Source organism: Nansenia antarctica (genome assembly GCF_963989245.1).
Source record: "Nansenia antarctica genome assembly, chromosome: 1".
In the NCBI taxonomy this organism is placed as follows: Eukaryota; Metazoa; Chordata; class Actinopteri; order Argentiniformes; family Microstomatidae; genus Nansenia; species Nansenia antarctica.
In genome coordinates, this window is record NC_137674.1 from 19,558,446 (window position 1) to 19,702,624 (window position 144,179).

A 144,179-nucleotide genomic window follows, 5' to 3' on the forward strand; every position below is an offset into this window, starting at 1 on the left:
TGAAGGTTAGGCTTCATACGACTCCTAATTCAGTGTTGTGTAGTTTAGTAAGCAGTCCCACATAAAACTGTGGAGAGTAGGTATGTGCTATTTACATGTGTTACTTTGTCAGACCTTGGGTTTTAAGGTGGACTAGTGTATGCTACAAGTTCTCAGATGTCCAGGCTGAGACGAATGTCACCACCTTACATGTACCACACATCGCTATCAATAAGACTATTTCAACTACATAACTCAAAATACAGTCCCGCTATATTTTCATATAGGGAGAATGACCTAGGTCAGACAAGCGTTTTCAGAGATGGTCGTCAAATTCCACTAAGAAATGCTAATCATCAAAGAGTATCTGATCTCCATCTCTCAAATGTCGATATATATATATTTTCTTTCTGCCGATATATTTTTCTGCCGGCGCATTGAGTGATTGCAAAATGACCATCCGCAGTTTCCTACATTGGAGTCAGGGCTCAATGTTGGGTCCCCATTTACAGTAACTAACTATGATTAGATAGTATAATATACAAACATTTTAAATTTGTATGAAGACAGACAATGTCTACGTATCACACATGTAGCCTATATTTCAGTGTTTTCGGGTTCAATTAGAATATCGTAGGTGATTAGAATACTCCTGGACGTCATTAATATGTGTTGGCATGGCCTGCAATCGATCGTTGCGGTCCCAGACTATCATTGACGTTCATTTGGGGTGGCAAGCCAAAATATTTTCTCAGTGAATGATGTTCATTTTTCAATATTCAACGGCTGAGATCTTTTGCTAACCAAAGATCAGATAGAATCAAACAATTCTTTAAGTAAGCAACAGAGAATCATTTAGCATGTTAGCTCCAGACACTCCCAGTCATTTTGCACTCACTTGACGCCAACCGAAAGCGGCAGAGAGGTATGTTGCAAGTTCTACAGTGTACAATGGGATTAATAGAGTGCTGACGGCTAGCAATATGATGTTAGCATCTTGGCTGACTCCTTGTCTTCCAGATGGTGGCGTCGGTAGTCTGGGGATGCTAGCCCCTCTAACTCTACCTCTATCTGACACCAGACAAGGTGGTCCATTTCTGTAGGGGTTCTATAGGCCGAGAGGCTGAATATGTCTGATCCCTTGGTAAGAGACTGTTGTGTTCCACAGAGATCAATGAGGGAAACCGTTCATTTACACCATGGTTGGCATTCCCCCTTTACTTAAATACTCTTTAAAAATCTAAAACCGTAGGCAAATCCTTTTGGCGGAGCAGAATCAAAGAGAATAAATAAAGGAAAATCAAACCAGGATGTCAGTGCGTAACGTGGCGATAATTACCATGTGATTAATGACTATTGATAAGCAATAAACACAGCTGACAGAGGTTTTACAGTATCGGATGCAACATAGTGATTTATTTGACTTACAAAGCCTCTTAATGAATGGATGGCCCATAAATATATGGATGAAAGGCTCCCTATTTGGAACTAGAAAAAATGCATTTTACTCTCCTCTAATTCTCTATCCACTGCACTACACTGTATTGGCATACTGGAAATACTTGTGATACTTGAAAGATAATATCGTAAATTGAAATGTAAGTTATTCGGAGATAACTCGACAACAGTCATATCGTCGTGCGGAATAAAGAGCGCACCACAGAACGTCGAGAGGGCTACAAAGGCAGAAAGAAAGCTAAGAGTGCCTAACTCTATTGAATAATTCAGCGTGTCCCCCTCGTCTGAGTTGGCAAAAAAAAAAGGAGCTACATCTATACAAGGCTGAGAGAGGGGAGGCCTTTCCTGGAAGAAAAAAATCACCACTCTTAAATCCTCGGTTCCCTATTGCTCTGTGTGGCGTCATGCTCCTAGGACTGTGGCTGTCGGCTCTCAAAACGGTATCTTACTATCATGCTATACTGTGTTTGCATAGAAGTCGGAGCTTAACTCTAGGGGCGCTGAGGGGGGGACCGTTCTGGAGGGGGTTCATTCATGCCTTACCAGTGGATGCTATAGAAGAAGAAATAGGGGAGCCATGTCGTGTGTCCTGCTGTGCGTGTCGTCCCCTGCGGTGTGTTCCTCCGTTCCTGGCTACATAGGAGTAGTTAAGAGTATCTCTAGGCAATGGTACTGTACACACACACACACACACACACACACACACACACGCACACCCGCATACACACAGCAGCCTGAGAGACCACCAGGGGGCACTGTGGTGCTAGCAGCTACCGGGAGAGGAGCAGACCGAGCCACACATGCCGAGTTTGGAGGAGGTCTCGGGTTCGGGCTCATCGTCCTCTTCTGTGCCCCCCTCGGCCTCTCCGTCGCCGTTGACGTCGGTGTCATCACCATCACCAACACCATCGCCATCTCCTTCTCCATCTCCGTCGTCACCCCCCGCCTCGGCAACGCCTTCGCACTCACCGCCCTCCGAGGTGCCTTCCTCCTGACTTTTTTTCAACCTGCCACACAGACAAACAATGCAGTCACACACACACACACACACACACAGACACAGACACAGACACAGACACAGACACAGACACAGACACAGACGACAGAGACGCAGACACACACACACACACACACACACAGAAAATCACATTTGTGGTGAGAATACATTGAGGGGGTCTAAGGCTATGATATATAGTGGGGTGCACAAATTTGGGCACCCCTGGTTTAAATGTCTGTTACAATTAATCTCCAAGTGATTGAAAGCAAACCTGAACACTAAATGCTACAAAGTTAAACATGACACCTTTCTGCACATTTTAAAGCAAGGTTTCGTTTTATTTTCATTTTTCAGTGTTTTTAAATGATAAAAAAGTAAAAGGGCCCTGTGCAAAGGTTTGGGAACCTTTTTGGATTATTCTTTGTTACCTTTTGAGAAGATGATTACTAAAGGCCAATGCACACAGCGTGCGATTTCTGTTGCGCGACAACATTCCATTTTGAAGTTTGAATGGAAGTCTATGAGAACATCGCATCCCAACACACACGGCCCCGATTTTAATCGCACCGATTCGCACCCGATTTTAAAAGCACACGGCGTGTGAGTTTTGACAGTGCAACAAAACTCGCACGCCGTGTGCTTTGTCCCATTCAAAATGAATGGAATCGAATTTTCGCCGTGCGATTAAAATCGGGGCCGTGTGTGTTGGGATGCGATGTTCTCATAGACTTCCATTCAAACTTCAAAATGGAATGTTGTCGCGCAACAGAAATCGCACGCTGTGTGCATTGGCCTTAAGGCCCAGACCAAGTAAATGAAACAATTGAAGTCAAGGCAAGATCTGGAAGACCAAGAAACATTTCTGATAGAATGGCCCGAGATCTGGTAAGAAATGCTCAGAAGAACCCACACATCACTGCTAAAGATCTGCAAAAAAGAGTAGCAGACACCGGTCTAGTTGTTCACAGGACAATACAGCGTACCGTAAACAACAAAGACCTACATGGCAGAGTTGCCAGAAAGAAGCCTTTCCTACGACCTCAACACAAAATTAAGCGTCTAAAGTATGCAAAAGAAAACCTTGAGAAACCTGAAGCCTATTGGAACAATGTGCTTTGGACTGATGAAACCAAAATTGAACTTTTATGGCAACAACCAAAGAAGGTATGTTTGGAGAAAAAAAGGGTGAAGCATTTGTAGAGAAGAACACCTTGCCAACTGTTAAGCATGGAAGTGGATCCATTATGCTTTGGGGTTGTGTAGCAGCTGGGGGCACAGGCAATATTGTGCGGGTGGAAGGAAGAATGGATTCCACCAAATATCAAGACATTCTAGAGGCTATTGTTCGAAGGTCAGTACAAAAATTGAAGTTGAAGAGTGGTTGGGTATGCCAGGAAGAATTCCAAAAACAAGAATTGATAGACTCTTAGCTGGCTATAGGAAGCGTTATAGTTGCCCGAGGAGGAGTTACAAAATACTAGCTGACAGGGTTCCCAAACTTTTGCACAAGGCCTTTTTCCTTGTTTTATTATTTTGAAACTGTAAAAAGTTACAAAATAAAAATGAATCTTGCTTTAAAATGTGATGAAATGTGTCATGTTTAACTTTGTACCATTTAGAGGTTAGGTTTGCTTCTTTTTCACTTAGATATTAATTGTAAAGGGCATTTTGACTAGGGGTGCCCACATTGTTGCACCCCACTGTATGACTAGAAATTATGCCGGAGTAGTAAAAATAGAACTAGAACCCCATTAATTACAGCAATAAGGAAACTCCATTTGCCATTCAGGAAGGTTTCCAAATCATGCTGCAATCGCAGTCACTGGTAAATAATGAATGAGGTAATAATTTAGAGCAGTGCTGAACCAATATTCTCTCCCTCTGGATAGCAGAGCAGTCCCATATTCCATGAAATATGAGCTTAAGCTGCTTTACCAACGATGAGTGTACATTCTAGATAATCATTCTGCATAATCACAACAAAATGTCCACATTATAGGGTAATAAAACTGCTAGAGTACTATAAAAGCCTTCATTTAATCCAGCATTTACATACTCAAGTGAAGAGGATAGTATAGTGTCTCTCTGCTGGCGGTTAAATTGGACGAGGATGCAGCAGTCAATAACAGCAAGGATATATAATATTACTACTATTCACCATGATCTGCAAACACACCCGAAACCCCTATCATTACGATCAGGAAATACTAAACAGCAGTTCTGAAATGGACAGATTGAATTCTGAAATGACTGTGTAAAAGGCTAATTATTTTCACGGTGAATGTCATATCATTTTTGGGACAGTGAAAATATGTTTCTTCTTTTGGCTCTACAAGGGGCAGTGGAGAGAATAGCCATCATCATCATCACATCAGGTCACACCCACAAGGGAGAACATCTCACCTCATTAAATCAACACTGAGACCTGAAAGACTAAACATACCCCTCCGCCCCCCCACCCCCCCAATTTGTTTGTGTTCTTTCCTCAAATTGGATGTTTTGCGCGGGACGAAAATAGAACCTCATATTTCCGAATGCACTTGGGGGCATGACAACAGTACTGAGGGCTTCATAATTGAATCATCTAAGTAATAATCCAGCCCCCCTCTCACTGCAGAAGACCGCCCAGGCCTGGAGGAGGATACAGTACATGGTATTGTTAGAGATGCAGCAGCTTTACGGCTTATAGCACAGAGATCAGTCTTGATGACACTGAAGGTCAACGTTCATAACTTGGAGATCATAACGAGAGGGTTCACTGATGAACACCTGGCCTAGCTCATAAATATGGAGTGGCGTTCTACAATCCACTGTCAATCATGTCGGAATCACACACAATAGGGTGGATTTGACAAGGGACTTGTACGAGCCAAATAACCTTAAAGAAAGATATGATAGAGAGAGAGAGGGAGGTGGAAATGTCAACTGAAGAAAAGTGTAACCTTCCTTCTGTATGCAATACACTAGACAAACCAATACACAGAGCACCACAGCTGGGGTCAACTCCATATCAGAAAGTAGGAATCATGAAGCGCCGTTTGTTTTCAAAGATGTTTTCATCCTTTAATGGGTATTTCAGATGAATTTCATCCAGTAATCTCTTATCTTTCCCATTCATTGCTTTTTGGACATGGGGAGCGAGCATGGTGCAGACTACTAAGAGTATAGTATAGATTATCTCAGGTTACAACACGTTTTATACATATTCACCCTATTTCAGGGCACCAAAACTATGTATTGGGGCAGATTAATATAATGTCCAAATTAAGCACTCATTTTTAGTATTTGGTCACCAATCCTTTGGATGGGATAACTGCCTGAAGTCCGCAACCAATTGACCTCACCTTTACCTGTGAGGCAGCTTTACCGTTGCAGAAATCTTCAGTTCTTGTTTGTTTTTAGGTACTGTATGTTTACCATAGGCCTATTCAGCAAATGAAATGCATGTACAATTGGATTTCAATAATGGAGATTGACTTGGCCAGTCAAGAACTTGTCCACTTTTAATCCCTGAAAAACTCTCTAGTTGCTATGACAGTCTAGGGCGAGATGGCGATATGCAACACATGGGAATTCACAACACCACGACCGTCACTTTGGGGAGAGCTGCATGATTGTGCCATTGGCCCCCAGCAAATATACCCCAAACTTCGTACCATTCTCTTAAACCTGACACTATTCGTGACGTTAGAATTATAAGGTTCTATCTCAATTGTTGTCAAAATTTAGTTTTTTACATAATCTGATCCATTAGGTGTTTATTAATGCCTGTGTGGTGTTATTTTTAAAATGTTGACATTTTTGAGTTATTAATTCATAAAAATACAAAGGTTCCATCTCACAAAACATAATGGAATGTAAAAACATTGACGCTCAATATCTCTGAACTACCCTAAACGGAGATAGAACCTTATCATTCTAAGCTCACGTAATGTTGATCCATCATTAGCGCGCTGTGTTATTTTGGTTGTAGCTAAGAACATATTTGAACAAACAGCGTCTGAAAACTGACACCACGGATAGAGAAAATAGACTTACATGCTAACAGCTGTTACAACAGATTGGTAGTAGTATTACTAACTAGCTAGCAGCCCCTGGTCGATGTTGAAGTCAGTTGTAAGTGTGATGCAGTCAATTGGCGAAGATCGCATGTAAAAATATCAAGCACCAAATTCATAAAATTTTCTGAGATATTGAATTTGGGGTTTTCATAAGCTGTAAGCCATAATCATCAAATTTATAACAAATAAAGGCTTTAAATATCTCGCGTTGCATGTAATGAGTCTATATAATATCTAAGTTTAACCCTTTAAGTTGAATTACTGAAATAAATGAACTTTTGCACGATATTCTAATTTTTTGAGTTGCACCTGTATATGGAATATGTATAAAATAAAAGTGTTGTCATTTCTAAATGCTGAAACCATGTACACAAATACCCACAAACAAAAGCTGAGAATCTATACTTTAATCTAATTGTAATAATAATAATAATAATAATAATAATAATAAAATGGGTAATTATTACTCTCATTTATTATTATTATTATTATTTTTATAATTATTATTATTGTTGTTATTGCAATGCTATTATTATTATTATTATTATTATTATTATTATTATTATTATTATTATATCATAGAGCTTACTATGGGTAACATCATCATGCTTTTATTAGTCTCTCAGTGTAACAGTGTTAGGTCAGGGCGCTTACTTCTCACGGTTGAAGATCATGAACTCTTGCTGCACAACGTCAAGGCAGTCCTGTAGGTGGTCGTTCTCCTGAGGGGCAGTGGAGAGAATAGCCATCATCACATCAGGTCACACCCACAAGGGAGAACATCTCACCTCATTAAATCAACACTGAGACCTGAAAGACTAAACATACCCCCCCCCACCCCCCGTTTTTAAAATCACAGCAATGATTTGTTTGTGTTCTTTCCTCAAATTGGATGTTTTTTTCATGACAACAGTACTGAGGGCTTCATAATTGAATCATCTAGGTAATAATCCAGCCCCCCTCTCACTGCAGAAGACTGCCCAGGCCTGGAGGAGGATTCTTCTTTTCGTGTCCACAAGAGAGTCAGTTACAAGGCTTGGCTAGATGTGGTTCAACCACAGCTGAACACATTGCTGTCCCTTCTCATTGAACTCTGCCAAGTCCGTTGATGTGCAGGGCTGTTCCAGCAGGGGGCATATCAGGAGGTGCTGCATGGTCTGTGGTTCAGTGCCACAGTCACACACAATGTCCCCGTCATTTAGGTATCCCCATTTGGCGAGAGTGGCTTTTGTAAGTCCAACACCAGATCTTATCCTGTTTAGGCATTTCCACACTGCGTAGTTGGTGTCTGCTCCAGGGGGCAGTGCCTCGCTCGCCTTTAGCTCCATTGTTGTTGCTGGTGGGAGTTTGTCCAGCCTTTCTTCCCACCGAGTGACTCTTTCACTGCTTGTGCTCGGTGTTCCGAGGGGCGGGACGCTCTTCAGGAAACTTTTCCTTGATTTAAGGCGGCTTTTGGCTGGCACATGGCCAAAGAGAGGATGTCTTTGGTCAGTAGACTGTTGTTGGCGCTCTTTTTTGCTTGCTGCATTTCGTCGTATCTCTGGTGGGGCTATGCCTGCCAGGATGTACAGACGGTCTGTTGGTGTTGGTTTCAGACAGCCTGTGATAAGGCGGCAGCTAGCATTGAGGGCGGGATCCAGCTTCTTGGCATGGGCAGCTCGCTCCCATACTGGGCAGGCATACTCGGCAACTGAGTAGCAGAGAGCTAGTGCGGTTGACTTCAGGGTCTGTGGGTTAGCACCCCAGGTTGTGCCAGTGAGCTTGCGGATGATGTTGTTCCTCGCACTCACTTTACACTTGGTCTTCTCAGTGTGGGTCTTAAAAGAGAGGCATCTGTCCAGGGTTACCCCTAGGTAGACTGGGTGCTCACAGTGTTCAAGGGAGGTTCCTGACCAGCTGACCTTCAGTTGGCGCTTGGCTTCACGGTTTCTCAGGTGGAAGGCACACACCTGTGTCTTAGATGGGTTTGCATCTGGATACAGTTTGGAGGAGGATACAGTACTAGGTGTTGTTAGAGATGCAGCAGCTTAACGGCTTATAGCACAGAGTCTTGATGACACTGAAGGTCAACTTTCATAACTTGGAGATCATAACGAGAGGGTTCACTGATGAACACCTGGCCTAGCTCATAAATATGGAGTGGCATTCTACAATCCACTGTCAATCATGTCAGAATCACACACAATAGGGTGGATTTGACAAGGGACTCGTACGACCCAAATAACCTTAAAGAAAGAGATATTTACAGAGCGGGGGGTGGAAATAATAATAATAACTTTCATTTGTATAGTGCCTTTCCTGCAAACGTTTCAGCTCAACGTGCTCCAACCGAATGACCCCCGCAGAACGGTGTAGAGCCCAGTTCACATCTAGGAGTCACGGCGCAACGGAACGCGACACAACTGGAGTCGCAGCGGTCTTGCAAGGAACTGCCAACGATTTGACTTGTCAAGTCTCAGTTCTCATTTTATGGAACGTCTGCTATTTCTCTTCAGCCAATCAGAAAATAGCACAGACCAGCATCATCTGTTGCCAAGAAGCGGAGTGGATCTTATTAATACCACCCGTTTCCGAGCCCAACAGGAATTAGCATTTTGTGGTAACGATGAGAGTGCAAACTCTTCTAATCGTGGCAACTATGTTGAGCTATTACATGCTTTTGCTGAGAAAAATGAAAAGTTAGCTAGACATTTGGAGACAGGTAGGCAAGACTCTTGAAACTCTCACCTAGAAAGGGGTACATCTTTGTGAGTGACATGAAACTGACCACTCCATAGCCAATAGATAATCCCTTGTTGTTGTTATATATGGAACTGGCTTTATTCAACGTTTAGGTCTGTCATGACAATGGAGTCTGAATATGAGTGCAGCGGTGTGTTTTTATGTTTTCGTCTAGTGTGTGTGCGCGCGTTTGCCTTGACAGCTAATGCATTTGCGTTGCAAATGGGAGGCACGTTAGCTAGCTAGATAGCCTACATAGTCAAGTAAAAAAACGGCTCCATATCCTCTGTTTCCTAGCTCGGCGTCTTCGCCGTTTATTGATCAGTGCTACTGCCAGCATGTCACTGTCGCTGTCAGCCATCTTGCAGGGTAAAACACAACTTGCGTCGTTGTTATGGAAACGGTCGTCTGTGTCTCGTCTGTGTCTCATCACAGATCTTTGGTTTGAACTACCCATCGGTCGCGAGTAGTTGCCGAGTTCTTTTCTATGCGCCGTTCTAAACGTTCTAAAACTGACCCTAGATTTGAACTGGGCTTAAGCTGTACGGGGGGCAAACTCTAGGACGACAGATGGACATTTGCTTCTCGCTAATACAGCCATCTTCTTGTTTCCTAGTGTAGACAATGAATGCATGTGGACACTGTCCTCCTCTAAATCAAATGAACTAAACTAAACTAAACTGTGTGCAAAAACAATCCACTAGACAGGCCAATACACAGAGCACCACAGCTCGGGTCAACTCCATATCAGAAAGTTGGAATCATGAAGCGCCGTTTGATTTTGTTCATCCTTTAATGGGAATTTCAGATAAATGTAATTCAATAGTCTCTTATCTTTCCCATTCATTGCTTTTGTAACACGGGGAGTGAGCATGTCGCCAACTGAGTAAGACCTCAGCCGATTGGATCGATGCTGGTAGCTTTCTTCAAAAGGTTCATCTATAGAGAGTAGTAAATTAATTTCAGGTGCATGTCGTGACGCACGTAAAATGACTGAAATGAGACACTGGAGCTACGTTGATACGACGTGAGCAAACTCTCAAGTACAGAAGGCGGCAGTGAATCACCGACTTTGGAATTGTGCCAGCTCAAAACACAGAAGATGAAAGAGAAACATTTTAAAATGACAGTTAATTTAGGGAAGTACTCCCTCTAGTGTTTAATTGACTCTATGGTATTGACATGGTAATAGACATGGTAATAGTGAGTGATGGGACAGTATTGGGGTGCAGGACCTACAGACTGGGAGTCCTTGCTGTTGTCCCGGGACCTGTTCTTAGCCAGTCTCTTCTTCTTCTTGTGCAGAGGGCGGGACTCCAGGATCATCTCCTCCAGTTCAAAGGTCGGGTCGCAATGCAGACGGCCCTTCTGTGGAACCAACAGATACACACACACACACACACACAAACATATGCACGCACATCACACACAAACATATGCACGCACACACACATGCACGCACACACACACACACAAACATATGCATGCACATCACACAAACACACACGCACATCACTCACACACACACACACACACACACACACACACACACACACCAACTCTTACTATGATGGCCACACTGCATGGTGGTGTGAAGAAATCAATATGCCCATGCATTATTTATTATTGACTACAATATATGCATCAAGCAGAGCAGAAATGAGCAGAATGGAAAAGCTGTGTTTGAGGTGTGGGAGGGTTAACTGTAAGTGACTAGACATTCATTGGTCATGGCTGTGCAGGATGTGCAAATAGGTAAGTGTTGGTGATTGTCTGTTGGTAACACTAGAACAGCCATAAGGGGTCATTTGACTGTGAGTAAAGAAAAATGTTCTATCTTTGCACTCGATCAAATTTCAGGACCCTCCTTTCATGACTTTTCCTAGATATGCGTTCTATATGCGTTCTACCACCCAGTATCCAGACATTTTTTAAATCATCATCAGGATAAGCTAATATGAAGCTATTTTGCAGTTTTTCTGTGTAGGAAGCAGGCTAATTTACAAGTGGCCAACTAGTGGTCGTTGTGTGTAAGTAGCAGCTTGAGCATTGTAAAGAGGCGAGGCGGCTCTTCCAGTTGTAAAAGGGCACGGCTGTTCCAGGGTTCAGACCCGTCCTCACGTTAGGAACGAAGCCTGCGTCCATCTTCTTCTCGTACACGGCGTCCCAGTTGACGTCAGACAGGTACGGCGCCATCTGCATGTGAGACAGGCTGGAGAAGCGGTGCTCTGGGTTCACCGTCAGCAGCTGACACACACACACACACACACACACACACACAAAACCAACCCCATTTAACATGTATCAATAGTGCCGTGTCTGCAATAGACAGCTTTTTTGGTTACCCTCCCCCCTAGGACAGCTTAACGTGCACCTATTAAAAAAATGATGGGGGGGGATGGAGTTCTGTTGTCATGGAAACCATCTTTCTTTCACCATTTATGATGCCAAATCATTCCCCCCCCCGAGGGCTGGTAAGGTCTGTCCCTCTGTGGAGTTCTGTTTTGGTAATCGATCAGCAGCAGAGCGGAAGAGACTGATGCCAGAGCTCCTACCAGACCCCCCCCCCCCCCACACACACACACACACACACACACACACACCGAGTAGTCCCTTAGGCTCCATCGGTCTCTCCTCTGCTCCTCTCTTTCTCTCTCTCTCTCTCTCTCCCACTCTCTTCTCCTCTCGCCTTAGTCCAATTGCCCTCGACCAACCTCGGATCCCCTCTACCCCCCTCTGAGCCAAGCCCACCCTCTCCTTCCTCCCAGTAGCCCCCTCATCCTCCCATCTGTGCTCTGCCTGGCCACTCACCTTCCTCATGAGGGAGACCAGGTCTTTGGGCCAGGCTGGGCTGTACTGCACACTGACCGTGCTGAAGAGCTGCATCAGAGACTCCACCGAGTTACTGGCGTGGATGTCATAGGGCCTCTGGACAGGAGAGCGGGAGGGAGAGGCAGAGGGAGGGAGGGAAAGACAGACAGGGAGAGAGATGGAGAGAGTCAGAGAGACAGACAGGGAGAGAGATGGAGAGAGTCAGAGAGACAGACAGGGAGAGAGATGGAGAGAGTCAGAGAGACAGACAGGGAGAGAGATGGAGAGAGTCAGAGAGAGGGAGGGAAAGACAGACAGGGAGAGAGATGGACAGAGTCAGAGAGAGGGAGTGAAAGACAGACAGGGATAGAGATGGAGAGAGTCAGAGAGAGAGACAGGGAGAGAGATGGAGAGAGTCAGAGAGACAGACAGGGAGAGAGATGGAGAGTCAGGGAAAGACAGACAGGGAGAGCGATGGAGAGAGTCATAGAGACAGACAGGGAGAGAGATGGAGAGTCAGAGAGACAGACAGGGAGAGAGATGGAGAGAGTCAGAGAGAGGGAGGGAAAGACAGACAGGGAGAGAGATGGAGAGAGTCAGAGAGACAGACAGGGAGAGAGATGGAGAGTCAGAGAGACAGACAGGGAGAGAGATGGAGAGTCAGAGAGACAGATAAGTGATATACAGACGGACAGAGACGAACGTCCCAACACAGATACAGAAAAAAAATATATATATACGTGTATATATAAATATATATACCAACTCCACTTCCCATAATTCATGCCTCACCCAGCCACGCAGCACTTCAAACACCGTCACACCTAGTGACCACCAGTCCACCTCGAACGCATACCCGGTACCTCCACTCACGAACGACTGGAAGATCTCTGGAGCTGCAAGGAAACAAGCAACGCAGCATAATACATGTTTATTATTATTAATAATAATAATAATAATGTTTAGTTTAGTTTATTTATTTAGCACATGATTTTAAATAAAAACACAGTACAAGGAGGGAAGGAAGCCCAGAAGGCTTGTACATAGTTCCACTCCCGAGCCAGGGTTCAATATACCACACAGAACACTTAATACATGTAAATAAGACAAGAGAAACACTTAATACATGTAAATAAGACCAGAGAAACACTTAATACATGTAAATAAGACCAGAGAAACCACAAACAAAATCATATCCATCGGGGCAAAACGGTAGGATAGCACCGAAAAACTGAAAAAAGACACAAGGATACATAGCTCGCTCAGAACACCTCAAGAAAAGGAAAAAGGAAAAAAAGAAAAGAAAACCAATCTATTATAAGAATATTAGAATATGACGCAGGACCAACATGAAATGAACGGCTCACGACGAAATTAAATCATCTTTCAGTTGCTTACATGTACTGTACACAGTTCTGTGAGCAGCTCCGTAAGGATCCCATAGAATTAGAAGGAGAATACTGACTGCACGTCTTACCCATATAGATGAGAATACTGACTGCATGTCTTACCCATATAGATGAGAATACTGACTGCATGTCTTACCCATATAGATGAGAATACTGACTGCATGTCTTACCCATATAGGGCTTGGTCCCTGCTAACGCCGTGGCCCTCTCTCCGTTCTTGATTATCGTAGCGATGTTGAAGTCCGTCAAGTGGCAATGACCTGCACGGAAGGTACGACACAACTCTTCAAGAAAGGCTTTATTCATAATAATAATAATAATAACTTTTTATTTTACACTTTTCCTGCAGACTTTGCAGCTCAAAGTGCTCCAATCATTATAGAATCCTAATTTACTTATTTAGTCATTTAAAGGCAATATTAAAAAGATGGGTTTTTAGTCTTGACTTGTACACATTTGCTGAGGTTGCATCCCTAATGTAAGCTGGCAGTGCATTCCACAATCTGGGTGCATAAAATGAGAATTCAGCCTAATTTAAACTATGCTTTTTTCTTTTCTTCATTTTTGTTTGTTTGTAGTTTCAGTAGTTTAGGCTACTGTACATCTACTGCATGTATCGCACAGACAATATTGGTGCCTCCCTGACAAAATAGAATTAGAGAAATTAAATAGAAAAAAAATAGAAAAGAAAAAAGCATAGTTATTATAAACATTATTCCGTTTCTCAAGAAATAAAACCATTGGTTTTCTTCTACAGTACGTCCTCCGTTTGTGTTTGTGTTTCTGTGTGTGTCAGTGTTGCATGATGGGATGTCAGATACACGTTGTGGCTCTTCCAGATGAATGCCGACGGTTACCGTGGTGATAGGTAGAAGCCTGCAGGATCATAGCTGTGAGTCCAATTCCAGTCTGACATGCTCTCCCTCATGCATGCACACACGCACACACAGCCAGGAACACTAATGGTGAAACCTATCACACATATTTAAATCTGCATGGGATAAAGACATTCCACAGATGAGGCTTCACCTTGCTCATCCAGCAGGATATTGTCTGGCTTGACATCCCTGTGAGAGAGAGAGAGAGAGAGAGAGCGAGAGAGAGAGAGAGAGAGAGAGAGAGAGAGAGAGAGAGAGAGAGAGAGAGAGAGAGAGAAATTGAAAGATATTACCATAAGAATACAGACATCAAGAATACAAATACAATTTTGTACATATTCTAATATAACACTGCCACAGAGCGTTTGCGTGTGTGTGTGTGTGTGTTTGTGTGTTTGTGTGTGTGTGTGTGTGTGTGTGTGTGTGTGTGTGTACGTGCATGCTCCCAGCTCACACGTATGCATGTCTGTGAAAAAGTGGAACAGACTGATTATGTGATTATGTGTGTGTGTGTGTGTGTGTGTGTGTGTGTGTGTGTGTGTGTGCCAGCACTGTGCTTCCTACATCTCAGCCCTGGCCAGGCGTATCAGGGAACATGGCAAGTCCATCCACATCCCCAGGAGGGTCTCACAGGTTTCTCCACACATGCTTATTGCCGTGGAGAGCACCCATGCAGTGGGGACAGACACTAACAACAACACTCTGATGTTTACAGTTAGCACAGCCACCTCCAAGCCCTCCACAGCCAATTAACAGAGCCCACACAGTTAGCAATTATGCCAGACACCAAGTGTGAGTAACACATTTAATCCCTCGGCTCATACAGCAGCACTACACTAACATAAGAAGCCTGCGCTCTCTGAGGCTATGCTATGCTAACATAAGAAGCCTGTGCTCTCTGAGGCTATGCTATGCTAACATAAGACATCTAGGGCCCTATTATGCACTTCTTAACTTGCCGTCTTAAGTCTTAATTAAGACGCACCGCCAGGTTAAGACCTACCGCCACCCTTATTATGCGGTTCATACGCGCTACTGCTATTATGCAGGTGTCGCTAGGCGCCCACACATAAGACGTAAGACTCCCGTGCATATATTACTCATTGTGGGAGTGTTCATATGTTAATGAAGTGCTGGGGGTAGTGGTGGTCTAGTGGATAGTGAGTTGGACTTGTGATCGGAAGGTTGTGAGTTCAAATCCCGCCTGAAGCCACACCACTACTAGTGTGCCCTTGGGTAAGGCACTTAGCCCTCAGTTACTCCAGGGGGAATGTCCCTGTAATTTGTAATTGTAAGTCGCTTTGGATAAAAGCGTCTGCTAAATGGCAAAATTAAAATTAAAATTAAAGTGCGCTAGGCGCCCCTGCTATTATGCGATCTGACTTTGCGCCTAGCGCTAAGAAGTGGTTTGAAAAGTTCTTAGGCGCTAGTCGGTCGGCGCGCATGGAGGCGCGCTCGTGTTTCAAAACGTGCATGAAGTCTAGCGCCTATGAACTGCATAATAGCATAGCGCTTATGACTTAACGCAGCCGGTTCTTAAAGGGAATGGCACCTGGCACGCTGATTGGGTTGATTGAGAAGACGCCCAAAACACACCCATGACTAATTTCTGGGCTTAGCGCCGGGTCTTAGGCGCCCACTACCGCACGCATAATAGCAAAGTGGCCTTGACCACGCCTCCACGTCTTAAGTTTAGATCTACCGCCTCGTCTTATTGCTTAAGACTTATGAAGTGCATAATAGGGCCCCTATGCTCTCTGAGGCTATGCTATGCTAACATAAGACATCTATGCTCTCTGAGGCTATGCTATGCTAACATAAGAAGCCTGTGATCTCCAAGGCTATGCTATGCTAACATAAGAAGGCTATGCTCTCTGAGGCTACACTAACATAAGAAGGCTGTGCTCTCTTAGGCTAGGCTATGCTAACATAAGAAGGCTGTGCTCTCTGAGGCTATGCTACCCTAATAAGAAGGCTGTGCTCTCTGAGGCTATGCTATGCTAACATAAGAAGCCTGTGCTCTCTGAGGCTATGCTATGCTAACATAAGACGCCTATGCTCTCTGAGGCTATGCTATGCTAACATAAGAAGGCTGTGCTCTCTGATGCTATGCTACACTAACATATGATGCCAAGCATTTGTATGTCTATACTACACCGAGAAACCCCGGTTAATATAACTGGCGTATTTCTCTAGAGATTTCAGAGAAAATGCATTCCTCGCCGCTAGCAGGTGGTCCGATATGAAAGCTCCTACACCCCAACTGTCCATCGCCTCAATGGTCATACAACTGCAGTCTGAGTATTTCACTTTGAACACTAGTTTTTTTGATAGGCGTAGGAAGCGTAGATCCCAGAGGGATAAGACATGTCAAATGGATTTCCAACGCTGCAGACTCCAGCAGGCCGAGACAGACAAGAGCGAGGTAACACATAAAGGTGTTCATTGTGTAGTGAAAGTGAAATCCATTTCCTGCACTGAAATGGACGTTTGTCTCTCCAGCGCAGATGGAGTAGAGAGGGGAGGACCACATTCTTCTTCTTCTTCTTCTTCTTCTCTCCGACTAATTTTACCTCCTAGGGCATTGCTGCAGCAGACTGTTGCTAGGAGACACTTCTTCCCCCAGTTGGTGCAACAATATAATTGTATAGTATTCTCCTGTCAAAAAACCACCGTGTGGAACCAAATTGTCGAGCCGGAGACGGCCACAGATACCCAGGGATGGGATTACGGCTCTGTGAGCAGACACAATGGTGTCAGAGGGAAAGCAGCCGATGACTGCTGGCTCTCCCACACCAAGCAACGGGCTGAGGGCTAAAACTCACTGAATCTTTCCAATTGACCTCATTGGCCTATTTAGATCATGGTGGGTGCACATTAGTCAGGCTGCCAGGGAGAGACAAACGAATGAATTACTGAATTAAGAAAGGATGAGAGTGTGATAACCTTGTTGTGTTGGAGTGATTGTGGTGGGTTTGTGGTGGGCACGCACGCACGGGCACACACGCACGCACGCACGCACGCACGCAGACACACACACACACACACACACACACGCACACACACACACACACACACACACACACACACACACACACACACACACACACACAGAGCAAGCAGAAAAAAGGCCAAAAGAGGCCATCTGTCAGTGTTCTACAGGGACATGTAGCACTTCAATACCCAGCAACGGCGCTTAGTTACTGTGCTGAGCAGTCAGCATATTACAACTAAAGCTCTGGATCACAAGTAATTTCCTGCTGAGGAAGATTGATGCTTACAATTACAATAACAGACACGAGGGCTATCTTTAGCTAGGCCAAACAAGCATATGAAAGGGGAATGCCCAGGTGCTCAATACACTTTCAGCAAACCAAAAGGAACAGACGCAGCCCTGTTTGTTCTTTTGAGAGATAATAAAACGAATAAAAAAAGCAATTTGATAGCAAGCCCACAAACCACTGGGGCTACATTTACAGGTCTGATGGACAGGAACTGGGGTGGTCTGACAGAAGTGCTCTGTGGGCTTGGGACATAGGGGCTGACACCCTGGACAGGGAGAGGTCAGGGGAGGTTAACAGCCAACAGCCGCAGGTCAAATGTTAGCTGACCAGTAGACTTAGTAAAAATGTTGCAATATTACATTTTTCAAGAGAGATTTGGTTATATTTGTATAATATAAACAAATATAAATATTGTATTTTAAAACAATACTGTTTAATACAGTACTGTACTTTTTACTGTATTTTAATAACATCACAACTCGCTGATAGAACATCAACATGCTAAAAACACACAACTACACATAATTAGATGATCACACAGTCCTAGCTTTTGAACACATCCTAAAATTAAAGTATGTTTACACGCCATGTAAACCGATAGCCGATTACCGATAGCCTCCGGACAACAATAACAATGAATCCATTCCACAAAGTATACATATTAAGAGAGCTATTTATAGCGGTTTGATGTATGCGAGAGTGGTTTACGGTTTCACCAACTGCAGTCACAAATGTGCCTCTTAGGCTTGACGACTGGTATAGGAAAGATAGAAATGAAAGTAAAAGCTATGAGAGCTGTACCAGCTGTAGCCCATATATGCATTGTGCACATATTATGTGCTTATACGACATGCGTGAAGCATTTCTGCGACACGCGTTTCTGTTCACTGTTTTCATTGCCTCATTGATGTATGCCAAAACCAGATTTAATGACCCCACAACACAGATTTGTAGCAATCCGGGGCTTCCTCAAACTGTTGCCATGTTCTCAACTCTGCTCGCCATGAACAAACATTTGAGCAAGAAGCAACTGTGTTCCAGACCAACTCCACCTCCGACTTTCAATGAAACACAGGATAAACCGAAAAACTCACTAGTGAACCGTGGAAGGCGAACCGTACCGTCCGTTATAAAACCGAGAACCGTTGCACCCCTACATGTCACCCATCTCATCTTCATCTTTCAAGATTTCGCTCTGGATTTGAGCTTGCTCTTTCTGTGAATGGGTGTCCAACTGTGCCAACTGTGTAGCAAGATGAGCCTTCTGAATTGGCACCTAAAACGCTGTCAAAACGTTCATTTATCATTTCGACCGCAGCAGAAAAACCACGGCACATAAAAAAGGTGGAGAAAACCAAAAACACTGCACACAACTCCAAATCACAGTAATGCCTATTCGCACAGGACCTCTGTGTTTGGCGAAATATGGTAGGTAATCACTTGGAGGCACTCGAAAGTCAATTTAAAAAGTACTTTTCTGAGACAGTCCTGGAGACAGGACAAGACATGGATACATTTTCCATTCAAAGACAATACACCCGACGGCTCAAACCTGACAGCCGCTGAGGAAGAGCAGCTGATCGACCTATCCACACCACAGACAGTACAAGAATGTGTATACGTCAAAGCCTCTCACCCAGTTCTGGATCCATTCCCAGAAATATTTCCCCCAACTGACAGCAAAGGCCATGGTGAGCCTCTTGCCTTTTGCAACAACTTATCTTTGTGAAAGTGGATTCTCCTCCCCCACCTATACTACCTGAAGAGCAAATACCGTTCCAGACTGCAGCTTGAGGATGACATGATGCTCTGCCTGACAACCTCCATCCGAATAGACAAGCTGTGTACCACCCACCAGGGCCAGTCATCTCACTGAGGGAGGCATACCTGGCTTCCTGAAGCTAAATGTTTAATTATTTAAAAATAATAATAATAGAATATAAGCCTCATCAACAACAACAACAACAACAACAACAACAACAATAATAATAATAACAACAACCAATAATAATTAAGCATGAACTTTTATCAATCATAAACACATATAGGCTAATAACCCAGTATATAAATAGGTTAATAAGGTGAAATAAAAGGTGAATAAAGTAAATTATAGGCCTTAAAATGTGACACATTTCAAAAAAAAAAAAAAAAAAAAATTACAGGTGGTGGGGTCCCTGTTCTATTTGTCTCGTCCAAAGGGTCTTTGGCTGACAGGTTGAAGATGTTTTTCACACCTAACAACCTAACAGGTGCCGTGGAAGGCGGCTGTGTTTGGGTTCGCTGGGCAGAAAGTAATTATTTTATTTTGTTGTTTTTAATTGTGTTTGTAGCTTGGAATATAGCTAGCTACATAAGACATTACTCTATTGTATATACAGCTATTGTTGATTGTTGTCTATATCCTGCTTATTCTATTATTGATTTTGTATTTCTACTGCAATGCCAATGTCTAATTGAACCTGTACCCAAGAATTTTACTCCTTGTATCTGTACATTTTGCACGACCTTCTGAAAAGTATGTTAATTTATGCACTCAACACTTGGTCAGGGCTCTTTTTGCACAAATGACTGCTTCAATGCGGCGTGGCAAAACTCAGTCTGTCAGCCGCAATTGCAAAACTCTGTCTATTCACTTCCATTGAAATTGATAGGTGATGGCTATTCCAACACCTCACTAGTACATCATTTGCATATAGAACGCCGAGCTCTGAAGACTACAGGGTGTGTGGAGTGGGGTGGCTGTAGCGTATTCTGCCCACTAAAGTCCAGCTCAAGATGTACAGATTCATTTCAGTTCAGCACACGAGCACAGGATATAACATAGAACTAGCAGTAGATAGAATAAACGGGCAGGAACGTGAACTGCACTACCCAAACGGAAACTGTTTAATCTACCGCCGTCGGGGAAACGGTACCTCAGTCCTTTGCCTTATGCCAGTTCCCCAAGATTGTTTGGGGAAATAGTTTGGACATCCGCTGGGTTTGAGCCCTGAATAGAATGCAGAGGTGTGAACACGGCAGGGTGTGGGGAGTGGGGGAGGAGTGGGACCTGTGTCCCACTGGTGAAGTGTGTAAATTTGTATCAGCTCTGTATCTACTCCAAGCTGCATATTCACACATATGATATAAAAAACATGACATGAAGAACATGATATGAAGAACATGATATAAAAAACGTGATATAAGAACGTGACAATGATAGTGAATATGATGCCGGTAATGATAGCCTAAATAAAAAATATGAATTTATATTTTAAAGTCTGGCCCCCACAGTGCATGCTTAGAAAAATTCGGGCCCTTGGACAAATGTAATTGGTGACCCCTGGCCTACAGCCATAGTGTCATGGTGAGGTTATTCAAAGGCAGTAATATTGCGGGAGGATATCACTGAAGGCCTAGGTGTAAAATACACAGCCCACCAGTCCAATAATCAATGATATGGTTACACATCGCCTTGCCATACATCACAATGGAGAAATGATCTAACAAAGAAATGGTTACATATAGCTACAATAGCTTGCACTATGTTGTATTAACGTTGAAATAAAGCATCTTCACATGAAACCATACTAACATTATATAATAATACAATGAGCATTCTTGGTTTTGTTAGCTAAGAGGGGATGCTTTATTTCAACGTTAATACGTCATAGCGCAAGCAGGTGATGTGGAGATGATTGCTGTCCTCTCCACGAGCCCTCACCACTGGGGTCCTACAGGGCTCCGTCCTAGGCTAGGGCCCTTATGCCGCTTTGACCATTGACCAGACTGGGACGGCACGGTACAGCGCACATTTGTATCCTACCCTTACCGTACTTTCAGAAACGCTTCTCCATTATACACAACAGACCTGGAGCAAGCCGTGACAGTAGGAGGAGTTAAGTGTAATAAGAGCACTTCACTTTAATAAGTGCCACCATACAGCTCAACGGGGGGAAATGCGTCATGTCAAAATGCAGCACTATCATGCACAGATCAGCCTTAAAACATGTAACGTTAGATATATAACGTTAGACAGGGAGCAATGTATTTCTACGGAAAGGCTGTGCTTGACGCTTCCATTGGACTGATGCCGGGGCGCTCATACAATCTCCGCGTTTGTTGCAGAGGAACAGGGTGACTTTAGAAATAAGTAATTACAGAAAAAGTAAATGAATTTGCAGAGACCGAAATCTGTCTAGATGATCGTGGAGTGAAGATATTATCAAAGCGTACGCGCCTGTCGATCACCCGTACGCTTTGATAATATCTTCACTCACGATCATCTAGTCTGGTCTGGCGCCTGCGCCGTCTGTTGTTCTTCCTGCACACAGGTACAAATATCCGGGATCTAACAGCGTCGTCGTGCTTGCGCAAACAAACCCCGCGAATGTTTTACTTGCTCTGGGCAAGTAAAACGGCGTTACTGTCGAACCCTGCTGTGGACGATGATTATCTAAGGTAACTCGTACCTGTGGATGATGTTTATCTGTAATGTAACTCATACCTGTGGATGATGTCTAACTAACGTAACTCGTACCTGTGGATGATGTTTATCTAGTGTAACTCGTACCTGTGGATGATGTGCTGGCTCTGCAGATAGTCCAGCGCCAGGGTCATCTCACACAGGTAGAGTTTGACGGCGTCCTCGTTGAACTGAACATTCTGCTGCAGGTGGTAGCGCAGGTCTCCTCCCAGCAGGAGGTCCACCACCATGAACATGTCCTCCTCGTCCTGGAAGGAGTACCTGGGGCGGGGAGCAGAGGTGAACGGGCTCAGTCACCTCCTCAGGTGGACACACTCCTATCATCTACAGTAAATGAGCATGAGACATGGACACACACACAGACAGACAGACACAAGACAACATGTTGACCCATATTGCTGGATGCTATATATATACACACGCATACACACATACATACCCCCCCCCCCCCGTGTATTATGTTTATCTGTAATGTAACTCCTACCTGTGGATGATGTCTATCTAACGTAACTCCTACCTGTGGATGATGTCTAGCTAACGTAACTCCTACCTGTGGATGATGTCTAGCTAACGTAACTCCTACCTGTGGATGATGTCTATCTAACGTAACTCCTACCTGTGGATGATGTCTATCTAACGTAACTCCTACCTGTGGATGATGTCTATCTAACGTAACTTCTACCTGTGGATGATGTCTAACTAACGTAACTCCTACCTGTGGATGATGTCAAACTAACGTAACTCCTACCTGTGGATGATGTCTAACTAACGTAACTCCTACCTGTGGATGATTGGTCTATCTAATGCGGATGATGTCATTGCCCTTGATGTGAAGGAGTTTCAAAGTTGGTTTAAGAGACACAAACGGGTCAAAGATCTGTACGTTGAAAAGGGCCAGGCTGAGGCTTGTTGTGACAAAGCCAGTGAGAGGCCATGTGGACCGGCCGGGTCTGGGCTGAGCTGGGCCAGCAGAGAGGAAGGCTACCGGTTTGGAGAGAGTCCGAGAAGCAGGCTGAAATAATCAGGCCATGATGACAAATGAGCCTAGGGATGCAGAGAGAAGGAGAGAGGGGGAAAGAGAGAGAGAGATAGAGAGACTAGGCTCTGAATCTGATCTGTAACATTACTGTGGCCTACATACAGTAGACTTGATAGAGACAGCTTGGGTCAGGCTGGCCGAGTGACTCGATCACAAGACACAAGCCGGGTCCCTCTGAGGATTCCTCTGAACAATGCGGTGAGTGAGCTCTGCTTCTCGCCTCGTGGTCTCTGTGGCTGGTCCCCTAAACACACACCCCACCTCCACTGACCTTGTTTCACGAGGTGGACTTCTGAGAGACGTCCTATAGCAACTTTGACGGCGGACGGTGGTTCAGAAAAGTTCCGGTGACGTTCTGTGTCCGTTACGGAATCATTCAGCAAGAAAATTAAAAATTAAAAAAGGATATAGCTGTCTGAGGATATATACAACAATCTGTGGGTAACAATTTTCAACTGAACCTGTACTCCCACGATGGAAAGCTCAAACTCATTATGGCCTTTGAGTTCAGGGTAAAGCCCCTCTGTCTCCTACGGCCTCGTTCCGCCATTCAGACCAGGAATCGATATTCCTAATGGACACATCTATCCTCACCAATACTCTCTCTCTCTATCTCTGATGGAGGGGATGGGACAGGGAGAAGGGCATGCTTGGAAGCTCCCAGTCCACTGATGACTCACTCTTTGTGCCAGGCCTTGAATCCTCTTTAAGAAGAGTTCCGTACTCTCAAGCCGTAGCTCATAGACAGCAAACTATCACATCACAGCGCTAACTCGTCCACTTCTCTCTCTCTCCCTCTCTTGCTTCATTTATCCACTTTGCCTGCCGGGCCTTGCATTTGATCAGGTTTCGTTGTCTCATCTTCCCCAGTGAGAATTGGTTTCGGTGTTCAAGAGTGATTTGTTGTGATGTAACTCTTAAGGCGAAACGATGCTCTGATAATGATCTCAACACCGTACCATGTAAGGGATCAATCTCACTACTACACCCTAATGCTTGAAAATCCCAGCATGTATGTAAACACTACGTCTGAGCAGAGTCATGTGACCTCTCCAATCTAGGGATACAGATTGATCTGGGGAGAGAAGGGAGAGGCATCAACACATTCTGTATGCTATAAAGGCTTATAGTATTTTAGTTGGGTTTTATTTCATGCTACAGCTGCTATTAATTTTCAAGGTAATCCATTTCTGTATCCACTCCTACACCTCATATCTTGAGCAAGTGAATGGTCACAGCAATTACTGTGTGCTGCAGCAGACACAACATCCTCCAGGCTTAAGCAGTCTTTTCCTCTTGATGGGATGGAGCGCCTGCCTTTACAGGTTTCCACTAATGAATTTCCCCTGAAGCCTCTTCAAAGAAATAGAATTCAGGACATCCGAAATAAAGGAAACCTCAAAATAGAAAGAGAGAGAGGGGAAAAACCCCACAAAGCCTCTCAGAATCAATGCCCAAATCCCTTCTTAACACCGTCTTTTACTCCCCTCTTCTCTACTTCTTCTCGCTCTGTCTCCTGATTTCAGGAATCATTACTTTCACTGACAGCTTTTTCTCCACCTCTCTCTTTGGCGTTGTATCAATGAAACAACTCCTACAAAGCTTAATCAAAGCTGTCGTTCTCATGAGTTGCAGCCTCTGATGTTTACATTGGGGAATATAGGCAGTTTCCAGAATTCCCTTCTGGTTTATCTCGTCCATCAATAATGGATCTTTTTGCTCAAACACTTGAGCCAGAACACATAATACTCTAGTTGACATGCCCAAGGATAGTGCCAATGTGCTGAAAGTCACCAGGGAACTTATTCTCTTCAGCATGCCTATTGCCTACACACTAATTGCATTGTACACCGTCACCGGATAAAATGCAATATCATTCCCATGAACTTAAAAGCAGGAACAAGAAGACTATTCTAGAAGACCTATTTCCTTGCAAATATGCACACTAGTAGTCACTGTGAATTAGAGAGCAACCACAAACCACCCCTCTACAAACCCAATACTGATGTCCTTTACTCTGTGCTGCTGTCTTCATTTTCTCAAGCTTTGGCAGAAACGTCAAGCTTTTTCCTCAAACATGTTCCTTTTCACTGAGTCAGCAGCACGATACAGACACAGCAGGGCCTTAGACATCATCTTCAGACACAACTAGTAAGTATCCAAAATCACCACAGGAGGGCCGGAGCAACTGAAAAAATTGGATTTTGGTCAATGAGAGGCTCCACGGGAAGGCTACACAATGAGGCTAGCATGATTGATGCATTCTATAAAAGTTATTTTGGAAACTCTTCGCCGCTCTCTTGTGGCTCGGCAGTGGACCGGCTGGCAATATTATGGTACAGAAATAGCGCTGCAGGTTTGGGGTCCATGGGTAAACGCAACTGTATATACTGGATCAGCAACAAACATACTGGATCTTTCAGCTACAGTATCTGTTGTTTCCTTTGAGTCGATAGACAGGAACAGCTGTGGCCTCGGAGTTTGCCAGCTTCCCTCCTTTTTGTGGCCCAATCTGGTCAATGTGATGGTGATGGCAGACTGCCGGTTGTGAACGTGCTTCTTGCCCACATGTTTTGACGGTCTTTGTGACGCAGATTTGACAGCTAGCCATATGCTTTTAAGAACAGAGAGATTAATGAAATATCTGCATACCTGATAGTCACTGCAGGTGCAAATGGTAAGCAAAACCATGAAAAGAAACTCCATGCAACATTGCTTACTTAAAATCAACGTGTTCAATAATCACCAACATTTCGATCAAGAAACCTTTTCGTGTGTAAATAGTCACACATACTGTATATGTAAACATATAAACACTTCGGGTGAAGCAGGAGATCAAAATGAAGGAGAAATGATCTGAGAAGGGTATTCCCAGTCAAAGGATACCAAGAGATCATCTCAACATTCTGGAAGCCCTGCTAAGCATCCTGGAGAGGAAGAAAAACAAAGCACTCCATTCAAGAGCGCCTGCCTTGGGTATTGTTAGGAGCTTGTGAGAGTACTTGTTTATGGTTTGCTTCACACTAATATAATATGAGTGCTTTCTGAGATTCCCTCTGAAGTTGACTTGAATACCAGAAAGAGGTGCGATCTGAGCTCAGTAATTCCCACATTGCCATAACGATGATGCCTACTAGTGTATTCATAACTAATGACTTTCCGATGTGCCATAGTTACAGAGATACAGAGCTGAGTAGGAACACTAGCGCGGAGATGGGCTGCAGCCCTGCACTCCTTCAGGGAATTACATTAAAAAAACACACAGGCCTCGCACCACTGCATTGAAAGGCTTCCGTTTATTCTAGTGAGGGAGCTCCACTGGGAGACCAAAAACATCAAGCTTTAATCATCATCAAGAACTTTGGAAGAAACTAACTTGGATATATGACTTTAAAGCAATAAGCTGCCAAGCGGGGTGCCATTCTATCTTTGTTGTGTATCTGCTCATATTCGACACATGATAATATAAATGTAACACTTGGATGTATGAAGTGATTGATGCTATAGCAATTACTCGGAGGAGATAACTGGGTGCAATATCCTTCAACCAATTACACGGGGCTAAAGCGCTTTGGAGTAATATGGTGTGAATACGGTTGCTGACAGCTCCCCCAATTACATTTAGAATGTATGCTGCGCACTGAGGAGACGGATGAATAATTAAACTGGTTCCCTTTGTAGACGGATTGGTGGCACCTGTCATGTGCTTTAAGTGTATTTAAATGTGGCAGATACAGAGACTGTGATCATCTGATCTTGCATTGTGAATGCTGATCAATGCCCCTCTGTCAGCCCGGAACACCTATCTACAGTTGAATGAGCTTGCCTGGGAGACGTCCTGAAGATATCACACCTCGCCTGCTGTCAATTCCTTTGCTATTGAAATGGATATAGTATACGACAACTGGACTCTTCCATTTATGCATCAGATGTGACATATTGGGATCATATTTAAAACTATTAAATTGCTTAATTTGTTGATACTACATTCTAATTGTTTTCTTTGTGCATTAATGTTATATGCTAGATAATGTTGTATGCTAGATAAAGGTTCTAAATTAAAACAGCACAACATAATTGTGACCAGGTTATCACAGTTCATCATTAATGTCTAATGTTCACATGCATTGTTAACAACATGTAGACACGAGTCATCAACATCAGCTACAGCACTATGCGTAAACTCCTTACGATTCCTTGTAAAATAAAATAAATTTGTTGTTAATAAAATGTATTATAATAATATTAAATATATATACAGTATATATAATAACATATTATTATTAACACATATTATATTTAATATTATTATTATATATTTTATTAACAACAAAAAATTAAAGGGTGGCTACTTTGAGGAATCTAAAATATAAGACATATTTAGAGTTATTTCACACTTTATTGTTAAATACATAATTCCTATGTGTTCATTCATAGTTTTGATGCCTTCAGTGAGAATCTACAATGTACCAAATAGTCATGAAAATAAAGGAAACGCATTGGATGTGTGTCCAAACTTTTGGCCTGTATGTATGTATGTATGTATGTATGTATGTATGTATGTATGTATGTATGTATGTATGTATGTATGTATGTATGTATGTGCGTGTGTATGTGCGTGTGCGTGTGCGTGCGTGTGTGCGTGCGTGCGTGCAGGTAGGTAGGTATGTAGTGTGTCTGTCTGTCTGTATCAGGGTTTCCGTTGGCCGATAAATAAAAAAAGAATGAAAAGCAGATGTAATAAAATTGTTGCTGGCCAAATTGTCTGGGAGAAAAAAATAAAGAGAGACCCAAACTCCAAAGGACCCGCGAACAAAGACCCCTGAATCCTGCCGGGTTCATCATACCACATTCAATCATTCAATTGTATTCAATATTATTATGACGTGATGGTCTTTCAAATGTTTGATGTTATAATGGATGTTGGACATCCTCTGTCATGTGGGAAATAGGAATCGGGACAAATAGCCAAAATACAATGAAGTATTCACCCTCCTCCATCTCCATCTCAGAATCGCTCTCTCTTGCTGTTTGATATCGGCTACTGACAACCGTACTGACAACTGTATACGCCCCGTTCTCCAGATCAAAGCTGTTTATCGGGTCCAGGCATGAAGACGCAACAGACAGACTGCGATGTTTTGCTTTTCAATCAATCAAACAAATCAATCTTGTTCTACTTTAGAGACTAATTTATAATCTGTGCAGATGAATTACCATAATCTAAATGACATTTTTGTGATTCCGAGCACGGTGGGGGATGGATGCTCGAATGTGTGCGTACAATAGAGATTTCCCGGTCAATTTCTCAAATGTCCAGTAAATTCAAATCTTGACGCTTGAATGTGTGCATACAATGCATATGGATTTACGGTATATTTCTCAAATGTCCGATGATGATTATATATGTGGTGCAATGAACTTCTGGTGTTGAATGGATAATCCATCCTCTCGGATGAGAAAGGTACCACGACATCAACAACTATTGTGCCTCTACTCTTCCAATCAAACTGTCATCCTATGACACATGGAGGACCATGCATTCCCCCCCCTCAAGAGAGGTAGTCTCCCTGGGCCTCACACAACACGACACAGTGAACAAGTAGCAACATGCAGACCACAGAAACATGTAAAAGTGAAAAAAACACAGGATAGTCACCAGAGGTTTACTAAAAAAACATGTTCAATTTCCTGTAGGATCTCTAGCTCTCTAAAGACATTTCGGACCTCGTCTCTCTCGATGCACTGCTGCTTGTTCATGTACTTCATGGCATACATCTTCTCCGTGTCCCTCTTCTGCACGATGCACACCTGCAAGACAGACAGACACACAACAAAACAAAGACCACAATTATTTATAGAGAGGGATCAGGGATATCATTTGAGAGGTAACTGCAACTTTAATAAGGGTTATGCTCGCACCCAACCGGAAACCCTGCAGGTGCATATCACTCTATGGAGTTACCGTGTGGAATGGGCTAGATGAAAAAATGAAGGAAAGCTCTATATTGCTCTATTTAAAAAAAAAAGGTATAAAGGAATGATTTTCGTTAACTACCAAAAGTATTATTGTTCTCACTTGAAAGTGACGGATAGGTGTAGGACATGATAAGCTTAGGCTTCATCCTACTGCCTTTCCAACAGTGAAACCTGTACTCTTTGTATTAGTTTTTATTTTATTTTATTAAATCATGTTCGAAATAAAGATTCATTCATTCATTAAAAGACCGCTTACCACTGCACCGCAATCTCTGAGAAGCTCACAGACACCGTCGACAAAGACACAGGAGACAGAATCACTCCTTCGTAACGAGCATTGCTCTCTATGAGCAGCACACTAGGCTATTGGGAGAACACACACAAACCCCTTTGTTACTTATACATAGAAAAAAACTCACTAGAATTAAAAAAGAAAAGACCTCAGGTCAGTGTTCTACTCAGACCCTCAGTGTTCTACTCAGACAGACCTCAGGTCAGTGTTGTACTCAGACCCCAGGTCAGTGTTCTACTCAGACCTCAGGTCAGTGTTCTACAGGTCAGTGTTCTACTCAGACCCCAGGTCAGTGTTCTACTCAGACCTCAGGTCAGTGTTCTACAGGTCAGTGTTCTACTCAGACCCCAGGTCAGTGTTCTACAGGTCAGTGTTCTACTCAGTCAGACCCCAGGTCAGTGTTCTACAGGTCAGTGTTCTACTCAGACCCCAGGTCAGTGTTCTACAGGTCAGTGTTCTACTCAGACCTCAGGTCAGTGTTCTACAGGTCAGTGTTCTACTCAGTCAGACCCCAGGTCAGTGTTCTACAGGTCAGTGTTCTACTCAGACCCCAGGTCAGTGTTCTACAGGTCAGTGTTCTACTCAGACCCCAGGTCAGTGTTCTACTCAGACCCTCAGTGTTCTACTCAGACAGACCTCAGGTCAGTGTTCTACTCAGACAGACCCCAGGTCAGTGTTCTACTCAGACAGACCCCAGGTCAGTGTTCTACTCAGACCCCAGGTCAGTGTTCTACTCAGACCCCAGGTCAGTGTTCTACTCAGACCCCAGGTCAGTGTTCTACTCAGACCCCAGGTCAGTGTTCTACTCAGACCCCAGGTCAGTGTTCTACTCAGACCCACGGTCAGTGTTCTACTCAGACCTCAGGTCAGTGTTCTACTCAGACCCCAGGTCAGTGTTCTACAGGTCAGTGTTCTACTCAGACCCCAGGTCAGTGTTCTACAGGTCAGTGTTCTACTCAGACAGACCTCAGGTCAGTGTTCTACAGGTCAGTGTTCTACTCAGACCCCAGGTCAGTGTTCTACTCAGACCCCAGGTCAGTGTTCTACTCAGACCCCAGGTCAGTGTTCTACTCAGACCCCAGGTCAGTGTTCTACTCAGTCCCTCAGGTCAGTGTTCTACTCAGACCCCAGGTCAGTGTTCTACTCATTACTGTGGCCAATAGTAGCTACTCAGCTCTTGCTGCCCACATGAGCTGCTGTAGCAGGATTGACACTTGACACACACACACACACACACACACACATCACATCACCATTAGTTAAAACATTTACGGTTGACAACGTTTTGACAGGATCACAGATGGCTAATATGTTGGGGCAGACTTAGGGACCCGTTCTTCTTCCTCTAAAGAGCCTGAGTCCGAGTCAACTCTCAGCCACACACACCTCCATCTGATACACCGTGTTTACTGATGTCCAATGAGGGTGAAAGAGAGATGTGACCACAGCTAAGACACTCATATCTTGTTTCCGGGCAAATGATACAATCTGTGCCACCCTTAGTGGCTCGGTCTTGGCAGTGATGTCAATATTTGAACACGATTGCCCGAAAACGAGATGACAACTACTTTTTCATTTATTATCTCTTCCATAAAGAGATTCATATCTTACTGATGTCTTTATTTATTCTGTGTCCTACTAGGGGCAGTCACCACAACACTTGTTTTGGTTAAACAGCTGAAGGATGGGGCTGGAGAAATGGGACCACTCTTAAATTCCTTGATATAATACAGAGATTGTTTACAATTTTATTTTGGGGTCAGACAGTTGAACATACGGCATTTCTATTCTTAAAAAGCTCAAGGGCATATTATTGTATATCTATGTCTGCATCACACAGGGCCGTGCACAGACGTTTTGGGGGGCAGGGGCTCAAGCAAACAAAAAGAAGGGCACTCGCCCTTTTTTCAATAGATTGTTTTTCACCGCTTTATTATTAGACGTATTAGTGCCCTGCGAGCGTCACCAGAGCTTACGTTCAGAAGTAGACTGCCTAAAGTACAGCCGAAAATCTACTATGATCCTTCTGCAAGGAAGCGCGCCTTCCTATGTGAGTGCGCTGCACTTGTGTGCACACCGCAGAAATTGAGAGCAGGCTTTAAAAACAGACGGAGCTGGGTAAAGCAAACAACCAAAGTAAGGGATATGATGCTACTTTTTAGGACATGGAAAACAATTCAATGAATGTGCTGGCTGATGTAACATACATTGTTAGGCTACACTATACAGTTAGGTCCATATATATTTGGACACAGACAGAATTTATTTTATTTGATCTGTTTACCAAAACATCTTCAAGTTACAGTTACAGTATATAATGAATATGGGTTAAAGTGCAGACTCTCAGCTTTAGGGTAAGGGTATTCACATCCAAATTGAAGGAAGGGTTTAGGAATTACAGCTCTTTAATATGTAGCTCCCTCTTTTTCAAGGGACCAAAAGTAATTCCTAAAATCCATCAGAGAGATAGCGGGAACATTAGCAGTGGCCAAATTAATAGTTTGGTACATTCTGAGAAAAAAAGAACTCACTGGTGGTCTGGACGTCCATAGAAGACAACAGTGGTGGATGATCACAGGTAACTTTACATGGTAAAAAAAAAAAACCTTCACAACATCCAGCCAAGTGAAGAACAGTCTCCAGGAGGTAGGCATATCATTATCCAAGTGTACCATAAAGGGAAGACTTCACATGAACAAATACAGAGGGTTCACAAGGTGCAAGCCATTCATAAACCTCATGATATGATGCGTTTTTGTGTGACTATGCCAAAATATTGTGTGCCTATCAAATATTGCAATACTCATTGTTTAACCTTAAACATACTTTAAGTGTGTCCACTCTCAGGACATAAACTGACCACTCTTAGTGAACATGCTTTTCTGTAACTGGACCTGAGCCAAATATAGGAACCACGGCTAGTGGGGACCAGTATAGGTTACCAGTGGTCAGCAGCAAGACAGAACAGCATGAACACAGAATAGCCATGTATGGGAACTAATGTCACTATTGTAAGTTACGAGGTAAAGCTATTTCCCTCTCTGAGAACTGTATATAAGCTGTAACAAACATCAGTACTTTGCTTGGCATCTATTTATGCCACAGCCAGGCTCGGCACCAGCCATGTCGTAGCCATGCTTGAAGCTTGGACTTAACAGAGCATGCTGCCTTGGAAACATCTGTACATGGGAATGCAACCCAGATCTGCCTAATACAATGATTACGATTCAACCTTCTCTCTGAGTCATCAACATATAATTTCCGGCCACGTGACCAAGAAAGATCTCCTTATATCAAATGGCGTCACGAACAGGATTATCAAATGGCGTCACGAACATTATATCAAATGGCTTCTAACGAACAGGATGCTAGATTCAGCGAAACAGGTAAGGCACAATTATTTGCTTAACCTGAATTGCTGTTTTAGAACGAATCTCAATTTTTTTCAAAAAGGAGATGTATTGATATTGGAAAGTACTAAATTAAAATAATTATAGTTTGAATAGAAGGCGCTGTATAGTCAAAGACGGTGGTCAAAACACTGAGAGTTAGGATTTATTGAGATTCTGAACTTTGTAAGGAACAAAGCAGAAGTCTATTATGTTTATCTGTAAGGTACAGAAATATATTTATTGTGTATTAAGTTAGGGACAAGACCTTAAATACGTGATTGAAAGCACAGCACTTTGAGGAAAACTAAGTTTGAAAAGATTTGGCCATAATATTTAAAATACTCTAAGAGAAGTTTCAATCAACATAATTGATTACTAAAACCGCATGTCTATTAACATCATGGGAAGCAAACTACTATGTATGGCATGCAGAATGTTATCATTAAGAATGAAATGAATAACAACCATATTTCTGAACCAAGCTTCACAACAGGGCGAGAGTGTTAAAACTCTGACCCTAGGCTATTAATAGAACGGAGACTGCTCCTGTAACCAAACACACACACACACACACACACACACACACACACACACACACACACACATAGAGCTACAACATACAACAAATAGACAAATTTGTCTCATATTGAAATTATCATGCAAATCTGTGTTGATTCAGCAGACATATAACATTTTGATTGATTTAGTGAACAGAGAAATACACATTAAGACTCTAAGACTGTGAAACATCAAAGGAGGACATTTCTGATGGAGAAAACACAATTCAGCAAGAAAGACCTGGAATGTATTCTGACAATGCCTGTCAATTCTATTTCCTGACAGAATCAAGGAAATCAAGAGACATTGAGCGAAGGACTCAGAGACCGAGATGCTGTTAAGATCTGGTCTAAGTTAACCATTGCAGAAGTGGGGAGAGAATGTTGCAGATGCTGAAGGAAGCTATTGCCGGATGAAACAAGAGAAATGAGACAAACTAATGACATTTCAATGTGACAAACAATGGAAATGTTAATTCTTATGATTTAAGACAGAGACATGATGATGACAAGAGAGACTTACACATACTTTTATGTAGTCGTAATTGTTCAATTGTACTGACGCACGCAACTAACAGTGTCATCAGCAGTAAACAGCTGAATTCAACAGCACGAACTTACAAACTTTCTTCTAGGAATTCTAAGGGACGGGAACAACAGTCCAGATAACCCAATTAACAAACTTATGCTTAACATCTGTATTTTTGTTTCCAACTGTTTCTGAGCAGGTTAATTCCACAATCAATTGATGGAGAGCCTAAGATTTTATAGACTTGAGTCAAGAAAAGGAGGGGTGTAGTGTAATGATAATGCTAAAATTGTTTTAAGTTAATAAAACCTATTAACGCTGTGAACAGAGGCAAGAACACATGCAAGACTGATGACCATCAAAGAATCAAATAGCACTCCTTGTTACCAGAAACACAAGGCCGTTCCTTTGATTGAAGATCTACTTCCAGACATTGTTATATTGACATATAATGTACTTTGTATGATGGAACCGATGCCTAATTTATTTCTGATGTGGTCATTCATTGACTTTGTTAAGAACTCCACATGTTTTTCAATAGAAATAATTTACCAGTCAAATTAATCTTACATCATGGGGAAAAAAAAAAAGAGTGAGCTGATATGATGCGTTTTTGTGTGACTATGCCAAAATATTGTGTGCCTATCAAATATTGCAATACTCATTGTTTAACCTTAAACATACTTTAAGTGTGTCCACTCTCAGGACATAAACTGACCACTCTTAGTGAACATGCTTTTCTGTAACTGGACCTGAGCCAAATATAGGAACCACGGCTAGTGGGGACCAGTATAGGTTACCAGTGGTCAGCAGCAAGACAGAACAGCATGAACACAGAATAGCCATGTATGGGAACTAATGTCACTATTGTAAGTTACGAGGTAAAGCTATTTCCCTCTCTGAGAACTGTATATAAGCTGTAACAAACATCAGTACTTTGCTTGGCATCTATTTATGCCACAGCCAGGCTCGGCACCAGCCATGTCGTAGCCATGCTTGAAGCTTGGACTTAACAGAGCATGCTGCCTTGGAAACATCTGTACATGGGAATGCAACCCAGATCTGCCTAATACAATGATTACGATTCAACCTTCTCTCTGAGTCATCAATATATAATTTCCGGCCACGTGACCAAGAAAGATCTCCTTATATCACCTCAAGAATAGAAAGGCCAGATTAGACTTTGCCAAAAAACATCTAAAAAAGCCAGCCCAGTTCTGGAACAGCATTCTTTGGACAGATGAAACTCAGATCAACCTGTATCAGAATGATGGGAAGACAAAAGTATGGAGAAGGCTTGGAACGGCTCATGATCCGACGCTTACTACATCATCTGTAAAACGGTGGAGTCAGTGTGATGGCATGGGCATGCATGCCTTCCAATGGCACTGGGTCACTAGTGTTTATTGATGATGTGACAGAAGACAGAAGCAGACGGATGAATTCTATAGTGTTTAGGGATATACTGTCTGCTCAGATTCAGACAAATTCAGCAAAGTTGATTGGATGGAGCTTCACAATACAGATGGACAATGACCAAAAACATACTGTGTAAGCAACCCAGGAGTTTTTTAAGGCAAAGAAGTGGAATATTCTGCAATGGCTGATTCAATCACCTGATCTCAACCTGATCGAGCATGCATTTCACTTGCTGAAGACAAAACTAAAGGCAGAAAGACCCACGAACAAACAACAACTGAAGACAGCTGCAGTAAAGGCCTGGCAAAGCATCACAAAGGCGGAAACCCAGCATTTGGTGATGTCCATGGGACTTCAGGCAGTTGTTGCCTGCAAAGGATTCTCGACAAAGTATTAAAAACGAAAATGTTATTTATGATTATGTTAATTTGTCCAATTACATTTGAGCCCCTGAAAATAGGGGACTGTGTACAAAAATTGTTGCAATTCCTAAACGTTTCACACAATATTTTTGTTCAACCCCTTGAATTAAAGCTGAAAGTCTGCACATCAATTACATCTCGATTGTTTCATTTCAAATCCATTGTGGTGGCATACAGAGACCAAATTATGGAAATTGTGTCACTGTCCAAATATTTCCAGACCTAACTGTATCCTCAATTCTTACTAGCTCCCTCTCCCCCTACTAGTGGCCCCAGGCAGTTGCCTAGGTCTGTGGTAAGTCCACCAGTGCCGATATAAAGGTTATAGAAAGTAAATTCTTCCAATCAAGTTGACCAGGTTCATTTGGTTAATACTGGAGTTGGTGTTATCATTGAAGATATAAGGCAGTGAAAGACCCAATTTCTCATCCTAAACAGAGTGTATTATGTGTATTACAGTTAATACATGTGGTATCTCAGTTAATACATGTTAATAGTCAGTTAATACATGTGGTATCTCATTCCAATTGATTGGTTTGGAAATCAAACAACTCACAAATAATTAATTTACCTACCGTAAAAACAAGTAAACTGTCTCCTCAAAGATAGTTAGTTAACAGTGATTAGCAGCAGCCAATCAGACAACTCCAGGCTAGGTATTGACCACGGCGCCAAAGGCAGGCAGAATTCAAGTGTTCAGATGAAGTACCAAAGTACCAACTCTGTGCTGTTCTAGAGCCATACAACAGAAGGGTGTTATAGGCCTATGTAACTAAATTGAATTGTCCACAATGGCCCGAGGTCTGGTGGTCATTACCGTCCCGCAGATGGCTGCTTTACAGCGTTAGAGAAGAAATGACAGGAGGTAAATCTATTACCCTTCCGAAAAGGCAATCTAATTGCCATCCACCCTTCCCCTTGGAGCGAGAGCTCAAATGAACACTTCTTTCCATCCTGCTCTCTGTCCCCCTCTCTTTCCTGCTCATGTTTTACCTGCCTCTCTGTCTTTTGTCAGAGCAGGTCCATTACAGCATAAACGCATCAGCGGGCATGTTACCAACAAGCATCTGTATGGGGGGGGTCATCCAGGGTGAGTGAGGACAATAGCAGTCAGGAGAAAGAGGCTGGCAGGTCACGGCCAGAGACACCAGGAGCTGCCATCCAAGTGGTGCTGCGGAAGCCGACACACGGGCATCCATCACAAGGGCGTCCCGCACTAACATATGTGGACGTCATCAAGAAAGATGGAGGAGCGGAAAGTACCGGCGTGCTAGCCAGATGTACGGAGCATCGGGATTACTGGAAGCACCGATGGAGGGCTCAACTGAGGACAACCTAGAGAGAGATATCCCTCCTCATCCTTCTAGATGTACTTTAGATTGTAAGGTCGGGAGTGTGACAGGAGTTGTCCGTCATAAGGCCAAGCAGACATCCTCAAGCTCTGAGAGCGACACTTTTTTTTACATGAATAAAGACCAAAGAACAGACAGGTCATCATGGGTATCGCATTCACACACTCATGTCCTCAATAGTTCGCTTTGTGTCACAGGTTACTTTGTCCATATGTTGTCCATTAGTCATGATAGGTTCAGGGAATATCTCCAGTATCACTCTCAGTCCATCTTGTCCTCAGAGGAGATCACTAAGGTTGTTGTCCGTACAGAACCCCTGTGTGCCCCTATCCAATCACTCAGTCACAGAGGGAATAATTGAGAAAATAGAATAAAATAAAATAAAATAAAAAAGATTGTGATAAATGATGATTAAAAAAAACATACAGAGGCCATTTGCGTTTGATAACACACAAACCCCCCATATAAAGCTACACACAAACCCCCCATATAAAGCTACACACAAACCCCCCATATAAAGCTACACACAAACCCCCCATATAAAGCTATGTGATAACACACAAACACCCCATATAAAGCTAAGTGGGGGACGAAGAAGCAGCATCCACCCATTTCGACCAATACCACACAATTTATCCACACATAGTCTCAAGGTGAGACTCTCCATCTCAAACATTCCCTGTATTATTGTTATCCACTCTCCCTTTGTTGGAGGATTCTTATTCAACCATTTCTTGGTTATTGCTTTTTTGCTAGCTACCATTAATATTTTAAGGAGGTACTTATCCTGAGTACTAAGTGAGGTCGGTATATTACCCAGATATATTTGCTATCTCTAGCCAATAGGATTGAATTGCTGGACATTCCCCAAAAATGTGAAAGAAGTCAGCCATTGAATTGTTGCACTCTCCCTATTCCCAGCTCCCGATGTACCATTCTGTAAGTATTTTCTTCTTGGGGTAATAAAAAACCTAATAATGTTCTTCCATGAAAATTCTCTCCATTGTCCAGAGCTAGAGGTGGTGGATTGTATTTTACATGTTCAACCATTCTTCCTCAGTTAGGACTATGTTTGCTTCCTTCTCCCACTTATCCCTAACATATAAGGTGGAGTGATTCTTGGTGGACTGTACACTCAATTCTTGACACTAGTTTCTTGTGGGTGTTGCCCTTATACGCATCAATAAAAATGTTGACGAGACTCATTTCAGAAACCTCATTATTCTTTATATTCTTATCGAAGTAATGCCTCAGTTGTAAATACCTGTAGAAATCTTGTTTCTCTAGGTTGTGATTATCAATAAGATATTGGAAGCTCTTCAAGCCTGTATTGGATGAGATCAGGCAATATGATGTAATTCCCTTCCTAGTCCATTGTTTAAATCCTGGGTCCAGCTGTCCTGGTTTAAAATCTCCATCTTAGCAGCTGTGCGTCTCTTTCAAGTTTTGAGTGTTTACATTCTTTAAACCAAATATTAAGAGCAACCTTCGTCTAACTACTTAATTCATCTGAGTGTATAGTCTTAGAAGTTGTATCACCTAGTAAAGATTGAAGAGGGACATTCAATTGACTCAGTTCTATGTCTTTCCATTTTGCGTTGTAATCATCATTACGATCATCATTACCAGCATACCAAGTATCTTAGTTGGGCTGCTTTGTAATAATCCTCCAGGCAAGGGAGAGACATACCCCCTTTTTCTTTCGGTAATTGTAAGGTGTTGAATCGCACCCTAGGTTTCTGACCTTTCCACACAAACCTAGAGATCAGCCGGTTCCAATCATCGAACTGTTTCTTTGGGATCTCTACTGGTAAAGATTGAAAAAAGAATAAAAACCGTGGCAGAATGTTCATTTTTATAGTCTCTATTTGATCATACATACTGAGCGTTAAGGGTAGCCATCTGTTCTAATTTCCCTCATGAGAGGATTGTAGTTTACGTTATAAATGTTAGTTAGTGTCTTTGGTATATTAACCCCATGGGATTTAATAACAGCTGCATTTAAAATCGTTATGAAAGCATCATAACTGATTAGTTCTTTTAATTGTAAGTCTTTCTGGAGAGTATTCCAGGCAGAGCGTACTTAAGCGTTTTTTTGCCCAGCTCAGTGCGAGCACGCGGAACATGCAGTTGTTAAGTGTCCTGTTAGCGGAGGCTGTAATGTTCATGGTTTCTGAGGAGATATGAGTACACAGATAGGTAGGGACAAGGCCAAGGAGAGTTTTATATATAAAGCTCAACCAATGGGTATACCTGCGTACATACAAGGAAGGCCAGTCCGCTTTTATATACAATGTGCAGTGATGAGTAAGGTGTTTACAACCAGGGACAAATCTCAAGGCACAATGATACACAGAATCCAAACAATGCAGGCATTGAGCAGAAGCGTTCACGTACAGGAGGTCACCATAACCTAGCAGAGGTACGAAGGTCGTTGATACAAGACATTTCCTACTTCAGTTTAGAACTCTCAGGCAGGGCTACGTCACCATAGAGCGTGATTCTAAATCACATCCGCTACTGTGTACACACAGCACTGTGGGTAGAGGACAAAGTTTGCGGTGGAGGAGGAACAGCTTGCAGTGGCTAGTTTATCCTTCGCCGAAAGCCTGTTCCAGAGAGTGGAAGGGTTCAGTGGGTGAAAGTTTGTCTTTTAAATCTGGGTACTATTTTAAGGTTCTCTTTTTACCCCTCCTAACACACCTGGGGCATCTCCATGGAAACACTGCAGATCGTGGCCCTCCCTGTTCCCTTGTCGCCTCGGCTTCTGTAGCCCGGCCCTGCACACAGACCCACTTTCCCCAACTTGGTCTCAGAGAGGGAGTTGCGGCAGCTATTTCATCTGCACTGCGCTTAACCGTGGTGAAAGACCACCGGCAACCCATGCCAACCAGTCTAATGTCTAAAGCCCTGTACATAGAATACACATCCTCCCTTCCTTGAAGAAGTCGATTGGTTAGCCCCCTCCTCACCGACAGGCATACCATGATTGTCTGTTATTGTCTATTTTTTTTTCTCTGGTGTTGTCTATTGTGCACTTGTTTGTTTTTGTCATTTGCGTGCTGCAGAGAATAATACGCTGTACTGAGAACAAATTCCTCCGGCTTTGGTCGTGTGGCTAATAAACTATCTATATCTATCTAAAAGAAAGTGTTGTGCGAAGATTGATTTGACCAATCCAGTCATGATAGATCAGTGATTATGTCAAGGAAGGGAGGAAATAAGGGTGCATATCTGAAGTATTTGAACTGGGTCTAATGCTCCTACTGTTGTGTTCCTGATGTTTCCCTGGCTGCTCTAAACCACGGAGAGCTGTGATTACAGCTGAAGGCACCCACTGTCAATCAACCAACAATCTATCAAACCCACAGTCAATGTACCTCTTCTACCCCTCGTTTCAGATATTATGACCCGTCAGAAATGTGACCAAAATGTTTAATTCACATCATCATAGAGCACATTTGCAATTCAATAGATTTGACCGATAGATTAGATGGAGAGATTCTGTATAGGCAAATTCAGACATTTTCCATGACTATTAGCATATGAATATATACGGTACAGAGATTAAATGGTTTGAGATGGGAGTGAACAGATTACAGTGACAGAACTGGCTGAGGACTGTGGCGTTGGCACTGACATGATCATGATCAGCATGATGATGCTGTTTCTGAGAGGGTATTAGAAACCAAAGTGAGCCTAATTAATTCTGAACCGCCACTATCTCTAAAATGCTAATGAGCGGTGCAGTCCAAAGCATAACGTAGCCGCCAGCTAAATTTCATTGTTAAATATTCATTACGAACACCTGCTATTCACCCCTCAATTCAGATGTAGTAAAAAAAAAAAAGGGATAAAAAAAGGTCAATCAGGAAATGAATATCTACTTTAGGCCAGGCTGATTGGTGCCAATTCACTCTGAAGGCTGTCTGGGACATGCTGCGTGACTTCACAGAGTCATGGCTAATAAACTGGCACCGTCGCAACAGCAGACTGTGCCGCCTCAGGATTCCACGGTTTCTATGGCAGGAGCATCGACGTGTCGTCACCCAGAGATGAGGCACCCAGTGTTGTGACAACGCGGGTGTAATCTCTGACCACCAGCTGCACGGCACACCAGCTTATCTCACCTAAAGAGTGCTTTAGAGGTGGGCTGGGCGGACCAAAATCCGTTGGCCAGGTTGGATCTATCGATTTTCTCTCTGGACAATCTTGGGAGTGTGCAACCGTTTGATGTGGAAAAGATTCAAAAGAGAGGGACGGAGACAGGGGATGAAAAACAGCCGTGCTTGCGGAGTATCTCAAAGAGCCCAAGCTCAAAGGAATGTTCCGTCACCAGAAAGGCTCCATTGCAAACTGTAATTGTTTTGATGCTATTTTTCCCCCCCACAATTATAACCTCTCAGATTAGATTAGATTCAACTTTATTGTCGTCGCAGAGCACGAGTACTATACGACGAAATGCAGTTTAGCATCCAAGCAAAAGTGAAAGTGATATAAGGGCATGATATAAATAGAACAAGAATGGTAGTGATAGGTAACTATGTAATATACAGTATGTGCAGAGGTAGTATTGTAAACATCGGTTTAGTTTAGAGGTATAGAGTTATGGGCTATATACAGTTGAGCTATGTACAGTTAGGTAGATAATACATTGAGGTAGTTTATGTACAGTATCTAAGGTGCAGAAGTATAAAAGAAGCTATATCAGGAGACATGTGCAATGTGCAATATACAGTATGTTCAAAGGTAGTAATGTATAAGTAGTGCAAAGGTTATAGAGTGATCACATTAACCAGGGATGAGCAGCCATCAAAGTATTGTCATTGTCATCATAGTATTGGCATTTTACATTGTCATAGCCATAGTACCGCAAGGTGGGGGGGGATACTGAGAGTCATAGTCAAGTGTGTGTGTGTGTGTGGGTGTGTGTGTGTGTTTGGAGGGGGGATTGTTAATCAGAGTGACAGCTCTGTGAAAGAAGCTGCTCTGCAGCCTGCTGATACGGGACCTTAGGATCCTGTACTTCCTGAGTCTCTAGGGGGTCAAACAGTCTGTGGTTGGGGTGGGAGGTGTCCTTGATGATGTTTGCCCCCCTCCGTCGACATCGGGTTGCCTGGACGGACTCGATGGAAGGGAGTTTGGTGCCAACGATGTGCTGGGCAGTTTACACCACCCGTTGCAGCGCCTTCCGGTCGGACACATAGCAGTTGCCGTACCACACTGTGATGCAGTTGGTGAGGATGCTCTCAATGGTGCAGCGGTAGAAGTTGGTCAGGATCCTGGGAGACAGCTGGGCTTGCTTCAGTCTCCTCAGGAAGAATAGCCGCTGCTGCGCCTTTTTGAACAAGGAAGAGGTGTTAAGAGTCGAAGAGAGGTCCTCGAAGATGTGGACCCCCAGAAACTTAAAGCTGGGAACACGCTCTACCTCCATCCCGTTGATGTAGAGGGGGGAGTGTTCACAGTGTCCAGTTTTCCTGAAGTCCATGATGATCTCCTTAGTTTTACTGGTGTTGAGGGCCAGGTTGTTGTCAGCGCACCACGCTGCCAGGTGAGGACCTCCTCCCTGTAGGCCGACTCCTCGTTGTTGCTCATCAGGCCTTCCACCGTGGTGTCATCTGCGAACTTGATGATGGAGTTCGATCCGTGCATCGGTACGCAGTCGTGGGTGAAGAGGGAGTAGAGGAGGGGGCTCAGCACACAGCCTTGAGGCACACCGGTGTTCCTGGTCAGGGTGGAGGAGGAGCGGTTGTCCATCTTGACGAGCTGGGGTCTGTTGGTCAGGAAGTCTAGGATCCAGTTGCAGAGGGAGGTGCTGAAACCAAGGTCTCTGAGTTTGGTGACCAGCTTGGATGGGATGATGGTGTTGAAGGCTGAGCTGAAATCAATGAACAGCATCCTAGCGTAGGTGTTGCTTGTGTCGAGGTGGGTCAGGGTGGTGTAGTGAAGCGTCTTCCCTAGACCTGTTCTTGCAGTAGGCGTACTGCTGGGGGTCTAGTCCGGGGGGAAAGCTGGGCTTTTACGTGACCCAGGAGCACCTTCTCGAAGACCTTCATGGGGCCGGACGTGAGTGCAAGTGGGTGGAAGTCCTTCAGGGTTCTTTGGCACCGGCACGATGGTTGTGGTGACAGGTTGTAGATATCAGTGTATTCAGTGTAGACCGGGGTCTGTGGTCTAGCTGTGGTCTGAGCACCCAGCCAGGGCCTGCAGCTTTTTGTACATTCACCTTGCTCAGCTGGTGAAAGACCTCCTCCTTGGAGAGCGTGAGTGGCTGGTCATTTTAGGGGGGCTCGACTTTGGTGGCTGTTTCTTTGTTGTCCCGGTCGAAGCGAGTATAGAAGTGGTTTACCTCATCAGTGTTGATAAACCAGAAAACAACTAATAATGAGGAAATGACTAGACTTGGCAGACTCACTCCTGGGGGAGTTCTCTAAAGGGTAACTTTGAGTGGTTGGCAAAGGTTTAAAAAGCATTCCTGTGAATAAATAGACAATAAACAACAGCCAGAATAGAGACAAAAGAGGCATCACAACGTGAACGTATTCATCCATGTTACACTACACTTGTTGTTACACAACAACTTTGAGTATCCTTAATTAGAAGGTTATTTTCTGCAAAAACAAAACAACGATTGCAAGCTTGTCACGAGTTCTGATGGGAGCAGCCACTTATGTAAAGTGTTTGGAGGGTGTTGCAACAGTAATCATCAGACATTATCTAGCCCGATCCCTACATCTCCCTTTCCCTCTCTTTATCTCTTTCTCTCCTGAAACTCTTAATTGGACCTCAAAATGACAGATATGGTGGTATGACTGACAATTCCAAAGGAAATAGGCATGCTGACTTGAAACCCTACCAAGCTATGCTGGCGGAAAGAAATAATAGGGATAATAGGGAGCCTGTCACTCAAATATTTGGAGCAGCCTATATTATTAACAAGAATAAATATATTATCACAAGGAGTGATAATAGAGAAAATAAAAGTACGATTTTGCACAGATTAATATATGAAACTTGCTGGGTTCTCAGAATACGGGGTGGGGGGGGGGGGGCATCACCCCAACCTTTCTGTAGCCTACTTGTGCACAAGACCAAAAAACTCCTTTAGTCTATTGAAGATTAATTGCTCAGCTCTTACAGTCAAAACAATAAAAAAGATTACCAGCACCTCAAAACATATTTTGTACCCTACAACAGAGCTTTGTGCAGTCGCAATGTATGAGCATACAGAGAAGCCACGGAGGGAGTAAGAGGGCCGGCTCTCACTGTTTCTTTTTTAATCACTAAGGGAGGCAGGTAGCCTAGACTAGAGGTTAGAGAAGGTGGCAAGCAATCGCTAGGTCACTGGTTCAATCCTCCCCCTAGGAGGGAGCAGGAAATGAGCTGGTGACTAGAGGGTTGCTGCATCATATCCTTGTTTCCACATCTTCTCTACTGGGTAAATACCAGCTGAAACAGGGCTGCCAAATCTAGGATTATCGGAATGGGAAACTATACAGATATTCATATCTGGATCTCTAGTCCCATATCACATATGGCCCGGAAGTCTGCTACGGGGCTGGTCTGTCTTGTGGATCCGGAACTCATTTACAAACACTTTCTTTGCTGTATCATCAATTAATTGTTGCAAACACAGTTATGGATGTGACATTTTATGGGATGGGAATTGATAAGATGTCACTGATACCGATTCCATTATCGATTCTGCTTATCGATTCGATTCTTTATCGATTCCTGTGTGGGAAAAAAGTAGGCCTACATAGATTTCAATTTGGCTAGGTGATATAATATTCTAGTACTGTGACTGTGATATTATTTAGCAATGTTGTGTCTATTGTTTGTGACATATGTAATCAGATACAAACACTAGAATATTTATTTTAGTTTTAACGCCAAAAGATACTTCACCATGTTTAACCTCATATAAAAAAAAACACACAAAACAAAAACACAATCTTCATTATTAGAAGAAAAAGGGACACAAAACTTCAGAACATAAAAAATAAACCAGTGTGGGTCCGTAGATGCCACTGACTAGTCTAGGCGAACTGAACTTGTCTCCAGTTTAAATGGAGCAGAGATATTAAACCCCTTTAGTGTTCGTTTGAACAAGAAAAGAAAAGGAAACTTATCCTGCCTGAGCATTGCAAAATATGTAACCTGCTATTAATTAACTCAATAATAGTTCAAATATCAAAATGTAAAGTTAGACTGCGAAAATAGCTTTTATTAGAAATGTTTACATGCAGTAGTTTATAATACGAGAGAGATGTAGAGAGTGTCTATTCAAGTTTCGGGGCCATTTACATTGTTTACCTCTGGATTGTTCTCACAAGGCTACTGCTTGTTCGCTCAACGTAGTGTAGGGGAAAATCTTACAATGTCTTAACAATAATTGGCAGGACAAAGTTCCTGTCTTTGTGTACCAAGGCCACGGGGGGGGGGGGTGTTGAGAAGGGTAGATAAGCAGAGGCTGGGAAAGTGGGAGTCAGAGAGAAACTGGATGGAATGCATGTTGTGCTGATTAACCTGTATGTTGCTTACAATAAACAACGCTTGTATGAAACCTGATCTTTCTCTCTTGTGCTCTCTTCTGATATACAATTGGGATCTATTCAGTCTACAACAAAAGTGGTGGCCAGTAAACGGGACCAAGTTTTCATAGCCGGGGCCTGGGGACTGTCCTCTGAGGAAGAGAGGGACGCCTCAAATTCCAGATCCACGTCCAGGTAATTATAACTGTGACTTGTGGGGAAAGAGGATTAGTCAACTGGCTGGGGCCGATTGCTAAATGCATGGCTTGCAGGCTATGATGCTTGGTAATAGAATCTGTGTGTGTGGATTGATTGATTGATTGAATAACACTAATCGAATTATTAGAGCACAGGAGGGCTGATCAATGTTGGTTTTCTGCTTAAGCTGAAGTGTATGCGTGCGAATAAAGACAGGAACGGCATGAATAAGGTTAATAAAGTACTGCAATCATTAAATACATAGGCCTAATCGATGATGGGTGATACGACGTTGATTGTTACATAAATCGATGATGGGTGATACGACGTCGATTGTTACATAAATCGATGATGGGTGATACGACGTCGATTGTTACATAAATCGATGATGGGTGATACGACGTCGATTGTTACATAAATCGATGATGGGTGATACGACGTCGATTGTTACATAAATCGATGATGGGTGATACGACGTTGATTGTTACATAAATTGATGATGGGTAGATGATTAGCCTACGACATCGATGGTTAGTCATTCAGATTAGAATAGTTCATGCTGTCCGTGTCTGTGAGAGGGTGAAAGGAAATACTGCTTTGCATGTGCATGTGCTGTGTGTGGATTGTGTGGCTGAAACGGTGCAGTGACTGGTGGGAGACCTGAGAGCGGAGTGGAGTGAAAGTGGAGAGGCTGGGTTTTGGTGGTCTCGTGTAGAAGGAGACCGATGACATAAGACGAATTAAAATAGGCGAACATTGGGAGTGGTGACGGCGTAAAAGTAAAGGGACGTCCCTATCTATCATACTATCTATCCCTATCCGTTCCTATCTATCATACTATCTATCCCTATCCGTTCCTATCTGTCATCAGTGTTTCCTCCAGGATTTTTCACATTAGTGCTCATTTTTCGCGTGCACGCGCATAAAACGTGCACTGGCGGTCAAAACAAAGACGTAATTTCACCAAAAACTAGAGGGTGGCAACAATTATTATTTTAAAAATAGCGGTTAAGTCATTAAAGCCGAGCAGGTGATTTTATATAGAAGGTGATCAAATACCAATATATCCTACAGCTGCAGCGGAACATGCGGAACGCTCATGACACACACACACACAGAAAGATCATCAGCTCATCGAATATGAAGTACACAAGAGTAGAGTACACATGGAACCGGGAACGCGCATACAGCACTGAACAACATCCGTAGAATATAAACTTGTGACTGACAGTCACATACATACATACATACATACACACACACACAAACACACACACACACACACACACACACACAATGAAAGATCATCAGCTCATCAATACGAAGTAGGCCTACATGAGAGTACACGCACAAAACCGGCTAACGTTACTCATGTGATGGAATAATATTGCCTAAGACATTATTCTTTCACCTGACTGAATTCACAAGGGCAGAACCAACATTGACGACCCCAGCCTAGTAGACAATGAAACCAGTTTCTCTACTTAAAGCTTGACATTGGCTAGACAACAGACACATTTAAATGATTACAAAGATCTGATTGCTCTCTTTTCTCCTGACCTGCACCTAGATGGACTAAGCCATCTAGAGCAGTTTTGGACCTTTGTGTTTCCCCAGACCCAGTACTCTAGGACCAGACTAAACCAGTTTGTGGCCTTTGTGTTCCTTTTTCACCTTTGATCTCTAGGAGAAAGTGGGGGTCGATTCCCCTTTAACCTTCATCCCCCATCATCTTCCTCAATGTACAAATCCACACCCCTTGTAAATGATTGGCCTAGACCTCATCCGAGGGCGGACTTGTTACCTGAGAGTACCTGAGGGCATAAATACTGAGATGTAATGAATGATCTAGACTTTGAGAGAAACTTTGACTCTTCAGATGCGTCTGACGAACCTGTAAACTTTCTCCTTCTATAGAGGAAAACATTAAATATATTTTTCTTATGCATCTTGAAACGAAACAGGCTGCCTTTCTTTAATTTGCTCTAACACTCATTAACTGTTTACACAAGTAAAATCACAGTGTGACAGTCAGATGGAGCATTCGGTAAACAACAACAGCAAGGTAATGTCAGTTGAGTTAAAGAAAACCAACTCTTACCTTTGAGGACACCAACATGAGCCCTGCTTACCCGTACCTTCGCCGTTCTGTTCGTGGTGATTTTAGAGGCAATAGATTATTTTTGCCCCGCGCATATTGCTATGAATAGTTCGAAGCTAGGTGCTTGCACGTTAGGTGCGAGAATGCTCGGTTAACCCATTAGCGGGAACATTATTTGTTTCACAAAATAGGCTGATTTAATTGACCATGAACATCAGAGACATACATTACGAATGTTCATTTAAAATACTCTATACTGAGCACTGGTATAAGAACATGAACCAGAGAACAGCAGTAAATGCAATAACCCACAGTCGTCGCTGATGATGTTGTATTTTCGATTAGGATACGTTTACGGGATTAAAGGGACGGGCGAAGAGAGAAATCCAAATGTCCCGCTATATTCGGACCAATCACAAAACTGTTTTGAAAGCGCGTCGCCTCGCGCCGCGCGCCTGTTGAGAGCGATTCGGTCTCGATTGCAGTGCGAACACAAACGACGAGGTTAATTGCAACATTGTAACATATTGTAACTAACTACGCCCTAAATCGTAACGAAATGTAGGTCTGGATGCTCAGTTTGCTCAGTTTATACAACCAGATCCACACAGCGTGTTGTTGATTTCTGCAAATCAAAGACCTGATAAAAACAACAATATTCATTCCAAAAACACATGAACTATTATCCTTGCACTCAATTCAAGTTATTGTGTGACTTGTTTAAGACATTTTATTTAGTTATCTTTACGTCTGAACTCATTTCAGGAATACTAAAAGGGGGTGAATATTTATTATTAGAGTTAAATTAGAGCCGCCTCAGGGGTCTGGCTCACACAATGACCACTAGTTGTCTTGTAGCGTCTTGTAAATTAGCCTGCCTCAGGCAGGTTGTAACACAACACAATGTGGATAAAGTCCAAGGGGGTGAATAGTTACTGAAGGCACTGTATACTGAGGATGCTTGAAGAATATGTCTTATGGCTGCATAATCAGCTCAGTATAACCCCAGATATAAGGCTGTTTCTTCATTGTGTGTAAACAATGTATTCAAGTGTTTAAAACTACAATTTCAATATCATGGACTGTAAGACCAGAGCTTGGTTGAGAGTGGGCACATTTCCCCAGCCCTGTCTTTCAACGTCATACCCAAACAATTGATGAACCAGCCGGTTTGGCTGAAAAACTAATCAAGGATTCTTGATTAAGAAAGCGTCATTTGTTTCTCTAAATGTTCTCTTAAATTATGAAAATATCAGATAATGACATATCAGGCTCCGCATGCACCCATGCATCATATTCCTCAGCCCCCCTGCCCTCATTTCTCTGAGCTCTCTCTGGTTCATCTCCATGTGAGGAGCAAGCTGCAGTACAGACACGTGTACTTATAAAATGCTTATTAGCTGAGGTATCACTTTTTAAAAAATGTTCTTTAATCTTGCACTTCAAAGTGTGACTGCCTGTCATCATAATGAGTAGTGGCTCTCCAAGGTTAGCTCAGATGTTTACCTTCTAAAACGCCCCCCCCCCCCCTCCCGATCCCCTCGGTTCAGCTATACTCTAGTTAGCAGCCCTACTGGATCAATTGTTGTTACAAGCCAGCGTACCATGGTGAAGGGAAAAAAGGGGTTGGGTATTAAATATAGTGGAGTCAGGAAGCGTAGGATACATTTATCTAGGTCAGGTAAGAGCCAAGTGGACCAGCGGCTTCTGAGACGGAACCATGAACCCAGAGACCCTGACTGAAAAGATGAGAGAGTAACTTCATGATATCCTGCCTCCTCCTACGGTGAACATTGTTTCTGGGGAAATACATGTGCTAAACATCGCCTGGGATTGGGTCTTAGCCATGTGGCGTGTGAGAGGGAGCACTTTGGCTGTCAGTAAGATGGTCTAATACTTGTTACACAAACAGTGATTGAAACAGACTCAACAACACGCAACACGCACCCAACCCACGCTTGCAGGCAGGCACGCACGCACGCACATGCAGACGAGTAAGTAAAATGTGCTTTTTTAGGCTCTGATGAACCTGTCAGAAGTCATAATTCCCTTTTTCTTTAATTCATTCAGGAAATTAATGTGTTTACTAACCTTGGGCAGCCATTTGCAGAAATACATGATGCACTATGAAGGCAGGCATGGACATTAATAATGGAGAACAGGAACTAGCCTATTTGAACCAAGGCTCAGAGATCGTGAGGCTTTCCTTTGGAACTCGACTCCTAGAGCTGAGAAAGGATGAAAAGCTTAGTCTGACTATTCTTTCAAAACAACCCGCCTACTACACAGCATCACAGCCAACCCTGACCAGTCATTGTACATAGAGAAAGTTAGTGTTGTGGGATATAATTTATTCTTAATAGATTTAGTAGAACTTATAAGATCAAGGGTTAGGGTTAGGGTTAGAAGCTTAGATCAATTGTCTCCAAAGAGGCCTTTTTTTAAGCAAAGTTACATGAGCGCAGAGAGAAAAAGCAGACCAATAAACAAGAAGCAAAAGCCCAAAAGCAAAAAGCCCCCAACGATGGGTGGGACTCATATTTATAGAACTGTCCTTGGTCATGAGTAGGGGTGGGACGATTAGAAAATGTCATGTCACGATTATCGTGGGCAAAATAATCGCGATCCACGATATTATCGCGAGAATAAAAAAATAAAAAAAATAAAAAAGTTTTTTTTTTTAATGCCAATAAAACACTGTAATCACTTTAACTTAGATTTTGTTGTATTTTTAGGACATTTTAAGTCAGTAATTCAAATTCAGATTCTAGTGGCACATATCTCTGGCCATAATCCGGGTCCTTAAGAAAGAGCAATCGAGCGCTGATTGACCTAACTCCTTTTCGGCCAATCAGCACCTTTCATTAACGTACCCAAGGAAGTTTAAAGAACGCACTCCCAGTGTTGCCAACTTCCAGAGCCCCTTGGCGACTTAATTAGTCAAAAGCGACCAGCGACAAATCTAACTTCCTTTTCTGGTCATTTGGGGAATTAATGTAAAGCATCTAACATATCCCGTATTCCACGGTTCACGTTACAACCGAGCTCAGGAGAGATGAGTAGGGATACAGTCTATGGCGAGCGCTATACAAATAAAATTTGATTTGATTTGATTTGATTTATGGCGAGCGTGGGTTGCCGTCTCCTCTCTCCCTCAACACGCACTCCCGCGGCCAGTCTGATAGCAGCCGCGGGGAGCGTACCGTTGTTCCCCGGGTCCTCGCAGGGGGTTCGGGCAAGGTTCGGGAAATAACGGACGGTTGTCATGTGTTTATACAGCATGGATGTTACGTGCCTAATGCCTTTGATGCGCACACTTGCTACTTGCCGCTTTAATAATTGTATTTAGCCTATAGCACAAGTCATGCATTGCATGTAACCTCAAGTGCTGAACAGTATTAAGTAAACCACAATATATTTGCTAAAGCTTAGGGGCGACCGTGCCTTTTGCAGCCATAGACTGTCACTGCCTGGTAATAACAAGGAAGGCCAATGACAGTATCCCTTCTAAAGTTTTTCACCAGCCATGGTGAGTAGGCTAGCATACGTTACCTAGTGACTGACTGACAAAGCTGACTTGACAGTAACGTTACCCATGCAGGCTGAACAATAGCGCGAGACAAGTTCTGTGAGGATATTCGCGATATTATACCCAGTCCAGTCCTTTCTCTATTTCTCAGTGTTTTCTATCTCAACTCTTCAGGCTGATACAGTTGTACGCTAGTAGAGATGTATTTCTAGGCTAATAAGTTGCCCAAGGCCACACACATACACACACACTGCGCTCATCCTTCTACACTGCAATCCTAGTTGTCATCTGCTGTCTGAAAACCTGCATAAGGAGGAAAACCTTCATAACAGGAAGTAAGCCTTTACAGCCGCTCCTTATAAGCAGGGTCCTTCCTCCTCCTTGTGAGTCCGCCCTGCGGTGCTGTCAGAGATAGAACCCTCACAGAGACCAGTCATCGACGTGACCTTTCACTAAGACGGTGGTGGACAGCTCCCCGATATGACAAACACATCAGCGGCACAAAATACTACACGTCTCTGTATCCTCCCTGTATGCTCCCTCCTCAGTCCCCGGCACAGCCACGGAACATGCCGGAGCCTTGTCATAATGAGATGTTGAGACCCAGAGCTCCAGACCTTTAGACTGTCAACCCACCAGCTGAGCTCCTCCAATCACCTCTGACCTCAAACTCTCAAGCTCTCTGACATGTACCCCCCCCCCCACTACCCCCCCCCCAACCCTTCTACTCCCTGCTGCTCTCCACTGAACCCTCAAAGTCCGTCCACCCGCTGGCATTAAGGAGCTGGTTTCTGCCTTTCTTGTCACTGTCAGGTGACAGTCCCCCCCCCCCCGCGCGCTCCGTGACGTGCCCTCCTCTGCCCCCGTCCAGACGTTCACTGGTGCTTTAATGAGACCCTGCAGTGCGCAGCCCGAGAGAGAGAGAGAGAGAGATAGAGAGAGAGCGATAGCAAGCGAGAGAGAGAGAGTGAGAGCGAGAGAGAGAATAAGCGAGAGAGAGAGAGCGAGAGAGTGAGAGAGAGAGAGAGAGATAGCAAGCAAGAGAGAGAGAGCAAGAGTGAGAGAGAGAGAGAGCAACAGGGGGAAGGCAATTATTCCACAGCGGGCTGTATATGGGCCATTCCCCTCGTACCCTCAGGCGAGGCAGGCTGCTCTCAGCCTCAACCGGCCGCATGGCGTCTCCGGCTCTTGCTCAATCATCCTGACCACTCCCCCCTCCTCCACTGTCCCAACCCCCCCCCCCCCTCCGCCCCTACAGGAGGATAGCCACTCTTACAGAAGCAGCTGGTGTCAGGAAGTCTTTTAGAGAGCAGGGGGAGAGGTGGTACCTGCAGGGGGTCCGCTGTTCCAAACAGCTCTCCCGCCGAGCAGCCCCTTTCATTTCCCTCCGGCGAGCTCCCGCTCTACTCACTCCCCGCCGCTGCAGAGCCGAGAGGAGAGGTCCACTACCGCACGTACGCCTCGCTCACAGAAACCCCCCCAGAAACACACGCCGTTCGCCTACTGTGAGTGAGAGCCTATTTCAGTGGAGAGACGAACGAATGAATAACCTAGCCGTGTAAGCATAGCGCAAATGCACCTGGTAACACGACCGACACACACAGGTGTTTACACAGTCTACTGTGAGGACGTACAGGCGGTTCTGATCGTCGCGTGTCACAGACGCGGTCGCGTGCAGGACACACCACACAAGAATCATGTGGTTTTAAGAGTGGGACCATACAGCAACGTTTACTGACTAAAACAATATCTCACGAAGGCTCTTTTAAAGCTAAAACCATTCAATGGGACAAAGCTAGTTGAAGGCCGATTCCCTGATCATAACTATGTGTATGCGTGCGTGTGTGTGTCTATGTGTGTGTGTCTATGTGTGTGTGTGTGTGTGTGTGTGTGTGTGTGTGTGTGTGTGTGTGCGCGCATATGCTCTCCCTCTGGCTATCCATATCCACATCAGTGTCTCCAGCTTTAATTGTCCATCGGGGTCTCATGACTCTTATAAATACTTATAAAGTGTGTGGGGAGTTCATATTTCATAGCTCCCTCTAGCTCCCTTTCATAGCTCCCTCTAACATCATGAGGAAAGTGACAGCAGCTTGAAGGAAAGAAGCAATAAGTAAAATTAACATAAATTCAGATGGTAATGTATTCTGCAACTGGGGCTGACTCGCCTCATAACAAGAGGCACTTATTTTTGTTTTTGAAAAGAGCAAAGTCCAAAATGTTAGTCATGACATACTAGTAATAATAATAATAATAATTCATTACATTCATATAGCGCTTTTCCGAGGCTCAAAGACGCTAGTATCAGCACAACACAGGTAAGCTTTTACAATCTTCACACCGCAATCGGCGGAGTCGTCCTTTGACATTCAGGCAATGCACTGGAATGATAACTAGCTCTGGATAGCCACATTGATTCCATTAACATTCATTTTTCATACAGCAAATGGAAGGCTCTAATTACAGGTCCTGCTGCGCTAACCTAAAGTGCAATCCAATGACAATGTCATTTGAGAATTGAGACTGGATTCAGAGAGTTGTGGTATTCGATTTCACCACACACACACACACACACACACACACACACACACACACACACACACACACACACACGCACACGCACACACACACCCACACCACACCACACACCACACCACACCACACCACCCCCTTCCCCAGAGATTGAGTTTCGTAATGACAAACTGAGCTATTATGCCTTTCTGAAATTATGAGTAAGACATGGGTCAAATCTACTCACATCCCAGGTGACAAAAAAATGAATTAATTAACCATTAACGGTTAAGATTAATTAGAATTATAATGTAATCACTTAAGGCCCACTTCACCAGGCTGTCTCTGTTTCCTCGTCTGATATAATGAGTATGTAGGGTAATTAGAGCCATGGAATTACCCCGCCGTCCCAAGAAGCATAGCAGCTCACACTGCGTTGCTCACACATCCATGGTTGTGACGGTGTCTCAGGACAGGATAAGTACAGTAGGGGTCTTCCCAGTGACACACACACACACACACACAAAGTGTACTTTAACACAGAGCAGAAGAGAACTGGATACATTACCTTTCCGAAACTCCCCTTCCCAATGGCGCGCAGGATTTGAAAATGGTCAAAGTTCACTGCAAAGAGAGAGAGAGACAAAAAAGAAAACGGTCACTGACACAGAATGACAAAAAGGGTTCGTTGTGTTGCTGGTTTTATGGTAAAAAAAAAAAAAACGTGTGAGAGACAACCATCAACTGAATGGTTTACATCCCCCCCCCCCCCGACCCACCCCACCCCAGCGGTGAGCCAGCAGGCACGGCACTGACTCACACCAGGCTCCTCCAATAATAATAATAATAATTCATTGTTTTTATATAGTGCTTTTCCGGGGCTCAAAGATGCTGACAATATGGGAAAAACTGAAAAAAACTGAAACAACAAGCAACAGATAACATGAGCACATAGAGCACAGAGTTAACGAACGGGGAACAATTAACGCAGCAATGTCCAGGGGGTGGGAGGGGGGGTGGCAGGGTTAGGGGAGATGGTTATGGGTAGGGGAGGTTGTATGCATGGGAGAACAGGTAGGTTTTGAGGTGGGATTTAAAAGTGGAGAGTGAGGGTGAGTCTCTGAGTGGTTGAGGGAGGGAGAGAGTTCCAGAGGCGGGGTGCAGCTGGCGAGAAGGCACGGTCTCCGTCTCTGCCTCCCTCTGCCTCCTCCAACACAGGAGCAGTGGAGGCCCACGACCAACAGCCCTCCCCTGGGAAGAAGCTACCGTCTTAACTCTGCTCTGCTGCTGCAGGGGCACGCATGGACCCTGGGTACGCCACGGGCCGTGTCTGAGGATCAAACAGACCTGCTTTCACATGTCTTGCTTGAAAGAAGCCGATCCTGAGTGGATTCTTCGTGCCCGACATTATGTAGCTGTTATGATGTGTTCCCTGGAAGCTGGTGACTGACCAGGTCCCCTCAGCCACTGTCATTTGAGAAGTGGCGCCGAGCCAGAATAGACCACTGGCTAGAGAGGCCAGGGGCTGGTTACCATAGTAACTTAAAGGGCTGAGTTTCCAAGGGACTCGATATGGAGGAGCAAGTTCAGCAATTTGTCAGAAGAATATGATTTGCAATTTACAGCTGATACTGAGTCAGCAGTTAGCTAACAGGATAAAAACTGTGTACTGAAGGAAACTAGTACTCGCAACTGTAGCATGATTGCAACTGTGAGTCGCTGATCAGCTGAGTAAAGACCACCTCTTCAACTGTCTATCCTGAGCAGACCTGGTGATTTCAATTGATTCATTCTGGGGGAACACAATCATCCATATCAGTAGCCTCCATGGCTAATCCTGTCATATGGCAGAGCTCACGCTGTATCACAGAGGAGCCAGGGGGAGGAGACTGGACTGGGAAACACACAGTACCTCACTCGTCACGTACTGGTTTTTATTTTTTGTTTAATATATTAAGTGATTTCTTTGCCGATGATCCATGGCTGTCTTTGTGAACGTCGGCACACGTCAGAAAATCGATTAATCGTTCATACCACCCACTGATTAATCGATAAAAAAAGGTTTTTTGCGTTATGCACATCCCTCACATATACACTATGAATACATACAACTCTACGCTCTAAAGAGATAACAAGCTGGACTGTCTTCCACCTAGCTACTGGTCCCCAGTGTTCTACCTAGATACCGGGAGCTTCTCAGAAGAATGACTCACACTTACTGGAAATACGCAACTGGGCCCCCTGGAAGCCCTGCGAATTGAGTCACTAGTTTGAATAAGTGTCAGAAGACCTGGCCTCGTTCCATGCAGTGTGGGTAATTTGAAGGGACACCGCTGCTTCCTGTTGCCATCCATTCACCATCAGAGGGCCCCCACTCACTCCATACGCCTCACTAGCTCACAGTCATGCTGAGAATTGAATTATGGGGGAGGCAGCATTGGCCTTTCATGTTGTAGACCCACGGCTCCCAGACAAGCATTAAGCTTCTATTGCCAGATACCGACTGTGGTTTACTCTTTGACCAAGACGGCTGAAAAAACATCCCTGCTGGGATGAAGTATGTATAATTCAGCCCTGTTAAATACATTTCACCAGTACAAACATGCTTCTGCTGAAAGGCATCTTTCTTCCTCTTTCAGGATAAAGTGTTTATTTCACGGCTCAGTCATTGTTTCGACAAGTCGAACCCTGACCAACTGACCTAGCGGTTTTGTCCTCGCCTCGTCAACGGACGTGTTTGGCGTAGTCTGCTCTGTTGTGAGGAATGGATGAGGCTGTCCCGTGAGGACCAGAATCATGATCGGTGTTTTGGGGGTGTTATCGAACGCAATGCTCATTTGATGCTCAAGCCAGCCAGGATGTGGCCCAAGTGGAACTTTGTTCCCCCGGGTCAGAAGTGGGCCGGCTCCAGGTAACATAGGCACAGCTGTTCTAGTGTTAATTGGCCACACCTGAGTATAATTTGGTGTCTCCTATAAATGGAGGAAGTCAGAGGAAGCTGATGTGCTACCAGTTTGCATTCTTATCCAATAAATAAGCATAGATTTGGTTGTATCAGTCCAGTCATTTGGTAATGTCTTAGCCAGGGACACAGATGGTCTGTCTGATGAGATCTAGACTCCAGTTGATTGGCTCAGATCTTATCATTCTGCTTTTTTTTTTTTTTACGTGTCTCACCGGCACTCATCAAAACCAAATGAGATGAGTCTAGATTTCTTCAAATGGTCTGTGTGTCTCTCTTCTCGTCTTGGTTGGTGAGTCTGTCAGTGTTCCAAACTCTTCTAAACTAAATACGATGTGATTGTATTTCTAAACACTTTTGGCTCGGTTAGGTTGGGATGAGACAATTTCAGAGCTGCCTTGAAAACCCAAACCGCCGCAGTTTATCTATTTCAAGATACTGCATAACAAAGAATGTATGGTTCATCTTCTCATTGACTAGGAGTCAATGTTGCTTTATTGTTCCCAGCAGTAGATACATATTCCTAATGTTAGGGCTAGGCAAGTAAGGGGAGAGGAGGGAGGAACATGGGGTGCAAGGGGAGACATTCTAGCTTTCACATTTTCATTTTCATGGCTTTTCTTGCAAGCAATGCATGCATTTCTTGCATGAAGTGATGGATTGAATAAAATGTTATAAATCATTGTTCATTCATGAGCCTGGTGCGCTATTTCTTTTTAATAATGTTCATCGTGGAGCAGGCTGCTGCTCAGCAGTATGTGTGTGGAGCTAAACATGGTCTGGACGTGTCAATGCCAGTTGTATTATTTATTCACCCATCTGAAGATGGGTTTTGCTTCCTTTGAGGACATTAGTGATCAAGAAGGGGTTTTGGATGGACAGCAGCAGTTCTCTTCCAAGAGTGACGTCATCAAAGCGAGCCTTGAAGTTATCCGTCAGCTTCCGGATTAAATCAACATGGTTGTGAATATCTTTCTCTCTCTTGGTTTGCTCTAAATGTTTTCAGAAGCGGACAAGCTCTCCCTGGAGATCATTCTTGAATCTCTAATTTCCTGGCTGGAGTTGTCACTGTGCACACTAGTGCTGGCTGAATGGGAGGGATGTAAAACGTAAACAACGATAATAACAGTTGACTTGACTGCGGTGTACGTCTTGGTTGTCATTGGCGTGTTAACATCAGATCATCTGCTGACGCTATAAGGGGGGCCAATAACACACCCGTGGAAAACAAGCAATTCAAGCCGCATTTTTCAAACTGCTCTAACATTTAGGGACAGTCTGCATTCTTTTCACAATTTCACGGTGCTATTTCAACCTCAGAGTGCAAATATCATCTAATAAAAACATCAGAAAAATCCACTTTTGAATCAGAAGGCTGCATTAGAGGCCTGACAGAGCACCAACAGAGAATATGTGTCGATGGGTCACAGACTTCAGGCAGTTATCGCATGCAAAGGATTGTCGACTAAATGCTATAACACTAAACTATGTTTATTTATTTAATTTATATTTAAATGTACTTTCTGTAGTTCTTTTATTACTTATTTTTATATTAAATAAGGAACACAAACAAAAGTGTTAAATGATGGTCAAAGACCAAATAATAATAATAATAATAATAGCTTAGAAGTTCTACTTTAACTTCATAGTCATTGACTGATTACAAATCCAAACTTTTGGACTGTACATGATGGACAGTACATCACTTAAGCAGGGCACTATATGTCGCTATGCCAACAGTGGAGAATGAGTAGATGGAAGCTTCCGGTCATATGGTCTGGGTAGTGTTCAACTGCAGTCTGCAGGAAGGGAGTTGGAGTGGACACTTTCAAAATCACAGCATCGTGAGTTTGAGATTGCAGAGCTGCTGATGGAGCAGGGTAAAGGCATCCAGGCGCGTGCACTGTGGTGGGGGGGGGAGGGGGAACAGCCCCCCTGGTGACACCTGATAGCTGATGCACCAGGAGGGTCTGCTGAGCAGGCTCCCTGGCGGGGGCGCTCTGGGCTGATTGGCTCCGGTGGGGGTGCACATGTTGGCGCAGAGCCCAAGACCTAAGGGCTGGGGTGTGTGTGTGTGTGTGTGTGTGTGTGTGTGTGTGTGTGTGTGTGTATGTGTATGTGTGTGACTCTGTGGACTGTGTGTATGTGTGTGTGTGACTCTGTGGACTGTGTGTGTGTGTGTGTGTGTGTGTGTGTCTGTGTCTCTGTCTAGCACCTCAACTCTCTCTTCGAATTGTGAACACAAGATAACAGCAAAGCAGATTGTGATTCTATATATACACATTTTATTTTTTTATTTTTTTAGCATTCTCAGTTTTATCTGACAGCCATTCCACTACACACATCTGTTCGGCAATATTTGATGGCTCTCTACGGAGACGAGCTTAGCGCAAGATAAGACTTGAGTGACAGCTCTACTGCAGGCCTGATGGGGGGGCTGTGAGAGGTGAGTTGGAGCAGATAGATAGAAGAGAGATCCCTCCCTATGGCTTGTTCTACCAAATGACAGTAGCTGCTGAGGGGCTGGGATGAACCGCCCTCGGAGCTCTCATAATGAGACAGGTGCCTGGGGTGACAGCAGACCATATTGTACTGATGCTCTACGGTCCTATAACCCCAACCTCCCCACTACTATCACCATAAGATGATATTGATCTACAGCAGTATTGCAGTAGCATCATATCAATCATATATATAAGCTAAAAAATATGCTTAACATATTATACATAGTGCAGTGGGGGATTCTCTCATCAGATCATTACCTACCTGATATTACCCAAAGCATCACTGTCCCCAGCACTACCTTAATTAGGCCCCTATACTTTCTTCTATTTACCTTTTGTTTCTTTTTATTATTACTACTCGATCCTTTCAGTTTGTAAAGCGTCTTTGAGTGTCTAGGAAAGCGCTATATAAGTCTAATGTATTATTATTATTATTATTATTATTATTATTATTAAGGGTAAGCTAACTGTGAACACCACTGTAATGATAGAGGAGTTCTGAATATCATTACAACAACAAAACCGGTCAAGACGTGGCAAACATCTGGAGCGCAAACACATCAGGGTGTGAGAAAAGACCATGTGAAACATCTCAAGAAAAAAATGTCATGAATGTATGAAAGTTACACATTTTTGCTTAGAGGCATTAATTATGAATACAGAGATGATGTAATTTTCATGAGCGGTTCTTTATTAATCACCATCAGAGTCACTGCTGCTCCCGGCACAAAGAACGCTCAGTGAGGGGGGGGGGGGAGGTTGTCAAGAACGCAGATGCTACTGAATTGTTGAGCGCAGCTCATATGCGAGAACCTGCAGCTTAGCTAGCTTCAAGCGTGATGAAGCAAAAGACGTGTCAAGAGCTTGGATGTTCAGTTCATGCAGTGTCATGTTTGCAAATGGTAAATGGTAAATGGACTGCACTTATATAGCGCCTTTTTGCTGCTCCAAAGCTGCTCCAAAGCGCTTTACAACAGCCCCTCATTTACCCATTCACACACACATTCACACACCAATGGCGGCAAGCTGCCATGCAAGGTGCCGGCCCGCTCAATGGGAGCAATTTTGGGGTTCAGTGTCTTGCCCAAGGACACTTCGACATGTGGCCAGCCGGGGCTCGAACCGCTGATCTGCCAACCTTGCGATCATTAGACGGCGACTCTACCTCCTGCACCACAGCCGCCCATTGTAAGGAATGTTTCCATCCTGGGTGGGTTTAGTTAATAATGAACACTGACTTGGCCCTAGTACTGCTTTGTAACAGTCTGATACTGCAGGGAGACTGTAGAAGGAATGAGGAGGGACACATAGGCCAGAAGATGTTGAAGTGACGATTCAATTTAAAAACAGTGTAGCATGAAGCTTAGTTAAATGTATACAAATCTGAATAGGCCACCTATCACCCTGATAGTTCTATGGGACAGGACTCACTAACTGCCAAAGAATTTCCGGAACACTGACCACCTAGAGTGCCTATGTGGTATTTTACCTAGCAACAATACTTTGATTGGCTACAAAATAAAGTGTCACCATTTATGCTTTCTTTCTAGCTCCGAGAGCGCCGGAGTGTCCACGTGACCGCCTCTTGTCCAAACAAATCACTTTGTCCCATTATGACGTCGAACCCAGTGTGCTCTGTGGCGAATTTACGAACGTGGCCATGGTCACCCCTGGAACTGAAGAATGTTGACAATTTTGGGCAACTTTATTCACCCTCGGCACTAAATTTGTTCATTGGCTCACCCGTAAGTTAGGTGTGGGTAGTGATGGTCTGGTGGATAGTGAGTTGGACTCGTGATCGGAAAGTTGTGAGTTCAAATCCCACCTGAAAAACACCACCCCTAGTGTGCCCTTGAGTAAGGCACTTAGCCTTCAATTACTCCAGGGGGAATGTCTCTGTAATTGTAAATCGCTTTGGATTAAAAGCGTCTGCTGCTAAATGGCAAATTCTAATTCAAATTCTAAGTGGCCCTCAAAAGACTTGAAAACAAAACCACAGGGAGATTTGGAGACTAGCCAGGAACTGATGTGATTGCTAATCAAAGGACAGCAACCAAAGACATTATGAGGCCGTTATTTGATTACCCAGGGGTCTCCAACATTCATCTCTAGATGGGGGAATGTCACATCATAATCAATAAACTAGGCTGATACTGTCCTCTATGCTATCTAAAATGGATGTATCGACCACGGTGTGTGGGACCTTCTGGAGGACTGCAGAGAAACCAGAGTACTATCCTAAGAGAGGGCAACTCAATACCTTGGATGTCTGTGGAGCTAATTGATCCAGAAGCTACAACTGAACACAGAGAGAGCAATGGTGTACTAGGGCAGTAGTACTACAGTAGTACCAGTACTACAGTAGTGCCAGCAAACTGTGGTATGATGTCTGTTGGTGCTTTTAAACACTAGAACAGCCGTGCCCTTTTTACCTACTAAAAAAGCCGCCTCGGGGGTCAAATGACCATAGTCTTTACAATGGAAAGCTGCTATTTACACACAACGACCACTAGATGTCCGTCTTGTAAATTAGCCTGCCTCCTACACCGAAAAACTGCAAAATAGCTTCATACTAGCTTATCCTGAAAATGTAAGGATACTGGGTGGTAGAACGCACATATCTAGATAAAAGTCATGAAAGGAGGGTCCTGAAATTGAGTGCAAAGACATAAAAACACATTTACTGTTGTTCTAGTGTTAATGTTATCATACTTGATGTATGACGTTTGTGATGTAATTCAATCTTAGACTACAATGTACAGTATTATATACAGTCAAATTCCACCATGTTGTTTGCAGTTCAGCCCCTTGTCGGTTATTTAGTTGCAATGCATCTTATCATTGATGTTGCAAAGAATACATGAGTCTTTTCATTGAGTTAACGGTCATTTCAGTGAGTGTTATTGAAAAAGGATTCACAGTGTGTGACTAATTAGATTAATTCAATAGCTGGGAAGAGGGCCAGTGTTCTCGTCGTGTCAAATGCTGTTCTGAACAGCATCTTCTGAACTCTCAACTGAATATTCCACATTCATAGATACATATCCACTCACTGAGCACTTTATTCGGTTAACACTTTTGTACCTTCTCATTCATGCGATTATCTAAGCAGGCAATCAGGCAATGCATGAAATCCTGCAGATAAGAGCCAGCAGTTACAGGTAACGTAATATTCACACCAACCATCAGAATGGGCCTCATTTTATCTACTCAGCTAAGTGAAACTTATTAGGGTTTTCCTATTGCGTAAATATTATGCCAAGACAACTCGTGAGCTTAGAATTATAAGGTTCTATCTCCGTTTAGGGTAGTTCAGAGATATTGAGCGTCAAAGTTTTTACATTCCATTATGTTCTGTGAGATGGAACCTTTGTATTTGACTAATTACTAACAAAAAAACTTCAACATTTTAATGGATCAGATTATGTAAAAAACTAAATTTTTACAAAAATGAAGATAGAACCTTATAATTCTAACGTCACGCCATGTCGCCGAGACAGGCCAAAGAGGACAAGGAGAGAGAGGAAGACGAGCACCGCTCTGCCTCCGATACCGTCATGGCCGCCCGGACCGAGCTGTTGGAGGAGCCCAGAGTAGCCCTCTCCTTGGAATTTCAATCGGCCATAACACCACTCGAGGCGAAACTGGACTATGTTCAGACGACGGCCACAGACCGTGGTCACCACCGCCTGGCCTCACTAGAAGCTAACGCGAGCCAGCTCAGGGAACAAACGGAAGCGACGGAGGCTAAGATGTGCACTCACGGAGGACCGCCATAACAAGCTGAAGGCTTCCAACTATCGACCTGGAGTCACACAGCCGTCACAACAACATCAGAGTAATTGGCGTACCTGAGTGGGTTGAGGGTGCACAGTGTGCAGATTTGTCAGCAGAGTGTCAAAGGCAGTTGCGTGTTTAAAGGGTCAGTATATTAATTTTGAATCATGGAGGCAGAGAACAGCTGGAGTTGACAGAAGAGCAGGCCTTCTCAGTTCTGGGGGGCTGCATGTCTACTATTGACATGGGTTGTACAGTATTTAGAACCATCTTCAAACCAATATGAATAATGAATATGAATACACCATATTTATTACACCAATCAATACACCAACCAAAGAATATATATATAACCACATTGCATTTCGTTTCAATCAATGTGAAATGCTGTTATATTCAGAATCATGGTCAATTAGTGAATGTAAAATGACTTATGTTTATTTTTCGAGTTCACAAGTCCACAGGGTGCAGAATTGTCAGCAGTGTCAAAGGTATCTAATAATGTGATGAACCTGTGTGGGAGGGGACGGACTGATTGCTGAACTATGGCCAGCTGTGAGGTGAGAAACGCTGGGCCTCAGGGGGAGAAGTAAGTAAGTAAGTAAGTAAAACTTTATTTATATAGCGCCTTTCGTACATGAATGCAACTTAAAGCGCAAAGCGAGAAGAGAAAGAGCAAGCGTTCATTCAGTGCTGCTAGAGAACAGGACTTCTTCCCTATCGATACTGCGAGCGTGTGCACCCATGGAGGGAGGGTGTACACTGTGCACCCATGGAGGGAGGGGGTCACTGTGCACCCATGGAGGGAGGGTGTACACTGTGTACCCATGGAGGGAGGGTGTACACTGTGTACCCATGGAGGGAGGGTGTACACTGTGCGCCCATGGAGGGAGGGTGTACACGGTGCACCCATGGAGGGAGGGGGTCACTGTGCACCCATGGAGGGAGGGTGTACACTGTGTACCCATGGAGGGAGGGGGTCACGGTGCACCCATGGAGGGAGGGTGTACACTGTGCACCCATGGAGGGAGGGGGTCACTGTGCACCCATGGAGGGAGGGGGTCACTGTGCACCCATGGAGGGAGGGTGTGCACGGTGCACCCATGGAGGGAGGGTGTACACTGTGCACCCATGGAGGGAGGGTGTACACTGTGCACCCATGGAGGGAGGGTGTACACTGTGCACCCATGGAGGGAGGGTGTACACTGTGCACCCATGGAGGGAGGGTGTACACTGTGCACCCATGGAGGGAGGGGGTCACTGTGCACCCATGGAGGGAGGGTGTACACTGTGCACCCATGGAGGGAGGGTGTACACTGTGCACCCATGGAGGGAGGGGGTCACTGTGCACCCATGGAGGGAGGGGGTCACTGTGCACCCATGGAGGGAGGGTGTACACTGTGCGCCCATGGAGGGAGGGTGTACACTGTGCACCCATGGAGGGAGGGTGTACACTGTGTACCCATGGAGGGAGGGTGTACACTGTGCACCCATGGAGGGAGGGTGTACACTGTGCACCCATGGAGGGAGGGTGTACACTGTGCACCCATGGAGGGAGGGTGTACACTGTGCACCCATGGAGGGAGGGTGTACACTGTGTACCCATGGAGGGAGGGTGTACACTGTGTACCCATGGAGGGAGGGTGTACAGTACACTGTGTACCCATGGAGGGAGGGTGTACAGTACACTGTGTACCCATGGAGGGAGGGTGTACAGTACACTGTGCACCCATGGAGGGAGGGGGTCACTGTGCACCCATGGAGGGAGGGGGTCACTGTGCACCCATGGAGGGAGGGTCTACACTGTGTACCCATGGAGGGAGGGGGTCACTGTGCACCCATGGAGGGAGGGTGTACAGTACACTGTGCACCCATGGAGGGAGGAAGTACAGTACACTGTGCACCCATGGAGGGAGGGTGTACACTGTGTACCCATGGAGGGAGGGTGTACACTGTGCACCCATGGAGGGAGGGTGTACACTGTGCACCCATGGAGGGAGGGGGTCATTGGCAGTTTGTCGGCTGCTGGTGACAAAGATAGGCAGCCAGGGGGAGAGTTCCAGACATGGGAGAAGGCTAGGTGCCTCCTTTAGCTAGATATTTTTAATTTAATTTATTAATGTTTGTGTGTTACTTCCCTACCTTGTTTTATAATTGGGGGACACCGGGAGGGGTTCTGGGTTTTATTGCAGTGATTCACCCAAAGGCAGATAGACAATAACCAAGCTGGGCGTAGCCGAGATGCGACGTTATCGGCTCATATCCTTTTCTGGGATTTTTTAAAATATTCTGTCTTTCACTGTTAAAATGAACCTACCATTACAATTATAGACTGTTCATTTCTTTGTTAAGGGTAAACTCACAAAAACAGCAGGGGGGGAAATATTATCCCCACTGTATATGGCGGTCCCTTCATCCTAATGAGAGACAATATTCCTTTTTTTCCAACATCCACCACACATACTCTAAAATAGACTATATCCTTATTGACAATAGGCAAATCCCTCAAGTTCGTTCCTACACAAAGTATTGTTTTTTTGTTTTTTTACATTTCTGAGTGGGGCAGTCCCACTCATATTTTTCTTTTTATTGTGATAGAGATAGTAGAGATATGACAGGAAGTATGGGTGAGAGAGAGAGGAGGGATGACATGCAGGATATGTCCGCGGCCGGAATCGAACCGGGAACCCTGCGGTTACATGGTCAGCGCTTAGACCGCTACGCCACCTAAGCCACCTAATATTCTTATAATAGATTGGTTTCCTTTTCTTTTTAAATTCTTCATAACCTTTTTTCCTTTCCATGGTTGTTGCTCTTATTTCTGTCTTTCTTTTCTTGAGGTGTTCTGAGCGAGCTATGTATCCTTGTGTCTTTTTTCAGTTTTTCGGTGCTATCCTACCGTTTTTCCACATGGATATGATTTTGTTTGTGGTTCCTCTCGTCTTATTTACATGTATTAAGTGTTCTTTATGGTGAGCTTAGAATGATAAGGTTCTATCTCCGTTCAGGGTAATTCAGAGATATTGAGCGTCAAAGTTTTTACATTCCATTATGTTTTGATAGATGGAACCTTTGTATTTTATGAATTACTAACTCAAAAATGTCAACATTTTTAAAATAACACCACACAGGCATTAATAAACACCTAATGGATCAGATTATGTTAGAAAACTAAATTTTGACAAAAATGGAGATAGAACCTTATAATTCTAACGTCACGATATATTGAACCCTGGCTATTGACGGGAGTGGAACTATATCAATAATGAAAGCACACAGTGACTGCACCCAGTGCAACATTGGCACCAATTGATTGGCCCAGGATCAAAAACAGCCCATTATCGAGCTTTCACTCTTTGCTTTTAGAATCTGCCTCTGCATGCATGAGCACATGAGATCCATCACAGGAAACACAGGATCATATTACTGCAAGGGCTGATCTATAAAAAAACATTGCATAAAGACCATCACTATCTTGCTCACATACCTAACAAACATGTCATAGTAGTGGAGCATAGTTCATAGTCTGTAGTGGTAGAGGTCGTCCTACTGGAACACTATGGTCTATGACGAACACCAGGGGCCTCATCATTATAAAGCTTTGCATAGAACTGGCGTAAAAAGTTTGCGTACAGTCTGTAGCTGTACATTGTAATGCGTACAGGACGCGGGCGAATAAGATATGTGCAGTGTGCAAGTATATTCTTTGTGTGCACTCCTTCATATATCATACGTGAGAGGTCATATTTTGATTTATGTTACGCAATTGTATCCATTTCAAAGCGTTTCTCCTGTTTCATCCTTCTGCCAGCAGAGTCGCACTTGGTCATTTCTCCAGGTTACTACGCATGGATCCCAGTGTGCGTAGAGGTGCACACAGTTTCACGGCAAGTTCGTTTAAAAAGAAATCCCCAAATTGCGGGAAACACACGTTTTTGGGCGTACGCAAGCTTTATAAATGAGGCCCGTGGAACTGGGACAGGAGAACTCGATGCAAGAGAATACGTTCAACCCCGATCCAGTGGTGTACGCAGGACTACGCCGTATACCCACTAGGAAAGGCCAAGGATTTCCGTATACCCACAATGTCAGGATACGTAACAGCGTTTTGTGACAGAACTTTCACACTTTCATTCATAAAATTCACCCCGTCTGTGTTACGATGCACTTGAATTTTGGACCTTTGGGACTGACTATAGCGTCATATACCATCAACGGGGGGAAATGCGACATGAAATATGTCAGAATGCAGCACTATCATGCACAGATCAGCCTTATAACATGTAATGTTAGATATATATAACGTTAGACAGGGAGCGCAGATTTATTTTAATGGCATTCCGAAATGAACGATATGAGGCTGGGAGGGAAAAATCACATTATACCCACTAGAAGAAACTAGACTACACCACTGCCCCGATCCATGACAGCTTTGCTAGTGGTGAATTTTTCATGAGGGCTCAATGTTTTAGTTTGGCTTTGTAAGCTGTCTTGAGACCGGCCTCGGTTTGGCTTTGATCTTATATCGACTGGGCTGCTCTCGTTGGGAGACAAAGCAGCCTCACATGTTCCTTTGAACTGTTGCTTGTTGCCGGAGGGACCAAACATGTCTGTACCACGCGTGCCCTCGTACGCATGAAATGAATCAGTTATCCACACGTGTCCTCCTCTCTCCTTTACCCAGTAGACCCAGGGACAATCATTACACAAAGTAGAATGAAATGAGAACTAAGTAATGAATGCCTTCAAACTTCAACTGCATGTTTCTAAACCGTGACGTAACATGCATACATGTTACTGTCATTTGAAGAATTCCTAAAAAAAAACATAAACCATTCACATTAATGCGAGTCAACAATACCCTGTTCCAAAGACTTGGTAGAGATCCCTCTACACAACACTAAGGACAACACTAAAGACGACATTTGACAAATCTTAAATTGGGAACGTCATTAAGCAGCCATCATCACAGTCCTCCTTATACAGTTAAATTGCCGGCTCTCTAAGCAAGGCTTCTCATGAATACTCATGAGCACTAGAAGCCCCCATTGTCTCAATGAGCTGGAGGATTTTGACGATGCATTTTTCCACTGATCCTTGGAGAATAAGGATGTCGGGATAAACAAAGAATGTGGCACATGCTTCCCAGATAGACACTCTTTATCTGACGCCACTCCATGGCAGTTGACTGTCATATGAATATGCCTTGTTTGAGTCTTGAGCCATTCGAGACATATTTTAGATCTTGCATCTGCAAAGGCAGTGCAATACCCACATCCATGTCGGAGAGCTTTTATGATGACACAAAATAAGCAACTTGGACGGAAAATGAAAGCAACCACTGAGGCTTGGATTACTTCTTTTTCTATAAACCCAAAACTAATCATACTGATTCCATTAGAATGAGCTTGAACTGAGAGGAGATCCTCTGAGAGGATCAACAGAGGGTACAAATGAGGGGCTTGTTCTTCAACAGTCTGTGTGCTCTGTTGGGAGACTCGGCATCAGCCAATGGAAGCCAATGATTCCCCCCCCCCCTGTGCGGTTGTGCCAGTTTATTTTTGCATCCGTGTCCTCAATGATTGTGTTCCCCAGGCTAATATAGAGGGGGGGAAATAGTTGAGTAATCAGGTTTCCCAAGTCTACCTACCCACTGTCCTCTCCAGATAGTCCACTTCCCAAGTCTACCTACCCACTGTCCACTCCAGATAGTCCACTTCCCAAGTCTACCTACCCACTGTCCTCTCCAGATAGTCCACTTCCCAAGTCTACCTACCCACTGTCCTCTCCAGATAGTCCACTTCCCAAGTCTACCTACCCACTGTCCTCTCCAGATAGTCCACTTCCCAAGTCTACCTACCCACTGTCCTCTCCAGATAGTCCACTTCCCAAGTCTACCTACCCACTGTCCTCTCCAGATAGTCCACTTCCCAAGTCTACCTACCCACTCTCCTCTCCAGATAGTCCACTTCCCAAGTCTACCTACCCACTGTCCTCTCCAGATAGTCCACTTCCCAAGTCTACCTACCCACTGTCCTCTCCAGATAGTCCACTTCCCAAGTCTACCTACCCACTGTCCTCTCCAGATAGTCCACTTCCCAAGTCTACCTACCCACTGTCCTCTCCACTTCTCGCCCCTGCTTATATTTCTTTCTAACTACTGTATTTTCCGGCCTATAAATCACTCCAGAGTCAAAAACGACCTTGTAATCAATGCAAATGTTCACAGTTATGTATGTAGGCAGCACTACAAGAATGAATTCGAAATAACAATTAATTACAATTCATTGCAAGTGTATATGCCAATTATGTTACTGTTATACTGTTATACCCTCACCTCAATGATAGCCTAGTGATGTCATGTCCACAAAACTTTAGGCCTACAGCAGGATAATTATCGTAACATTTCATAATCAGAATTTGGGCTGATTGTTTGTGAGTCATTTTCCAGGTTCCTGTCAGTGCATTCCATGCAATTCCACATCGCTTCAGCGACATTTTTAATCAGCAGCTCACTTGTCGTGCCACAACACTGGGACCCTCCCCTCCCGCCCCGCCTCCCCCTCAGTCTCCGTCTCCCCCCATGTGTAACACTGACAGTATCGTCTAAGACAAGTCATATCATGGATTCAGTTAGGCTTTTTTAAACAGCTACATCCTCACAGAGTTAAGGGGTGTCTATACGAATTAGAAGGCACTGTCGATCAGGAGATCTCATGATAAAAAAAAAGCTAAATCTATTTTCTTACTGGACATTTTGTGCTGCTTTGGTGACAGCCTCCCCCTCTTGTGTACATGTGCACCCAAGGTACAGTATCCTTGTATTGCCCCACAACCTGCAGGGTCTGGAATGAACACCAGCCAAGTGCTAAATGCACTACATCCTTCAGTCTCACAGCCAAATCTCATCAGCTGCCACTCTGGTCTACTAAACGAGAGGGCTGAATGAATATCGAAACCCGTCGCATTCTTTGTTTGTTATGTAGGCTAATGAGCATTCTCAGTTACAGTTTTTTTGTATCTCGCACCTGGTGCAGTACAGCAAAGTCAAATGGTCACACGGAGCCAGGGACTGTGCCATGTGGGCACACTTTCACTTAGAGAGAGCCGGGGGGGTCAGTCGGCCATCTGGCGGCCTCGCCACAAAAGCTAGTGGCCACTCGTGTACCACCTTTGTAGTTCTCCTTTGAAGTTCTGCCCGAAAAAAGACAACCCCCAAAGTCATTCCGATGGCAGAGTCAGAGTCGTTCCTGGGCGAATGACGATGACTCCAGCGTGATGTTGATGTTCTACAACTTGGCGGTCATCATGTTTTTTTACAGCCCAGATGGGACAATAGAAGCATTTCTCTCATCTCTATAAAGCATTGATGTCATATGGAAGAGTCAGAGCCAGCCAAGGGGTGGAAATGCACAGAGATAGTATTACCATGAGTGAGGCACTGAGAACTAGCATGGAAACCAAACTAGACTATGGTGTGTTGCATCCAGAAGGATACAATATGCCAGACAGACACAGACATAGACAGACCAAAATGGCGACAAGGAAGTAGGCATTTTGTTGGCGGATTAGTAACACAAGCTACTACTATTGAAATTAATTGGGTGACTTGTCCGTTCTTTTGACAGTAATTTAGGAGAGCAGAGTCAAGATTAATATCAGGTTAGCAGGTGCAACGATTCTCTCTCTTATTAACATCCTTTTCTATAGTCTCCCCATTTATAAACCCCATATGGCTTATACCGCGCCCCTTTTAGCGACGGGAGTGAGAGTGTCTACTACACAGTGATTCACAACGCCCATACCCTGGTCACTTTCAAATCAGCCCTCAAAACCCATCTGTTCACCAAGGCCTTTGGCCCCTAGTCTAGTTTTGTCTCTGTCACTGTGACTGGTTTTTGTTTTTGTTTTTTTCTGTTGTGTCTGTCTGACTTTCTGTCTGGAAATTCTGTAAAGCATCCTTGGGTTTGTGAAAGGTGCTATATAAAACCAAGCTATTATTATTTATTACGTTTAATATCTTTGGTTTTCGGCATTGGGACGCCCCTCAGCTATAGGTAAGCTTTGGTCACCTGTCACTATAGTCCTGCTTATGGTAGGCAAAGGGAGAGTTCCTCTCTGCTGGCAGACTGATGTGCCGTGCCACGTCAGCGTACACACACACACACACACACACACACCATGTCGGTGCACACACATGCGTTATGCACACACACACACTCATGCACGCACACACACACGCACACACACACACCTAGTCTTGCTTACGGTAAGCAGAAGCAGAGTTACTCTCCGTTGGCAGACTGATGTGTCACGTGTCACGTCGCACACACACACACACACACTCTCTCTCTCTCTCTCTCTCTCTCTCTCTCTCTCTCTCTCTCTCTCTCTCTCTCTCTCTCTCTCTCTCTCTCTCTCTCTCTCTCTCTCTCTCTCTCTCTCTCTCTCTCTCTCTCTCTCTCTCTCTCTCTCTCTCTCTCTCTCTCTCTCTCTCTCTCTCTCTCTCTGAATGCACTGCTCCTCTAAACGGCTCACAGCTACGCCAGTTTACATCTAATACTACACACACAAAAGCACAGGAGACTGGATTGGCTATGCCTATATTAATCATGTTTCGGGGCTACGAGTTGTGTGTGTGTGTGCGTGTGTGTGTGTGTGTGTGTGTGTGTGTGTGTGTGTGTGTTCATGCGTGTGCGAGGCCGCGAGCACCTAATAGGTTAAGTTGAACGAGGCCCAGCAAAACCACACAAACTAAAATCTAGGACTCACGTCCTGTTTGGAAGAGTGGATGTTAAATGGAACTATACTGTTACCCACCCCACTCCCACAACATGATACTATAGAGTGGGTCTTCACACCCTGCTCCCACAACAAGATACTATAGAGTGGGTCTGCACCCCACTCCCACAACAAGATACTATAGAGTGGGTCTTCACACCCCGCTCTCCCACAACAAGACACTATAGAGTGGGTCTACACCCCACTCCCACAACAAGATACTATAGAGTGGGTCTTCACACCCCGCTCTCCCACAACAAGATACTATAGAGTGGGTCTACACACCCCACTCCCACAACAAGATACTATAGAGTGGGTCTTCACACCCCGCTCTCCCACAATAAGATACTATAGAGTGGGTCTACGGGAGGAACAGAGGAAGAGGAAGAGGAGCAGAGAGGCGGCTCCTCTACTCTTTACGCAGTGCTGCTGCTGGTGGCACAAAGCGACAGGATCTGCTGCATGCAACCCAAAAAAACTTCTGAGGTTACCATGGTAATGCACGCTGTACACGCCACATCCTTTGGTGCTATCATCATCATCATCATCATCACCACCACTGGCTTTCAGCATTCTCTCAGCTGTCATCTAACTAATTCACTGTGATTCACAACACTCTATTCCAGCATTAGCACATCAATTATTCATGGGGGTTTTCGCTCATTAATTAAACATGGAGGGCCTTTATGGTGACCTTACGTCAAACTGCCCAGGATTCATTCTTCATTCTTTGTTGTGGTCAGATGAGTCATATAACGGAGATCCGGGCTGTGGTTGTGTGCCCCGCGGCCCTGGCCCCAGACCAGTGTCCACTGCTAAAGGGGAACAACCGCACATTTGTGGAAATGTGTCTATTCTAACTTCTCTGTGGTAAATGGTAAATGGACTGCACTTATATAACGCCTCGCATTCACCCGTTCACGCACACATTCACACACCAATGGTGGCAAACTACCATGCAAGGCGCCGACCCACTCACTGGGAGCAATTTGGGGTTCAGTGTCTTTAGTGGGGGACTGTCTGTCAATGTGCACAAATGTCACAGGGTTACACCCCCCCCCATGATTATAGGCATTATTGCTATTCAAACCCAAAAGGATAAACAGTTCTATGTTCAGTGGTCCCCGTCAGGAGAAACTGTGACATGCTTGTGCATGTAGCTAGCTAGCTAACAATGTGTTTCGTTGGTTGTGCTGAAGTCTGACGTAGATTTCGTCGTCCGTGGCTCAGTTGGTAGAGCATGGCGCTAACAACGCTTAGGTTGTGGGTTAGTTTCCCGCTGGGACCGTATGTACTGAAAAATGTATGCACTCACTGCAATGTAAGTTGCTTTGGATAAAAGCGTCAGCTAAATGGTGCATATATTATTATTATTAGACATAGACAATTGTGAATCCATTTACCCAATATTATTCCATAAAATGTTTATGCCATATCTCAGAATCGATTGGGCTTTCCAAACATAGTCTGAGAGGGAGGGTGAGAGGGGGGGTGTGACCCTGTGAAGCTGCTGTTGTTTTCACTCCAGCTCTGCTCTCCCTGAACGAGAGAGCTGCACACGTTAACAGAGAGTCATCCACTGAGGAAGGTTACAATTTCCTAGCTGATATATGACATCCTGGTGCTGCATAATTGTATTTCACAATGATTCATGTCTGAAAATTGTCATTTAGGTCAAAGTCTGTGTATTCTGGATGATACATTCTAGTTTATACATGCACCTCCAAAATGATTTTTCACGCACTGTGACGTATGAAATTTAATACAGCATAGAGCTCCAAAGTGTGACGTGGCTAGCCTTTGTGTAAAGTTAGCGCCCAAATATAATAATAATATATAATATAATATAATATATAGTCAAATATAACGCTCTCAAAACTGGCTGCCGTGGCGCCTTTAAGGTACATTGACACATTTCCAACATGGTGGTTGTTCCCCTTTTAAGAGCAGCATGACCTGGGGTACCTTCTCCTGAGGTTCCTTCTCCTTCTCCTGAGGTTCCTTCTCCTTCTCCTGAGGTTCCTTCTCCTGAGGTTCCTTCTCCTGAGGTTCCTTCTCCTTCTCCTGAGGTTCCTTCTCCTGAGGTTCCTTCTCCTGAGGTTCCTTCTCCTGAGGGTCCTTCTCCTGAGGTTCCTTCTCCTGAGGTTCCTTCTCCTGAGGTTCCTTCTCCTGAGGTTCCTTCTCCTGAGGTTCCTTCTCCTGAGGGTCCTTCTCCTGAGGTTCCTTCTCCTGAGGTTCCTTCTCCTGAGGTTCCTTCTCCTGAGGTTCCTTCTCCTGAGGTTCCTTCTCCTGAGGTTCCTTCTCCTGAGGTTCCTTCTCCTGAGGTTCCTTCTCCTGAGGTTCCTTCTCCTGAGGGTCCTTCTCCTGAGGTTCCTTCTCCTGAGGTTCCTTCTCCTGAGGTTCCTTCTCCTGAGGTTCCTTCTCCTTCTCCTGAGGTTCCTTCTCCTGAGGTTCCTTCTCCTGAGGTTCCTTCTCCTGAGGTTCCTTCTCCTTCTCCTGAGGTACCTTCTCCTGAGGTTCCTTCTCCTTCTCCTGAGGTTCCTTCTCCTGAGGTTCCTTCTCCTTCTCCTGAGGTTCCTTCTCCTGAGGTTCCTTCTCCTTCTCCTGAGGTTCCTTCTCCTGAGGTTCCTTCTCCTTCTCCTGAGGTTCCTTCTCCTGAGGTACCTTCTCCTGAGGTTCCTTCTCCTGAGGTACCTTCTCCTGAGGTTCCTTCTCCTGAGGTTCCTTCTCCTGAGGTTCCTTCTCCTGAGGTACCTTCTCCTGAGGTTCCTTCTCCTGAGGTTCCTTCTCCTGAGGTTCCTTCTCCTGAGGTTCCTTCTCCTGAGGTTCCTTCTCCTGAGGTTCCTTCTCCTTCTCCTGAGGTTCCTTCTCCTGAGGTTCCTTCTCCTGAGGTTCCTTCTCCTTCTCCTGAGGTTCCTTCTCCTTCTCCTGAGGTTCCTTCTCCTGAGGTTCCTTCTCCTGAGGTTCCTTCTCCTGAGGTTCCTTCTCCTGAGGTTCCTTCTCCTGAGGTTCCTTCTCCTGAGGTTCCTTCTCCTGAGGTTCCTTCTCCTGAGGTTCCTTCTCCTGAAGTTCCTTCTCCTGAGGTACCTTCTCCTGAGGTACCTTCTCCTTCTCCTGAGGTTCCTTCTCCTTCTCCTGAGGTACCTTCTCCTGAGGTATCTTCTCCTGAGGATCCTTCTCCTGAGGTCGTCCCAGAGCGGGTCAGCATAAGGCAGCTCTCAGAAATCAGGTCAGCGGCCACATCGGACCTCAACTGCGAGAGCGTTTAAGGCTGTTTGTAGACCAGAGAGAAGCAACATCATCATCACCACTCTGCCTGCCCCCCCCCCCCCCCCCCCCGCACCCCCCGATAACCCCCACCTCCATGTCCCTTGCTCCCACTGGATCAACAAAGCCACTGAGTTGGAACAAAAAGTCTCTGTAAAAGTAGCGGACCATGCTGCAGGGTTCAAATTCCGTATTAGGCTAGGCCTCTACAAAGAACACAACAAAACATTCAAGATCTATTTAAAGACTTAGAGACATAGAGGGGCGGGGAGGGGAGAGGAGGGAGGGAGGGAGGGGTAGTGGAGGGGAGTCAGAGAGATTAAAATAGGAGAAAGAGCTAGCAATAGTATAAAGTGTATTATAAATAAAGTGTGTAACAAGTCATCAGAGAACGGTAGAACGGAAAACAGTGCTGTGAGCAGATGAAATTAATCGATATAGCCTCTTTAGACATTGTATGTGAGCAAATATTAGGAGAGGAAATGGAGGCTGGCCTAGTTCTCTCCTCAGCTCTGAGGTGGGGCTGAGGCAGGACACATGGTGGTATGGCCTAGATACACCTGACTGCTGTCAGCCTAGCCAGGTATCTAGGGCACAGGCATTTGTCCCATACCTACACAAAGACGCGGACAAGGGGGGACGAAAGAGGGCCAAAAACCCTGCACCTTTCCCCTAGCCGCCAGCCCATGAGTTTGGAGGCGTTTGTAATGGAGCGAGACCAGATGTTTCTGTCGACTTCAGCATTCATTTGGCTACTGCTGTCAGAAGTGACATGATCAATTAAGAAGTTAATTCTAGTGGCAGCACTACCCGCCAAAGCCATAGCACCTCCCTCCCTGTTTCCCACATTCTTTTCTCCAAATTTCCTCTTGCAATCACTGTGGTACATGAGAACACTGGTCTTAATTGGTCTTACATTGCATTTTTTCCCCAAAACTCTGCAGGCTCGTTTAGGTACAAACTGTAACATGACCGTCCCTTTGAGGCTAACTAGTGGTTTGCACCTTGCAGGGTAACCTCTGTAGTTCAGCTGTCCCATGGGGCGGCTGTGTCTCAGGAGGTAGAGCCGGCGTTTAATGATCACAAGGTCGGCAGATCGGTGGTTCAAGCCCCGGTTGGCCACATGTCGAAGTGTCCTTGGGCAAGACACTGAACCCCAAATTGCTCCCAGTGAGCGGGCCGGCGCCTTGCATGGTAGCTTGCCGCCGCCGCCGGTGTGTGAATGGGTGAATGAGAGGCCGTTGTAAAGCGCTTTGGATAAAGTGCAGTCCATTTACCATTTACCATTCTGCGGAGGTTAGTCACATTCAAGCCTACTTCCTCCAAAGTCTTCCTGATTTGGCAGACCGTTTTTTCTGGATTTTTAATTATGGTAAGGATTTTTTTTTTTCGGTCATCCACTGTAGAGGTCTTCCTTGGCCTACTAGGCTGTTTGGGATTGTGATTTCACCACTGCTTTCTGTCTTTTTAATGATGTAGCCTATCATACTGTTGGTTTGGCTGTTTCTGATTGATTTGACCTGGTCAGCCTTAGAATGACTTCCTTGACTTTCAGTGACACCTCTTTGGTCCTAATGTTGACAAAATGCAATGCCTAGAATCACGACTAGACATTGACAGCTGTCTTACGCCTGCACAAATGATATGACAGCACCAATACTTTTGGTGCCATTAAATAGGTAAAAAGCTAAACCAATAGGTACATAAATACCCTATAAAAGCTAAGAATCTATACTTTAACCTGATATTAAGGATCGGCAGTGGCTCAGGAGGTAGAGCCGGGGTCTAATGATAGCAAGGTCGGCAGTTCGAACCCCGACTGGCCACGTGTCGAGGTGTCCTTGAGTAAGGCACTGAACCCCTTATTGCTCTAGGGTTGCTAACTCGCTATCTATGGCCGACCCCTTGGCCAGACCATAAAACTCCAACAATTGACTGACAAGTTGATTGCATGGCAATAAAACAATTACAATTATTATTTTGATTTGAATTGTTTTATCAAATCCAAACGTTCGGAGTACAGAAAAACTGCTTCCCCGTCCCAATAATTACGGACGACACATGTACGCCGACGCGTTTACATGATTATTCAACACAAATATTCTCATTCTAATACCATTATCCAATTAGGCAAGACTGATCCCTTGTTACCACATCCCAGAGGACGTGAGAAGTGTGTGTGGTGAGAGAGACCAGAGCCCTAGAGGCACCTCCGAGAGGTTCTCAATTTTTTAATGTCATCTCTCAACACTGAATATCAGAGTAGGGGTTTGTTTGCATATGCTCCCTGGCGGACCGTTTGGCAGCTGGGCAGGAGGGGCTACTGTCATCTTTGATGTCGTTACATTTCATGAATGAGCGTGTCACGGCCCGGAAAGAGTGACAGCCCCTCTAGAGAGACGTTCTCAGAACAAGCCATGAAACCATCTCTCTCTCTGCCCTGTTTGGCTGCTGGGGGAGACGTCGCTCGCCAGTGTGGTGGAATAATATGCCTGATAAGACATTTTATTTATTGATAAGACAATTCATTTACCTTTAAGACTGAATTCACAAGAGTCACTGAGTCAGACTGTCTTGGGCAGAATCAACATAGTGACAAACCCAGTCTAGTAGACAATGAAAAGTGTTTTCCTCTGCTCAGGGTTCAACTTTTGGCTAGACAACAGACACATTGAAATGAACCTGACCTAAGACCTGATTGCTCTCTTTTCTCCTAACCTGGACTTTTGTGTTTCCCCAGGCCCAGTACTCTAGGCCCAGACTAAACCAGTTTGTGGCCTTTGTGGCCCTTTTCCACCTTTGTGTCTCTAGGAGAAAGTGGGGGTCGATTCCCCCCTAACCTCTTCTCAATTGGCATCACAGCCAGCCCCTCCTCATACAGGAAATGCCTGTGATTGGCCTGTACCTTACCTGAGGGCGTGACTGTAACCTGTGTATAAAAATGTCAGGTCTCCTCTGTTCAGGACTTTTCTGAGAAGGATTTGACTGACAGACTCTGTCCGTCATGCTTGTAAACTGTTCTCCTTTTGCAAATGAGAATTAAACACCTTTTCTATGCAATTTGAAATATTTTATATTTAGATACTTAGGGTGTGTTCTCACTAGAACATTTGCTTCACTTGGAATTGGAGTTTAGGATCAAATTCGCTTTGCTCTGCGTCGTTTGGAGCTGTTAGAACGCGCATTCGAAGTAACTCCCGGAGCAAAATACCAACGGATGCTCCGCTTGAAAAGGGTGGTTTCGCTCCGGTTAGAAACGACGCATCGAGGCTGTCCATAGGAAAACAACAGCGCATGCGTGTTGATCTGGTTAAGAGAGGGACGAACGGGCAATTTTCTATTTTTCTGACCAATCAACTACCACGTCTGTTGCTTCAATTGCGTATGTTACTTCGTTTACATAAAGGGCTGTGAGAACGCAAATCAGAGAAATAATTTATGCAACAATGTTGCAAACTCATCCACTTGCTCCGGGGCTTGATTCGGACTTTCAAGTGAGAACATGACCGTAAATAATTATTTTACACCAGCCCCTTCGGTAGTGTCGACCAGTAGCCTATACAGAACGAACGAGACTTTCCCTCCTCTTATTGGTTATTGACTAGCCGTTTCTACAAAAGGTTTGCTGAAACTATTCCACACCACTGTTGCCCCCCCAGTCACGTTGCCTAACGTTAGCTACAACGCTCTACTCACATCGGGCCGCTTTACCCCCTCATGAAAAATAAATGGACTTCCTGTAGATTGTCACCTTTGTCGCTCGTCATCTGAACCTAGAGTCTGGCATTGCAGGTGAGCTCACCACTCTGGAGAGGAGAGAGTGGTGCGGTGGGGATCTGACATCAAGGGACTTCCTGTCCTCTACTGTAACATGAAGAACACAGCCAGAGAGTCACCTTCCTTTCATCCTCGTTCTCTTAGTCCGACCGATGACCTCCACACATACACAATCTCTGCCTGACCTCAAAAGTGCTACATGAATAAATTAGCACATTCGATTCCTAATGGACCACCACCACCTCAATACCGCTAATTGGTTTGTGGAATGTCTAGACCGGAGCGGATGAATGAAAGGCAGGAGGACACTGCACTGGCATCTACTTCCAACACGCACACACAAACAAAAACACACATTAATGACAATTAACACTCAAAAGACAGAAGCAGGATTTTTACATAATTTAAGCAAAATGACAACATCAGATTTGGTCTTTGTTGGTTGATTTTGTGAAACCTTCATCCACTCTTGCATGGACAGTGTATGCACTTAGGATTTCAGAAATGGATAGGCTGGGGCTCTCCTATGTCTCACCACTTAGTAGCTGTGAGACTACAAGCTGTATGTTTGTCAATAAAATACAATTTCAAATGCATGAACATTTCAAATGCATTTGAAATAGAGAGTGAATGTCCTGTTTTCTTTTTGAGAATAATAATTTACCAATTGCACTCCAGTAAATCTTTACTTAGTAAATCTTGCTACCTGCTCAGAAAACTATTTGATTCTAAAACTAGGAAAAGAACGAGAAGGTAAAGGGTAAGGAGAAAATAGAGAAATCTGCAGGTGTGAGAGAATACAATAATACAATACTTTATGACAGGTTCTTCTCCTCCTATCCACACCCACTGGGCTGACAGCAACTGCATTCTCTGTGTGCGCGTGCATGCACACACATACACACACACACACAAACACGACCTTTCTCCTTTCTGTTTTTTATCACAGCACCCAACTGAGTTGATCTCTTTGAAGACACCTTCACTCTGACACTAGCATTGCTATTCCATCACCATCTGCATCACCTGAAGCTTACAAGTCTCAAGGAGATACAAATATATTCAAGACCTAAGTAGCTGTTCAAACTACTGTACAGCTGAAATGTATTTAAACACAGATGACGTACAATATTACAGATGTTCTATACTTACAGATATACTATACAACAGCCCTCATCTATAATCTTTCCTCAGTCCGTCAACTAGATTTGGGTTAATTTTTGCTTTGCATTCGCATTGTTGAGAGAATACCTATAGTGGCGGGGTATATCAGTTGTCAGATATACCTCAATATGACCATGCCAATATCAGCCAGACAACCACATATTATTGGATTATTTACTGGCAAACAGGGCAATTAATCAGAACTAAGAAGCTAACCGCTGGCAGGCATATCATTCAGTTGAAGAGAGGGAGTGATAGAGATAGAAATGTACAGACTAATGCTAGAGATGAAAGAAAAAGAGGACTCAGTATTCAGCGCATGAAATCTGTTATCTCTCTCTCCTCTCTAACTTTATACCCCACAGCTCTGCCGCAGGTCATCAAACCTTCATACTCATAGCACGCACTCGCACAAGCACAGCAGAACAGACAGACACACACACACTCACTCACATACACATCCTTTGTGTCTTCCAGTGGGCAGGAAGAAAGCTAATGCCTTGGGGGCTCATTCAGGGGGGACGTCTTTCCATTCAAGTTCTCCATTGGAGACCACAAATGCCTTCTTTTCAGTAACTGCATCACTGCAGCACTAGTTCAAACGAGGGCTCTGCGAAAAGTGAAAGAAATGTTGTGAATCGTCCACTGACGTCCAGTGGGGTATTTCTCTGACATATCTGACCATTATCTCATCCAGACAGTCGGAACCTACAGTAATACATCCAATAATAAGCACCGAGCGAGCACTGTCGACAGTGCGGTGACGCTCTCTCACAGCAACTTCTGAGTATGTACATGTTGTGATTGTCGTTCACAGATAACAAATAACGATGACACGAGCTGAATTAAATGTAAGAGGCTTTGAAAATAAACGTGAGAAATCATAATGCTTAAATCTTAAATCTTAATGCATGTTGCGTTAATATGAAAAGCGTTAATATGAAAATACGACGGTGTCTCGTCTCAAAATCGATATCTATCTTACCTACGTATGTATTGTTTTATGTCTTGTGGATTATAGAGGAAAGATGACGAGTTCAATGAGAAAGTGAGCTTGCCTTGTAGCCTAATGCGTGGTACAGTATAACCTAACTAATATGTTTGGGATGAAATTGATCTGGTCTCCATCGACACCCTTATGTTGTCCGTCTTTTTACCATTGGTAAAATAATTTTTGGGACACCCTACCCTTTGTTTTGAGACTCGCCTCATACTTAAACTTTTCAGTCAGCTTGAAAAAGGCTCATGATGCGCATTGGGATCCAGCCATGAGGCTGTTTATGTGGCACTACCAACACGGGGAGCATTTCTGAGAAATATGCAATGTATAGCTGTACAGGAAGAATGCAAGCCCCCAATCAATTCTTCAGGCTTTTTCCTCCCTGTTAATCAAACAATCTGCTAAAATATCCGTCTGGCAGATTCTCTTCAACATCAACCTGACAACTTGATTATGTTAGAGGCCTTTCTAGCCAAGCACTGCTCTAATATCACTGCCTAATGTAGCCCATATGCTGTTTTCCAAGAAGCCAAGAGATACTGTTTCTAAGAGACCAGGCAGAAACAAACACTTACTCTCTGCATTAAACAAATTGCCGTTACTTAGCACATTTGTACATAATGTACGGCAAAACACTTTATACCGTTAGTTCAGTTATGATAGTTATTGGTATTGGTGTACTACTTTTCAAGGTGTGAGCTGTGATGCATAGAATAATAATGTCTCTTCCTTGGAGTCATACAGAAGAAGAGGACCTTTCTGCTCTGAACACAGAGTAACCCCCAGAAATATTAACGTTGTGTGAGCAATTTAATTTACACCAAAGCGCACGGTTGACTCTATGTGCAGATGCATAATGATGATGATGATGATGATGATGATGATGATGATGATGATGATGATGTTGGTTGTAGTGGGTGAGATGGTGGAGTGAGGGGGGGTTAAGAGAATATACAGAACCATAGTAAGGTATAGAAATGGGCCATACAGTACAAGCCTTGTACCTCCAGGCTCCTTCTTTCATCACAAGGATAAAAGCAGGGAAACTCAATGCATGTCCAACTGCATCCCTCTCTCCTTTTCAAGTCAAAGCCTTGTTTATAGCTTTTCACTGGACAAACACAAAGACAGACATTTTATATCCAACTCACAAAAGAATGTGAAAAACAGCAAGAGCCTGAGAAGAGATTGTAGGTCCACTCCTATCCATTACACTTTCAATGCCTTTAACCTAGCTAAAAGGAGGTGTACAGGGCACACTAATGTATATGACTTTTACGGACAAAAATGCAGTATCAAAATAGGTCAGCCTTGTAACTAAAACACACACACACACACACACACACACACACAATCTCCTTCCAATCATATGACCACAAGTCTGCAGTGGACTGACCTCATTTACTTTGGTTTTCCTGTGATTTAGTAGGCTCATCTGTCATTTGAGATAACTCTTTGGTGTTATTGGAATTGTTAGCCCATTAGGGAGCATTCATGATTCGAAAGCCAAGCATATTTGGTTCAGTTCCAAGGAGCTTATACTCCATACACTAATGACAATCATAAATTAGCATTACTTTCATGCATATCACTAATCTCGTCTAATTATTCAATTAATCTAATGATTTACATGCATATTTCATATTTAGGGGCCTATAATTCAGATGGCTGTAATTCAACTGCTTCTGTAGTATAATAATAACAAAATATTATAATGACAGAATCTACACATTATTATGCCAGCCTATCTATAGCCTAACTTGATTGAATGCAAATAAGTTAGAATCGACTGCATCAGGGTTTCATTATGGAATGAAAAGTTCCCATTTACCATTAAATGATAATTATCAACAACAACAAGAACAAAATGATAAAATGTGCAATAGTCTATTGTTTTTTTGCTTAGCCTACTACTCAATATCATTTGACTGTCCATCAATCGAAAGTTAAACGCCACACCCCCGACTTCTGTTTCCTCTCCAGCCTGAAATAAATGTGAACAAAACCTATACTGGGATTTCTGAAATCGTCCATCTATTTCCTTGAGGCAACATGACTTTTAGGTGACATGTTCAATAGGCTATAGATAGAAGTGATCATGACAGATTGCTGTAGCCTATTCGGATCTTGCGAAGGCTATCGGCTACATTGACATTCTAAGTTCTTCGCGCTTGTCCAGTTCCTTTTCAACCCTCAACATTAATCAGAAATGCTTGTTGTTTTGTGTGTGTTTTCGACTCACCATCTTCCTTCTCATCGAAGACCGGTCTCTTAGAAGAACTATTTGCGCCCATCCTCTTCTTCCACTTGCCCCAGTGAAACATTGATGCGGGAGCTCAGATGGCATTCCTCTCCTTGGAGGAAGACTAGAGCTCTGTGTTGGACTCGTTGAACAAATGCATCTGATCCCCCCCTCCTCTGTGACTGTTTGTCAATTCCTTTCTTTCATTCACGCACCTCGACTTTGCGTGCCTGAAAAGTCGATGGATAATCTATCGAATGGAGGATAGCCTACCTACCGTTTATTTGCACGGAGAAAGAAATGCACGAGCTGTTTTGTCTCTCCCGTCCTTAACTGGAAGTGTGTTCTAGGAGCTGTGTGTGTGTGTGTGTGTGTGTGTGTGTGTGTGTGTGTGTGTGTGTGACAGTTCGCCTCTGACTGACTGTAGTCGACGTCTATATCGCAGAACCAATCTGTGCTATAGTCCGCAAGATGATTAGAAATCTCAAAAGGAGTATAGCCGGCACGACCGTACATTACCTAACTCAATTCAGTCATTGCGAATCTAATTAGGAGATGGGTGGCGCCAGATCATTGGAGAAAAAAAGGTGGTTAACACTTTACTTCCCTGTTCCGTTGTGTTCTGGGTGTGTAGCCTACACGTGTGTGTGAATACAAAACATGTTTATCATTTGAATAGCAGCGACAGGTCAATACAGTAATATAATGTAGGTCACCAATAGCTTAGGCTAACTGTAGATGTGGTTAATTTCTTTTTTGGATGCAATATTTTAATATGATCTGATTCTGATCACTTCAGAAACAGACCAGTAAGGATGGTTTATTTGAATAGAGCCCTAATAGAGCTTATTTGTGACTCTTTTGTTTCACAATGTGTTCTTTTTTCGTCAGTCGGATAAGTCCGAAGACCGAATACTGTTCTCAGTAGGCTACTTACTTTTAGTGAAAGCATTACATTTTTTTCCCGCACTGTTTGATCTATTAATACTCGCCGTAGTTGATGTTGTCTTGCTTCACCGTTGTCGTGGTAACTAAATATCTAGCTAACCGGGTAAGGGAAATATCTTCTATCAAGTTATAATATCTAACGTTGCAATCATTATTAATTAAGTATAGTTCAAATGATCTAACTAACTTGTTATTATATGATATTACATGATGATCATTGATATGGCTATCTAGGTAGCAAACAACAAACAATCTCAAAGCCTCTATGCCGTACACTTATTTATGTTTATGTTTTTGTTGACATCGGATGACAAATGATGTATACCTTCAGTTCATGTTATTTGCATGTTAAATGATAGCTGCTTTAAACGTTTAAAAGTTGACTTAGTTAGAACCTCTGATGTTCATCCAGTGCCCACGGAGTATCTAATCTCAACTACATAATATTGCACAGAAAAAAGCAATCGCCAGCTTGGTTAGATGATTATTAGTGATAGATGACTGTGGTGTATCTGCTTTACCCTCTAGATTTATGGGCACCATAAATCTGATTGCAGGTCGGGAGCTTGTGTGATGGGCTGAGTGAGGGACGCATCTTTGCATACTCCAATCAACTAAAGAAGCCAGCTACCAACAATGTCATCATTTGAGGAGGAAATAACTGACCTCCATTTAAGCCTTGAATGTGGTGATAATGTGGTTAAATCGCAGACCCCTCCCACCCCACATAAGAGTGTCGAAGCTCTCCAGATCACTGAATATGCGCCCTCTGACACCCTAGATTTAAGCAGAAGACAGTTGAAAGATGTTGTGGATTGCATTTTGTTGAATTCTATGCTGAAGGTAAACAGGCATATGATGCAGCTGCTCATATTTTCATATCTAATAATAATCAAGTTTATAAATGTAATTAACTGTATCTGCTCTAACTCTACCATCATGTTGTCTGAAGAATTTGTATCTTGAAGGTAATCAAATATCCACTCTTCCGGATACCCTGTTCACCAATTTGTCAAATTTGGTGTGGTTAGATCTCAGAAATAACCAGATCACATCCCTGCCTGCAGAAATTGGTCTATTCAGGTAGGTTATCGAGTAGTAGTAATAACACAAATAAACAAAAAATAAATAAAAGAAAGATTTCCCCAGAATATTGGGCCTATATTAATATCATTGTTATTAGGCCTACCTGTACTATACTGCACAGATGTAAACCCTGTTTCATGTTAGAGGGGTAGTGTGTATGTAGGCTATAGGCCTATCAGGGAGTATGTATATTAGATGTAATATTACGTGTCATGTTAGACGGGTAGTGTGTATGTAGGCTATAGGCCTATCAGGGAGTATGTATATTAGATGTAATATTATGTTTCATGTTAGAGGGGTAGTGTGTATGTAGGCTATAGGCCTATCAGGGAGTATGTATATTAGATGTAATATTATGTTTCATGTTAGAGGGGTAGTGTGTATGTAGGCTATAGGCCTATCAGGGATGTAATATTATGTTGATGAGTGTTTATTATGCATATGAATTGGTTGATCCAGGTGTCTGAAGACCTTGCTGTTAGAAGGGAACCCTATAAGAGAGCTTCCACCTGAGCTGGGTGAGTGGAGCTCTGTCACCTCAATCAATGTGTTTCCACTTCCCCCTGACCTTTACATAAGAACGGCACGTTGATTCCAGCAAGTCTGCGTCGACGGTCTCCAAAGACATTGACAGTGCCTCTGTTTTTCCCACCTTACTCTTCAGTGACTCTTGGACACTAAAAGTGTATTTTTGTGTCTCCCTCAGGCAACGTGATCACTCTCAACGCGCTGAGTCTAAGGCATTGCCCCATCACATGTCCTCCTCCAGAGGTTGTGCAGCGGGGGGTTCAGTGCATCCTCCAGTACCTAAGGAGCGCCATGGCTGAACGACCAGTTAGCGTGCGGAACAGCCTACCAGGTGAATGAAAATGTGAACTTGAACAACGCAATGGCAGGGTGTTTCTGTGTCCTCTGAACACGTCCTCACCATCTGTTCTTCTGCATAAGAAAGGAAGGAAGGCTCTCCACCAAAATAGCTACTTGCCCTGGTTCCACTTCAGTGGTGTGACTTCTGTTCCCTTGGAGACAAGTGCGTGCAGCCAGCTGACTTTTCGTGCAGCTCTTTCCCTGTCATATTTTTAGCCAGATGAAACTGATCAATAACCTGTGGGCTTTCTAACGGGGGGCTCTCTGTCATCAAACACTTTCTGTAGCTAATCCTCCTGACCAGCCAAACTCCCCACTCAGCAGGAAACCTACACCTACTATAGAACAAAGACACCTTGTATCTTTGTATCAGGCGTATTGTCTCTATGGGGAATATTGTCATTTACCAGACAAATTGGATGCCATTAAGATCATGTCATACTGGATTAGGTTGTTATGGGTCACAGGACATCAGCATTCATAGGTTCATTGTTGCATTCTTCTTGCGTCAGATGTCACTTCAGTAGAAATGCAAAGGACCCTTTTGAAAATTAAAAGAGCAAAAATAATTGATATAGGATGTGAATCTTTGGGTGTAGCAATAATGCTTCATTGAAAGTTGTTTTTGAATTGTGTGATCTGAAGACATGCCCCCTGTGGAGAAGCTCCAGTTGTCAGAGCTTGTGAGGTCCAGTCTGGACCTCTGTGGAGATGAAGGTGATCTGCAGAGGTTCAAGGAGTTGAAACAGAAGATGATCCAGATGGACAGGGCAGAGCTGGGCTACGGAGCCCAGGCCCTCCCTTGCTCACTCTCACATCTCCCCAGGACAACAGAGGGCAGCAACAGAAGCCAAAAGTCCCTGCCCATCACTAGAAGGTAAACTCAACTGTAAAATCTAGGGGTGCATCTCAGTAGCATTGAATATCCTCCTCCTTCCACCATCTCCTCTTTTATTTGCAATGATCTGTACATAGTAAGCAAGATGGTGGATGTCTGCATGTACAAGAAATGAGTTTTTCACCTTTTCAGTTCTTTCACATCAACCGTTCTGCTCCCCGCCTCTGGAACTCTCTGCCACCTAACATTCGCAATATTGACACTCTCACCACTTTCAAATCCTGTCTTAAAACACACCTTTTCACAATGGCTTACTTGGTTTGATCTCCTGTATTTTGTTTGTTGTTATATCAGATTTTGCAGTTTTTTTTAATCTCATTTGCTTTGTTGATTTTAATGTTTTGATATGTGGTTTTAAACTGTCTTGTAAGGTGTCCTTGAGAGCCTTGAAAGGCGCCCATAAATAAAATGTATTATTATTATTATTACTACATCAGTGTAGCTGAAGGCAAGGAAACGTAAGTGCTCTAGACTATGAAGCTGCGCAGTAGGACCAGCTTGACTCTCTTTCTTTATTGGGAACAGAGAAAAACAAGCTGACCTCATTTCATCTAACGGTGTTCACATACCGTCCTATTTGAATTGTAGAACAAAAATGCCATTGTTGATAACAAGTGAGTTGTAGTTTAAACAGAATAGTTTACATTTGAACCATTTAGCAGACGTTTTTTATCCAAAGCGACTTACAATTAGAGATTACAGGGACTGTCTTCCGAGGAGTAAGGAGTAGCTTAGGGCTAAGTGCCTTACTCAAGGGCACACTCTAGTGGTGGTGTTCCCAGGTCTTACTCAAGGGCACACTCTAGTGGTGGTGTTCCCAGGTCTTACTCAAGGGCACACTCTAGTGGTGGTGTTCCCAGGTCTTACTCAAGGGCACACTCTAGTGGTGGTGTTCCCAGGTCTTACTCAAGGGCACACTCTAGTGGTGGTGTTCCCAGGTATGATTTGAACTCATGACCTTCTGGGGGGTCATTTATAAAACTTTGCGTAGAACTGGCATAAAGGTTGCGTACATAGACAAGCCAGAACGTTTACGCACACCAAGATTCAGATTTATAACACAGTGCGCACACATGTCCAACGCCTTGTTCCCTTTATAAATCACAATCAACTCTAAACTTTGCACACAAGCGAGCGATCTTGTCCCACCCTTTTAATGCCCATAGTTGCCTATAAATGGTCAGTGAAATGCCTCTAATTGATATTACTGACTGCATGATAGCAAATCCTGCCAGAATAGTTTTTCCACCCAGTAGTTTTTCCTACTGTTCTTATTATTGACGAGAGTACATTTCATAACTGTACAATATATTTGAGGGGTTCTTTTGCAAAAACAGATATCTCAGTTTGTATGTGCACTCCAGGGAACTCTTCATTAGATTAGATTAGATTCAACTTTGTCATTGATAGAGTACAAGTACTGAGACAACAAAACACAGTTTGGCATCTAACCAGATGCAAATAGTGCATAGTGCAAAAGCCATGAATGTACAGGTGCAACTCAGAAAATGTGAATATCGTGCAAAAGTTCATTTATTTCAGTAATTCAACTTAAAGGGTTAAACTTAGACATTATATAGACTCATTACATGCAAAGCGAGATATTTCAAGCCTTTATTTGTTATACATTTGATGATAATGGCTTACAGCTTATGAAAACCCCAAATTAAATATCTCAGAAAATTAGAATATTACATGAAATCAATAAGAAAAGGATTTTAAATACAGAAATGTCAGCCCTCTGAAAAGTATAATCATGCATATGTACTCAGTACTTGGTTTGGGCCCCTTTTGCATGAATTACTGCCTCAATGCGGCGTGGCATGGATGCTATCAGCCTGTGGCACTGCTGAGGTGTTATGGAAGACCAGGATGCTTCAATAGCGGCATTCAGCTCTTCTGCATTGTTCGGCCTCATGTATCTCATCTTTCTCTTGGCAATGCCCCAAAGGTTCTCTATGGGGTTCAGGTCAGGCGAGTTTGCTGGCCAATCAAGCACAGGAATCCCATGGTCATTTAACCAGGTTTTGGTACGTGTGGGCAGTGTGAGCAGGTGCCAAGTCCTGCTGGAAAATGAAGTCAGCATCTCCATAAAGCTTGTCTGCTGAAGGAAGCATGAAGTGCTCTAAAATGTCCGGCTGCGTTGACTGTGGACTTAATAAAGCACAGTGGACCAACACCAGCACATATGACATGGCTCCCCAAATCAACACAGACTGTGGAAACTTCACACTGGACTTCAAGTGTCTTGGGTTGTGTGCCTCTCCGTTCTTCCTCCAGACTCTGGGACCTTGGTTTCCAAATGAGAGGCAAAATTTGCTCTCATCAGAGAAGAGAACTTTGGACACTGAGAAACTGACCAGTTCTTTTTTTCTTTAGCCCAGGTCAGACGCTTCTGACGTTGTTTGTTGTTCAGGAGCGGCTTTACAAGAGGAATCCTACATTTGAAGCCCATGTCCAGGATCCGTCTGTGTGTGGTGGCTCTTGATGCACTAACTCCAGCCTCAGTCCACTCCTTGTGAAGCTCCCCCACACATTTGAATGGCCTTTTCCTGACAATCCTCTCCAGGCTGCGGTCACCCCTTATTTGTGCACCTTTTTCTTCCACACTTTTTCCTTCCACTTAATTTTCTATTAATGTGCTTTGATACAGCACTTTGCGAACATCCAACTTCTTTCGCAATTACCTTTTGAGGCTTTCCCTCCTTGTGCAGGGTGTCAATTATGGTTTTCTGCACAACTGTCAGGTCAGCAGCCTTCCCCATGATTGTGAATTCTACTGAACCAGACTGAGACCATTTAAAGGCTCAGGAACCCTTTGCAGGTGTTTTGGATTAATTGGCTGATTAGAGTGTGACACTTGAGCCTACAATATTGAACCTTTTCACAATATTCTAATTTTCTGAGATATTTAATTTGGGGTTTTCATAAGCTGTAAGCCATAATCATCCAAATTATAACAAATAAAGGCTTGAAATATCTCACTTTGCATGTAATGAGTCTATATAATATGAAAGTTTAACCCTTTAAGTTGAATTACTGAAATAAATGAACTTTTGCACGATATTCTAATGTTTTGAGTTACACCTGTATAGACAGTGCATGGTGTATATACAGTGAGTATAAGTGAATGGATATAAAATCAGTATATATGCAGTGAATATGAATGTAAAAGCTCAATATGTGTGCATAAATATCAATATGATATGTACTGTAAAGATATATGTACAGTGTGCAGTGTGCACACCAGGGAACTCTTCATATATAATATGTGAGAGGTAATATTTTTGATTTATTTTTACACAATGGTATCCATTGTTGAGTTTCTCCAGTTTCATCCTTCTGCCAGCGGAGTTGCAGTTGCTCATTCCTCCAGTTGCTGTGCATACGCATGGGTCTGGGTGTGCGTGGAGGAGCGCACATTTTCACGGTTATTGTTTTTTTATACATACCCAGGTCACCAGTCCAACTCATTATCCACTAGGCCACCACTCCCCCGAGTTGCCTAGTTGTGGATGAGGTTTAAATACTGCATGCTGCATAGCTTTCTTGGATGGTATTCAACACTTTTTTAATGACATTGTCTGAGGAGGGGGTCTAACGATTCAATCTCACAGGCTCTCCGTTGGGAGATTGCTTGCTCTAAGAGCAATAAAAAGTTAAACATTTTCCATTTATTTGTCAGGAAAAAAGAGATTAACGGGGGGAACGTATTCCCTGAACTCCCTCCATTTGACATGCAGTATTGGAAGAGGTCGGAAGAAAGAAAACTGGCTGCAATGAAAGAGTTTAAAGAAAAACAAGCCATTCTCGAACAAAGAAGGAAGTAAGCAAGTTGTTATGTTCCTTGTTTATGTGTTTACAGAACCCAGTTAACATCAGTAAACCCACTATGACTCCCACTGCATTTGTGGTTAATCATACAGTAGACTGTGTACACTAGCAGTAGTTCCCAGCCACGTAATACCACAGGTATTAGAGAGAATGTTCTCTTACCTTGCAGTTTCAGAAGGCAGGGGTGTATTGAGTCAGATTGGCAATTGATGAAGCACCAGAAAGGGAGGGATCAATTTTATGTGTCTGCAAAACCCAATGCCAATAAGGGGTATGTAAATAAATGTAGCACCATTTAAGAGCAGCCTATCCCACCCCAAACCTACCTATAATAACACGTTGAAACGGACCGTAGGTGACTGTTTCTGGCCAACATGACCCCTCAGTGTTTTCTATGTCCTCTGTCCTCTGTCCCTCAGAGACAAGGAGCTCCTCTGGGAATGGCGCACGCAGGCCAGGGTCATGCAGGAGAGGCAGGTCTTGGAGCACAAACAGGAAAGGCGTGAAAGACATAGGAGAGAAGAGGTACAGTACATGATGCTTGGATGACACTTATCTAGTCTATTTTTATTTCTGTATCTATTTTTAAAATGTCTATTGGCTTGATGTTCAATGACTCACCACAGGAGTGCAGCAAAACACCAGGCCGAGGCCAGGGTCAGACTCTGAGGAGAAATAGTTGTCCCATTAGAAGGGGGCTTTCAGAACTGTCTGAGGGCAGTCAGAGTAGCCAGAGAGGCTGACTTGTGTCTTTGTTTTTCATTTTGGGTGAGAAGACGTTGAAAAAGATCACGTCAGGCTGGGCAGACTCTCATTTGAGCCTATTGCGAGAGGAAGCAGAAGCAGGGACAGGCCTAGCTAGTGAGGTACCACTATGCCTCCAGTGTACTCCAGAGTCAGTCATCTTGCAGCAGTCAAACACCCCTAGTGAGGCCCCTCCACAGCTGGTAAACACACACACACGCACACACACACACACACACACACACACACACACACACACAGGGAAATAAGTATTAAAGACACCCCAAAAAAAAATCTACATATTTCCATTGCAGCTATTCACATGAAATTTAGAACAAACATTGGTGTGGGGAGCATGGCGCGTTCTGGCCTGCAGAGGGAGCCAGACTGTCGTTGGGGGGGGGATAATGAGCTGATTGCGGACAGGTGTCAGTGATCAGACTCGTTATCCCACTGGTCTATTTAACCTGTGTGTGTTTGTTCCCTCGGGAGAGCGAAGGAGGCGGTGAAAACAGGTCGAGAGAGCGAGAGCGAGAGCGAGAGCGAGAGCGAGAGCGAAAGAGAGAGAGAGAGAGAGAGGCTGTGCAGCACCCGCAAGCAGATCCCAGCAGGAGGAGTGGAGCGGGCAGAACCCGAAAGGGGGGGGCAAACAGCCGGGCATGACGGGCGAAACCAGCCGTGCGCTGCCCAGACATATCAACGTCATTAGTAGCTGGGAGAAAAGACTCTCTTCAGCACGCCAGGGGCGTGGCTGAACTTGGTGCGCAAAATAAAACGCCTTTATTGAACCGTTTCTCTGTGTCGACCTCCCTCTGTGCCTAGAGACTCTTACATCTGGCCCGGATGCAGCAGGCGCAGGAGGAAATGGCTGCAGGGATGGTGCGGGGACAGGCGGAGCAGCGGGCCATGCTCCGCGAGCTACTGGACCGCACCAAGCCACCCGAGGGAGGTCCCCGGGTTCGGGCCCAGAGGAGGGGGGTGCTGGACGAGCTGGAGGCCGTTCCCAACCCCTTCGCCGACAACCACCTGCCCCGACCGCTGGTTCCAGCCCCGGGCCCATCCCCAGTCCCGCGCCCTACCCCGAACCCCGGCTCCGCGCCGACGGGCCGGCGGGGCGCGGCCTGGGGTACGGCCTGGGGTGGAGCCACGGCGGGAGCCACCAACGCCTGCCCCGAGGACGGGGCGGGCCACCGGGGGGAGGAACGCACACGGGGGGCCAACCTCCACCCCACAGACGGCCCACGAACGGTCGAGGAGGGATGCTGGCGATGCGGACGGCCGGGCCACCTCCGCCGGGACTGTCCCGGGATGGAGGTGGGCCAGGTAGTCCGCGTCGGCGGCGGTCCGACCCCTCCCCCGTGTCCAGGACAGGCGTTTCGCATCCCTGTAAGGGTACAGCGCGAGACGCACCAGGCGCTGTTGGATTCTGGTTGCTTCCAGACCATGATCCACCAGCGCCTGGTTTGACCCGGGGCATTGTTAGAGGCATCGCGGGTTTTGGTGAGGTGTGTGCATGGGGATGTTCACGAGTATCCGGTAGTCACCATCGAAATTCATTATGGGGGGAAAAAACATAGTGTTCGGGCGGCGGTTAGCTCGCGCCTCACGCACCCTCTAATTTTGGGTTTAGATTGGGCTGGGTTTCCGCAGGTATTAGGGGAAACTACGGGGGTGCGTGGGCTACGGGGGTGCGTTCGCAGTGCTTTGCACTGATGCGAGGGCGTCCGACTCTGCCGAGGAGCCGGAGGAGGCAGTGGGTCCAGCACCCGCGGATCCGCCGCCTGCGTTCCCTCCAGTAGCCGACTTCCCCCTCGAGCAGTCTCGCGACGTCACTCTACGCTCAGCCTATGACCAAGTGATAAGTATTGATGGTGTGCTGGTACGGCCAGACGCTGTGCGCGCCCACCCATATTTTGTATTGATTAGGGACACTGTACAGAGTGAGTCGTGACACTTGCAGGGACGAGAAAGTAACCCAGTTGTTTTACCTAGGAGCCGCCGGGAAGCTATATTCCAGGCGGCGCATTATAACCCTATGGCGGGCCACTTAGGATACGACAAAACACTCAACCGGATAATGGCTCGATTTTATTGGCCGGGGATTCGGGCAGAGGTGCGGCGGTGGTGCGCATCCTGCCGCGAGTGTCAATTAGTTAATCCCCCGGCGGTGCCCAGGGCGCCGTTGCGCCCCCTCCCCCTGGTGGAGGCACCATTCGATCGTATTGGGATGGATATAATCGCGCCATTTGAACGTTGCTCACAGGGCTATCGGTTCGTGTTAGTCCTCATAGACTACGCGACTCGATACCCCGAGGCAATACCGCTTCGTACTATCTCTGCAAAGAGTGTAGCACAGGCGTTATTCCAGGTCATCTCCCGGGTGGGGATCCCGAAAGAGATCATCACCGACCAAGGTACTAACTTTATGTCACGAACATGACATAAAGTTAGTACGAACACAGGGTTTTCCCCCTTTGAGCTCCTGTACGGGCGCAAGCCACGGGGCGTCCTAGACCTGATTAAAGAAAGCTGGGAGGAAGGGTCTAGTGACAGTAAAAATTAAATACAATACGTCCTGGACCTACGAGCAAAGCTCCACTCACTGGGGGTTATGTCACGGGAGCATTTGCTCGAGGCCCAGGAGCGTCAAAAATGGCTGTACGACAGAGGGACTAGCCTACGCAATTTCGCACCGGGAGACAAAGTCCTCGTATTACTGCCCACGTCTAGCTCTAAATTACTCGCCAAGTGGCAAGGGCCGTTCGCGGTCACACAGCGAATTGGGGATGTAGACTACGAGGTAGTGCGGTCGGATAGAGGGGATAGCACACAAACATACCACAATAATCTCCTGAAAAAGTGGAACGACGTGGTCCCTGTTTCCCTGGTGACGCTACTTCCCGAGAAAGATGAGTTCGGGCCGGAGGTCCCAAAAACTAGTACTAGCGCCCCGGCCTGCTTAGGAGACCATCTCTCGGCGAACCAGCGGGCGGACGTTGATCAATTGCAACATAGGTTCGCGGATGTGTTCTCCCCTATACCCGGGCGTACTCGCCTCATATAGTTACGCAACCGGGTGTTACAGTACGTACGCGGCCATATAGGCTGCCGGCTCACAAACGAGATGTGGGGAGCCGGGAATTAGACTCTATTCTGAAACTGGGCGTGGTCGAGGAGTCGCACAGCGACTGGTTCAGCCCCATCGTGCTGGTGGCAAAGCGCGATGGGTCTGTACATTTCTGTGTTGACTATAGACGGGTGAACTCTGTGTCAAAGTTCGATGCCTACCCTATGCCCCGGATCGACGAGCTCCTGGACCGGCTTGGCACGGCTAAATATTATACTACATTGGATTGCACGAAGGGATAATGGCAGATACCATTATCGCCGGTATCCCGGGAAAAACTGCATTCTCTACCCCGCGGGGTTTATTCCAGTTCACCGCACTTCCGTTCGGGTTGTTTGGGGCCCCGGCCACGTTTCAGCGGCTGATGGACCGTATTCTGCGGCCGCACTCTGCGTATGCTGCGGCGTACTTAGATGACATTGTCATCTATGCGGACACCTGGCCGCAGCATATGCAGAGGGTGGCCGCGGTACTACAGTCGCTGAGGCAGGCGGGGCTGACGGCTAACCCGGCGAAGTGCGTGATCGGGCGGGGGGAGATCCGGTATCTGGGGTACATCCTGGGCGGTGGGGAGGTGCGACCACAGGTGGATAAAACCACTGCGATCGCCGCTGCCCCGCGGCCCAGGACCCGGAAGGACGTGAGGCGGTTCCTGGGACTGGCCAGCTACTACCGGCAGTTTGTGCCGGGGTTTTCGGAGCTGGCCAGCCCCCTTACCGACCTCACCCGGAAGGGGGCCCCAGATCCGGTCCAATGGAGTGAGCTGTGCCAGGTAGCGTTCGATGGGATTAAGAACGCCCTCTGTGGGGAGACAGTCTTGTATGCTCCTAATTGTAACATTCCCTTTTCTCTGCAGACAGACGCGTCGGATAGAAGGCTGGGGGCGGTGCTGACCCAGCAGGTGGAGGGAGCCGACCGTCCAGTGCTGTACCTGAGCCGGAAGCTGTCGGAGCGGGAGGGCAGGTACAGCACGGAGAAGAAGGAGTGCCTGGCCATTCGGTGGGCGGTCGGCGCTCTCCGGTACTACCTGCTGGGGCGCTCGTTCACCCTCTACTCCGACCATGCTCCCCTGCAGTGGCTCCACCGCATGAAGGATACCAACGCGAGGATCACCCGGTGGTACCTCGCGTTGCAACCCTTCAATTTCACAGTGGTTCATAGGCCGGGGGCGCAGATGGTCGTGGCCGACTTTCTCTCCCGTGCAGGGGGGGGGCAGTAGGCTATCGGCCGGTTGTGTTCCCGGCCTCGAACTGGCGATGGGGTTGTATGGGGAGCATGGCGCGTTCTGGCCTGCAGAGGGAGCCAGACTGTCGTTGGGGGGGGGGATAATGAGCTGATTGCGGACAGGTGTCAGTGATCAGACTCGTTATCCCACCGGCCTATTTAACCTGTGTGTGTTTGTTCCCTCGGGAGAGCGAAGGAGGCGGTGAAAACCGGTCGAGAGAGCGAGAGCGAGAGAGAAAGAGAAAGCGAGAGAGAAAGCCCCGCTGGTGAATCTTGATCTTCAGTTCCTACCACAAATCTTCTATTTGATTTAAGTCTGGCGATTGACTAAGCCAGTCCTTTATTTTCTTCCTCTGGAATCAGAGAGTCAAGTTGAGCGTCTCCTTTGCGGTATGTTTTTCGATCGTTGTCCTGCTGGAAGATCCACCCGCGTCTTATCGTTATCATCCTGGTGGATGTCAACAGATTCTTCTCAAGAATTTCCCGGAACATGGCTCCATTCATCTTCCCATTGATAATTTGGATTCCACCAGTACCATTTGAGGAGAAACAGCCCCATACCATGATGTTTCCACCTCCAAACTTATAATATTTTTAGGATCATATGCAGAGCCATTTCCCCTTACAAACATGGCACGGCATATTGTTGCCGAAAAGTTTTGTTTTTGTCTTGTCTGCCCAGACTACCTTCTCCCAAATGTTCTGTAGCAAACTTCAAACAAGCTTCAACATGCCTTTTCTTCAGTAATGGAGTCTTCCTAGGAGATGGGGAATAGAGACCCTGGCAGTGGAGTGCATTGACTATTGTTTTCTTGGGACAACAATAGTACCCGCTGATGGCTTTCTCTTGTGGTCCTTGGCTCTTGGGCTACTCTTCTGACTAACGTTCGGACTGCCCAGTCCGAAATCTTGCGAGGAGCTCCTGTGCGTGGCTGGTTGATGGTCAAGTGATGTTCCTTCCACTTGCGGATAATGGCCCCAATGGTGCTTATAAGAACATTTAGGAGTTGAGAAATCTGTCAGTAACCACTGCCATTACTATGCTGCTCAACAATGTTGTTGCAAAGGTCTTGGGAGAGCTCTTTGCCTCTACCCATCAGGAGATTTGTTTACTTGCATTCAGAGGTGGGAAACCCTTTTTTAAAGAGTGCAAGTAGCCTACTTACCCACCAACATGCACTAACCCAGCTAATTCTAATTAGCACAGATAGGAGAACTCATTAGTGGCATAGGGTAGTTTAGCGCTTTTTACTGTGTTCAGTACTTTTTTCCTGTGTCATTCCACTTTATTGCACATAGCTTTTCTTATGCATTGGAATGTTACAATTTCTTTAGCTGTGTAGTTTTACTGAGTTAATACCAATGTCTGGTCTACATTTCATGTGCTTTCAACAGCTGCAATGGAAATATGTTGAATTAAAAAAGTGTTGATGTGTTGTGTGAATACTTATTTCCCCCACTGTGTACTGTATATATAACTTGCACATATAGTACACAGTTGAACCCACAGATGAATGAATCAATCTGACCTCTAGCCTTTAGTAACAGTAAGCCATGATAGTACACAGAATAGGGTTCTAAAAGGGTTTAGGGTTCTAAAAGGGTTCTTCATTCGTCCCCATAGGTTAACCCTTTGAAGAACCCTATTGGGTTAGATGTAGACCCCTTTTGGGTTCCACGTAGAACCCTTTTCATGGAAAGTTCTAAATGGAACCCAAAAGGGTTCAATGTGGAACCCAAAATGGTTCTTAAAAGGTTTTCCCTATGGGAAATGAAGAACCCTTTTAGAACCCTTTTCTCTAAAGACTGTAGTCACCAGAGCCATGTATACAGATATAATGGTACTGTGTATATATATAGTGACTTGTTTTTAGCTGACCCAACATTACATTCTAACATTCACAGTTTCTTCTATACACGGAGATGATACAAGCCTTCTGTTTTTCAGATGCCGCAGACATCTCCGTACGCAATAGATCCTCTGTGCAGTGTCGCTGACAGTGAGGAAGTCACGACTCACAACACACCAAGGCTACAGAAACAGAGTTCGTTTTTGTCCCAAAAGGAGCATGAGGAAGCCAGGTATGAACAGCATTCAATGATCCATGAATGGTTACAGTGTTTGAGCTGCTGTATGCTTCACTTCATAAGTCACCAGCAGAAGCACTGGTGTCTAGAGACATCTAGTGGAAAGAGAGGGATTGTACAGTCACATTATATCAGGGTATTAGTGAACATTAGTGAACATTTTCTTGCTGAAATGGACACTTGTACCACCACATGTCTTATATAGCTGCCATAGATTATATACATCCAGTATGCAATATGATACATAAAACAGAGGAAGGAATGGAAGTAGGTTAACGTACGTCTTCAAGACAACACTTAGGCTATGTCCGAACATACTGCGACCTTAGTAGCCGTTTTCAGTATGCAAGATGAGTATGTGTAAAATGCCAGGATGTCATACTAGATTTGCCTTTCTGTGTAGTATGAATTCACTGCACACTGTTCAGGAAGTCCTTTTCTATTTTAGTCCCACAATTCAATGGGGCATGTAAGGGAGGCAGACAATAGCGAGATTGAGGCATCACTGTACCATGAACAGCATGGTTGAGCTGAGGACGGTTTCTCAGTATGATGGAGGTGTACTGTACTATGTTGAAATGTGTTGCTTACTGAATACATTTGACTAAACAGTAGGCTCTAAATAGTATGTCATATGGTTTGTAGGTAGTAGATACTTTTAGGAAATAGTAGGGAGGGTGAGCTTTCGAACATGGCCTTAGTTTGTGGGATGGTTGTTCACTTGACCCTTGACCCCTGTGACCCCAGAGCGACTCGAGACAGAGAGTTGGAGCAGCGGCTCAGGAGCCATGTTCAGATGATGCAGGAGAAACGCAGGAGGCCCAGGGGCACGGTGGAAGAGGAGACTAAGGCTGCAGTGCACGATATGGAGGAGGTTCGTTGTGCTACATCAAACAACCAGTCAGCTTTCATTGCTCATTGACAGAATAAGACACAGGACGTGTCAACGTGTTTCTAGTCTTCTTCATCTTCCTTCTTCTTCATGAACTTTCTCTTGCAGACCAAGAAGTTGCAGTCTGAGCTTTCAGAGAGGAAACAGGATCGAGACTATCGGTTCACTGCCTTTACTGGGGACAGTTTCCCAAGCCGTTGTGACAAGTGATCGTTTTTTGTGTGAAAGCTTTGTATGTCCTGCCATTTTGAATATTGCTGTATTGAATACATTAGGATACTTTGTTCAATAAAAAGTGTGTTATATAGCATATGCATATGAATATGCAGTTTGCTCATCCACAAAGGTATCTGTTCATCAATAAACATTTGACTGTTATTTGTCAATTGTAAAGTTTGTTCTTAATTTGTCCACAGAAGGGTGCTATATCCTCACCCCCATCACTCACTCACTCTCTCTCTCTCTCTCTTTTACTCATTTCTTACCCTCCCTTCCTCCCTACTTTGTTACTCCTTCAAGCTGCCCTTAGCTAGACCAGGGGGCCGTTCCACTAACTTTGATTAGTATATCGGCGATTAAAATAAATCCTGCGATCAGGCAACTCGGGATTGGAATTCAAGCCTCAGGTGATTCCTCGAACGAGGATCAGGCTTGTGTCATGAGTGTTCACAGAACACCGGCTTAGAAATCCTCGATATGGGCGCGTGCACGCAGACATAAAGAGACATAAAGAGGAGACATAAAGAGACATAAAGAGGTGTCTTACCTAAACCAACCTCTAAGCCTGCTCGCGACCAGAATAACTCGGGAGGATAGGTTGCATAGCAACCAAACAGCGAATTATTTGAGCCACATTGATGAAACCGAACACAAGATTAAATTATCGCTGATTAGAACATTATCGCCGATTAGAAGATAATCTCGCTTAGTGGAACAGGGCCCAGGTCCATCGTCAATGAAAGGGCATCTGGGATTCAAACAATAACAAAGCGTTCAACCCACGACTTTATTTGATAAACACCTGAGGGATGGGGGTGTAGAAATCTCACCACCCTTAACTTAATATATGTAGATAGACATCCGTCTATGATAGTTTTATCGAATTATAGATAACATTGTACACAAATAAGCGTATATGTTGGGTTCTGATGGGGTACGACAGGTGAACTAAGCTCATGTTACATTCTTCACTAGCTATCAATAATTGAAGTCCAAAAATGGATGTAGGCCTACCAATCCCAGATTCCCAGAAGTGTAACATATTCCCAAAATGGTGCAACTCATTTTACTACATGGTCAATCATTGGTTCCCAGAACTGCATTTATGTGCCTTCCATTTATGGCATTACAGTCAGTGAATGACAAAGATTTGTAGACTATATTATTTACTGTAGGTCTGTGTCTACTCCATACTATTGTGGTACTGAATGAATGATGAATGGTCTTTATTGTCATTGCTATAGTACAGGTACCAAACAACGAAATTTGGGAGGGGGGCTCCCCTGGTGCTAGGAAAGAAAAAAAAACTGTAAAAACAAGAAGGGAAAGGAGCTGGTTTACATAAATAAAGGCTATGTACACTATCCACTATACTATACTGTACAGATAAACCACTGTGCTGTACTCTATGCTATGCTATACCTATTCTAACATTTCTTATTTCTCTGCAACCTTATGTACCCTAGGGTTGTCATATTGCACATAGTGTTATTGCACATTCATTTAAACTGTCTGCAGATGTATAGAAGGGGGGGGGGGGGGGGGGGGCAATTCCATCAGAAATTATGAAAACATTTAGCAAGAGAAATGAACACTTTTGGCATTCATTTTATGTGAAGGCGTTAATGTGCCTACTACTATGTAGGCCTAGATATCAGCAGCAGAGACAGTATCTCTAGTCTAACAGCTGATGAATCATCGACTCATGCATGCGATGTGACGGGGGGACTACCTTGACAGACCCGAGTATTAAGTCTTGGAATGGTACTATCATCTCAAGTCAGACAGAAGGGGGAAAGATTTGGCTTCTCCGTCTTTGTGATGTCACCAATGGCAGAAGTGTTGTAAGTGAGTTGGTGGGGGTGAGATGGCGTCATGTCGTGCCCTGGTGTAGCCCTGGTGTAGCCTCCCTGGTGTAAGCTAGCCTCCCCGTGGTCGAGAGTAGAAAGGGAGTAGGGATCTTTGGCCGACGCGATCGTGGCTCCCGAGGCCGAGATCCAGCACTGCCAAGCCGGACAGACACCTCACCCCAGAGAGCATGGAGGAGGCTGTCGCCGAGGAGCTGCGGGCCGGCTCTCAGGTCGCTGTCACTATCGATCAAATAGTTAACGACACACTCGTTGTGTCATTCAGTTATCTAGGGAAAAACTACACGGGGATATTACTCGACTGCAGCAAAAAGTGAGTTGTCATTTCTTCGAATTATATATTATATTCGGTATTACAATGTAATTATCCAGCCTGCTAATGTTAGCTGGCTAATCTAGCATGCTAACTAGCCACACGGGCCTTTCATACAAAAGACTCCAAAGGTTTTCCAGCTAGATGGCTAGTTAGCCAGCTAACCTGCTAGCCAGCTAGCTCACCCACAGCATTAACATTTCACTCCCAAATGTGACCAAATGTAAACCCATGGATCTATAATAGGAATGTCTATATCAAATAATTTCTAGTCACGACCAAAAAAAACAAGTATGCCTACGTGGTGGGAGACTATAGCTAATGTTTGCTACATCCAATATCTCATTGTTAGCTGGAGTTGGATTTAATTGGCTAACTAGCTTAGCTAGAATAAACCAAACAGCCAAACAGACTCTTGCCTCTGACTATTTCTTCTTTATTGATATGACATGCCTTATTCTATTGTCCTATCGTCTAGAATCATCACACCACATTAGTGACATGCTTTGTTAGAGCTATGCAAGGTGAAGATGGGCCTCAAACCATCAATTCACATCTGTAATTTTAAGTGGAGGCTCAGAAAGTCATACAAATATCAACTTTTAGAGAGATTATAAATACAACTCGTGTTTATGATTCATCAACCTGAAACTCTAGAAAATTAGATTATTCAGCTGTTGTGCTGACCATGAAAGATGGCATGGCACTCTTTGTCAAGATGATGATGGGCCTGAATAAAAGAAGCCAAACTACCACTGACACTTCTTAACAAAGGGAGAGCTCTTTAGGTTAAGCATTTGACACCATATCGATGTTGTTGGTGTTAATAATATTCCTATAATGTAAAATACTGTATGATAAATGCTCCTTATACTGTCAGTATCATCTGGGGCATGCGTTATATGGTCCTCAATGAATGTATGTCATACCAGGTCTACAGTCACATGTACTTGCCTTGTGTTGCACTAGTTCAGTGTACCTTTAAAGCCACTGGCTTATTTATAGACTTTGCAGCATCAGAACCTCACCAGCTTTAGGCCTACCCGTCAGTATGTGAAGACACACTTTCATGTGAATGCTGAAACTGGCTTGAGAATAACCTTCATAATAATGGAAGAAAATGAGACTTTTGATTAGGAATATTTCACCTTCATTGTCAATGAGTGGTTCTTTCCTTTACCTATAGAAGTCCATTTCCCTTAATTTTTCGTTCTGTCACTACCTCTCCTTTCATAGAATCTCTTATCTTGTTATTGTGTACAGAACATTAAATGGCAACAGGACTTTAGTCATGGCTATGCAGCTGAGTCCTTGTACCCAGCCTATGCCAGGACTCCCTGTACTCCCATCCACTATCTTGTGATGTGTCAATCACAGTCAAGGCTTAATATTCTGTTTCGGCCTATTAAGTCTCCCAACGTGCAGTGAACGGGCCTCGCCGAGCCTCTTATTGAAAGGTGCCTGCAAATTGCTGCTCATGGGGAAACACATTTGGGCTTTCCAAATGTACTTTTAATTAATAATCCCAAAACACAAGCACACAGCAGACACTGATTCAAAAACAAAGTGAATCTCCTGGCTCTCTCTCAGTCCCGAGTGATTCATGAGATTGTTTTTGTTCATTCAGATGGAGGGGGGCTCCTGGGCATCCTGTAGTCTCTAGTCTCTTTGTCTGCCGTCCCTGACGGAGTACAGCCATGGAGCAGCCTTGGCTGCTGCCAGCTACCTATCAAAGGCTTCTCAGAGGCTGTGGTTGTACACGTCTGCAGGTCCAACATAGAAAACACTACAGTCTGTTATAGTCCCAAGTAATATTTGTAATATTTTAATTTAATGTTATTTTTTTTCATAAACATTTTTTATATTAGCAGTACATATAGTTGTATGTTTGGCAAACTAGCTTGTTGATTTAACACCACTTGCGTAAAACAATTTAGCTACATGTAAAGTGTTGACATTATTGGATAAGTACAAATAAGTAGCAATGCATGTGCTGATCTTGTCATTACCGTTTTCTTAGGACTGGGCTGTTTGGTCTACCAGATTTCACAACAACGCCAGTGGAATACCTCATATCCAAACCTCCTTGTGAAATCCTGACCGAGGAGCCTTTAACAAAGTCTCCCAGCCAAGTTTTGCACAGACCAAAGGACGAAAACACACTCCCTGAAAACGACCTGCCCCCCGGAGGCGTGCTTCTGCCCACCCCGGTCCCCGCGGGGAAGGCTCCATACCCTCCTTATTTTGAAGGAGCCCCCTTCCCTCAGCCCATATGGGTGCGCCACAGCTACGGCCAGTGGGTACCTCAGCCGCCACCGCGGCCAATCAAGAGGAAGAAGAGACGCGCCAGAGAGCCTGGCCGCATGACCATGAGCACCATCAGGCTCCGCCCCCGGCAGGTGTTGTGCGAGAAGTGCAAGAACTCGCTGAACAGTGACGAGGACAGCAGCAAGGACGGCCCGACCACCAAGGCCTCCAGGAAAGAGAACGCCCCGCAGAGCGACGAGGACGCCAAGGACACGTCCGCCAAGGCGCTCGCGAAAGACGACACGGACGCCAAGGACGCCAAGAGGCGAGAGAACGCCCCCGGCTACGACGGCAAGAGGCTCCGGAAGGACAAGAGGGAGGAGGAGAAGTTCCCGGGGGGCACGGCGGTGGTCCCTCACAGCCCCGTCATCAAGATCGTCTACAGCACCCCTCAGGGCAAAGGCGAGGTCATGAAGATCCCCGCCCGGGTACACGGCTCGGTCAAACCCTTCTGTCCCAAACAGCTGATGCAGAACGGCCTGGGGGGGGCAAACGTCAGGGGGGGGTCGGAGTCGGCGAGCGAGCAGCGTCAGCGGCAGATCCTCGACGCCACCCGGACGGGTCTGACCGTGTCCATTCCCAAACTCAAGCTCACCAGGCCGTTCCTCTCCACCCAGGCCCTCCCGTCCCCCAAGATCCGTCTGAGGCGGGACGACGACGGGGAGGAGAGCCTGGCGGTGTACGAGGCGGAGCTGGTGGGCGCCGGGGCGCAGAGGCGGAGCCCCGCGCGGGTCCCCCCCCACTCGGAGGACTCGGAGGACAAGAACTCTGTGGAGCTGTGGTCCGGGAGCCTGGGCGAGGAGGAGGAGTCCTCCAGGAGCCACGGCGACCTCACCCTGCTCATCAACTTCCGCAAGCGGAAGGCCGACTCCTCCAGCCTCTCGGTGTGCAGCAGCGACAGCCTGGACGAGTCCAACAAGTCCTTCAGCTCGGAGGGCACGTCGCCGGAGCTGTGCGACCTGGCGCCCGGGGAGGACATCTCGGTCTCGTCGTCCTCGTCCTCGTCCTCGCGGGACAACAGCAAGACGGTGCCGCCGCTCACGGTGCGCCTGCACACGCGGAGCATGACCAAGTGCGTCACGGAGGAGGGCCACGCCTTGACGGTGGGCGACGTGGTGTGGGGGAAGATCCACGGGTTCCCCTGGTGGCCGGCGCGGGTGCTCAGCATCAGCGGCAGCCGCAAGGAGGAGGCGAGCGACTGCGAGGCCCAGTGGCCCGAGGCCAAGGTGGCGTGGTTCGGCTCGCCCACCACCTCCCAGCTCTCGGTCGCCAAACTCTCCCCTTTCCGGGAGTTCTTCAGGTCGCGCTTCAACCGCAAAAAGAAAGGGATGTACCGGAGAGCCATCGTGGAAGCGGCCAAGGCGGTCGGGCACATGAGCCCCGAGATCAACTCGCTCCTCACCCACTGCGAAACGTAAGTTTGGCCCCCAAAAACACCCACACACACACAGTCTGTAGTGTAAAAGGATAGAATTCAGTTATTGTTTTGATATCAATTAGATTAAGGCCATGTCTTAACAAACAACATCTGCTTGCGAAAAAATACACCTGCTGTTCGAATTTCTCGAACAGTCATTTTTCCCAGTGCGTATCCTACAACAGGAGTGGCTAGTTTTGAAACGTTCAATGTAATGATTTGACGTAGTGTCTAGGTCTTCATGATCCAAGGTCTTCTGATCTGGTCTCTGGATTCACTGGGCAGTTCTAGGTGCAGAGCTGGATGTTCAATCATTTCAAACAAAAGTACAAGCCTTGTTCCCCTGGTTTCCTTTTGTTGCCTGTGTGGACTGAAGCACCAGGCCCTTAACCAACACTGAGGTTAAATATTGTCCCAGGGTGATATGACACAGGCAGGCAGCTTCCACAGGCAATGTTTTCCCTAGTGAAGGAAGGCCCAACAACCATATGAAAGTGCATCTGAGTAGGGCTGGGTTCAAAAAATCGATTTCCCGATTCTGAATCGATCTTCATTAAATGAGCGATTATCGATTCATAAATCCCGAGATCGATCTTTCATATTTTTTATTTTTTTATTTATTTTTTGCTTGCAGCTTCAACCCGCAACGAGATCTCGTGGCCAGATCTCGCGCTACAATAATTTATCATATCTCACGCAAAGTGAGGTCTCAACACTAAAATCTAAAAACATGGCGATGGCAGGGACACTCAAGTCACCACCAGGCTTAAAGTCAGATGTCTGGGTGCATTTTGGATTTAAAAAATGTGACGATAGAGATGAGCTGGACAAAAGCAAAGTCATATGTAAATAAAAAGTACATTCATGTAACTGCTTTGGAGTCAATTCATTGATATGTTTAACAATGCTACATGTTATAGGGTTCCTTGAACCATTTATAGCATTAGTTCGGAGAATCTCTTTCATATTCAAGCAAAAAATTTATATTGTAACTAGATCGAATCGGAATCGAATCGAATCGAATCGTGAATCGAATCGAATCGGGAGCTGTGAATCGGAATCGAATCGTTTTGGGAAATCAGTGGCGATACCCAGCCCTACTTCTGAGCTCTTAACAATCCACACTTAAGGAGTTCAGAATACAGTCGGTGTCTTTCCATAGCTTATTATGCAAATATGTTTGCTATGTCAGCTGCCTAGAGATTAGTTTAGGTTGTGGCGAAAATGCATTATGCTGAATCGTCACTCAAGTGAAGCTTAGGCTAAGTTCTGCGAGCTGAGGTAGTTGATACTCCATTTAGAATGATGCATATCTTGAATGCTTAAGTGAGAATCCATCTGTAATAATGTGTAACTCGCATAATGCAATTGTCTGTTGTAGCTCTACCACCTCACAGCTAGAACATCCATCCGTAGGACATATTACTGTTTTTATTTTGCGAATCTCATTGCTCTCTGTTTTCTCTCTCTCTCTGTGTAGTGGCTGAAGACTGAAGAACGGTTCCTCTCTGAGGTCCCACAGAACTCTCAGACTCTGTTGTCTGTACTGGGAGAGTGTGTGCAGTTGCCACAGTCACTATTTATTCAGTGCTTTTTTTCCACAAGGCTGGAGGAAAATTGCTGCCAAGTTGAAATGTTGACTGGATAAGGGAGCAAGGAGGCCAGTTTGAGGCATCTCATGGGTTACTTGGAACAATTCCTTCCTTTTTTTTTGATTTAACCATATTTCAATACAGCTGAATGGCAAAACACTACAAACCTGAATGTATTTATTATGTGTAACAATTTATTTTCCATAACGATTAAGTTAACCTTTCTACAATCTCTACACTGCTGCTGATGTATACAGTCCTTTTTACCGTGTGGTCCTGGAGTAGGTCCAGTTCAATTCACCTTGTCACGAGGGACCCTCTCAAGTCTGTTCAGTGCCATCTTCATCAGAAGCCCTAAAAATGCCCTCTTAGAACGGACTTGGAAACGTATCCACAATATGGATGAAAAGTAACCTATTTAAATTTCTTTACTTCCAAAATGTCAATGTGAAAGCGCTCCATCCAGAGGTAGTACTGTTCTAGGATCAGCAGCATTTTCATCCTTGTACGCCTTCAGCATTGCTTGTCGGATATGTTGATGTATTTATTATTATTATACCGATCTCTATCCTTTCCAAACATGTTTTATTTTCTTTCTTTCTTTCTTTACATTTTTTTGGTTATAGTTAGGATACCTTTGAGGTGTGATACGAGTTGGGAAAAAGAGACCCCAAGTTAATTTCGACTCACTTTTCATTATTTAATGTGTCATGTCAAGAAAAAAGCACTTTATCTGTACCTTGGTGGCCTGCTGTAAGCTCATTGTCCTAACACTAACTGGAGACTCAGCACTGACAGGCAGTGAGAGAGTTAAAATGTCTCATGGTTGACTATCCATGACCTTGGAGGATTTGTTTTGGGAGGGGGGGGGGGTGCGGTTAGTGGGGCGGGGGGGGACACCAGAGAACATTTCAGGGGTGGTTGTGTACACTGTATTCTTGCATTTGACTTGGGTTTACAGCTCACCCTACCTAACACTATCCCCGTCAAATGTTTCCACTGGAGAAAAAAGAAAAATGGACATAACGTGTCAAAACCCCTATGCATCATGTCTCAATGAAAGCTTTATCATAACGCAAAAATGCTGTAAGAATACTGTGAATTCAACTGTAGTGTGTGCTGACGGGAGTGTTGAGCTGCTTTGTAAGACCAGAAGGAACTACAGATTGCAGTCTAACATTGAGCTGTAGAGAGAAGGAGATGGCAGGGTTGACCTTTAGTGTCCTTTTAGTTGAAAGTCACTGTTGGAAAGGATGGGGCGGGGGGGCAGGGGAGGAGGGGAGACAGAGGCTGACACCACAGGTAGTCTGGCCTATCTCGAAAGCTCATTGCAGATTGCACACAATCAGATCACTACAACTCCTGCACTGACTCCTGTTGTGCATTTGATTCCGATTCTATTCTATTTTGGTTTACTCTTACGGCTTCTTATTTACTCCTTAAACCTGGCTGGTTTACGGTGGAGAAGCAGCCGCCGGATATCAGGAAGTTCCTGTATGAGCAACAAGACCGTCCTGTTGCCCATGTTGGTCGATGTTATTGGCTATTTTTTGTTGTTGTTGTTTTTTTACATGTTCTGTACATAAAATAAAATATACATACAGTACTCGTGCTGTTGTTGGCTGGTTTTCTTCCATCGTGAATTCCACGCCATGGTCTGTGATACGACTGCCTTTCTGTGGCTTAACATCAAGACCTCCCTCTGTCACGCAGAGTCTATTACAGAGTGTTAAACTACGACTCGTCCCTTACTTTCCCCTGGGTCAAATGATAGCAATTTCCTCCTTACTTAGTGTTCTTGGCTTCATACTTCCCTGCTACCAAGTTCAACTGAGATTAGTGGAACTGCAGTTTCTCCATGTCTGAGACTTTTCATGAGGTTTTCCACAGAAATCCACTGGCCTGTGTCTGTTTTGTATCTTAACATGTTGTTTTGTTTGTCTTCACCCAACTCCTCTTTGACTTCACCCCTCCTTACTTTACACATGATATCGTTAGCTCGAAGTCATGCTTCATTTGTGGTCAGCCGAGCCATCTTTGTATGTAGTGTCAAAAATGCCTATGTCAAAAAGATGACTTGGGCAGATAGTGATTTTGGAATGTAACAAGCATTCTGATGGCTTAGGCAATAATGCACAGTGAATCCGCAGTGTTAGGAGAGTAGAGTTAGGCAGATATCTCAATTTGCCCAAAATGTAACTATTATGCTATGAGGCTAACAATATGCGTTTCTTATTGCTCTACGCCACTACATACCTATTGACACAGATTCAATTGAATCCATGTAAAACTGCTTAGTTAGAACCCATGTAACATACATAGTGTATTTACAGTTCCCTGTTTAAGTGATGGGACAGCATTTTTTCTTCTTTTAGCTCTACACTCAAAGCTTGTATTTGAAATCAAACAGTGATTTGAAAGTACATATTTTCACACATTACTGTTCAGAAATTACAGAAAAATTCTGATATAGTTCCCCTATTTCAGGGTACTCAAAAGTGGTGGGACAGATTGATCAGATTTATCCAAATTGAGGACTCATGTTTAGTATAAACAATCCTTTGCAATGCAGGGTTAGGGTTGGGCCTGTACTGCAACCATCTTCAGTTGTTTGTTTTGCTTCAAGTGTTGCTTCAAGTCTCTGCTTCAGCAAATAAAATGCATGTTTTATAATAATAAAATGCATGTTTTTTTTAATGTTCAATAGGATTTAAATTTGGAGATTGACTTGACCAGTCAACAACTTTCCACTTTCTGGGCCTGAAAACCTCCCTAGTTGCTATGGCAGTATGTTTTGGATCATTGTCCTGCTGTGTGATGAAGTGTGCTTGGCATACTGCCAAGATATTTCTGTACTTATCAGCAAGACCTTTTCCAGAACTCTGCAGGTTCTTTTATGGACTTTTTCGCTCACCGTAACCTGGCCGTCCTGTGTTAGCGGTTTGCAAACTAATGGTTTGCACCTTGCAATTCTGTAGTTGTGCTGGTGAAGTCTTCTGCAGAGGGTCGTCTCTGACACATCAAGGCCATTACCTCCTGGAGAGTGTTCCTGATCTGTGAGACAGTTGTTTTGGGGTTTTGTCTTAATCGTGGTGGGCATTCTTCAGTCATCCATTGTAGTCCAAGTCTTCCTTGGCCTAGCAGGCTGTTAGCGATTTCGGAGCAGTGCTTTCTTTCTGTTTAATGACGTTCCAAACTTGGTTTTGGAATGTTAAGGTTTTGGCTATGTTTCTGATAGATTCTTTCTGATATCTCTGACTCATTGGTGTGTCTTTGGCCCTGTTGTTCGCAGACACCAAAAGCAGAACCAGAGGCAAACGCAAAGCCTAGAATCGACACTTTCAACACATTGAGAGCTCTCTTACGGCTGCACAAATGATGTGACGGAACACACCTAATGAATCAGAATCACCTGTCAAGCCAAGTGTCCCATCACTTCTGGGGACCCTGAAATAGGTGGCCTATGCTTAAAAAGGTGAAACGAATATCGACACAAATACCATCAAATAAAAGCTGATAATCTCTGTGATGTATTTTGTCTGATTTAAAATAAAAATGTGTGGAGAGCCACAAGAAAAAATAGGCCGACCCATAATTTACGCAGGCCACTGTATGTCGTTATTTAATAACCAGGGGGACAGGACAGGTTAGGTGATCTCCAACTCCGATAATTTACTATCAGATAATCTCAGAAGCACAGCGTCAGGTTACCCCTCCCCCACACCCGCCCAGCTCTCTCTACCACTGAGATGCCCTTCTCCTATTCCTTTCCCAATTTCCTTTGGCCCCTAAACTTGTCCAAGTATGATGAATAAACACCAGGCCAGGTTGGAGGGTCAGAGATGGCGTGGTGTTAACATGTCAGTCAGCTATGTCTAGCTGGAGGCAGATTCAATCACATTAGGCTTTTGTTACTAGCGTGTGGTGCGTTCACCCCCAACTCTGCTCCAGGGGGAAGGTGAGGGGAAGGAATGTGAGCAAGCAGCATTTTTGAAACCCTGCAGTGAGCAATTGTGGTTGCACCAGAGGGTTACACACACATCGGAGCAAACCTCTTAAACAAAGGGAACAGTAAAAGGAAACCTGCGCAAATCATGGGGTTGATGACCAAAGGGAAAAAGAGCATGTATCATTGCCGGTGGATTCCATTGTGTTATCAGCCTACTTTCCTTGGGCGAGATCCAGGTCAACTAACATCGCAGTCAAGTCGACATCAACCCAAGGATGAACTGTGCCGTCCGCAAATCAGATTGCTATCGCTAGCATATGATGCAGCTAGCTAGGTCAAGTACTCAACCAGGTGGGTGGGGGTGAGATCTGGTAGTTGACAATGTCTCAATGTCCTTGATAATGCACACACAGCATATGTCATCTCAGCTCCAATTCTCAACAGTGGACATTTCTTTTTTTTCTTTTTTTAAACTGCCTCACAACAGAAACATCCCTTCGTTCTATTTCAGCATTGAAGGGATGGGATAGTGAATTTCGAGGTCTGAGTCATGGGCTCTCTGTCTCTCTGTCTCTCTTTCTCTTTGCAGGTTCGGTGTCTCTTGATATATGACAGTGAGCTGCTGCATCTCTCCTGAGTGGGGCCCCAACCATCTGCTTTATGTAGACTGAGGAGAGGGGAAACAGGCTAATTGCATTTGGGTCTTTAAATGTACAGCTCCTTTTCCCAGCCAGTCCCCTGGAGCAGGGAAATAACCCACCCCACTGTTGACATAAACACACAGCTCATGCTCTCTCACAACAAACACAGTCTGCCTCTTATTAATCCCTGTACTTCCTGACGTTGAACCGAATCTCTGGTCTACGTGTCCCCTTCACGCCCACGCTTCTGTCACACCCACTCACTCACTACTGATTCTTACACATAAAATAAGTAGGCCATCGAACACAAACCCATCCACCCACCCACGCACTCGCATTTCCCGAGCTAAATTTCGTTACGTATGAAGCTAACGTATGTGTACTTCTTACGTAACGTATCTAGACAGCACATAGTGGGGGGGGACGACGACAATGCTCTCATGGATCACTGAGATGTAAGTCTGGGACAAAAAGGGAGGCACATGGCAGTAGGATGCTGTTTGCAATTACTGCTAATGATATGTCTCGTTGCAAGCTGTGGCCATAATTAACTTTGCCTGTGTGAGCACTTCAGAAGATGCTCAACCTCCCCCAGCTGAGCTGCTCTTAACTAATGCTGAGAACGAAACCGTTTTACATCTGTCATGATGACAGTACAGTACTCAGTACTAAAGCTGTGGCATTACACAGGCATGTTGAAGTGTCAAATCGTCATCTTAATGACACTGATGTTTTTTTTATTTTTATGACTTGCTCGAGTTGAAGTGACAAACCAGAGACTCAGGATCGCCCGACAACATGACAGAACATTCGGCTGTCTTTTTTTAGAACAGCTGGGTGTTGACCCTATGTGGTGTTCCTATGAGCAGAGATGGGTGTTGACCCTATGTGGTGTTCCTATGAGGACAGCTGGGTGTTTACCCTATGTGGTGTTCCTATGAGGACAGCTGGGTGTTGACCCTATGTGGTGTTCCTACGAGGACAGCTGGGTGTTGACCCTATGTGGTGTTCCTATGAGGACAGCTGGGTGTTGACCCTATGTGGTGTTCCTATGAGCAGAGCTGGGTGTTGACCCTATGTGGTGTTCCTATGAGGACAGCTGGGTGTTGACCCTATGTGGTGTTCCTATGAGGAGAGCTGGGTGTTGACCCTATGTGGTGTTCCTATGAGGACAGCTGGGTGTTGACCCTATGTGGTGTTCCTATGAGCAGAGCTGGGTGTTGCCCGTTAGGCGCAAAGCGTTTTGAAATGCAACCGGGAAGGGTACTAGCAGGATTTCTCATGATTACATTTTTTCGGTTGCAAGATGCTTTGCTACATTGTGTCTAGTGAGCACGATTCCGTTTCAGACCAGGGTTCTGGTGTTTCAGACGTGTTTCAGACCAGGGTTCTGGTGTTTCAGGCCAGGGTTCTGGTGTTTCAGACCAGGGTTATGGTGTTTCAGACCAGGGTTCTGGTGTTTCAGACCAGGGTTCTGGTGTTTCAGACCAGGGTTATGGTGTTTCAGACCAGGGTTCTGGTGTTTCAGACCAGGGTTCTGGTGTTTCATACCAGGGTTCTGGTGTTTCAGACCTGGGTTCTGGTGTTTCAGACCTGGGTTCTGGTGTTTCAGACCAGGGTTCTGGTGTTTCAGACGTGTTTCAGACCAGGGTTCTGGTGTTTCAGATCAGGGTTCTGGTGTTTCAGACCAGGGTTCTGGTGTTTCAGACCAGGGTTCTGGTGTTTCAGACCAGGGTTATGGTGTTTCAGACCAGGGTTATGGTGCTTCAGACCAGGGTTATGGTGTTTCAGACCAGGGTTATGGTGTTGTACTTGAGGAAGACATCTGGAAGAGTCTATATTATGCTCTTTATTTGCTGCCACTGAATAGAAGCTGATCCAGTCTAGTGTGTTATTTGAAATATCCCATCTGCCCATAGAGTTATTAGGCAAATGGAATCTGATCAACAGATCTGAGATCTGTGTTCTGCCCCTTGTTTGTCCTTGAAGCCACCCTCCTCCCTCCTCACTTATATCACGGTTTGTATTTACTGCCGTGGTTTGTTTGTCATTTTTCCGAATAACTTGCCTATTGCACAACTCTTACAGCTTATATGGTTGCCTAACTTACAGCTCATATTGCTTCATGTCATCACAGTAAGCCCATTGATAGCCCTTTTGAAAGATATGGGCGTGGCTCTCTCCTGTCCCAAATGCTAACCAGCCCTCAGGACAGGTGTGTGTGACCTTTGGAACCAGCGGTTAACTTCTTCTTCATGGGCTAGAGACACACCCGTGTGTTTGTGCTTCACTCGTGTCATCTGCAAAGCTTACGCCCCCCATACACACACACACACACACACACACACACACACACACACACACACACACTGCTCAAATATTAACATAAGCAGACAGACTGAGTAAACACTCAGGCTTCTCAGAAAAGGCTGTCTTTAATCAAGGCACATGGGGTCACTCAAGTTCCCAGTTGAAGGCTGAGAGCAGACCCCTCCCTCCAGGTCTGAGAGCAGACCCCTCTATCCAGGTCTGAGAGCAGACCCCTCTATACAGGTCTGAGAGCAGACCCCTCTATACAGGTCTGAGAGCAGACCCCTCCCTCCAGGTCTGAGAGCAGACCCCTCCCTCCAGGTCTGAGAGCAGACCCCTCTATACAGGTCTAAGAGCAGACCCCTCTATCCAGGTCTGAGAGCAGACCCCTCTATACAGGTCTGAGAGCAGACCCCTCTATACAGGTCTGAGAGCAGACCCCTCTATACAGGTCTGAGAGCAGACCCCTCTATACAGGTCTGAGAGCAGACCCCTCTATACAGGTCTGAGAGCAGACCCCTCCATGCAGGTCGGAGAGCAGACCCCTCTATACAGGTCTGAGAGCAGACCCCTCCATGCAGGTCTGAGAGCAGACCCCTCTATACAGGTCTGAGAGCAGACCCCTCTATACAGGTCTGAGAGCAGACCCCTCTATACAGGTCTGAGAGCAGACCCCTCTATACAGGTCTGAGAGCAGACCCCTCTATACAGGTCTGAGAGCAGACCCCTCTATACAGGTCTGAGAGCAGACCCCTCCATGCAGGTCTGAGAGCAGACCCCTCTATACAGGTCTGAGAGCAGACCCCTCCACACAGGGCCAGGGTCTGGACATGGTTGTGCTCTCCTGGCTGTCTCCTCTCATCAGGGCACCACAGCCTCCAGGCTCCCCCCAGCATCTGTCAGGGAGATAAGGAGACAGAGGGAGGACCGCCCTGCCCCCACCACTACCCGGCTGTCTCCTGCACCCCTCTGACGAGGGGGATGGGCGTTCTTCTGGATGGAACCATCACAATAGGAGTAATAGAGGAATTCTTATAATAACAATAGACATTATGTGACGTTAGAATTATAAGATTCTCTCTCCATTTTTGGTCAAAATTTAGTTTTTTACATAATCTGATCCATTAGGTGTTTATTAATGCCTGTGTGGTGTTTTTTTTTTTAAATGTTGAAATGTTTTAGTTAGTAATTCATAAAATACAAAGGTTCCATCTCACAAAACATAATGGAATGTAAAAACGTTGACGCTCAATATCTCTGAACTACCGTAAACGGAGATAGAAGTCTAAGCTCACAAATAGACAAATCTTTTCTTTTTCTTATTTTTTTTTACAACACAGCTGAAACTGTTGGTGATAGCTGTAATATTTCCATATCAGTGACTGATGACTGATTATCGATGCATAGTATGACATATTATTGCCAGATTATTGTTACATGTGATATCAAGGCCACATAGTGAGAGCATTTTTGTTGTGTGAGGGGAGACAGATTTCTCATTATATTCTCTATTATATTCTTATAACCAACATAGCCATTTATTTCAATCAGTGTGACCATGTCATGATTATTATGTTTGTTCAGCCATACATACACTCATCAATGATTCTGTTATCATCAGTATTATAGCCTACGCATTTCTGATTTGATTCATAATGGTACAACATGTAATGGTTAGTAGTAATGGTACATCATGTAATGGTTAGTAGTAATGGTACATCATGTAATGGTTAGTAGTAATGGTACAACATGTAATGGTTAGTAGTAATGGTACAACATGTAATGGTTAGTAGTAATGGTACAACATGTAATGGTTAGTAGTAATGGTACAACATGTACTGGTTAGTAGTAATGGTACAACATGTAATGGTTAGTAGTAATGGTACAACATGTAATGGTTAGTAGTAATGGTACAACATGTAATGGTTAGTAGTAATGGTACAACATGTACTGGTTAGTAGTAATGGTACTTGGTTAGTAATGGTACAAATCAGGACATCCGGTCAGTTTGGCTCCAGTCACATCCGCCCCTGGGTCTTATCTCTTGGTCGGGTGCAAGGCCAACCTGACCTGACCTATTGTTTTTGAACTGTGCATGTGTTGTGGCTGCTTGGAAATACCTTAACTGAGAGAGTTTAAGACAGAGATATACTGTGTATATATATATATATATATATATATATATATATATATATATATATATATATATATATATATATATAGTGCACTGAGAGTTTGGAATTCTGTGCAGAGCTGTTGTGCAGAGCTGTAGTTGTGCAGAGCTGTTGTGCAGAGCTGTTGTTGTGCCTAATGCAGATCTGTAAGAAATGGTAATAAACATAATAATATAATAATAAACATAATCATATAATAATAAACGTAATCCTATAATAAACATAATAATATAATAATAAACATAAGAATATAATAATAAACATACGAATATAATAAAAACATAAGAATATAATAATAAACCTTCGTTGAGTGTGTCTCATTTTATTCTAAGTATTAAAGTTGGCCCCAAGGGGTTTTCTTACACCCTAACAGTTGCAGCTTTTCTCCTACTTTTCCTTTCGACTCATCTTCCCTCTCTACTCCTCTTCTTTTCTCATGATCTCTTCCTTTGTTCTCAGCCCATCTCGCCTCCCTCTCCCAGTCTCACACAGGTGGCACATTCTCAGGGAGTTTAAACTGGGAGTGTCAGGTTACATCTGTCCCCCTATGAGGGACGTCTAAACTGCAGTACGTTCATCTCCTTCATGTTCAAGAGGATGACTAGAGATGCCTCCGTGATTCTGTAAGAATCTCAAGCTTTTTATATTTTCCCAGACCACCAATGCCAAAAGACATCAATGACATGTTTATCCTGTGTTGTGTGTATGCTTGTGTATAGACCGTTGTGTTCTCAGACTGAGGAGTCTCTCTCTCAGCGTGGCTCTGACGGGATTGGGCTGGGTGTGGCAGGATTAGAGCAGACCAAGAACAGGAAATCCAGCAGAAAATCTCATTCACCGCACCCCTCTGTCTCTGCATATCTACCATCGTCACGTATGCGCTCACGTATGCACACTCGGCCAGTTGTTTTTGTATTCATTTAACCTTTATTTAGTCTCGTCGAGTTTAAAAATCTCTTTGACTTGAAGAGAGACCTGGCCAAGAAAGCAGCATAAAAAAAAGACAGACACACATTACAACATAATACATTACGAATAAAGATTCAAAAAGAAAACACATTATTAGGAACACTATACTAATACTGGGTAGGGCCTCCTTTTGCTCTCAAAACAGCCTCAATTCTTAATGGCATTCATTCCACAAGATGTTGGAAACATTCCTTTAAGATTCTGGTCCATGATGATATGATGACATTCCTGCAGATTTCTTCAGGTGAACTTTCAAGCTGTGAATCTCCCTTTCTACCACATCCCAAAGGTGTTCTATTGGATTCAGATCCGGTGACTGGGAAGATCACTGAAGAACACTGAACTCATTGTCATGTTCATGAAACCAGTTTGAGACGACTTTTGCTTTGTGACATGTTGCATTATCATGCTGGAAGCAGCCATTAGAAGATGTGTACATTGTGGCCATGAAGGGATGCACATGGTCAGCAACAATACCCAAATAGGCTGTGGCATTCAAGCGATGATTGATTGGTATTAACAGGCCCAAAGTGTACCAAGAAAACATATCCCTACACCATTCCACCACCTGAATGAATGATAAGGTGTACAGGTGTTCCTAATAAAGTGTTCAATGAGTGTATGTATGTACAGTACCAGTCAAAAATGTGAACACACCTTCTCATTCAATGTTTTTTGTTTAGTTTTTTTTCTACATTGTAGATTAATATTGAAGACATCAAAACTATGAAAGAACACATATGGAATTATGTAGTTAACAAAACAGTGTTAAACAAACCAGAATATGTTTTTGATTTTAGATTCTTCAAAGTAGCCACCTTTAGCTTTGATGACAGCTTTTCACACTCTTGGCATTCTCTCAATCAGCTTGGTGTGTGTGTGTGTGTGTGTGTGTGTGTGTCAGTGGAAAAAGAAACTGTGAACACTGCCCAGCATTCTCTTTGGAATACGTGGGAGAAAACCACTAAAAAAGCAAAAGGTGGCTACTCTGAAGAATCTAAAATATGTTCTGGTTTGTTGAACACTTTTTTGTTTACTCCATAATTCCATATGTGTTCTTTCATAGTTTTGAAGTCTTCAGTATTAATCTATAATGTAGACAATAATATATAAAGAAAGAAAAACCATTGAATGATAAGTTGTGTCCAAACTTTTGACTGGTACTGTATGTATGTACAGTGTGTGTGTGTGTGTGTGTGTGTGAGTGTGTGTGTGTGTGTGTGTGTGTGTGAGTGTCTGTGTTTGTGTCTATATGTATGTATGTATGTATGTATGTATGTATGTATGTATGTATGTATGTATGTATGTATGTATGTATGTATGTATGTATGTATGTATGTATGTACAGTATGTGTGTATGTATGTATGTGTGTATGCATTGTGGTGACCACCACGTAGGAGCAGGTAAATACACACCCAGGCGGGAGACGAAACGGAGTGAGAGTTACAATTCCGCCCGCCGGGCGTATTTAATTAGAAACAAAGGAATGTCATGTTAAAGAAAGAGGTTAAACTCACCTCCTGGCGTCTAATGTAAATGTACTGACTTACATAGTGCCTTATTCCAAAGCGCTTTACAACGGCCTCTCATTCACCCATTCACACACACATTCACACACCAATGGTGACAAGCTGCCATGCAAGGCGCCGGCCCGCTCGTTGGGAGCAATTTGGGGTTAAGTGTCCAAGGACATTTCGACATGTGGCCAGCCGGGGTTCGAACCGCCGATCTGCCAACCTTGCGATCATTAGAAGCCGGCTCTACCTCCTGCACTGTCCAGGGTTCTGAAAGACAGGTTTACCTGGGCCTGCGTGCGGGTCATCACAGCATGTACAGTATGTACAGTATGTACAGTATGTATGTATTCAGGAGTTTATCAATTGGTCAAAATAATCTCTTTTACACTTGTGTGTCATGTCGGCTTCAAATGGTCCTGCAGTACATCAGTACCCTCGCGCTACTGCTAGTGTTAATGCATGCTTTTGTTATTACACGTTTGGACTATTGTAACAGTCTCCTTTCTGGTCTTCCGAAGAAAGCTATTGGCCAGCTGCAATTAGTCCAAAATGCAGCAGCGAGAGTTTTAACCAAAACAAGCAGATGAGCTCATATAACTCCTATTTTAGAAACTCTACACTGGCTTCCTGTTAAGTTCAGAATAGATTTCAAGATCCTTCTGCTGGTTTATAAAGCTCTCACTGGCATAGCACCAGAATATTTGAAAGACCTCTTGCTAGCATATCAGCCCAATAGAGCTCTCAGGTCTTCTGACGCTGGTTTTCTCTGTGTACCACATGTACAAAAGAAGAGATTTGGTGAGGCTGCATTCACATTTTATGCACCCAAATTGTGGAATGCACTGCCAGTTCACATTAGGGATGCAACCTCAGCAAATATGTTCAAGTCAAGACTAAAAACCCATCTTTTTAATATTGCCTTTAAATTACAAAATAATTAAATTAAGATTATATAATGATTGGAGCACTTTGAGCTGCAACATTTGCAGGAAAAGCGCTATACAAAGTTATTATTATTATTATTACTCCGTAGTGTTTTATCTCTGTATTAGTATGGACCAGAGCATCATCCCAGATCAAACACTCCCACATAATGGGAACAGGCATCTCCAAGGACACCTCACCATGGATAATCCAGAGACAGATCCTCCTGCTGGCTGCCAAGCCTTCTACTGGGGTTGAGATGACAAATGGAAAATGTCTCTGATGTTGGTGATCTTTGACAATGGACATGTGGAGCCTTACAACAGGGCGCCGTCCTAGTGTCCCTCCCCAGCCTTGCCTGCAGCTATAGTGATCCCATCTGTGATCCCTGCCTCCTCACAGTTTGGGCCCACTGCTGACCCATTGTCGGACTAATCCAGCGTGATTAACATCACATCGTCACCACAGACACGTATTGGAGCCGGATGGCTTGACAATATCTGGGGCTAAACCCAACTCTCCCTCAGAGCAGCCAACATAAACACAGTCTAATTAACAGCTGTGGTTAAATGGTGTGGGGGGGGGGGGGCAGTGGGTGTGATATTAACAGGATCCAGGGGACTACAGTCTCATGACACACTGGCTGGGCTGGAGCTCTACAGGTGGTGAGAACACTGACATGGTCATGTTTTGGTTTAAGTGATGATAGTCTGTGAGTGTGTGTGTGTGCGTGCGTGCGTGCGCAGGAATTATGGAACATTTTCCTAAAATTCTTCCCAATGTTTGCAGCATTGATAAAACTGGATATAATCAAACATTCACCAGTGCTCTTTAGTAGCTTTTGGTACATTTTGGAATATAAAATACGTTTTTAGGCTTGCTTTCAAATATAGTGAAAAATGGGGTGGTCAAAAATATTAGCCCCCATGTGTATTTTTGCTTTCAAAACACACCTAATCAACCAATCAATCGCCCCCCAGTACCTAAAGCGGGGTACACACATAAGGATTTTCAAACTCTTAACCGATTTCTTATCTGAGACAGACCCCACACAGCCTTGACCGTATTGTGTGTGGTGTGTGGCGATTTTCCCATTTCAGCACCCCACAGACATAAAGATTATCATTACGACAGACTCCAGACTCTCTCGAGTCTCGTTCCCCACGCCAGAAATCTCGCGTGAACCCATCCTTTTAATATTGCCTTTAAATTCCAAAATAATTGAATTAAGATTATATAATGATTAAAGCACTTTGTGTTATGACACGGGGGCGAGGGAGCTCAAGGACACGACACCGGAGGCAGAATAGAGTGTTAGCCCCGTAGGGTATTTATTTACAGTGCAGGTGGGTGGAAACACAGATGATGAGTCCGGAGGTTTCAGCCTGGCGGGCTGGGGGTTTCAACCTGGCGGGATGGCGGTAGTGGTTGGCATGGGCTGTGGAGGAACAGGAAAGCAGGGTAAGTCTCCACGGTAGGCCAGTACATAAGATATCAACGAATCATAAGAATAGGCACAAGAGTAAAGTTCATAACTAATCACAGAGGATACTTGCCAGGTCATTCTTAGGGAAGAACTGACGGTGAATGAAGGGAGTCCAGGGTAGATGTAGCCAGAGGGTTAATTGGGAGTGGAGACAGGTGTGTTGGTTTGACTGTGGCTGGATAACCCTCCAATCACCGGGAACGAGCTTCACCTGCGGCGGAGAGCACGCTGTGCTCGAGTTGTGGGGGCGGGTGCTCGAGCCGTGGGGGCGGGGGAGGGCGTGTGTGACGGCCCAGCCGTAACAGGACCCCCCCCCGAGGGGGAGCCTCCTGGCGACCGGCCCGGAGCCTCCGGGTGGGCCCGATAGAAGTCCGTGAGGAGGACTGGGGACATGATCTGGGACCGGGGAATCCAGCTCCGTTCCTCTGGGCCATATCCTTCCCAGTCCACCAGGTACTGGAAACCCCGGCCACAGCGACGAGCCCTGAGGAGCCTCCTTACCGCCCACTGGGGGTGGCCATCCACCAACTGAGGAGGGGGCGGCGCAGGGGCTGGTGGCATCAGGTCGCTGGCGACATGGGGCTTAACCCGGGAGACGTGGAACACCGGGTGGATCCGACGGAGGGAGTGAGGGAGGACCAGCCGGATGGCAGCGGGGTTGATGACCCGGTCGATGGCGTAGGGGCCGATGTACCTCGACGCCAACTTCCGGGAGGGGACATTGAGGGGGAGATCCGCCGTGGAGAGCCAGACCCTCTGGCCCACCTGGTACACCGGAGCTGGAGTGCGACGACGGTTGGCGCTTCGGGTAGTTCGGGCGGTGGCCCGAAGCAAGGCCGAGCGTACGGAGGTCCAGACCCGACGACAGCGAAGGAGGTGTGCCTGGACTGATGGTACCGACGCCTCGCCCTCCTGGGTAGAAAGCAGGGGTGGCTGGTACCCCAAGGAGCACTCGAAGGGGGACCGGCCGGTGGCTTCATTCACCATGGCGTTCAGGGAGTACTCCACCCAGGGTAGGTCCTTGCTCCAGGAGGATGGATGGAGGGAGGACATGCAGCGGAGTGCCGACTCCAGGCTCTGGTTGGCTCTCTCCGCCTGCCCATTGGTCTGGGGATGGTAGCCGGAGGAGAGGCTGGTCGTGGCCCCAATCCCAGAACAGAAGGCCTGCCACACCTTGGATGTGAACTGGGGGCCACGGTCGGAAACCACATCCTGGGGAAGCCCGTAAAGCCGGAAGACGTGGGTGGTGAGTAGCTCCGCCGTCTCCGCCGAGGTCGGTAGCTTTGCCAGAGCTACCAACCGCACGGACTTGGAGAAGCGGTCCACGATGGTGAGGATGACCGTGTTGCCTAGGGACGGGGGAAGGCCGGTCACGAAGTCCATGGCGAGGTGGGACCACGGTCGACCGGGCACGGGTAGAGGCCGCAGCAGTCCTGAAGGCGGCCGGTGGGATGCCTTGCTGCGAGCGCAGGTAGGGCAGGCCGAGACGAACTCCCTGACGTTCGCGGCCATGGTGGACCACCAGAACCGCCGGCGCAGGAAGGACAGTGTGCGTAGGGCCCCAGGATGGCAGGCGAAGCGGCTGGCGTGGCCCCACTGCATCACCTTGGTCCTGACGGCGTCCGGGACGAAGAGACGGCCGGGGGACCCCGGTCGGGGATCTGGCTGGGTGCGCTGTGCAGCTCTGACCACCGCCTCGATCTCCAGGGTGACCACTCCAACGACCCGGGAGGATGGAACGATGGTGTCCGGAGTGGTGGGTTCCTCCTCTGCGGCATGGAGCCGAGAAAGGGAGTCAGCCTTGGCGTTCAGGGAGCCCGGACGGAACGTGAGGTGGAAGTTAAACCGCCCGAGGAACAGGGCCCAGCGTGCCTGACGGGAGTTCAACCGCCTGGCCGACTTGATGTAGGTTAGGTTCTTGTGGTCCGACCAGACGGTGAAGGGGTGCTCCGCGCCCTCCAGCCAGTGCCGCCACTCGTGGAACGCCTCCACCACCGCCAGCAGCTCGCGGTTCCCGATGTCGTAGTTGGCCTCGGCGGAGGTATAACGGCGGGAGTAGAAGGCGCAGGGGTGCACGGTCTGGTCCTCCGATCGTTGAGAGAGCACGCCACCGACGCCCGTGTCTGAGGCGTCCACCTCCACAATGAAGGGCCTAGAGGGGTCTGGGTTGATTAGGACCGGCGCCGAGGTGAAGAGCCTCTTCAGGTCACTGAAGGCAGCGCTGGCTGCTGGTGTCCACGTGAACTGGCGCAGGGGGGAGGTGAGGGCAGTGAGGGGGGCGGCTACCCGGCTGAAGTCCCGGATGAATCGCCGGTAGAAGTTGGCAAAGCCGAGGAATGACTGCAGCTGTTTCCGGGTGGTAGGTTGGCCCCACTCGACGACGGCCCGAGTCTTCTTGGGGTCAGGGCGAGTCAACCCACCCTCCACGATGAGCCCCAGGAATTCCACAGAGTGAGTGTGGAACGAGCACTTCTCAGCCTTAATAAAAAGGCGATTCTCCAGTAGGCGCTGGAGGACTAGGCGGACATGTTGGACATGCTCCTCAGGGTTCCTGGAGAATACTAGGATGTCATCCAGGTAGAGGACGACAAAGATGTCCAGCATGTCCCTGAGGACGTCGTTCATGAGGGCCTGAAAGACGGAGGGGGCGTTAGTGAGACCAAAGGGCATGACAAGGTACTCATAGTGGCCACGGGGGGTCTTGAACGCCGTCTTCCACTCGTCACCCTCACGAATCCGGACCAGATGGTAGGCGTTCCGGAGGTCCAGCTTAGTGAAGATGGTGGCCCCAAGGAGGGGCTCAAAGTTGGAGCTCATGAGGGGGAGAGGATAGGTGTTCCGGACGGTGATGGCATTGAGCTCACGGTAGTCAATGCATGGCCTGAGGGTTCCATCCTTCTTCTTCACGAAGAAAAACCCCGCTGCCACCGGGGAGTGTGATGGACGGATGAGCCCCTCAGCCAGACAGTCGGAGATGTAGGTGTCCATGGCTGCCTTCTCCGGGGGGGCAAGGTTGTAGAGGCGACTGACCGGAAGTTTGTTGCCAGGGCGGAGCTCGACGGCACAGTCGTAGGGCCGGTGAGGCGGCAGGGTGCGAGCACGCTCCTTGCTGAAGGCCTCTCCGAGGTCGTGGTAGACCTCTGGGATGGAGGAGAGGTCAGGGGGAGCCGGAGGCGGTCGCAGAGGCGATGTGGGGGTATGGGCGGCACGGAGGCACCGGGCGTAGCATGCGGTACTCCAGCTCAGGATACGTCCCTCACCATAGCTGACATGGGGAATGTGGAGCTCGAGCCACGGTCGTCCCAGGATGAGCGGGGACTGGGGGGTCTTGAGGATGTAAAACCGGATCTCCTCCACATGGTTCCCAGAGACGGTCAAGGAGAGGGGTGTAGAGCGATGGGTGAGAGGCCCCAGGCTGTGTCCGTCTAGGGCTGAGACGGAGAGGGGGGTCTCGAGGGCAACGAGGGGAACGGCAGCTGAGCGGGCCAGCTGGGCGTCCATAAAGTTCTCGTCTGCTCCCGAGTCAATAATGGCCTCGACCGTGAGGTTCTGCCCCTGCCAGGAGAGGGTGACAGAGAACCTGGCTGGGCTGGTGGTAGGTGGGGATTGAGAGACACGGCTCACCCGGATTCCACCTTCGGGTGAGCCTGCCCCTTTTGATAGGGACGGGCAGGTGTCACGGAGGTGTCCCTTCTCTCCACAGTAGAGGCACAGGCCCTGGGCCCTTCTCCTCTCCTTCTCCGCCGTGGTGAGGCGGGCTCGACCAAGCTGCATCGGCTCCTCGCCAGTGCATGGGGTGTAGGTCGACTCCCGTGCGGAGGAGGGGTTGGCTGTGACGATAGGGTCCTGGGGGCGTGGCGAGCTGGTCTGGTAGCGCCCTCTCTCTCTCCGACGCTCCCGGGAGCGCTCGTCAACGTCGATGGCTAGGGCCACTAGTTCGTCCAGGGCGGCGGGTCTGTCCCGGACGAGCTCGTCCTTGATGGCCTCACTCAGCCCCTGGCGGAAAGCAGATCGCAGTGCCCTGTCATTCCATCCGCTTCCGGCTGCCAGGGTGCGAAACTCGGTAGAGTAGGCCGCCGCGGTCCGGTTCCCCTGGTGGAGTGACATCAGTCGCGCCCCGACCTCCTGTCCTGCAGTGGGGTGGTCGAAAACCCTCTTGAACTCCGTGAGGAAGGTAGCGTAGTCACCGAACAGGTCAGGGCGGGCGCAGAGGGTGGCCTGGACCCAATTCAGGGCGTCGCCGGTGGTGAGGTTGGTGATGAACGCCACCCGGGCTGCCGGCGACCAGAACTGGCTGGGCTGATGCGAGAACACCAGCTCGCACTGGAGGATGAAGCCTCGGAACTGGGCGAAGGCTCCGTCGAAGGGGCGGGGGCTGGCTAGGTGGGGCTCCCGTGGCTGTCCAGTAGGTGGTGCCGGTAGCTGGGCAGGGTCAGGGAGAGCAGGGGGGGGGGCAAAGGCTGCGAGCGCGGCCACCTGTGCTGTAAGCGCTTGGGTCGTAGAGATGAGGTGCTGCAGCTGGGTGGCGCGGTGCTCCTGGTTAGCCTCCTGGGTTGTCATGCGAGTGTTCAGGGCCTGGCACGCTGTAGCGGCCGCCTGGAGGAGGTGAGTGTGTTCGTCGAGGATCTGGATAGCCGTCGGACCGGATCCAGGGGTGGGAGATGGTGCCCGGTCCTTCGTGTCGTCTGAGCCCAATTGCATGGTCAGTTCTTCTGTTATGACACGGGGGCGAGGGAGCTCAAGGACACGACACCGGAGGCAGAATAGAGTGTTAGCCCCGTAGGGTATTTATTTACAGTGCAGGTGGGTGGAAACACAGATGATGAGTCCGGAGGTTTCAGCCTGGCGGGCTGGGGGTTTCAACCTGGCGGGATGGCGGTAGTGGTTGGCATGGGCTGTGGAGGAACAGGAAAGCAGGGTAAGTCTCCACGGTAGGCCAGTACATAAGATATCAACGAATCATAAGAATAGGCACAAGAGTAAAGTTCATAACTAATCACAGAGGATACTTGCCAGGTCATTCTTAGGGAAGAACTGACGGTGAATGAAGGGAGTCCAGGGTAGATGTAGCCAGAGGGTTAATTGGGAGTGGAGACAGGTGTGTTGGTTTGACTGTGGCTGGATAACCCTCCAATCACCGGGAACGAGCTTCACCTGCGGCGGAGAGCACGCTGTGCTCGAGTTGTGGGGGCGGGTGCTCGAGCCGTGGGGGCGGGGGAGGGCGTGTGTGACGGCCCAGCCGTAACACTTTGAGCCGCAACGTTTGCAGGAAAAGCGCTATACAAATAAAGTTATTATTATTATTATTATTATTATTATTATCTAACGTAGTACCCTGACTGACCTGTACGAGGCAACCATGTGCGACAGGGCAAATAAAGTGCCGAAGAAGTCAGCTCGCTTCTTGATTGGCTACATTCCATTCCACGCACTCTCGGACTCGCAAGCAGGGTTGCCAGATGGGATTGACATTTTCCACCCTAACCACAGTCTAAAACCGCTAATTCCACCCAAAAAAACCCGAGTCCATCTGGCAACCCTAGGATTTTTGGTCGTAGGTATTGAACACATTTGACATTTACGATTGCCGGCCACAACCATTTTCCGAGCAGATTGTCGGGAGGGATTGACTCTTAACACACCTCACATCACAGGATAATGTTATAGGAAAATCTTTAGAGCCATCCGATAATTGGGTGTTTTCTATCTTTGGTCGGAAGGGGGAAAATCGGGCCAAAATCGGCCAGATAACCTTTATGTGTGTACCCGGCTTAACACACCTCACACCACAGGATAATGTTATAGGAAAATCTTTAGAGCCATCCGATAATCGGGCGTTTTATGTCTTTGGTCGGAAGGGGGGAAATCGGGCCAAAATCGGCCAGATAATCTTTATGTGTGTACCCCGCTTAACTGACCTCCTCACCCAACATACCCCTTCTCGGAACCTGCGACCCTCAGACATGGGCCTGTTGTCCACCCCCCGCATCAAACTACAGACCTTTGGGGACAGAGCCTTCACGGTGGCTGCACCTGCCCTCTGGAACTCTCTCCCCATAATGATCCGCAACGCCCCCACCCTGGACTCCTTCAAATCAGCCCTCAAACCCCATCTGTTCACCAAGGCCTTTGGCCCCTAGTCACTGTTTCTGTTTTGTTTTGTTTGTTTGTTTTCTGTTTTGTCTGTCTGACCATTTCCTGATATTCCCGATATTCCCAATACAGCACACCACATACATAAAGATCTGTTGTTACGACAGTCTAGAGTCTCGTCCCCCAAGCGAGAAATCTCGCGTGATCAGGGTAGTAGTACCCTGACTGACCTGTAGAGGCAGCCATGTGCGACAGGGCAAATAAAGTGCCGAAGAACAAAAAGAAGAAGTCAGTCAGCTCGCTTCTTGATTGGCTACATTCCATCCCACGTCACAATCGGACTCACGAGCAGGGTTGCCAGATGGGGCCGGTTTTTATTTTATTTTACAAACATCATTGGCAACAGACATACAGTTTAGAGGGCAGGAGATGGGCACCTGCCCAATAGTAATTAGCGGTTTTCTGACAATATAGGTTTTGGGCTGGTTTTTGGTGGATTTAGCGGTTTTTAGACTGTGGTTAGGCTCGAAATTGTCAATCCTATCTGGCAACCCTGATCGCAAGTTGTCAGTTTCGCCCACACACAAGAGGACTTTTGATCTGCTCGGAATCTGCTCGGAAAATGGTCGGGGTGACCCGCACAGAGCCCAGATCTCAATCCTGAGAATTTGTGGTGGGTGTTCAAAGTGAATGTCCATGCTCGGAAACCACGCAATTTGGACCATCTGGAACAATTTGCAATGGAAGAATGGGCCAAAATCCCTCAAGAGACCTGTGCCAACCTAGTAAAGAACTACTCTAAGAGGTTGTTGTCAGTTGTGGCTCAGAAAACGTACACTATTGACTATTAATGGCCAGGGGGCTAATAATTTTGGACGTGTCATTTTTTGCCGTTTCTTGTTTCAACTCAGTGCATCAAAAAATATCCTAATCAAACTTAGTGGACATTTTGTCTTTATTATATTGGAAACAAATACACTATAAACAAATCAATGCTTTTGTCTGATTTCACAAGGGGGGCTAATACTTTTGGCCTCAACTGTATATATCTATGTTTGTGTTGGTGTCTTTGTCTGTGTGTATGTGTGTGCGTGTGCGTGTGTATGTGTGTGTGTATATATCTATGTTTGTGTCTGTGTCTCTGTCTTTGTCTGTGTGTGTGTGTGCGTGTGTGTCTGTGTATGTAGGTAGAGAGAGAGAGAGAGAGACAGAGTGAGAGAGAGAGAGAGCTCTATCACTCTTGTATACCTCATACCCTCCTTCATATTTCACATTCCATGGCCTTGTATGGCAGATCTGCATCAGTCGCAGTTACAAAATGAGTAGAACTCGATCCCCTAAGCCGTCTCCCTCCTCCGTCTACACAGTAAGTAAAGTGTAGAATGTCTCTTGACATAACATTATTTCATACTCCCCCTTTGCATGGCTTACCATTGTGCTGAATACCCACCATTGACCTATTATGGCACATGCTTATTGTGTGTTCTTAGTCATAATAGATTGAAAGTCAGACAGATTGGAAAAAAGGAAAAAGTGCTTTGTGAGGTCTCTCTCTCCCTCTCTCTCCCTCTCTCTCCCTCTCTCTCCCTCTCGCTCCCTCTCTCTCCCTCTCTCTGACTCTCGTCTGTCTGAGTCAGAACCCAGGCCTTGGTTGTGGGCTTGGGCCCCGGCTGGGCAGGAAATGCCGATGTGTAAATGCATGCCTATGTAGCTGAGTCAAGGCCTTACTGTATGACTGACTGGTCAGGAAACAAGAGGTTCATTTTCAAATGTAGAATGTGTCACGCTTAGACCATTAAATGAAATTTAATCCCATTTTGTGACACGTTCTACATTTTTTACATTTACATTTTTGGCATTTAGCAGACGCCTTATTCCAAAGCGACTTACAATCAATACATTTGAATACTAAGCATGTGAATCAGCAATCCACCATTCGTTGCAGGAAGAGTAATCTAGCTCGGGCCCGGGGCCACTGATAGAAGGAAAAACCTTCTCCCTATCACCTTCTTCTAAAACCTCTTTTTATTTTTATTTTTTTACTGGAGAAACTGAGAAACAGTACATGGGGGGCAATAGAAGTTCTTAGGGACACAGTAGAGGGGAAAGCGGGTGTCTTTAGGAGACGTAGTGGTGAGGGTCAGAAGATGTCTCAGGAGGAGCAGTTAAGATGTAACCTGAAGAGATGGGTCTTCAGTCTACGACGGAAGATGGGTAGTGACTCTGCCGTTCTGACAGCCGTGGGGAGCTCATTCCACCAGCGGGGAGCCAGTGTTGTGAAGAGACGTGATCGGGCAGCCCGACTGCTGTGTAGAGGAGGTGGGGCCAGTCGGCCAGCCGAGGTGGAGGAGCGGAGTGAGCGGGCAGGGGTTTGGGGGGTTACCATTTCCTTCAGGTAGGCAGGGGATGTCCCTTTAGCTGCCTGGTATGCAAGCACCAGGGTCTTGAATCTGATGCGAGCTGCTATCGGGAGCCAGTGCAGGGTGCGAAGGAGAGGGGTGACATGCGAGTATTTGGGGAGGTTGAATACCAGCCGGGCAGCAGCATTCTGGATGAGCTGCAGAGGTCTAATGCATACGTTCTAATGCTTTGGTCCCCATGTCGGCAACCAATCAAAGTGTTCAGCCTTTTCTTTTGAAACACGGAACTACGTTTCAACATTGTTGAGAATCACAACACACACTCGCTAGTCAAGCCAAAATACTGCAACGCAATGGATTCGGTGAGTAATCCCCCACTGCTACCTAGTTAGCTATAACACTATTTTACATTGTTAGCAGGTTCACAAAACAAGCTAGCGATGTGTCATTGATTTTCAACAACTCGGAAATGTATTCATATTTTTCAAAAAACAACAACTGATCATTACATTGGATCCCGACATGAGGACCAAAGCATTAGAACGTCATTTTATCTCACTCACTATGACGGTTAAGGAGGATGTGTTTTGGGGTCTGATACATGGTTTTGACTGTGGAAGATGGAGGACATTGGAGTGAGGATATTGTCATTGCCATTTCAGATCAATCATTTATATATGATGCATAATCAGTCTCTTGTACTAAAACAAATAACTGGCAAGGTTATGGTCGGAGCTATGATATTTGAGCTGACATGATCTTTTGGGGTGCCTAATTCATGTAAACTGTAAATTCACATGCACATAATAAGATTACTCGACCCTCTGACACATATATAGCCGTATGAACAGCTGTTCATACACATTTGGGTGTTTTACGCCCTGAGGATAATGGAATCACACATGGCTGACTCAACGTCTTGGCACACATCAAAATAACAACAGAAAAGGCATCAAAAGCTCATCTTGAACAAAGTTCCATCGATGGAAGGAATGGAGATGCAAGAGAGATGTGTCAGAGAGGCCACGCATTACCCACAACTCCCCTGCGGCCCCACGGGGGTCTCCCATGGATTCCCCAACAGCTCAATCTTCTGACAGGATCTCCTGCCAATATCTCACTGACAGCTCAGCTCAGCACTGAACACTCACACTCCTTCAGCACTGAACACACACTCCTTCAGATGCAGAGGGAGGGAAATCAATGGCCTCCTTTCTGAGACACAACAACACCAACACCGCCATTCAGGCGAGTCAGGCTCAGCCTTGTTTTAGCCACAGGATTGGACTTGTACATAAACACTATCTATCTCTGATTAAAGCTGTGTATAATGTGCTCCGGTATCTATTCCCCCTTCCTTCATGGTTTGAAGTGAAATATTAGTAGTATACGTCTATATACTGCCCCTGGTGCCCCGATTGTTGTTTATTAAGCCCCCGTTGATGCTCTCACCAACCACACACAGACATACACACAAACACACACACACCCACACACACAAACATACACACACACACACACAAACATACACCCACACACAGACATACACACACAAACACCCACACACACACACACACACCCACACACATACACCCACACACAGACATACACACACAAACACCCACACACACACACACACAAACACACACACGCAAACACACATACACAAACATACACACACACACAAACATACACACACACTCACACACATACACCCACACACACACACACACATACACCCCCACATACACACACACGCACACACACAAACATACACACACACACACACACACAAACATGCACACACACACAAACATACACACACACGCACACACACACACACACAAACATACACACACACACAAACACACGCACACACACACACATAAACACACACACAAACACACACACACACACACACACACACACACATACACCCACACACACACACAAACATACGACAGAGGCACACAAAATGTGCCCATCTGGGAGTGCTGTAGCGAGTCAGAGTGAGACTGTGGTCTTACTTTCATTTCATACGCCTGTGTAACCTTTTGGATTGGATCAGCGCTCGACCACCATCATACCAATGGGGTGACTCATAGGGGACAGAAATAAACACCAGTCAGGTCAAACTGGAAAACAACTAAAACAAGTAAGACCGGAGACATGGAGACATGGAGGACCCGTGGAGCCAACCCAATCACACACCCATGTGACCTGTACCTGTATTGTTGTTGCCATCATAGAGCATAGAGGAGACAGATGAGCGGGTTGACAAAGCAACGTTATGTCAAGGATCATACAACATTCTAATGACTGAATCAGTGTGATGCAAATCTAACATCTTGAGCAGCACATCATTATTACTGCGTCATAATCGTTGTTATGATGTATTATAGCACACCTATAAGCCACTATGAAGTCATGTTTGATTGCTTTAGGTAGAGTGACGAAATACTGTACCTATGTCAAACAGATATAGTACACCACAAGCTGTACTATACAATTATGCATTGGTCTACTGAACGCAACTATGTTAAAACATTTGAAAAATAAATATGAACTAATAAAAGAGCTTTGTGTTGTATCATCTTTAAATGTGCAAACATTTTCCACATGACAACATTATAGTAGCAAAAGCAATTTAAAAATGACTTCATAGTTGCTACAAGTAAACTATAACACACCATAACAATGATTGTGATGCAGCAATAATGATGTGCTGCTCATTGACAAAGACAGCTAGGCCCACATGATAGTCGTAGCCACATTTGCTTGTTGTCTAATTCTAAAGCAACAGGAATACAAAAACGTTTAAAGCAGCAGCCTTAATAGTACATTCTGTCTAGACTCTTATGCCAAATAGTGTGCAATCCTAAAGTAAATAGATGTGCTATTGTTTTACCTTTAAGTAGTTGGGATTGAAGAGACAGTATACATCATAAATACATCCTTTTCTTCCTGGCCTTTGACCTGAGGTGAGCCTGCCTCCCGACACTGCACCTTTTGCACTTTTATTTGTATTGCACCTTGTTTTTAGTGTATTTTATCTATTTTATCAGTTTTTTAATCTGTATTTTCTCTTGTTTTTCTCTTGTACCAGTGTTTTCTCTTTTTAGCTGTTAAGCACTTTGGGCGGCTGTTTGTCGTTGTAAAATTGTGCTATATAAACGTTACTTACTAACTTACTTACTAAAGTAACTGGACTGATTCTGACATATTGGATTATGGAGTTGTACGATAGAGCCCACGGTCAGGGGCAGTAGATGTGTTTTTTATCCTACCGTTGGGAACACTTGTTTTGTTTTGTTTTGTTTTGTGAGAGGGTTGTTCATATTGTTTATCATTAGATTTAGGTGTACCATTGATTTCACAATGTTATTGGGACAGTATATTGATAAGCATGGGCTACATAATCTACTACAGCGGTTAGACAGCCAAGATGAGCCCTCTGCATGGGCTGTGTCTGAGCTCAACAGGAACCCAAACATGTTCAAGAATAAGAAAGAAAAAGTGGCCACAGCATTACAAGCACTCCTTGTTTCTCACAAAAAGTTCAAGACATCATATGACGTGAACAAGATGGCGGAGTAGAAGCCTCGCGGTTACTCTCCCTTAAGTTTGTCTGAGCAAACATCTATATTTCTGCTACGAAATCTGATATTAAGCTACACCAGTTGAAAGTTTATTAGCCTGTTTAATACTGTCCATAATGGCTAGCCGTACGCGCAAAAATAAAGATCCTTTGGTCATGCCGATGGACGGCGACGAAAACTCAGAGAGCGCTCTCACAGTGGCCTCTCTCGAGGCTACACTTAAACGCTATTTCAATATAGCGGAGAAAAACTCTAACGATCGATTCGACCGGCTGGAGACCCAGCTGGGAGTCATGGAGGCAACCCTGACCAAACACGATAAGGAGATTAATGCACAACGCATCACCTCCAAGCTACAGGTGCGGGTAAAGGAATCCGAGGTCACTCACTAGTCACTACCTCTCAACACACCACATCCCTAGCTCAGCTCGAATCCAAACTGGCATCCTTCGAGGATAGGAACAGAAGGGACAACCTTGCGAATGATCAATCTAAAGGAGGGAGAAGAATTGGGGAATGCAATATCCTACCTCACTGCCAACTTACCAAAATGGTTCCCCTCCCTGGCTGACAAGCCGCTGGAGATCATGCGAGCTCACCGCACACTCAGTCATCACCACAACAGTGAAACCAATGTCTCCCGGAGACAGAGAGTCACTAGGAATACTGGGAAGTTTGAACCTGCTCTGCGGAACCCTGTGGGGTTTCTAGCTACTCTAGAATGCCAGGCTGATAACTGACATATGGCGCTTTTCCACTACGATGCAGACCTGGTGCCGACCTGGTGCTGACCTAGGTCTGCCCGCTTCGGTTCCCTTTTCCATTCGTCGGTCCGGGTCGCTTCAGTCCTAGGTCCCAGGTACCACATCCGAGCAGGGTCCCAGGGTCCCAGGTCCCAGGTCCCACACCGTTGATTGGTCAATGGACAATCGTCATCCCATGTCCCATCCCATATTATTTCTTCACAACCGCCATCTTGAAAATACCACATTCACTAGGAAAATGTCACTACATTTTCTGTAATAGCTTATTAATAAAGATTCGGAAAATTATGCTGACCATCGTATTATCTTAGTTTAATGTCATTTCAATGAATCATATAACTTTTATTTACAACAAGCACAACACAAAAATCGCTATTATGCACCGTGTTTGTCCGTGAATAACACCGGCTGTGGAGGTGGTAAAAAAAACACAATACTCCTTTGCTAACTTCACCATCTGTCTACGGTCATTTTGAGCCCTTAACCACCGCGCTGACACCCCGAGAAGTTATGCTTTTAACCGTAAACTCGATGAACCGGGAGTTCGCCAGCAGCCGTCCAGCCATTTTCACCATTCACTCATGAGTCAAATGCCGGTTTTAACAGGGAATTCGCTCCGCGCTGTGTCCACGGTGATAGGAGTGGATGATCGACTCCATTCAAAAACTTTTGAATTCCCTGGCTTCTCCTCTTTCCGGACACGTTTGAATTGTTATCCTAACCCCCGGTAAACCGAAGTTATTAACCCGCAAACGGCACCGTGTTTGTCTGTGAATAACACCGGCTGTGTCATGAGTCAAATTCCGGTAGATTCGCGTCTTGTCTGCGTTTCCCGATGATGATACTACAGTTCATAAAGCAGACAAGTGAAGGCAGTGGTTTTAAGGGTTCAAAAAACATGACTTTATTATGTGTACATAGCTTCCTCTCTCTCTTTCTCTTTCTCTCCCAAAAAATCACTGCTGTGTACACCCGGAAGCTTTTTGCCAGGCTGCGTGTGACGCGTAACTCCGCCTACTATCGACGACTCCTCCTACTAGTCCGGTTCGGTTTGTGTAATGGAAACAGAACAGATCAAAAGTGACCCGACCTGACCCGACCCGACCCGACCTGACCCGACCCGGGCCGGTCAATGGAAAAGCGGCTTAACTTAACTGATTGTGACACGTGTGGTGTGTTGACGGCTTGTCGGCCCCATTCGGTTGTTAAGTCTGACGTCAAACGTGACGTTTAGCAATTTCCGGGTCCAAACCAGAAATTCCCCGCAACCAGAGTACCAGAGTACTACAGCGGTAGAATGACAGTTCAATCGTTTCACTTCATACAACAAGGGGGACAGCATTTTCCCGTTTTTCCCATATTTGTCAGCGTCTTTGAGCCTCGGAAAAGCGTCACGACTTAACAACCGAATTCTTTGGCCAGAGCTCTTCCTCAGAATATACAGACTAAGGAATGCAGATGCGGAAGCTAGGAAAGTGTGCTTGCTATATTGGGTACTTGTTCAGTAAACTGGCAAAAGATAAAGGAGGCACAGATGACACTGAAGGAACTGGCAGGATATGCATGGAGATTGACGACAAAACCACCCTCAAGACCACCAGGACCAAGCTCTGGACCTGGGGTGATAGGGCCTTCTCAGCTGCAGCCCCGTCCCTCTGGAACGCCCTCCCCAACCACATCAGACAGGCCAACACCCTCCCAACATTTAAACAGGCCCTCAAAACCCACCTCTTCAAGCTTGCCTTCACCAGTTAACCCTCTCCCCCTCCCCTTCCCATGTGTCCCCAGCACTACCTTAATTAGGCCCCTATACTTTCTTTTATTTAGTTTTTGTTTCTTTTATTACTACTACTCGATCTTTTCAGCTTGTAAAGCATCTTTGAGTGTCTAGAAAAGCGCTATATAAGTCTAATGTATTATTATTATTATTATTATTATTATTATTGTGGGAAGCTTTCAATTCAATACAGTGGCATTGTTGGGTAAACATCAGCAAGATTTTTTTCTTTTTTAAGTCAGCATTGATTGCACACAGCGATGTGAACACGTGACAAGCCCTGACACTATCGATTCTAACACCCCCCCCGTACACAGACAGTGATAACAATGACCAAGGTCTACAACACTACTGTCAAAAACATAATAGCAACTACAAGCTAGCTGTGGCGCAGGAGGTAGAGCTGCTGTCTAATAATCGCAAGGTTGGCAGATCGGCGGTTCGATCCCCGGCTGGCCACATGTCAAAGTGTCCTTGGGCAAGACACTGAACCCCAAATTGCTCCCAGTGAGCGAGCCGGTGCCTTGCATGGTAGCTTTCCGCCATTGGTGTGTGAATGTGTGTGTGAATGGGTGAATGAGAGGCCGTTGTAAAGCGTTTTTGATAAAGGCGCTACATAAGTGCAAGTCCATTTACCTAAGTAAGTAGCTCCTTTTGGGGATACTGTACAGTGTACCCACTTTGGTAGGAGAGTGTCAAAGAAGCATAGAGGTTATGATACCCCAATTGAAACAGAGAGGCCCCCAACATACAGTATGACTCAAGACAGAGTTATTGTCTGCTTGAAATGTGGGGAGAGTTGGGCACATAGCAAGACATTGGAAAAGCTTTCACGTTGTAAAAGCTCGATGTAAAACTGTTGTTGGGCTCAGACCACACGGCTGGACTGCTCTGGTGCCAATTACACAGAGTCGAAAATATTCCATAAACACGCTTGTAGCTGGGCTGTTCTGTACAAGTACAACAGCATGGTGGGCACAGGAACAACCTCTGTTGTTACGAGTTAGGATGTTCCTGAGTGTTGACTGTAAACAGTGCCACGGATTCAGATCTCAGCCATAGGGGATTCACCCATCCTCTTATGAAACTCAGGAGACATTGTTGTACGGCGATGAAGCGAGAAAAAGAAGGTTGAGCTGCGTTGAGCTGTTTCGTGCCCGTTGGTGTATTTGTGAAAGTGTTGTATGTGTGAGAAGCTGTTTGTGTGCACTTCCTCTCCGTCTGTGTGACTCATCAGTTGCTGCCACTCTCCTGACATGTGCTGTCATCTGTGCTCCTAGCTCTGTGTACTCATTAACACGGACAAACGGTATTGATAGCATAGGGTTGGTACGTCTGAGGACAAAACATGTCCGTCGTCAGAACACACAGCATTGAATAGACGCTTTCCGAGTAGCCCTTGGTTTTCTGGAGAGAGGTTAGAGAGAGGAGTGATAATGCGGCAAATGGTGTGGGAAGGAGGAGGAGTGTGTGTGTGTGTGTGTGTGTGTGTGTGAGTGCATGTGTCTGTGTGTGTGTGTGTGTGTGTGTGTTGGGGGGGGGGGGGGGGGGGGGGGTCTTGACAGCTGTGACAGAGACACAACGCCCCCCTTCCCCCTCCATGAGAGTGGACATTGAGAGAAAGAGCAGAGATTTGCGTTCTCCACCAAACAGCTGCCACAGACCTGTCAGTGGTGATGCTATCTTACCCCACATCTCAGCAGGCTAATGTGATTGAGGCATTATTATGCACATACTGTACACCAGATCCAATCATGGTAGGTTGTTATACCACCCACAACTAAAATTGATGCCCATACAATGCTTCGCTTCGGGGGTAACTTAAAGCCCATTTCACACATACGAGCCTTCCCAGTAGATTCCATGCAATTTCCAGGGTCGAAGTAAGTGTGAATGGGACTGACCAGGGAAATCCGCTCTGGCAATTACCCTGGTTGAGACCATCTATAATTCCATGCAATTTCCAGGGTCGAGGTAAGTCTGAATGGATCCTGATTATTATTGTTATATAAAACGGAGGTATGATATGGCAGTATGGTACATGGCAGTCCTACGCGCCCGTCCCGCTCCAGTTCTGCATCCACTTGAATGCAATGATTCAAGTAGATCGCGCAACCAGGGAATCGCCGACATGTGTGAAAGGGAGCAACACAGGAATCTACCGGCATTTGGCTCATGTGTGAACGGCAAAAATGCCTGTTCGGCACAGCTTGGGATTCCATGGAAATTACAGAGAACTATGTGTGAAAGAGGCTATAGACTAAATGTTTAACCCTTAGAGGTGAAGCTTGTAGTTTGTGCAATGTTGTCCTCTTTGGCCACACCAGACATGTTGACGCATACATATGTGACACAGTCTGATCATTTGGTCCGCATGTCAGCAACCAATCAAAATGTTTGGACTTTTCTTTTGAAACACGGAACAACTACGTTTCAACGTTGTTGAGAATCACAACACAAACTCGCTAGTCAAGCCAAAATACTGCAACGAAATGGATTCGGTGAGTAATCCCCACTGCTACCTATAGTTAACTATAACACTACTACTTTACTACTACAAGCTGTGTTCGTTGACTAGCTCGATGTGTCATTGATTTTCAACAACGCGGAAATGTATTCAAATTTTTCGAAAGAAAAGTCTGATCATTCCATCAGATCCTGACATGAGGACCAAAGCATTAGAACGTGTCACATGTGGAATGTTCTCAACTAGCCTCAAATAATGTGCATACCCTTATAAACAAACAACATGTAAAATAGGGACATAAAGGCCAGTACTCAACCTCAACGGCAGATTTTAGAAAGCGACTAAAACAGTCCTCTTCACTGAACGTTCTTTGATCTCATTCTTTGATTGCTACCAGTTTATCATGGCCATTTTACACGATGTTAAAGCTCAGAACTACATACTGGACCTTTAATGTTCATATGAAATACTGTATAGCAAACCCAAATCATTTACATGGTAGTAAAACGTAAAGGTAGATTCTGGGGTATGATGTCATTACAAATGTTTTAGATAGACCAGAGAATAGAATGTGTAGAGTTGAATGCAAATGTGTTTGATGACAGTTCTGTTTCATGTCCTATGGAAGAGTCTACTCGAAAGTGATCTACCCTCCAACCTATACTGACACTGACAGGCTGGTAGGATTCTTGACCTCATGTTATTCATTACCACCAGACTTTTCTAGTTAATCAGAACAAAGGAAATACTGCCACCTGGTGGATATCAGTGAAAGTGTCACTAAGCCAAAAATGTGTCCACAGTAGGCCTACATGTATTTTGGAGACATTCAACATTGTTTTGTTAAACACCTCCCATTATTATTATGCTTTGTATGATGCATATTTTTATTTTGATATGCACACTTCCCAAAGCATCACATACTGATTAAAAAAGAACTTAAATAACTGCATCCATCCAGTCCAATCAGCTTGTGGAAGAATCCTATTTTTTTCTTTTGCTGTTTTCAATTGTTAAGATTTTCCCTTTTCTTATCAGGTGAGGTTATTTGGTAGTTGGTGGACAGTCAAATGAACGGTGTCAACTTTGTTAATCATCACTGACCTAACCCTAACCCTCCTGGATCATTGTGATTGTGATTACTACAAGAATGTCATTTCATTATTGGTTTCAGTTCATAATATGTGTTGCAACCCACACCCATCTGACTCACTGGTAACATTGATACTCTTTGACCTCTATGTTTATCTCAGTTTAGTTCATTGTCACAGCCTCAAAACCTATTCAATCAAATATACAATGTGAAAGGATGTTCACAACTGAAAAAGAAGCAGTTCACAGCCTGATTACAATCAAAGGTTGTCTCTCTCACCATTACCCATTTGAGCATTGTCAACTCTGCATAGTCAGAAACATTTGACTGCTCCAGTTGTTTGTTCCTGCTACACCCTCAGAGGAAGACAACAACTGGTCAAAGAACCTCTGGTTATGGAAGAAGAAACCGTTCTGTGGAGAGGAAGTGGGGGATATAGAAGAGTTCCCTAAAGGTGGGCTCAGCAATATAACGTTACCATGGGAATGACCTCAAATGGGAATGACCTCAATGTTCCAACTTCACCCAAGCAAGACGTTTCACTCGTAGCTATTCTATAAGAGCGTGAAAGCACTGCCATGAAATTGAGCGTTCAACCTGCTTATAGGGTCGTTTCTACCCGTTTTGTAGCCATTTTGCAGTTTTGGTTGTATTACTTGCAATTTCTACGTAACCAGCTAACACTAAAGGGGCTATGGTAGTCCTAGAGAGAGGCTGGGGAGGGTCTAAGGCTCTAGTTGTTTTTCCACAAGGTGAAACAATCCCATCCTTTTCAGTCTGGGCAAGGCCACAAGTTGATGTCAATTAAGTCTAACTCTGTGTAAGGCATTTACATAAGGCCCAGAGTGGAGCACAGAGGCGGGTTTGTTTCCAGCTTGGCAATGGCCGTTACCTAGCTACGCAGTCCAGTTTTCAACACCTTCAGAAACTTCTCAGTTAAACACGCAACAAAAAAAGGCTTAATCCCTTGGAATACCCTATATTTAGAACAAGACTTCTCATTACTAGGATTCAGTGTTATGAATGCATATGGGGCATGTTGGTTGACATAGTGCCAGTTATGGTTCAAATGAGTGGGGGAAACGACTAGGAGAGGGAGTGGGAGGTTGTCTTGGTTCTTGGTTCTGGGGCCTCCTCCGTGTGTTTTGGTAGAGCTTCTAAAATGGATGACGTGTCTTTAAATTGGTGGGGTTGACAGCAGTTCCACTGTTTACTACGGTAATAACTGTGTTACAAATGCGTACTGTCTGATATTGCAGGAAACTGCATCTTGATATTTGTATGATGAATAACTTCATATACAGTCATGTTTGTCAAACAATTCCAAATTAATTATTGTTTGTGTAGTGTTTTCTCTCTGCCAAGTTTTTATTTCTGTAATTATAATGGATCATGATCATTTTCTAATAGATACAAGTACAGATAGTGTACATCTCTACAGTGTTCAGATACACCTCTAGATGGCACACAATATGGAGGTTACATTCATTGGGCAGGATTGCTTGTTTCAGACAGGTGCAGGATACCATTATAGATGATTTCAAACGAGTCAAACCCTTCTCATTTTCTTCCTGTGTGGGTTGGTTCAGATATAAAAAAAGTGCTTCCCATTGGGAATTTCAGTATTGATGAAAATCCCATAAAAGTAAGCACTCAAAACGACGCTAAGATATTTAATCAGTCCCTTCTCGAATTAAACTGATTTAGGCCACCAGCCTCTTTCAGAAAATAACTGACATTTGTCCCACAAGAATGTAGCACTCCAAATTAATTGGTTACAGAGGGTAAATTAGGAGTGAGATATTCTAGATGTTTCCTGGGGGACCTCCAAAATAGGTCGCCCTCACAGTGGGACACACCCTGGCCAAGACAGGGAGTTTGCAGAAATGTGTCAGAGATTTAAGGGTACAGTTCAGGCAAAGTGGTGAACTGCCCAAATTGTAATCACGCAGGGGGTTAATTGAAGCCCATGGCATGAGAAAATAGCCTTTGTGGCCATGCGTGTCTGTGCACTACGGAGGGATGTGGATTTGGGCTACGTACATACTTTCCAGTTTCCATAGGGAGAGAGAGACAGACTAAACACGGTATTGGATAGTCTTATGCTATTAACACTTTATACACTTTTTAATAACACTTTATAAGTGTTCAACAAACTATCAACAAACTATTCAACTAACTATCCACTAACTCTAGCCTGCTGACCCTAACCCTTACTCTTAACTCTGAGTACATTATATCTATAGATAAACTCAAAGTTTAGAGAAGACTCAATCACAGCTCTCCAGAGATGTAAAAAAGAGTCTTATTATTTTCAGGTTGTTCTATTTTTGGAGTGGAGGGATTGGGGTCAAAGTGCACATATTTGCTCACAGACTGGAATTCCTACATCATTTTTCCATTACCCAGTGTGTAGAGGGAGGGGCTTCGGTTTGGCCCAGTTGAAGTCCATTATCAGCAAGTGGACAAGATACACACACACACACACCCACACCCACACACCTACACCCACATCCACACCCACACCCACACACACACTCACCCACACACACACACACACACCCACACCCACACCCACACACACGCACACGCACCCACACACACACACACACACACACACACACACCCACGCACGCGCACACACACACACACACACACACACACACACACACACACACACACACACACACACACATGCAAACAACCTTCTTTGCCTTGTTCCCCTGTGGGATATCCTGTCCAGAGCTAACAGTAGCTAACACTGTAGTATTTACGAGATCCTATGGAACACATTACCTGGACTGTTATCATGTTGAACCTCAGCACATATTTATACTGTTATTTTTAGGGCCATGTCCACTGGCTTCCCACTCTCTTGAATAACAAAGGAGAGGGGCTAAGCGTTATTCTAGTCTTGGCAAATATAGACCCACAGCCTCAACTGCAGTAAATGGCAAAACACCAAATGTATTTTCTTCTCCTTTGCTTTTCTTCTCCCTATTAAGGGAACTGTTAATAGTCTCTTTTTCCTTGTTTACACAAAACTATTAACCCTCAGTTAACCATCTCCTGCACAGTGCAGCTCAGTAAATGCTGTTAGCTTTATGATAAACATCAGTCAGTCAAGATCAAGAACATTATGTGTACATAGAAGTGTGGAATGGATGACAAGGAATTAGTTGCAATAAGCTATTAGAAAGCACAAATTATTTGATATTTTTGCTGTGTCGGTACTTCTAGACTTTGAGCTGCAACATTTGCAGGCAGGAAAAGTGCTATACAAATAAAAGTTATTATTATTATTATTATTATTATTATTATTATTATAGCACAAGCCAAAGCAGAGATAGTGTATACTAGCAACCTGGTAACACTTGGTACAAAATGCAAACAAATGATGTGATAAAAGTGAGTTGGCAGTACTCCCGCCCACCATGGGCAGTAATGAATGAGTGCAGTGGGTTTGCACTGCATCCTCATGTCTGTGGTAGAGAGGCTGGTCATGTCTGCTGAGCACAACACAACCACATACAAAGCAGCCGGAGATCGTGGGCTCTACCCCATCCGCAGTGGCTAATCTGCAGCAGGAAGGGCTCGACTTGCACCCAATGTCCCTCTCATCTCATACACCCACACCCACACCCACACCCACCCATTGAACCAAACACCCACCCACCCAACTGCAACTGCAACCCACCCACATCCCTCCACCTACCCACACACACACACACACACACACCCTTGACACACGCACTTGCATGCACGCACTTATACGCACTTGCACACACTCGCACGCACTTGCACACACACACACACACACACACGCACGCACGCACGCACGCACGCACGCACGCACGCACGCACGCACACACACACACACACACACACACACACACACACACACACACACACAGACACACAGACACACACACAGCCAGGCGTCCTCCCCCATGCATGAGTACATCAGCTCCTCAGCCTTTAGGGATCTCAAGATTCCATTCTTAACGTGATGTGTTTGATGTACAGTAAACGCTGGACAACGATTGGAACCAGACTCGGTAGAAGAAATGTTCTAATCCCTATCTGAACACAACTTTCCTAAATCCCACTAACTCATAATGTGGGCCCCACGAATGAGACACATACAAGCATAAGGCCACAGCTCTCTCTTAAAGAGGTCAACATTAAGATGTTCTAGCATGTGAAGTAGGTTGACATTGTGTAGCCTTAAACACTATAAGAAATCTAATATGAGAAGACACAAAAATGTATCTCTCTTATTATCATCTTATCATCGTGTATCATATGTAACAAACAAAAAAAGCTGAGTAGTCACTCATCATTATGCATATGCAGATCTACACACCACAGGAACATTGATGCTCATAATTCCATAACAACCAAATTCAGTGGGGGGCTAACCAGCTGATTTAGAGACCTGCCTTATCAGCACAAGACTGGTATAACGACAGGTGTGGTGTGGTAATGTCAGTTGTCCAAAGCGAACAATCTACGTCAGTTTAGCTTATGTTGTAACACCTTTCTAGTCAAGGTCAAGAGACTTCAAGATACATAGCATTGCAAGAGACCACGATGAACAGCTAGATCTCAGCATGCACATACGAATGAATGGTCTTTATTGTCATTAATATAGTACAGGTACCATACAACGAAATTTGGGAGGGGGGGCTCCCCTGGTGCTAGGATTTTTTTTTTTTTTACTAAAAACAAGAAGGGAAAAAGAGCTGGTTTACATAAATAAAGGCTATATACACTATCCACTATACTGTAGTGCCGGAGGAAAAAGGAAAGACGTAGGCAACGTAATGATAACTGTTTAATCAAAACAACAACTTGTACTCTCAGTACAGGACCAGAAAAATGGTTACCAAAACTCGTGTATCTAAACAGGAAGGTGCAACGTTAATAATCCTCCCCTCTGCCCCTAGTGCCAGAACTGGTTCCCTCCCACTACACAACCAACAGTAAGAGGAGAACATGAACCCATAATGTAGTCACTACACCAGCCCCCCCCAGTGTTCACCTCAATATTGGAAATCCTCACGGCGAGGAGGGCGTATGGCCCGGCCCCTACGATCGTAGGTAAAGTCAGGAGGTGCGGGAGGAGGTGTGACATCGCCCATCACGTCCTCCTGCAGGGAAGGACGGGGGGCAGCGACGACCGGGGGCTCGCGAGCTGCGGGGGGTTGTCGGGGTCGGAGGGGGGAATGGCCAGGGCG

At 45.1% G+C, this 144,179-nt stretch overlaps 3 protein-coding genes across 3 annotated transcripts; 2 read left to right on the plus strand and 1 right to left on the minus strand.

Annotated features, from left to right (window-relative positions):
• Nucleotides 1-2,200: 2,200 nt before the first annotated feature.
• stk32c (serine/threonine kinase 32C) lies at nt 2,201-83,473 on the minus strand (the record flags this gene model as incomplete). The annotated part of the gene is made up of 12 exons (XM_080533036.1): nt 2,201-2,444; nt 7,150-7,217; nt 10,456-10,584; nt 11,338-11,463; nt 12,028-12,144; nt 12,820-12,923; nt 13,607-13,696; nt 14,466-14,503; nt 22,151-22,324; nt 28,762-28,913; nt 54,486-54,541; nt 83,392-83,473. 12 exons carry the CDS (start codon nt 83,471-83,473, stop codon nt 2,201-2,203), a joined length of 1,380 nt encoding a protein of 459 aa, XP_080389162.1.
• Nucleotides 83,474-84,975: 1,502 nt separating this feature from the next.
• LOC308163025 (uncharacterized protein) lies at nt 84,976-99,309 on the plus strand (the record flags this gene model as incomplete). Its single annotated transcript, XM_080537196.1, has 13 exons — nt 84,976-85,182; nt 85,292-85,422; nt 85,885-85,943; nt 86,132-86,284; nt 86,938-87,169; nt 90,876-91,016; nt 91,444-91,549; nt 91,801-91,971; nt 92,591-93,229; nt 93,426-93,623; nt 98,068-98,201; nt 98,955-99,081; nt 99,208-99,309. 13 exons carry the CDS (start codon nt 84,976-84,978, stop codon nt 99,307-99,309), a joined length of 2,400 nt encoding a protein of 799 aa, XP_080393322.1.
• A 2,032-nt stretch (nt 99,310-101,341) lies between these two features.
• On the plus strand, nt 101,342-107,658 carry pwwp2b (PWWP domain containing 2B). The gene is made up of 3 exons (XM_080536795.1): nt 101,342-101,499; nt 103,520-105,220; nt 106,704-107,658. The coding sequence occupies exons 1-3, from the start codon at nt 101,357-101,359 to the stop codon at nt 106,708-106,710; spliced, it is 1,851 nt and encodes a 616-aa protein (XP_080392921.1). The 5' UTR covers nt 101,342-101,356; the 3' UTR covers nt 106,711-107,658.
• Nucleotides 107,659-144,179: the final 36,521 nt, after the last annotated feature.

Excerpts from the sequence above, each read along its gene's own strand:
- pwwp2b (XM_080536795.1), top strand. The coding sequence starts at position 101,357 with ATGGAGGAGGCTGTCGCCGAGGAGCTGCGGGCCGGCTCTCAGGTCGCT. Across the intron at positions 101,500-103,519 it reads TTACTCGACTGCAGCAAAAA|GACTGGGCTGTTTGGTCTAC; the intron begins GTGAGTTGTCAT and ends CCGTTTTCTTAG.